This window comes from Carassius carassius, chromosome 50 (assembly GCF_963082965.1).
Source record: "Carassius carassius chromosome 50, fCarCar2.1, whole genome shotgun sequence".
Taxonomy (NCBI): Eukaryota; Metazoa; Chordata; class Actinopteri; order Cypriniformes; family Cyprinidae; genus Carassius; species Carassius carassius.
The window spans coordinates 11,964,218-12,075,783 of record NC_081804.1 but is presented as its reverse complement, the minus strand read 5'-3'; the positions used below and the strand labels follow the sequence as shown (position 1 = coordinate 12,075,783).

The following is a 111,566-nucleotide window of genomic DNA, read 5'->3' as shown; positions in this document are numbered from 1 at the left end:
CAGGAAATTGTAATTGAATATGAATTTCATTAAATCTTCACGAGGCACATCCTGGGATGCTTTTAAATAATAAAAAATAATACACATACATTTTTTGTAAAGAATGTATTTGTCTGCACAGATTCAAACATTTTATTTTATTTTATTGTATCTTTTACATCAAGAGATTTTTAAGATCATGTGACACATTTAGTTAAATCTGTCCAAATGGTTGAGTGCTGTTGTACACACATAGTGTTAATTGACTAGGTTGTCATTCAGGTTGACTGACTCTAATCAGATCTTTTGTGTCACTTTCAGTCTGTTGGCAAAATAATTTTGTCCACATGTTTTACAAGACCAGTGTTATTTCAGTTAGGCTGGGTGCAGATACAGGTAAAACTGGACCTGGACTACAATTAAATTGCCATTACAGAGTAGGCCAGTGGTAATGTGAAAGCAGGCGGAAGAAGTAAACCAGATTTTGATCTCACCTGCCTAATCAGTCATACCTTGCTATTTATATGATGAATGTTTTTTTAACATGTTGCAATGGGTTTACACTTATTTCTCTCATAATAATGAGCTGAACTTTGCCAAGTGTGCCAATAGTGTTCCATTTCAGACCAGGGTCCTACATAATCAATAATCATTCATCCCTTCCAATTTGTCCTGGTAATGTACTATTATGCCCAGCCAATGTCATAATGTCACTAACATCACAAATGACTCACATTATTGGGTTGGTGTCTTTTCTTTCATTTAATATACTGACTGGGTCCTTGCTTGAAGAATAGCCTGTAATTCAGAGCCTTTAGAAATGCATCTGGCATGCTATCAATGAAAGAGTTTACTATCCTATTTATATGATAAGAGCATTGGGGTTGAGCATTTCTGCATTGTAAGTGTGTCATGTCATTTTTGTTTTCAGAGGAGTTATTTTATATTCATTCCGAAATTTGCACAATGATTATTTTTTTAGGCTTGTTGGTACGCATGCACATTTCCACAGACGTCTGTCTGCATCTATAATAACCGCTGAATCTGTTACGTTCCCACAAACTTTGAGCTGCTTTTTGGCCTTCAACATCAAATTTCTGATGAATTATGAGAGAAATCAGTTATTGTGATGATATCTCCTTAGCTGTTTTAAACAATCATTGCATCATTAGAGCTAATATTAACTGGCCTCGGATCAGTTTTTACAGGTATAATGATGTAACTGATATCTGCTTATGAACAAAAGATGAATTGCAGTTTCTGGAATGTTTTGCGTAAGCTTAAACTGTAAGGTGGATCACAAAGAAGATTTCATTGCTTCTGTGGAAATATAACATTGCCTCAGGCCATTATAGTCCTAAAACTATGAGTAAGTGTTTACACAAGAACTTGTACATATTTCCACGAATCATTTACATGTAACATTAAAGATCTAGGCCAAACACAGGCTATAATTGCCTAAAAGATATAGGCTACCTATATTTCCATTCAAACACAGTCAAATCTCGCTTACTCTGAAATGATAATCTGTGTGATTTAGGCTAAAATGTTAACCTACCGAGATAAACTAATGTCAAATTGCCTTATACAAATATTATACAAATTTAATATAGCCTATTTGAGCTCTCAGAGATTGTAACAGTAATTACTAAAATGATAGGCCTATATTTATGACATTACATAAGTCACGATCATACATCAGGACACAGAAGTGTGATAATTGTAATGACAGTGCCACCTACTGGATAGACACTCTCTTCCATATTTCAGTACACTGATGCATGAGTACTAGGGCAAAAATGAATAAATAACTCTAAATTTCATTATGTTTCATAATTGTGTTCAATATGTTCAGAGAGGACTGTTTTCCTTGGGTGCAATGGCATAGGCCTGCTTGCTTTTTTTTTTTTAACAAAATGGGTTTTTGTCTTAGCCTCTCACTTATAAACCGGTAGATACAAAAAATAATGTCAAATGTTTATTATAAATTGCATAAAATCTAGCATTCATTGACAGGAATGCGTGGATTAATAAACATAATTTCTAACTGATTTTCAGTTCTTATTGGTTGTCCCCAGAGTCAGACAGAAAATATTTTTACAACAATGTTTGTTTTTAAGATAAACATACCTTACTTACGTCTATTTTTTTTTTTTTTGTTTAATCAATATTTTTTACATATTTAATGTAATTTCTGATCTAAAGACATTTGTTAACATATTAAGTGTTAAGGTATGACATCATTTTGACCAAACAAGAAAGCAATCAAATATTCGTGCTGAAAACTTCTAGCAAAGGCATATTTTAATATATATTGCCCCGTTTCCAATTTCCAGTTTAGTGAAAAAATCTCTGTGCCAGTCAGAAGACATTGTGTTCAATAATGTTTATCACTGAAACAAATGTCTCCCTCTGTTGGACAAAAAATGGGCGAGCCGGCGAGGTGCATGATTAAATCACTGAGAGGATTCCCGCCGTTCTTAAAAGTCCGAATTTCTGCAGGTTTCTACAGGAACATTCATCATGAGAGTCGACTTCAGCTGATAAAACTTCGCTCTCGTCGTGTGTAGCAGTGTTAACAAGGTAATTTAAAATTGGTGGCTGGTTTTAAAAAATAACAGCATAAAACAGCCATGTTTATTTTTATTTTTGCTAAAGTGAAGTTGTTTCTTTCTTAAGTGAGCTCGTTTATTTAGAATTCACAGATGCCTCACACGTTATCCTTGACCAAAACCAATGGATTAATCCCAGAAAAGACTATCAGGCTATATAAGATTATTTTAATAATTTTATGATATGTTTCTGAAAAGGTGAAATTTTTTAAGGATGTAGAGCTGTTGGTTCGAAAGTGTTTATTTCACACCAGGCAACGACCAAATACAATGGAACTGTGTAAGAACAGAATATGGGAAGCAGCTCATATGTAGCTGCACAGGATCTCTGGGAAACACTTGAGTGATCCAGATCTTATTAGGCCACACTGCAAACTCTTACCATCTGGACGTGGGCAGCATGCTAGTAAGCAAATGTTACATTTGGATAGCACAAAATCCCACCAATGTACTAAACAGCCAGTTCCAACAAATGCTAAACAAATCACCCTGTTACATGTTTGTTTGTGAATAGTGAGTCTATTTAAATAGACCATATATATTGTTTGATATGCCATATATGTTATAAGGTTTATCAGGTTTCTGAAAACAGCATATTTTATTGTAGATCAATGAATTAAAAAATTACATGAAATTTATAATAGCTATATATATATATATATATATGTATATGTGTGTGTGTGTGTATAGATATATATAAGGGAAAGAAGTTTGTATTGATTTATTATTGAAGGCAAATAACTGTTATCTTTAGAAGTTCACCAAAAAATAAAATAAACTAATAATATATATATATTATATATATATATATATATATAAATAAATACAATTTACTAGTCCACCAGCTAATTGCTAGTTGAATGACTACTTGACTGTCATTCGTATTACATGTCAAAAAGTGTGTTTGGCATCTTCATTTACATTCGGCAGATTGAAATTGATATCAGAGTTGGATTTGTAGATGGTTGAGTGTTGCTGAAATACATAAAGATGAGGAGCTGCTTGTCATTAATCATGCATGACATTCTTTGGCTCAGTGTGTGTGATCATTAGGTTGGTTTCTGGTCAGATGACGGCATTGAGGAGATGAATTCCTGGAGGGCCCTCTCCATTATTCATTCAGGACTTGTGTGTGTATCCTATTCTTAGAATAGAAGCCTAATGGACATGTCTGCTCAGGTTGCTCTGTTCCCTACCTGTTAATGCGTCACGTATTGGTGGGCTAAATGTGCAAGACTGGGATCAGTTTTGTTTGACTTGTACTGGCTCAAGCGGGGATTTAGATATATAGTAAAATAAATTAGCCCAAAAAGCAGCTACAGCCTCCTTGGTTTTATTGATAAACAACCTCTCCCTGGACACTTGCCCAGAAGGTCAGTTTCAGGACACTGCGGTCTTCCTTTCCTATTAGATTAAAATTATTGACCCAACTGGAAAAGTGAATAATTGTTTTCTCAATAGCATTGATTGAGAGTTCTTTCTCTGGCAGAAATGGGGTGGAAGGCATATCTAAGGCATTAGATCTCTTGCAGAACATTAGACTTGGATTAAAGGCATGACTGTGAATCTTGGGGCTGGGGTCGTGAAGACACCAAAACATGCCCTAGAAAGGTAAAATGCCCAATGTTTGCTTCCAATAGTGTGCTCTCGTTCACTGCAAAAAGATTTGTCAAAGTTGTAAATCAAGTTTGGAGTATGTTTTACAAATTATTTCAGGCTTTTTACTTGTTACTTGGAGTTTCTTTGTAATGTTTTGTGAAATACAATAGCAAGAATAATTAGAGAAATGGCAAATAACACATTGAATAAAACATAATAATTGTATGTTCAGAGTACATTCTACAGTGCATAATTTTTGTTAAACATTTGATCGATGACAACTGACAACATAAATGGATAATTCAACAATTGTTATATTTATTTATTTATTTTTACATTTAGATAACCTTTGCTATGTTGTTCTTGTACTTGGATATACCTTTCAGCATTGATGGTGCCTTTCCAGATGTGTAAGCTGCCCATGCCACATGCACTCATGCAACCCCATACCATCAGAGAAGCAGGCTTCTGAACTGAGCGCTGATAACAACTTGGGTTGTCCTTGTCCTCTTTAGTCCGGATGACATCACGTCCAAGTTTTCCAAAAAGAACTTCAAATTTTGATTCGTCTGACCACAGAACAGTTTTCCACTTTGCCACAGTCCATTTTAAATGAGCCTTGGACCAGAGAAAACGACTCCGCTTCTGGATCATGTTTAGATATAGCTTCTTTTTTGACCTATAGAGTTTTAGCCGGCAACGGTGAATGGCACGGTAGATTGTGTTCACCGACAATGTTTTCTGGAAGTATTCCTGAGCCAATGTTGTGATTTCCATTACAGTAGCATTCCTGTATGTGATGCAGTGTCGTCTAAGGGCCCGAAGACCACAGGCATCCAGTATGGTTTTTCGGCCTTGACCCTTAAGCACAGAGATTGTTCCAGATTCTCTGAATATTTGGATGATATAATGCACTGTAGATGATGATAACTTCAAACTCTTTGGAAACTAACTCTTCTTGATTTGTGATAACCCTCTTCTTTGAGAAACTCCTTTCTGATATTGCTCCACTATTTTTTGCTGCAGCATTGGGGGAATTGGTGATCCTCTGCCCTTCTTGACTTCTGAGAGACACTGCCACTCTGAGAGGCTCTTTTTATACCCAATCATGTTGCCAATTGACCTAATAAGTTGCAAATTGGTCCTCCAGCTGTTCCTTATATGTACATTTAACTTCTCCGGCCTCTTATTGCTACCTGTCCCAACTTTTTTGGATTGTGTAGCTCTCATGAAATCCAAAATGAGCCAATATTTGGCATGACATTTCAAAATGTCTCACTTTCAACATTTGATATGTTATCTATATTCTATTGTGAATAAAATATAAGTTTATGAGATTTGTAAATTCTTCCATTCCGTTTTTACTCACAATCTATACAGTGTCCCAACTTTTTTGGAATCAGGTTTGTATATACTGAAATAAATGCATTGTTCATTTGCTCTGCATTATTCATTTACTTAATTTTTTACATGGTGATAACTTAAAAAACACATAAACCAATAAATTGTTGAAATTGTGTGTTTAATGTCTTTACGTTTCTTCAGTTCAAATGTTTCTGCTTTTTATTCAGCTGACAGCGAAAGCTGGATGCCTTTGTCCATATAAGAGATTTTCTGGCACATCAAGTTTTTACTTCTATGAGTCGTATCTTGGATTTTCTGTGTGACAGCGCCCTCCGGCTTCGAGTATGAATGAAACATACTGCATGAGAGTGTTGAGTGCAGTGCAGTTGACATATACTGCATGAGAGTGTTGACACATCGCCCCATTCTGTATACAAATAAAACATCAGGTCATGCACAGACTATCTTGTCTCTTTGAATTTAAATTTAGATTTATTCACACTGGCCTTTGAAAAACTCTAGGACTATGTGAACACACTTGCCAGGAAAAAAATGTTCGCGGATGAATTAACATGTTTTTAAAAGTGGGAGTAAATGTCCCCCGCATATTAAAATAAAAGTCAGATAGCAACTATGTCTACGTAACCTGTTGGAATGCATCATTGACATATTAAAATGAAGTTTCAGCCCTTTGATTTGTGATAGTAATGGTGTTTAAATAAGTATGCACACCTCAAATAATGTAAGCACACTTCAAGCAATGTCATCACTGAGTGGGAAGTTGTGGCTTAGTGGTTAGAGAGTGGGTTCAAGTCTCAGGCCGGCAATAACACGACTGAGGTGCCATTGAGCAAAGCACTGAACCCCCAACTGCTCCCCAGGCACCGCAGCATAAATGGCTGCCTACTGCTCCGGGTTTATTTTTTTCACTGCTGTGTGTGTGCACTTTGGATGGGTTAAATGCAGAGCACGAATTCTGAGTATGGGTCACCATATTGGCTGTATGTCACGTCACTTTCACTTTCACTGTTATATTTCACTCTAACAGTAGTCAAATAGTTGAAACATTAAGCATTTAGCCTAGTCATTTATTTTCTATAATTTTTACTTAAAGAGTAACTAAACCCTAAACCAACTTTTTTTAGTTAATGATCTGTAAGAATGGGGCTTTATTAGTGCTGTTCATTGATTCGAGTAACTTTTTTGACATTTGAGTATAAAGTGTTTTTATTATAAAATATATGGTGTAAAAACGTCTGAGTGCTGCCCTCTTCAGGTTGAACGGTGGCTACTACAGTTGATTTTTCCTATTGGATGTTGCGGTGGCAGGTGACGTAAGCAGTTTCCAGCTCACCATGCCCCTCTGTACGAGTTACCACGCCCTTGGCAGTATAAAACTATCTTGTTCCGTAAAAAAAAACTGACTGTAGTGAGTCAGGAGTTGGAATTGCGAGTATTGAAAACTACCAGGATAGACTATTATAGCATCTATTTAGCATAGCATTTATATAGTTATTTAGATTATTTCGTGTAGCCTATGTAGTTAATTATCATAGTTGTTAGTGTAATGTTAGTATTGTTAGAAGCATAGTTAGTTAGGAGCATATTGCATCAGTTAGGATAGCTTCAAGTTGGCGTAGATTCAACTGTATTTAGTACAATGGTCAGGATGGTACGTAGGTGTAGTGTTGCTGGTTGCAACAACACTGCTGGACTGCATAGTTTTCCAGCAGACTTTAAAATTAGGCGCCAGTGGTTGCATGCACTTGGCCTGGAAGACCGCGAGTTCCCGCCTAGAGCTAGAGTGTGAAAACTGCATTTTGCGCGGGATTGCTTCTCCAACGCAATGGAGGTGGAAATGGGCTTCTCCACACAGCTCGCGCTGAAAAGGGACTTAAGGCCGCAGTTTGAGCCAGCGGCTCGAATTGATATGGCTTAGACCACAGACACCTCGACATCATCCACTTCAGGTGAAGGTGGGGGAGAAAAGTCCTCTAATTCAAATGAACGCTCTGTTGCAAAGCTACTTGCGTCACTATAGTCACTCTCCATTTTAGCGACTCTGACAACAGCTGTCAATCAATCCGTCACTGCGGGTCTCATGTTCACACCCCACCCTCTCAGCCCCGCCCTTGGTTCATCCCCTCTAATCTCCGCTGTGCTCTGCCCACTTTTAAGCATTTTTCAAATATTGCCAGTGGGTGGAGTCAGGCTCTGACCAGGGGCCCGTTCTTCGTACGTTGCTTATTACATCCGAGATCAAATGACACATCCAAGATGATATCATCGTGCTAATCATGATCCGGCTAATTAGGTTCTTCGAACACACCTGTTGTGTATGATTAGTATCGCTGGATTGAGTTATCTGAGATAATTGCGCGTTCATGTGTTGGCTTAAAAGGGGATATGTATCGATACTCGAAACCATGATCAGCAGTGCAGCGATTGGCTGGTGGCAAGAAGGCAATGTAATGACGTCATATAATTTAAAATGACACCTGATGAAAAACTTGACAAATTTCTGGACTTTTATAAGGAAACAGCCAAGCAAACAAAACTACATAAATGTTATAATAGATACATGAAACAGATAATAGATGCATGTTTTTATTTTATTAGAATTTTTTTCATGATTCCCAATTATTTATATTCGCAATTTATAATAGTTGTACAGTCTTTACATTTTCATTTCAATGTAGAAATTATCTATTCATTTCATTTTATATTTGGACAGATTTGTTACGTGACAGCATTAATGAAAGTTTCTTAAGGGTCAATATCATGTTATCTGCATCTCCAGCACTCCATCAAGCCACTCTTATAATAGCAGTCATCACTCAAAATAATGCACGACTCTATTATCTGTATAGCATGTGTGTAAGACTAATACAATTATGAAGTAATAATTTTATGACAAATAAATATTTCAGTGAGTAAAACTGGCTGTGTCTATAGTAGGCTGTTATGGACTACACAGCATTTTTATATTATTTTTAAATAATTTTTTTAATGATTATTATTTTAAATTATTGTCCCTGGATCAGTACGATACTCTTGTAATAAAGTAGCGGTGGTAGCAGACATATTTTGAGTATCAGTTCTGGTTGAAAAGAAGCGATCTAATCCTGTTTACATGAAATAAGCCTGCTCCCGAGCAGGTTTAAGTTTACGGACCTGTTGCTATGACAGCAGCTCCGGGATGAGCTTCGAAGAACCAAATGATCCAAGATCACGCCAAATCGTCAACATTCAAATCCAGCTAACTGAGTTAGCGACATACGAAGAACAGGCCCCAGGGGTTTAGTTGCCCTTTAAGTAAAAACATTTCCACTTTACTGAGCAAACCGTGTCAACCGTCCCTTTGCGCTAACTGGTGGTGATTTTGCGAACGAGATCCATGTTTGCCGAATTTTGGTTGACTACCTACTGTAAAGTTGTTTTTCTCCCTGAGAGCATCAGACTTTCAGACACACACCTTCAGTCCAATCAGGATATTCCCATGAGGGAGGAAGAGCTAAATTGGTATAAATAACTATGAGTCCTTCTCCACCCAGTCCTGTCCTCACTCAGGCTTCTCTGGGAGATAACTTTGTGACTTTGTGCTCTTTCTGAAGACCTGTGACGACAGACACGGGCTGTGCTGATGTCGTTGAGCACGAGTTGTTGGTTGTGTGCTCTTTTAATTGGTCTCTGGTGACATTCAGTACTTTGAACACATTTAGCTTAAGCACTAAAAGCACCTTGACTTGGTAAGTCATAAAAAAATCTTATCTACTTGAATTCTCTATTTAAGTGGAAAGATACTCATATTATAAAATTAATCATGTGAAATCATAAATTATTTTCAAAGGATTTGAGCCATTTACAATGAGGCTGCATTTGATAGACCTTTCCTGCAAAGAGAAAATGTCTAATTTTTAAGCCTCATGTAACTCTTGTGCCAATATTTTATTTCTCTTCCGTTCTCTTTGCACTTCATTGGATTACTCTTTGGATCAGAGCCCATTATAAACACAATGACATCACAAATGAAACTAAAGTCAGACTTCAAAACCTCCTTTAATAAAAAGGTTGCTTCTTTTATAGAATCGCAGTTTAATATACATATCTGCCATTAGATTTCTCTGACCAAAGTGTAAACATAATGAGCCTTTGTCTCAAAACATCATTTTCTTTGGATATCCCAGTCAGCCCAACCCAGCAACATGCCAGCAGCCTACAGTATAGTGTGAGTTTGGGGCGGGGCTAATTGTTTGTTTGACACATGCAACTAACTCTTCTACCTTTATGACAATATTGACCTATAATGAATGTACTAATGTGCTTATTAGATAGCATTATAGTTAATTATTATCAACACAACTTCCGTAGCAATTTAGTTGGCGTAATATACCACTGATTTCTTCAAAATATAATTAAAATGCAGCATTCAAAAATTACTGTTATTATTCACTCTTTCAATTACATTATAAATTTATTAAAAGGTGGGTCAGGCAAGCATGACTCATTTCTTCAGAAAATGTAAACATCATTAAATGAATTAATAAATGTATTATACAAATAAAATGTTATTACATTGTATTTATTAAAATGTAAATTAAACAATTAAAATTGGGGGGGGAAATGCAAAATAATAAAAAAAAATTAATATTAATAAATAAATAAAACTAATTGATAAAAGCTATTAAAGTACTTTTATATATGTGTGTATTTAACAAGACTTCACTGTAAGGAGAAAAAAATACAGAAGTAGAAAATATTAAAGGTTATTTTCTACCAGAAGATTGACCTTTACATTTATGGACATTTCCTTAAACACTAAAACACTACACAGTATAATGCATAATTCAAAATACAGGTGAAACACTTATGAAAAATCAATATGAAACATAGTGAAGTTTATAGGAACATCAGGTACTGCTGTGCACGTAACCGTAGGAATCATTTAAAAAGAAATAGGGAGCAGTTAAAATGTTCTGAAGGCAAGGTGTGATTATTGCAATGGCAATGGTTATTTTTGTATCTGATGGTTCAGTTATTTAGTGCCCCTCTGTGAAAAATTAGATCATTATCTCTGTGGTGTGGATGAATTACCTGTTGAATTACTAACAAGTTAATAAGCAATTTTCTAAGTGCGTGGGCACAATGCTTCTCGCCCCACAGATATGAGGACAAATAGGTGTTATTACTCAAAGAAAGGCAGACGTTCAGAAAGGACAAATGGGTTCACTGATATTTTCTTTTAGAAATTGACATTCAAAGCATGTTTTAGTATAATTAGCTGAGGGTTTTTTTTTATAATCAATGTAAGGGTCACTAATAAAATTAGTAATCATCAACAGTGGGTTAGCAAAATGACTGAAATCTATTGATCATAATGGTATAATGGTATATAACATGATTTCATTAAATTCAACATTAAAAACACATGAAAACGGTGAGTGCCCATAGTCCTCCTCACACCAACAGCCAACAAAATGAATCAGCTGCAGCAAAAATGCTATAGAAGTAAATCTTCACCAGCCACAACCATCATACTGCTTCTTTTTCATCATTTGTCTTTGATGTGGATTGATATACGAGCTTTGGGCTCGTCCTTCTTTGGCATAAAACCCAACAGAGTCTTGACTTTAAGTCCTGTGGTCTTTCTGAAGTCAGAGTATCAATTTTAATGTTACTTTTGGCTTTGACTCTGTTAAATGATGACTTTCACATATTCTTATGAATGAGTAGAACTTTTCCTGTCTCCCCTTCTGAAATATAAACACAACTGGAGTTACTTAAATAGATGAGTGGAGCCTCACTGTTGTTAAATAGCAGAGGCAGTCTATTCTAAGACTTTTAACAAAAAAGACACAAGTGAACTTGCCTTGGTTTACTTTATGATTTCTCCTATTTAAATTAACTTCCCCCTGTTTACTTAGTTTGAACTAAATGTGTATGGAAATAGCAAAAGAAAACGAGACTACATCTCATACATGATAGAAACTGAACTAATCTGGGCTGGACCAGACCTACACACAACTCCTACTGTTAATCTACAATCTGTATATATATATATATATATATATATATATATTTCACTTTCAGCGACTCAGCATCAGTGTGGAAAAGCCTGAAGGAAATCACTAACTACAAGACACCATCCGCCAGCACTGTGGAGAATCAAACAACTGGCAGACGATCTGAATGAGTTCTACTGCTGGTTTGAAAAAACACCCCATACCCGCCCTGAACACCTCTCCACATGACAATTCACACATCCTGCAGCCCCCCTCTTCCCCACAGCTGCAATTCAGTTAAGTGAAGACGAGGTGCGCCAGGTGTTCCGGAAGCAGAAAAGGAAAAAAGCACCAGGCCCAGATTCTGTTACATTAGCCTGTCTGAAATCTTGTGCTGACCAGCTGGCCCCCATCTTCACACAGATCTTCAACAGATCACTAGAGCTGTGCCAATTCCCTTCATGCTTTAAACGCTCCACCATCATCCCCATCACAAAGAAATCCAAAATTACAGGAATAATTGTTTGAGGTCATGAAGACATTTGAAAAAAATGGTGCTGGCCCACCAGAAGGACATTACTGGACCCTTGCTGGATCCTCTTCAGTTTGCCTACAGAGCAAACAGGTCTGTGGATGATGCAGTAAACATGGGGGCTGCATTATGTTCTGCAACATCTAGACAGACCAGGGACTTATGTGAGGATCCTGTTTGTGGACTTCAGCTTGGCCTTTAACACTATCATCCCAAACCTTCTCCTGCCCAAACTAACTCCGCTCTCCTTGCCCACCTCCGTCTGTCAGTGGATCAACAGCTTCCTGACAGACAGGCAGCAGCTAGTGAGGCTGGGAAAATACACATCCAGCACCCATATAATCAGCACAGGAGCTCCTCAGGGTTTTGTTCTCTCCCCACTGCTATTCTCCCTGTACACCAACGACTGCACATCTAAAGATCCCTCTGTCAAGCTCCTGAATTTTGCAGATGACACTACACTCGTCGGCCTCATTCAGGACGGTGACGAGTCTGCTTACAGACAGGAGGTTAAAGGGCTGTCTGTCTAGTTTAGTCTTAACAACCTGGACCTTAACACGCTTAACACAGTGGAGATGATCGTGGACTTTAGGAGAAACCCTCCTGCACTCCCTCCACTCACCATCATGAACAGCACTGTGACTGCAGTGAAGTCATTCAGGTTCCTGGGTACCACCATCTCTCAGGACCTGAAGTGGGACATTCACATTGACTCCACTGTGAAAAAGGCCCAGCAGAGGTTGTACTTCCTTCACCAGCTGAGGATGTTCAACCTGCCACAGGAGCTGCTGAAACAGTTATACTCTGCCATGATTGAATCCGTCCTCTGCACTTCAGTAACTGTCTGGTTCAGCTCAGCTTCAAAATCTGACCTCAGAAGACTACAGAGGATAGTCCGTACTGCTGAACGAATCATTGGTACAACCCTCCCCACTCTCCAAGAACTGTACTTATCCAGAGTGAACAAAAGGACACTTTTTGACCCCTCACATCCAGCACACTTCCTCTTTGAACTGTTGCCATCTGGTCGAAGCTACAGAGCTCTGAGCACCAGAACGACCAGACACAGGAACAGTTTCTTCCCCCAGGCAATCCAGCTCATGAACACTTGACAATAACTGGAACACACAACACTATTTATGAACTCATACACTTATTTATCTAACACAAACACTCAGTCAAATTTGCACATAATTTACCTGTACATACAAAACTGTATATTGGAATGTACCTGCACATCCGATTGTAAATTTGTATATTGTTATTCCTTTTTTACTACCTGTATTTTTGTTCTGTCGCTGTCATTGTTGCACTGCAGAAGCTTCTGTCATGAAAACAAATTCCTCATATGTGTAAACAAACCTGGCAATAAAGCTCATTCTGAGATATGTGTATATATATATATATATATATATATATATATATATATATATATATACAGTACAGACCAAAGGACACACCTTCTCATTCAAAGAGTTTTCTTTATTTTCATGACTATGAAAATTGTAGATTCACACTTAAGGCATCAAAACTATGAATGAATACATATGGAATTATATATATAACAAAAAAGTGTGAAACAACTGAAAATATGTCATATTCTAGGTTCTTCAAAGTAGCCACCTTTTGCTTTGATTACTGCTTTGCACACTCTTGGCATTCTCTTGATGAGCTTCAAGAGGTAGTCACCTGAAATGGTCTTCCAACAGTCTTGAAGGAGTTCCCCGAGAGATGCTTAGCACTTGTTGGCCCTTTTGCCTTCTGTCTGCGGTCCAACTCACCCTTAAACCATCTCGATTGGGTTCAGGTCCGGTGACTGTGGAGGCCAGGTCATCTGGCGCAGCACCCCATCACTCTCCTTCTTGGTCAAATAGCCCTTGATCTTCTAAAGATTATCAATGTTATTAAATTATTAGTGTTATTAAACATTAATTTTATTATTGGATTAACAAAACTAGATTGTAACAAATGTAGAAATACGTAGAACTTGTCATACCCAACCTTATTAAATTTCAGCCATTATATAAATATACAATATTGATGTCACTGTATATCATACATCCCTTCTACTCATGTTTATATTAAAATTACTTCACTGAGAAAGCAGCCCACAGTTATAGTCCTTGCCAAGAGGAAGTGATTTGTCGCCGTGGTATGGATCTATCCCCATAAGACAGTTTCTGTCATCCTCATAGACTATTGCAGGATAAGACCAGATAATAAGACTATACCTACCTGTGTTAGTAGCACTGTTTCATGAATAATACCTTAAATCTGGCAGCTAATATTGGGAGTTTACCACTTTACAACCTTGAACCACATGAATCACATCTTTGTAGTTAAAATGGCTTGGGTCATTGCAATTTGGGTAACTCCCACTCAGTCTTCTTAGTAAAAGAGAAGTGTAATTTGTTAATCAGCTCACAGAACATTTGCACTTCTCTTTATAAATGTTTAGTGGACTTGATACCAAAATGAACCCTCTTCCTAGTACATATAATGTGAAATGAGTGCCACAGCTCAATGTGCCTGGCTGATTGTATAAGTGTCCGACTTTGATTTTCTGCACAGCAGGAAAATGGAAAGAAGGGGATCAAGGAGGAGGACATCTGAATGACTCATTGTCCAGAAAAACATTTGCTTTTCTATTCTCCAGAGGATGTGGCTTTTATTCTGCATTTCTCCATTCCCCATTCAACCTTCGCCTTTCCAGAAACTGTAGAGTGGTTAATCACCCGAGACCAATCCTGTATTATTCAATATTCTCTGACAGATAATAGATTCAGTTTTTAAGGTCAAGTTATGATTTAGCAAAAGCTAATTTTCAGATCTGCTTCATACTGGAGCATTGTTTGGGAGGGTTGTTTTTAGAGTGACTTGAAGGCTTTGGTGGTTTTGATGTTTAAATAGATGTCTTCATATCAGAGCGTCTATGAGTGTAGCGAATAAAAAGGTCTGCGATCAGCTGTCTCCTGGTGCAATATCAAAGCCATTCTAAAAACAATGCACACAAGGACTGCCAAATTAGGCTAGATGTGGTGTAAGGTTATTGTTTTGACTAAACTGAAAGAAATGCTTGTGAAAAATTAGTGTCAGACTTGCTCAGCATTATGACATTGATTTAATTGAATAATAATAATAATAAAAAAAAAAAAAAAAAAATATATATATATATATATATATAAAACCTATTAATTCCTAAAACCCAAATATTTTATAAATATTCTACATTCTGCATTATTTTGGCTATGCTGCGGTCTAGACTGTCCATTAAAAATCTGTAACAGTCCACAATTTGTGATCAGTTGAAACACAAAATGCTTTGAGACAAATGGAATACAGCAAACAAATATAACCACATTTATTTCTGAAAGTATAAAATATTACACTATAAAGGCCACTTTGCAAGGGTAAATTAACAACTTTTCCAAATATGTACACAGTTAATACCTTTTCTCTCTTAGATTTTGTCCAGCTCTGTGGCAAACCGAAATGTCATTGTGTCACACAACCACAGGAAGTAGTTGGCAAGAGTTTCAAATAATTTACTTGATAGCAAAAAATGAATGGCAGGAGTTTTGAAGGTTCCTGATTTTCTTTTTGTACATCCTTCAGAGGCGTCAGGTATTCTGGATAGTTCACGTTTTCCCTTCAAAACCAGTGAAGAGGCACAGTTTGACATCGAATTGACAGGCACTATATGCCCTTGAACTGGGAGGCTTAAAAAAAAAAAAGAAAATTTGCAGTTCACATTCTTTACAATGGCACCAGTCAAGCCTCCAGAGCTTTCTTTTGTGAAGTGAGACTCCCGTGTTAGTTCGGCGTGTTTCGATCTCTGTATTGATGCACTTTATGAAGTTTCCTCACTCTGAGTCTACTTGTGTGTATGTACTTGTAGAATCCATACACTTCCGGAGACGTGGTGTCAGATAGAGGTAGAACCGTTGTACCAAAAAACGTAGCAAGAAGTTTAAACTTTTGAAGTAACAGTCACATCAAATCAACTCTATAGAGTGGATTTAAAGAGCAAACTAAAGCATTAAATTCACATTCAACCACGCCTACATTAGAGATCACTAACACACTGGAATATCTGAAGTATTCCCAGATTAAACTCCTCCCTCTTTTCCCTTCCCTTTCTGGAAATAAAGGCTGCATTGTTTTGTCTAGGGATTAGCTTTTTCACAGATACCAATATGCTGCCTCATCAGATGCTGCCGCCACAGGAGATTTTTCCTCTTTCTTTGTTTCAAGAGGAAACCATCTCAAAAGGTAAAGTACGAAGATGAGCCAAGATCACAAAACCTTTCTAAACCCCCCACCCCACCCCACTCATGCACACTGCTACAACTCACTCTGCAGTTCAACAGAAAGGAAACAGATGCAGACGTACACATCAGACACCCACAAAGATCACACTCAAACACTTTTCAGTTCGTTACTGAACATGTTTCTGTTTCACTGGGCTGTGCTGAACTCCCTCTACTGTGTTCTGTGCCTCTCCGCAAGGCTAGAATGGAGGCAAGGGATTGCTGGGAGCTGGGGGCAGTCACGCTCTAGCTTGGCTCTGATCTCACAGAGCCTTTTCGAGGGACTAGGACCATCCACCAGCTGCCATGCCACCCAAGCCCACTGGGCCTTTCTGGGTGATGATACTCTCTGTGGATTTAAGAAGTCTCTCAAGGCATGGCGCGTTAATCTTGGCTGGAGGTGGTTGACTGGGAGCAGACTCTGTCTGACACAGATGGTCAGTGCTGGAGGACACAGAGTTGTCCTGTGTTGCATCCCTGTCCCTGTGGGCAGTTAGAAAGTTCCGAACTGTCCCCTGAGCCTGTTCGGCTGTCAGGGAGCAGATGGGTGATGTGTGGAGCCATTTTAGGTTGGTTGCAGAGTAGGGTCGTGGGAGAGTGAGGTCACTGACTCTCATTGCTTTGTTGCCCACACAAAGGGCACTTGTGGTGGCAGGGTTTGCAGTGCCAGTATGCAGGGGAGATGTAGATGGAGACAACTGTGAAATATTGAAAGAAGGTTGAATTAAGATTTCATCGCAAACATTTCTGAGGATCTCTTTGCAATCAATGATTTTGAGACAAACAGTTTAAAAGAGACTGAAATATCTTTTTTTTTTTTTAAATCTTATGTTTCAAGTCCTTAGCTGAAATATGTCCTTCAACTTTGCTAACTTTTATTTGTCCTTGTGAAAGCATTTCAAAACTACCTGTTCTTTCCCTTCATTGTTCTTAGTGAACATGAGATGTGTACAACTGTAAATATGGCTTTTAATCCCTTCTTGTCTGTCCTGTTCCTCTCTGGTCCAAACTATAATGGGTATTTCAGTCTCTCCTTTTCTATCAGCCTGTCGGTTTTAAGTTACACATGTTCATGACAGTTCTTCAGGAGCCTTACCTTGGGTTTTTTAGACAGGGTTGTCTCCTCCATCAGCGCTGCAGTGTTGGCTTGGTCGCTTCGTTGAGGTTTTATGTGAGGGAACCAGTTCTTCAACATTTCCTCCATTTTCAGAATGATGTTGACATACCTCTCTCTGCATGGCACAGGAAGGACAATATTTAAGAGTCTGGTAACCCACTGATGTACTTAAAAAAACAGCTTTGAGAATTGATGTAACTGAAAGTGAAAATGTACTGTTCTGTAACACCTTGTTTGGTGTCAGGCAAGTTGAAAGAACACTTGACCACAAGTATGCTGCATTAAGCATAAACATACTGTAGACACACAAAACGTGTTTCTCAAAATGAGAACAGTTCCGGTGTTGATTTACGCGTTTGTACACACACGTGGCATGGAGTGCAACTGTTTCTCTAGCCTCTAAATATAGACATAAGCCTGCAGCGGGGCACTGGTGTCCACGTCACGGGGAAAATAAATAGTTGCACTAAGGAGCAGTGATGCAGACACACGCACATGGTGCCCATTGACTCACACCAGCCCCCAACAGATGGTTAATGGGGATTAATGCAAGTCACATGACCAAAGAATCTGCTGTGGCCCCATTCTCAGTATTTTTAATTTAAATGACTGCTGCCATAAAAGTTAGTTTTTATAGTCCCTCTTCTGGGGTGCCTTTGCATTGGGGGATTTACCAGCTGGCGTGATGTAATAGGTTGATGTTAATGGGGGTCAGGTGCCCGTGTCTGCTTGAATATGACTTGGCTCAGAGCCTCAATCAGATGACCGGAATTAAGACCCTACCCAAAACCCCCATCATCCGGCCTGCTTCAGGTGTATTATCTGCCAGGTGTGTTTTCATGCCACGCAGGTTGCAACACTGCTGGATGTGGCCCAAATTACACCAATGGACTAGATGTTCTGCACTCACATGTGAATATTGGACTTTGTGAAGTAGCACAATGCAATACAATGACAGAAGGCCTGGGCTGCATGCCAGATGCAGTTAAGACGAAAAGTAAATGACGCACCCAAGCCCAGCCTGATCCATTATGGGGTCATTTGATGCAAGAGAAGCACAGACTCCTCCCAAAGACGACATCATAGTCTTTGCACTAAAGAAAGACTAATCAATCGGATGATAGGCTACTTCCTCAAGGGAGCTGTGACATTTTTAACAATCTACGTTTGAGTTCTATTCTTGTCCAATCACTTTTAGATTAGTGGTGGTAGGTCTTCTTTGACCAAGCATCATGCTGTGAGGCCATGTGATTTTACATTTCCTTGACTCGTTCACACAAAGCGCTGACACAAGATTCCCTCACAAGAAGTTGAAAGTGGATTGAGGTAGATTAAGTAAATTGACACAACATCTATTCGATCGATCCATGATGGAGTGCTGTGCGGACTAAAGCCCACCCTCAAGCCGCCCAAGAGTGAAGAGAGGAGAAACAGCAGGAAACTCACCCCATGCAGGGATTCTGCAGGACCCCCATTATCCTCTGGATGCGGTCCATGGCCACACTCTCTTGGAAAGTGCTGAGGCCTGAAAAAAAAAGAAGATACAGCTTAAACTCTTCCTTTTACAAGCAATGCCAGCTTATTGCCTCTGACAGGCTTTGCTACGTCTACAAGGCAGATGGGTTCTTGTGAAGCACATTGGAGGACAGACTTGCAATCTCTGTGGCCAGGAAGTCCAGCGTCACCCAGAGCCCCTGCACTGACAGCAGCCCCAGACACAGCCCCTATAAGCAGGTCTGCCTAGTATGCAACCTGTTTTCTAGCACATGTGGGGTTCTAGCCAATAAAAATTTTAAGTACCCAATATTGCTAATACCAGCTGTTGGTGTTTTACAGCAATTTGTGTCCAAACCAGCCACTATGCATCAGGATTTCAGTAACAAGTTATTTTTCTGTTCCACTTAAAGTACAAGCACTGCGCAGTGTAACAGTCAATCAACCAGAATATTGCGTGGGTGGTTCTCGTTAGAATGCGTAAAACTAATAACAGTAATGCCACACTTTTTCAGACGGAATCACTTTCACGGTTTTACATTTGACTTGACTTGAGGGATCCTTCAGATGTTTCTTAACTTTTACAATTAGTATCTCTCTGTCTAGGTTTGATGTTTAATATGCATGGAGAGTGTGGTTTTAATGTTGTGTGGGCAGTGCTACATAAATGGGAAATGAAGCAACCTACAAAAAAGTGTCCCTTGACTAGTTAACTAGTGACTTTTAATCACACTTTGTCATCTGTATAGGACACAGTGTGACGGTGCAGATTTTACAGTAATTATTTGTAATAGTGTTGTCACGATACCAAAATTATTGTTTCGATTGCGATACTTTTCCAGAAAAGGGAAAATACACTCAAATATTATTGCTGTGCTTTAGTTTAAATGTTACGGGACAACATTCTGATCATATAACACACTAATAAATGAACATATGAACAGCAGATAAATTAAACATTTGAACAAAATATAAAATATCAAATTAAAAAAAAATTTGAGCAATGACATTCAAGGTAAAGAAAGAATAAATTTAACAGCATTATCTCATTTATCATAAGAAACATGAGTAATAAATTTATCTTGTCTCTGAACTTTGAATAAAAATACGAACAGCGATTATATTAAACAATGTTTCTGAACTCAGAACATTAAATGTCAAAAGATAAATATCAATTTAAGCAATGGCATTCAAGTAAAAAAAAAAAAGCTAATAAAATTTAGCAGCAATATCTCAGAAATTGTAACTTATTCTGTCAGTTGTGCAACCTTTTCTTTCAGAGGAGAAAACTCAGCCAGTGAGCTTTAATGAACGTCATCTTTATTAAGCGTCATCTTTTTCTACCAGTCGTGGACCGGAGGCCACAGCATCACTCGTGCTCGCACATGTAGCCTAGTGATGAGCGGGTCGGGTTTTTTTCCAACCCGCGGGTCCCGACTCCCGCTTTTATGAAATTATTTGGCCCGCCCCAGCCCGCAAATAAAGTAAAATTTCTTTTCTCATTTCTCGTTCACTGAAGTTCCTCCCTCCACAGCAGCGCGCGAGCACGGCGCTATTAGCAGCGCATGCGCAGCTCGTGATCAGCTCTGTGAACTGTTTCATCCTGTCAAAGAGTTACTCAAGATGTGACGGAGCATGTGCTTTGTTGAACGAGATCGAGAGATCTTCTCATTCGTGAATGAGTTGAATGAACTGATACATCTCGTTTATGAACGAAATGAATAAGTATACAGGGTCAGTGAGCCAAGCATGTAAATCTCGATCAGCAATCAGCAGATACAAAGCGCAAAGCTGAGCTGTGCAGATACGCTCGTTTTCATATATAGCATACAGAACATAACTCCACATTTAATCCCCGATTAATGTGAATATTATATATGAACTGTCTGACCAAACAATTAAAATGTTAATTATGCAAGAAAACATCGTGCTTTGTTCATCTGAACAACTTATTTAAACTATTTAATGCGATTATGCACACATTTTAGTAAAGCTAAATCAGTTTAGTAAAGCCACTAATGCAGCCATCTCGCTGTAGTGTTTTTTTGCTGCTTGCGTGAGGAGAAAAATACACAGGCGTCCATAGGGAGGCACTGGAAGCGTGCGTTGCACACGTCTCTTACAAATCTGGAACGCAGTCATTCTTTGAAGTATCGATACTAATAAATTTAGGAATCGTGACGTTTTTAATTTCAGAGAATCGCAATACTTTTGAAGTATCGGTGCACCGTGCAACACTAATTTGTAATAATAGCAACCTAAAATATTTCCTCCCACTTGTCAGGCACACATAGGAGACAGCCAACCCAAACCCTTGAGCTTATCTCTATAGTGCCTTTGGTATTTCAATCGAGGTCCTTGGGTATTTCTGGAGCTGTGCGGTTTGCACGGCTTAAGACGTGCATCTTTCAATCATACAAATTTTATTATGACTAAGCGAGGTAGAATTTGCCACCAGGAAATGACTGTGGTTGATATGAGAGCCTCATTTTATGTTTATTTATGACATCTCAGTCCCAAATCTCATGACACACTTCTCGTACTATGGCCTGCTGCCTCTAGTTTGGTTGTTCTCCTTTTACACTGATCTAACTAGGAAAGGTTTTAGATCAAGGCATATGCAGAAGACTAATACAAACGAATGAAGTATTACTCACGTTCTCTGTATCTGCCTGAGCGGAGGCCATTGAGGATTGAGGAGAGTGGGTGAATGTAACACTGCAGCTCAAAGCACTGCAAAACAAAGGGCATCATTCAGTATTTCCCTCTTTTTTCGGTTATTTCATGATGAGCTTTTCACATTTTGCATTTCTAGAGTTTTCATTTTTAGGATGTTAACATAACACTTTGTCGATTACCATAAACAAAAAATTACACGTTAGGACTTTCCTTTGTACAGCTCATCATTTCCAGAAGAACAATTACACTGTGATACCAAACAAAGTGACTAATCTACTCTCTCACACATTTGAGCAAATGGAATGGAAAGATTTATCAATCGCAATTCTACAAGGTAGAAGAAAACATCAAATTTCATCATTCAGTGGCCTCGTGTGACTCATTCACATTTCACCTAGTAAAAACACACAGAGGAGGGGTCTTCCTGGAAGTGGTTCTGCTTTGAGTCATTTTTTTATTTATTCTGCTCGGGTGGAGATAGATCATGTTGTAGCTAAGGGTGCTTTTCAGAACACCATGCCACTTCCCTGGCATGCCGAAGATGAAAAAAGTGGCACATCTCACCTTGCATGCGAACAGCCGGTCTTTCTCCATTTGTTCAGGTGTGAGCTGCCTCTCCCTTTGCTCTGGCACCATGGAACTTCGTGTTCTCTTCAGCATCTGCCTCTTCTTGCCTACAGGGCTTTCAGGACACTGGCTGTAATTGGTCCGAGCCTCTTGTCCCAGATGAGAACGACCACCGTCCTCGCTGTAGTTGGTACTATCACACCTGGAAGGAGAACTTCCCAGAGAGCTCATGATCTCTTTGTCTATTACCTCCCCTTTATCTCCATTCCTCTTTGAGAACGACTGGCAAGTCTGGGCCCCCTGGATGACCCTTGATGGTTTTGGCAAAGTGGTTTGTCCCTGCACTTTGGTACAGTCTGGTTCTAACTCACTATCATTGTCCTCATCGTCACTGGCCAGCCAGTCAATGGAATAGTCCGAATCTGAAGCTGACATCTTAGGAAGCAGGGACTAACCAGCACGGACCATCACTGACCTGTGAGGGGGAAACAGAAAGTAATTTCCATAAATGTTAAGACAATTTCCATAAAAACAAACACAGTTACACAATATGGTCTGAGCTGGTGTGAAATTGTCTAAGAAAGAATCTTCTCTTTTTCACTGTATTCATTTGGCATGAACATAAAAACAAAAACTCAACCATCTGTTTCAGACTCATGTGCGAGGTTCATAATCTTGCAGATACCAGTGATCCAAAATGACAACTTAAGCACACATTTCCAATCAAAACCTTTGGGATACTGAATTCATATAGGCTCAGACCAGCGTGTTTTCCAGACAGACCACCTTAGTCTCATACAAACACTAAAGATAAACAGCGGCCATAAAGAGACGTACTGCTGTTTCACAAACAGAGCAGAGAACTCATGAAACTGACATTTAGGATTAATTCTAACTACTACTGTGCATTAACAGAACCAAAACCAAACCTGAAGAAAAAAGTTAACACGTATAAATGCTTTTGTAAAAAAAATAATTAATATTGTCGAAACAGGGGGAGACTGTCCATATTTATTCAAAGCTAAAATATTTGAAATGTGTGTGTGTTTTTTTTTTGCAGTCTGTTTGGAATAAATGGGTGTTCTGTAAAGCACATGCATTTGTTTGTTCTGATTGCACCTAATTACATAACACTTTTAAAAAAATTAAATAAAAAGCCCTTTATGTTTACTCAATGAGACCAGAACGCCAAAACCATGGTGAACACCATTTAATATGGAACAAAGGACCTAAGAATAAGCGTTTTAATAGTGCCAATTCCTTCTGTGGTCTTTTATTAATAAAATGCTAAGACGAATTACCTAAATGCAGGTAGTGTTTGCTGGTTACAACTAAAAGTAGATTATTTTATGGGCTTGCTTTTAAAAGAGGATGATTTGAAAATAGTCCAATAACACACAGCTGGGACCAGATCTGCAGCCTTGCGCATTACCACTACATATTTTTTTCTGCTTGTATTATCAATTCCATCAGTTCTTGGGAATTCATAATAGACAGGCCTTGAGGAATACAGGAGTGTTTAGTCATCATGTTTAATGAGGCAGGCCATGAATCTTAGTCACATGTTGTACAGAAGCAAATGGTTCTGACCACTCATCTTTTTAAAGTGGAAGGCTTCTTATGAAGTCTTTACATACTTATGACTAAATAAATAATAAAGTAAAAAATATATACATTATATAAACTGTATTGTCAGGAGACCTAAACCGTGCCTCAAGTTGTAACATATAAACAATTAATTTTTTAAATACTAAAAATAGCAACACTGCATAACTGACCATAAATACTACAAGTACTTAAAACTAGATCAATTCCTTGATTGTCATTGTACAGAACAAATAGATGTATACAGTCGTAGTGTTAAACCTAAATATATAGTTAGCCTACAGATAAATGTGCAATGCACTACATAAACTGTATATGCAACACTCTATACATTAACAGTGTATAGACTCTCCGATTGCCTAAGCACGTTCACATCACTTGGGCATCAGTCCATCAGCTGCTCGGAATCATTGCAAACAAAAGGACTGCTGAGCCAGAGTTCTGCCCAGCCAATAAAGCCACATTATGTAATAACTCTACCTCAAGCACGCGACTTATTGGCTTCATAACGGTCGCAAAGATCAGCCTTTCCGTGTGGAGGTAACTGCTGAACAGCTTTTTCTTGTCAATACCGGTTGCGCCAAAAAGTTTAATCAAATAAAACGACTGCTGTTAGCGAACAAACTCTTCTTTCATATCGTAAAACTGCCTACATCGGATAAGTTTACGCGGATGAAAAGGCCCTTTAATATTTTGTTTTGTTAAATGACCGGTTTGAACAATGAAAACCATTGAAAGTTTGCGTGTTTACGTTTAGCTACAAGTGTAAACGTAGACAAAGCGGGCACGTGCCTATTATTAAATAGCGACATTTAGCGCGACTACAAATGTAGGAAGTCGAGTAACCGAGACGTGTTTCTTGTAACAAGCCTGCCAGGAATATATCGGTTGCTATAGGCAACAGGGATATTAATATTAAAGCGACTGTGAAATAAAACAGAAGCCCTATGAATTAATGTACCTGTCTGATAACTGAGGATGGGGCCCTGATGGTGACGAACACCTTAATACACCCTTCCAAGACAAGACCACCGCATTTAGTTTTTTTTTTGGCCTTTTTAAACATGTTACATAAAACGAATACTGAGCGGATACGAACAAAGCCAAAAAATAATAATAATAATTTTAAATCTAATAAAAACCCAAAGTCCGAATCATGCATTTAAACAATAAATTATAGCATTTAATGTTATAAATACGTTAATGAGTATAAGAATGATAGCCTATTCAGATTAGAATAAAATGAAAAAAATTGCTCCGTTTTACAATATTTCACGCAGCGACATCTTAACATCTCATACATACAAATACATCGAACTTTATAAATAATAAACGCAGCGGTGTTCCTTTATGTGTGATATTTTTACATCCCCAAAAATACAAAATTAAGAAGCGATCGCCGGTATTTAATCGTGAATCCTACCTCAAGCCGGATTGGACGAATGGTCGCACTGTCCTTTGTTTCAGCAGTATATCCAAACACAAGCGGAGCGCCGATCGAGCCTCTGTAGAGAGGTGTACGTGGGTTCAGTGATGCAGACCTGCAGTTGTGTGTGTGGCCCCGTGTTACTTCTCCCAAGGCAACGTGTCTGAGAGGGCGGGTGCAGAAACGCAGAGCTTTCCGATTTGTGCGTTCAGATCCGAATCTGACAAATAGAGTCATTGTTGGAAGCGAGCTTCGGCTGATTGGGGAGACGAGCTTACATATTAAAACGATATGCAAATTAACAAAACACGTGGACACGCGGATCGGTTTCATTCCAACAGCCGGACAGAATGTCAACTCCGAGCGCTTTTTTTGTTTGTTTGTTATTCACCGTTACTAACTTTTTTATACTTCATTGGCTCGGATGGGATGACGCCACAGATGCTCCTCCCTCTCGTATGTTATAGGGTTAGGTCGCTCTTTAAAATGTAAGACGTTTGATCAGCATATGCTGCATCCCTGGTGTGAATAAAGGGGGAGTTTGGGAGGGTATGACCCCACTAATTAAAGGGATCGCCCCCACGCCCCAAAAGAAGTACAAGTTCATTTACGCGTACAATTGTTTCAACAGGGTTTTCAAAGGTTTTGTATAGATAAGAGGGGAAATATTTATTATACATTATACATCATTTGAATTCTGGAAATGGGATTTACAAAAAAAAAAAAGGTCAAGTAATTTCATGCTACATGAGAACTTGGAATTAAGGTGTATATATATATATATATATATATATATATATATATATATATATATATATATATATGCATACATACATTGTCCCTTAAATAGCCTTCAATTCCATTTACAAGTATAATTATTTCTTTATTGGATTTTGATGTTTTTCATGATAATGACCTATGGACCGGGTATCTACGACTTCTAACCCATATTTAGGTCTGTTGATTGTTTCGCAACTGTAAACAGACCAGTGTGGAAACATTTGCATGTACCACAAGCCAGTGGCACATGGGAGTGATTCGTTGTGTACATTGTTGGGGACGTTCTCTGTATCACTGGATATGGAGCCCCATTGCGGGGCTTATCCTTATCTGCCCCTGACCGACTGCAATGTGCACAGCTGGTTGTACGTGGACCAAGTCGAATGAATGAATGAGACATGATAGGACACCGCATTCTGTTTTGTGTTGGGTTGCACACGTGATGCCTTTACGCTTGGGCTGTTCTTGCATAGCCGGTGGAGTTACCATGGTGAGGGGGGCAGGGCAGAAAAACATTCCAATGTAGTTCACTTGGTGTGTTAAGAATGTTGCACTCTAAAATGTTGCTTCTCTAAAAGCCCCACAGCAGGTGAGGTTTTGTGGCAGTATTCCATCACGCATTATTTGGTGCACTTTGGTCTTTTCAGACAGTGCAAATGAGAGGAAAAAGACATGCCTGGTGGTCTGCGTCCACTGGTATTCTCACACTCATGCCGTAGTGCGGTGAGCAAGTTGGTGGCTGTGACGGTAAAGAGCAAGTAAGGACTCACAGTCACTCTCTCTCTCTTTGGGGGATGGGATCTCTGGTTGGAAGTCCAAACAAAGATTCAATGCCTGGAGCCAATGAGTCATATTCCTCCTCCCCAGAAAACGTGAGCACATATGAGAAAAAAACCCACCAATCTTCTGTCTCTCCTTTTGGCTTTGCACAACTGAAAATCATAATTGATGTCAACAGAGTGTTTCTTCCATCTCTCTCCCTGTCTGTTCCTGCCGATATTTGACAACCAGGAAAACATTAACAAAACATTGTGGGTTTTGAACTGAGTCAAAGACGCCACCCAGATGGATTAGCTACTAGACTATCTTCTGGGAATGGACCCTTGCCAGTAATGGCATGTTCAGGTTGATTTGAAGGCCATCATGCTGTGACTGTTCCTTGATAAAGATCCATTCACATCAAGGATAATAACGACAGCTTTAACTATAAAGTTTTACTGATCGTTCTAATACTATGAAAACAGCGAAGCCCACAATGATAACATCACAGAAGAACGATATTGTTGTAATCACTTTAGGGTTTGGTCACACTTACCACACTTCATACATTGCTAAACTATTCATAATAGACAGTGGAATTTAACAAAATTTAGTTAAAATATTGTTATTGTAAATCTACTTTTGTAGAACTTTTTTTCTAGAGTATGAACAATAAAACCATTGACAGCCATTTAGAATCAACCTGAATTTAAGCACCAGACGTCAAAACTGTAGTGCGTGCTTATAATGAACATAATATTATCATCTTTTGGTATAGATGCTTACATAGTTATTGTTATAGTTATCGTTATAATTATCGTTCAAGGTCCGTTCACACCAAGGGCGATAACTATAAAGTTTTAGTATTTATTGTAATTCTTTGAGAATAGTGACGTCCTCACCAAAACTATAACAATATTGACACAAAGGAATGATAACATTGGAAATACTTAAGAAACAAACAAACAAAAAAATTCCAGCTGGTGAGCGATAAAAACATTGACAGCCAATCAGAATCCACTTGACTTTAAAAAGCTTGAATATTTAAAGCGGCAGACAACATAATTACAGTGCATAATAAAGTTATCGTCTATTGGTGTGGACGCTTATATAGTTATTGTTATAGTTATAATTATCACACTAAAGGCTTTGAGGGGCCCTATAAGCCATAACTAATTCTGCTGTTCTCACACACTTACATTCTCCTTTCACATATATTTATACTAAGTTTTAATAAGCTTTCTAATTCTTTGAGAATAGTGACATTAACACTACATTTAACGATAGCGACAGAGAGGAACAATAACATTGGAGTCAGTTCAAAACTGTTTTTCCCCAACTGATAAATGTTAAAAACATTGACAGCCAATCAAAATCCACCTGACTTTAATGAGTCCAAGCATTTAAAGCAACAGATGAAAATTGCAGTGCATGCTTGTAATAAACAAAGTTATCGTCTGTTGGTGTGGATGCTAGTTGCCATTATAGTTAATATAGCTCTTAAGGCCCATTCGATAACAATAATGACAACTATAAAGTTTTAATACACTTTCCATTTCTATGAGAATAGTGACGTTCACTATAACTAACAATAACGACAGAGGGACAATATTGTTTTTCACATTGATAATGATACTGATCATTGGCAGCCAATCAGAATCAGAAAGAGCTTGAGCATTTAAATGAAAGTCAATTGAAGTTAATAAACAGAATATCAACGTCCCTTTGGCATCACTATCTCTATAACGACTGTTCTTGGTGTGATTTCGTAGCTTTTATACTTTAGGGGTTTATTATGCGCATATCACATATTTTTGTTTTATTTCTTACTGTCATTGCAAGGGGAAGGTGCAAGCGAGGCCATATCTGTGGCTCAGCTTTGGTGATTCTATTTGAGGTTAAACTGAGAGGCAAGGAGTCATAACTATATTTCACACCATCATCCCTTTTGGTTGCGAAGAAGGTGTGTCGCAAACACATGCTGCTAAAAACAGCAGCCGTGACCCTCACTTTTGGGCAGGAGACAACGACACTGATAACCTGCACTATTCATCTTCACTATCTAATACTTCTCTTATTGGTACACAGTGCAGTCACGCTCTACTCTAATGTCTGCGTTCACAAGTTCATATATAAACCCAGATATATGTGCACCTTCTTTACCCATACATTTAATATGTGTCCAAACCGCCCTGCAGAAAGTCACATAGAAATGGAGAGCAAACAACTGGGTGTTGTTTGAAGATGGGGTCAATATGCAATATGATGAGAATATTTAGTCCTATGCTGAACCATCATGACAGGCTAAACAAAAGACACAGCTGTTTTAAAAAAAGAAAACCTGAAACTTCATAGCTGATTCATATTCTCTCAGTCATTTCACAGTTAGGTCAGCGATGATATAATGTTTCTCCGAAATATTTATTGAAGAAATTTTTCTAACTGACCTTATTAAAATATACATAGTGTTTATAGATAGCAAGAATACTTGTGGAAAACAAACTTATACTGGTGCATATGAGATTGCATTTTCTGATTACTATAAAAAATGAAAATAAAATGATTATCCTGTATTTAATTTAATGCAAACAACAACTAAAATTTGTTTGTGTTGCCTTTAAATTGATTGTTATTTTTTATTTATATATTATATTATTTATAATTCATATTTGAATTAACTTTATGGTTTTCACTGGTCTCTCTGCTGTATATGTTTTCATACAAGGCAATAATGCTCAGCCGCTCGTCCTTGTGTCAGGCCTGCGATGAGTCACAGGTGAAAATTGGCTTGGTGATTTGGAAGCACTGTCTGGCAGACACTGATGATTCAGTGGAATGGAGGGTTGCGGGGGAATGCTGGATTTCTCACTGCTTTTCTTTATTCCATTCATAAAAAAAGAGAGAATAACACTTGGGTGCCCACATCGCTTCCACCCTCGAATGTCATCTCCACAGGAGGCTAGAAATTAATTGCTGCCCTCACTCTAGAGAGAAGAGTGACTTTGTGGATAAATATGTGAGTGAATGTGTGTATATATATATGTGATTTGATTAAAACGAAGATTGGTATATGTATATTATCTATATCTAAATAAAAGTTACATTATAAAGTATTTAATTTGCATATTAATGTATAAGTTTTTGCACCGTGCTTAATTATTGTTGAAAATCTAAATATGTAATAATATTTACAATTTACTAAAACTATTAGTTACTATAATACTTATGATTTTAAATTAAAATAATTGTTTTACAGTGATGACAATCACCATAATTAAAATATCTGTAAAATCTATTTTTAAATAGCTAATTGGAATATTATATAAAAATGTGTGTGTGTGTGTGTGTTTGTGTGTGTGTGTGTGTGTGTGTTTGTGTGTGTGTGTAAAAAGTGTAAATAAGCATCTATAATATATATTGTACATCTATTATATATATATATATATAATATATAAAATGTACTTCTTTTTTTTTTTGAGTGAATTAGACATCTTGTTCTTGACGTTTTGCTACATTATCCATGTGTTTGTGTAGATACATTTCACATCACCTATGGTGACCTCTCACTTCATTTGCTGTAGGGAGGTTGAAAAATAGCAGCTAGACTGCAGGAACTCTTACACATGAATTTTAAATATTATGAATATTTTTGGTTTTCAGTTGTGCATTTGATGTAGCAATGTGCCTTTGTATAAAAAAAAAAAAGATGGTTAAACTGCATTGGCAGTTTAAGTGCGGAGGACTAAATTAAGCGTGATGTTTGTATCTCAGTAACGCTCCTTTTGAATATGGCCAGAACAGATGTTTCCTCATTACTGACCGTATCTGCTTTGTGTTTCATGTGTTACACACTGATCAAGAGACCACTCTTTCACTCTCTCTCTCTCTCTGTGTGTGTGTGTTTGTGCTTGTGTGAATGTGAGTGTTGGCAGATGAGGACAGCCCGTGCCCCACATTACAAGCAATCATAAAAAACACATTCAGCTCGTGCTTTCACAGAAATAGTGTGAGAAGCTGAAATCATGTTGAAGGGTAAGAGAACATGACACTCCGAGCAGAGTTTTGTGGTCAGCAACAGGCCGATTATTCCAGACAGAGACGTTGTTCGTGGTGGAAATCCATGTGCGGTGTTTATTGATTATGTAACTAAGTCAGCTGTACATAACAGGCTTTGAGATTTTCTGCTCTTCTGCTTTCACTCCTTCTATGTGTTTTATGTTCTTCAGCTTTGGGCTCCTTTATGTTGATTTTTATACAAAGGTCATAATACAACTGCAAAGTTGCCTCCGTTGTTTCCTTCTGAATGCTGAAAAAATTTTATATATTGTTTTATTGTTCGACCTTAGTCCCAGACCCAGAAAATCTTTAACTATTAAACATACGTAATTTGAATAATTTATTAAAACATTTACTTAAAATTACTTCAACATAAAATAGTTTTTACACAAAGTACATTTCCAAAATGACAAACAGCTTTTCCAACCTGAGCTCATGAGAAAACATAACTATTGTACATTTTGACAAATTAGTGATAAATTTCAAATGTACATTCAAATGATTTGATTCAAACTTAAAAGTGTGATTTTTAGAAAAGAAAAAAGCGTAAACAAGGTCCACCCCTAAACCATATGAATTTGCCACCAATTCAGCAAAACTTAAGTAAAAGTATTTTTTCAGTGTCTAGTTATAGTGTAGGGGGCAGGACACTTCGGATTCTAGCAAGCATTTGATTGGACCGAAAATCTGACGAGAAGCTGAAGTGCAGGGTGATGTCATCAGAACCGCTGATCCATATTGCCGGAAATGAGAAACTGTACGTTTATTTAGATTTCACAGGGACTTGCTAAAATGCTATCCATGAAATTAGCTATAGCAAAAAAAAAAAAAAAAAAAAAAAATCCTTTTGTTCCAGAAATGTTTACACCACCATCATTTCCACCACAAAACACTATTAATTGTTTTAGATGTGGAACAAATGACACTGTTATGGAAATGACCATCACTTTCAAAAACAAAGGAACCGTTTCCTTTTCTGAAGCATGTATATTCATTGTCAGACATTGGAACACACAGGGCTGAATACACAGCACCCATAAACGACCCTTAATTAAATATTAAATACAGTTGCATAATTGATAGATCTGACCATAGAATGACCAGGTGTTATAATGCTGCTGAATTGGTGATCAGGCTCATATTGTGCGACGGTTTGTGAGCTGCCCCAGATGGAGAGATTGCATCTTTTCAGACAGCGCTGGCCAGATGTACCCAGGCCATTATGTGGTTTTTCACGTCAACTCAGCTCCTTAAAGAGATCAGTCATGGTTGTCTTTCACCAGTCTGTTGAAGTTATGTTGAAAATGCGTGGGACGACTTCGCCACCCATTAGCGCCCTCAAAAACACACAGCCGCATTGCATTTCGAGTTGCATGTGCTCAGCAAGAAGTGAAACTCAGCACGCTTTCAGGAATCCTGCGCTGTGACTTTAAAGGGCTGGACGTCCTGCCCATCTTGTACCTCTTTTTCCCTCTTGCAGTGTTTGTGTGTGTGAGTGTGTTTTCTCATAACGCTCCTCTGTGAAGACTCCACACAGTCACACGTGCTGGGAGGGAGAGCTCTTGGCTTATCTTTCCAAAAACAGTTCACATGCAGGCAGGGCACTGAACCTCTGGCAGCGAATCACAGTTGAATCTTTAATGGCTTTGTGTGTGTGTGTGTGTGTCTGAACAGTTGCCAGCACAGCCCTAGTGGCAGTAGGATATCTCTCCACAGGGCTGAATGCTACATGTGACTGGGGGAGTATTTTAACTGGATTATGTAAGAGCTCTGGCCGAGTTTGTGCACTGCGCATGGATAAAGATTGCTGTACATGATTCACAGGCTGCATGCTCTCTTACGCAGTGTTCATTTGCAAACAGATTAAGTGATTCCTGCACAGAACCGTCAGTTGCGGCAAACTTCGGTCCTTGTGTTTGTACACTTGCCCTTGTGCATGTTCACAAATTATTTTTATATTTACGCTTTCTAGGAAAATCAACATAGAAGTGGTTTACTTGTAGTTGACTTACATATGGTTAGACATTAAACTGGCGTAGGAGAAATGTTTTAACATCCCCAAAACGACAAGCTTTACCTTTAATGTCTGGTTTTTATTGTTTGGAAATTCATAAATGAATCTTTGTAAATGTATGGATTTGGTTTAAGCTTTTATTTGGGCTCTGTCATTTTACATTTATATTTTCTGTTCTATTTTATTTCTAATGATAGTGAATGTTTATCAGTACATATTAGTATTAATAAGTATTAATAAGATTAATAATTGAAGTTATTTTTGTAAATAAGTGTAATTTAATTTACATATATAAAATGTAATAAATGAAACTAATTTAATTTAGACGTAATTTCATTTAATTGACACTTAATTTCAGTTATACACACACATGAGTTTTCTATTTCTATTTTTAGGCTTCATACCCCTATAATTATTTGGCAGGGCAAGGCTTGTCCTGTGGTGAGAAGGTTGTGAACTCTTGTGTGAAAACTGCAGAGTCAAGTGAAATGAGCCCAGATCAATTAGACGTGTTTCTGCTTGACTGGCTGCACCCTCATTCGCTCTGTCTCCCCATGCAAAAGTGATGACTGAATGCTATCAGTGCACAGCACCAAGCTGATACCCCACAATCCTTCTGCAGCCTGTGATTCAGTCACACTGACAGCAGCCTGTGCCAAAGGCCTAATTCATAGGTCTGGTGGACTGATGCTAGGAGCTACTGGGGACACTAACTGTAGGAAGGCCTGTCAAGTCAAGTCATGGTTTTATGTAAGAAGGAAGAAACAAACATTCAGAATGGGTTATTAGTTATACTGAAGACTAAACAATATACACTGTAAACTACTAAATACTAAATACTAGATACTACTAAATATTAATATTGAAATGCTACAGTATATTCACATGATATTATTATGTTGCATGACAATTCAGTGTCGAGTTAAAAGTGGCATCCAGGTTAAAGTAAATTAAAATATTACAAGGAAATTATGGTCAACTTAAAATTTAATTTAATTTAATTTAAAATGTCTTGGCTATGGAAGCCCTTTTCTATGAAAGTTTGTTTTGGCCATTGAATAAAAAAATAAAATTATAACAGTAAGAAATAAACTCAAAATTCAGATTTGTTTTTTTTCTTTTCTCACAGTCCTGACTTTTTTTTTTGCGAAAGCCATGGAATAAAAAAGGAAATTGTGACTTTTTATCTCCCGATTTTTACTGTTTAAATCAAATGAAATTGCATTTATTATTGCATTGTTTTATTTGTATAAAAATTTACTTTATGTGGAAGTTTGTTTTCACCATGGGATAAAAAAAGGTTATTGTGTTTTGTTTGTTTGTTTGTTTTTGTTTTGTTTTCATTTTTTCATTTTATATGTTTTAAAACAAAATCTGTCCAAAATGCCAAAAAAATTGTGGATGAAATCACACTTTAAATGGAAATCGAGCAGATTGTTAATGCAGTGCAAAAAAAAAAAAAAAAAAAAATACAGTAGGCTAGTGTGCTATTCTGAACACATCCATTAGCATTTTAATATTTTTTTCACCATCAGCACATACAGCCATTACTGTATTAATATTCTCACATGACATCTATTCATATTACGCACAAAAATGTTTCATATTATATGAGCCAGTTTGATTTATATTTATCTTTCTCAGTTCCCAAAGTTATTCTGTTCTCAGACAGGTCATCTGATCTGAACATCACAGACCTGTTTATAAATGCCATTATAAAACAGGATGTGTATACACAGAGAGACCATATCGCACCAGTTCTTCCTCGACTCAGATCAGAGCTGAGCTGCGTGGTTTATCTGACACGAGCAGCATAAGGTTGCACCCTGTGTTCCCAGAACCCTGAGCTTCAGCAGGCTCCACAGGACGCAGAGTACACATTAAGGGTTCATGCTCATGATGCTTACTTGGGTTTACAGCCTGAGAGAGAGAGAGAGAGCCAGAGCGAGAGCAGCCTGCAGACTTTACAAAACTTTCCATATAGCTCGTAAAAAAGCATGTTCGTAAAAGAAATATGGCTTCAGCCATAATGTGCCACTTTGAACTGGGAGGGTCGTTGTGGATAACAGAGGAGTCTGTGCCTCTTAAAGTAATTTTTTTGTAAGAATTTAAACGTTATAAGAAAATTAATTCCATATCAAGTCATTTCAACATTTAATGTCAAGATGGCTGCTCCTCTCCCTATTATAAAGGTCATGCTCTGGCATTCAACAATTATTCAGCAATTTTAGAATAAATGTAATGATGGTTTTTCTATTTATCTATTTTCTAAGGACAAAATATATCAGTTAGTTATCACTGAAACATGTTTGCAGCTTCTATTAATATTTAAAAACGTAATATTTGTAACTTTTAGTATATGCATTGTTTTTGTTTTTGTTATTTTTTTTATTAATTATTTCAGTTTTGGTTTTATTTTAGGACATCACATGAATCTAAATTAAAATGAGAAATGTTGCACTGACAACTACTGTAGCTAAAATATTTTAAAAGCTTTTTCATTTTTGTAATTTTATTTCAGTTAATACTGATTTTATTTAAATTAACAAAAAAACGTTTTATTGTTTTAGTTTGACTATAGTTTAGTTAACCATGATAACCCTGATATATTATAAAAAATATATATATAAATGATTAAAGAAACAATTTAAATAGTCATTAAATACTTATAAAATACCAGTATTATAAAAAAGTTTTTAATATCTTTAATTGTATTATATAAGTTTATATAATCATTTTGAATTATATATATTTAAAGGTGGCATGAAATGAAAATTCTATTATCTAAATCCATGTTAATGATCTTACTATAAAAAAATTCATCAATAATTTTTTTTTTTACACATACTTTTTAAGCGAAATATCATAACTCAGTCTTCCAGTAAAAAGACACTCTCTGGTGACGTATGCCAAACTTATCATCATTTTGTCCACTTAGTAAATTATAAAGTGAGTATAGATCTGCCTCTATTCAATCAATCAACTGAAAAATGATTTTTTTTCTGACAATCTGTTTCACATGGATGTTCTTCCTTCTGTTACATTGTGATTTTGATCTGGTAAAATATTTAATTGCATATTTTACTGTTTAGTGCCTTGCTTTAAACTGTGTGGACACAAATGTCCCTCCTTGAATGAAACGTCACGCAGTAATTCAGCTCTAGTTGAAGAGCTCCACATCCCTTCTTCACTGGGCATGGCAACAATAATGAGAGCTTTACATAAGTTTCTACTATTATTTTATTAAATTTTTTTTATTGGGCTGTAACTCTCATAGACTTGCATAACTTTAGGAGGCCCGCACCAGGGCTGTATTTCTTTGTTTGGATTTCATCCCAAATTTCAGTCATTAAAAATGGCCTGGCTCGGATCCAGTCCTGAGTTCTGTGGGATAGCCTTGAGACTTGGTGGCAGAGAAACCAAACCGGAGTTTTCTTTCAAACATTCATCCTGCTGAGTGAATAAAAAAAGGAGAAAAAAACACATTTCACATTTCATAAAAATCAGTCCGGGTGTGACAAATTTTTACTTAATGTTTTGACTCACAATTCTAAGAAAAGAAGTCAGAATATACATCTTTTTTCTTCTTTTTTCTTCTTCTCAAAATTAGTTTAACGAAATTCTGTGCTTTTATTTGCAAGGTTTTATCTCACAATTCCAACTGTATAAACTCGTAATTTTAAGTTTACATCAGAATTCTGAGTTACATTTCATAATTTGTGTTTTGCTAACATTTGGAACTGTGAGATAAAAACTCAAGATTATATTCCATGTATATGCAGCAACTCTTTTTTATTATCTCATATTATATCTAGTATGGATGTGTCGAGCACCTGTGTGTGTGCACTATCAAATGTCGTGTGCTTTGAAGGGCTATGCATTGGGCTGTACACATATGCTAACGTGTAAAAAAAAAAAGTACACTCTGGCCTTTATGTATTGGAATATGTGCAATGTAAATGGGTAACAGCTGAGGAGGTGTTAATTAGTGTATTACTATTAACTTAACAGCTTTGCACACAAGTCATATGACCAACTTTTATGGGGGGTTTGTGGAGTCCTTGTTTACTTTCACTTTATGGATAAGAGCATCATTTTAGGAGAAACATCTGATTCCACAGTGATTTGCTGAAGTGATCTGATTAAGACGAAGCGCAACGAGGGAGGTGTTAGGACAGCGTGTGGGGAAACGCATGTGGAGAGACGTGACAGACGTGTCTGCTAGTTTAAATGCTGTGTCTAGGGACGGCCCTGTGAGGGGATATGCACTTTCTCCAGATACACGTGACATGTGGTCCCTGTCTCAGTCATTCCCCCTCTCTTCCTCCCCATGCTCTCTCCTTCTTACCCCAGATTTCTCTCAGAGTTGATCTTTTTCCTCTGACTGAAAACAGTCTCAATATTTTATACAAACATATACATGCAGACAGATGTATTAATTCTTTCATTCACTCATTTCTATTCATCTTTTCATTTACATGTATATCATTTATAGATAGATTATATATATATATATATATATATATACACACACACACACACACACATATGTATGCATATATACAGTGTGTAAATAGATAGATACATAGATAGATAGCTAGAAACTATAGATATTTTTCATATATTTTGTAGATATAGTATACATATGTACGTATTAATGTGTGTATTTACATTTCTAAAAGAATAAATTAATGTGTGTGCGTGTATATATATATATATATATATATATATATATATATATATATAAAACAATAGAATTAATAGTTTTTTTGTATTGAAAAGTTTATACACATTTATTTATTTTATAAATGTGTATAGTTTATACACACAAACACACACACACACACACACACACACACACACACACACACACACACACACACACACACATACACACACACGTTTGTTTTTGTGAAAAGTGAGGACATCCCATAGGCGTAATGGTTTTTATACTGTAGAAACTGTATATTCTATGGCCCTACACCAACCCTACACCTAACCCTAACCCTCACAGGAAACTTAGTGCATTTTTACTTTCTCAACTTTCTCACTCATTCTGTATGATTTATAAGCGTTTTGAAAAATGGGGACATGGGTTATGTCCTCATAAGTCACCCTCTCCTTGTAATACCTGTGTCATACCCAAGTCATTATACAAAGTTGTGTCCTGATATGCCACAAAAATACGCCCCCACACACACAAAGTTTGACCGTGTGTGTGTATAAACTATCTGATCTGATGTAAAGTAGTTCCTATACATTTGCTTGTCAGCTGGAGTGTTTATTTTGGACCCTGTTCGTACTCTTTCAGATTTGCAACCCAGCATTTCCCAAAACACTAACCTACTAGGTCAAGCTGACCCAGGAGTTGCAGACAGAGCATAAAAGGAAACTGAAGGTCAGTGGGGAGGGGATGTCTTTGCTGGGGTCTAGTCCTGCTGCCCAAGGTAAGGACAAACTCTCTTCTTTGCGTCCCTAATTTTATCCTCGCCCTGCACCCTCCTTACATTAACCCTTCCATTAGTCACAAGTCAGCATTCCCCAGTAGGCCGCCAAAACTTGCCATGCAAGTGGTTTTACTCTACCAATAAGGCATCCACAGACCAAGCAGGAATGTTTGAGCCCAAAGTTAATCATAGAGGACTTGAGCCGTTAACAAAGCTTTGGTTTTCCATCCTTATAAAGTTCAGGATCTGCTTAAGTTTGTTGTTCATGAGTCTGTATATCCTATTGAGGTTTGGTGTGGGGAGGATGATGACCGGTTGGTTTTGATGGACTGTGGTTCAGTCTGGCCCTAGTCAAGCCTCATTTCTGGAGAAGCGCTGCACCAGGAGAACGTGAGAGTTAGTCATCTGGGATTAGGACACATCTGTCTTCAGAGCGAGAAAGACAGATTCATGCCAGTAAAAGCTTTGGTGGGCTGAATTAATTAAACCGCAAAAATGTAAAAATTTTAGAGCACATTTCTAGTCCTAAATTTAAATAAATAAAAAACTTCAAGGAATCATTTCAAAGTTGTTTTCATCTCATAAAAATAAATATAGGCAATATTTCGTAGTTGCAACAATGTTTTTAGTAATTGTGTCTTTATATCTTTATCTATCACACAGTGTGAGTCTTTATTTCTCATAATGCTAACTTTTTTAGCAAATTGCGACTTTATAGCATGCTTTATGTCGTTATATATCATAATAGCAACTTTCTTTGTAAATTGCTACTTTTTATCTTGTTTGTCTTTATATGTGATTATGGTAACTTTTTTCTCACAATAGTTGAGAAATTTTGACTTTAATTTCCTGTAAATTGCAAATGTATATGTCTTTATATCTCATTATGGCAACTTTTTTTCTCTCGGAATTGCAACTTTGTTTCTCATAAATTGTGACTTTATTTTACAATGTGGCTTTTTACCTCGTCATGGCAACTTTTTCTCATAATTTCAACTTTGTAGCTTACAATGTGACTTCAAATATCGCAATTGCGAATTTATTTCTTGTAAATTGCATCTGTATATATCAGAGTGTGTTTTTATATCTCATAATGACAACTTTTTTCTTGGAACTGCGACAAAATCTTACAATATGACAATCTTACAAGTGCGACTGTATCTCACAATGTATTTTTATATCTATTTAAAGAAACAAGTTTTTTTTCATAATTGCAACTTTATATTTCACAATTGTGACTTTGTTTCTTGTTAATTATGACTGTATATCTTACAATGTGTCTCTGTATCTCATAATGGCAACTTTTTCTCATAATTGCAACTTTATATTTTACAGTGTGACATTATATGTCACAATATGCCTTTTCTTTTCCCAACTGACTTTACTTCTTATTTTAAACAATATCTTATATTTAACTTTTTATTCGAAAAAGGAAATGCTTTAATATTTACAAAATGGACTGATAAGGTTCCAGTTCTTAAAGGTGTAGTGTGGGTTTAGATACAGGTTTAGAAAGACATGAGGTTAGCAAATAACATGAGATTATTTGGCCACTTTTTATGATTGAAAGAAGTTACGATGAAACATTTACTTAATGCAAACTGCTGAATACTTTGAATCTAGTCTCTGCCAGTTATCTTGAGGTGGCAAAGGGCTGAAATCATAAATCACGTGCCTTGGAAATTCCGCGCTTCAGTTCACTAAAAGTTAGAAATGAAGTGTGAGAGAGAGAGGCTAAACTTTGACTTTGTAATCTGATTCTTTTCGCCTAATTGTAGGGGCCAGGTCAGCTGGGTCAGGGTCACTAGATTTAAATCAACACATGAAGCTGCAGATGACCCAAATAGCCAGCATTGCTTTGTGAAGAATAGCAAATACTGAAGAAGTGATGGGGGATGGGGTTTCTGACGTCAATGAGCCCGTGCCAGAAATGTGCCTGTGCATGTGTGTGCAAGTGTGTGTACGTGGGTGTGTGTAGGCATAAACGCCTGAGTGTGTGTACTGTTTCCATGTGAGTGTCTGGGAGAGATAACACACAAATGAGTCATTCAGTGACTCTGTGTGGTTTGTGCGTGTGTATTTGCTCCAGAAGCTGCAGCCTCAGCAGGAAACACAGTCAGATTTTAAGTACACCCTACAGGAATTTGAGTAGACAAAGCCTATTTTTCCTGCTCTAAACAAAACCTGCATGACGCAGAATTACACGAGACACCATTGGAGAATTCAGTTGTTCAGAGCGATTGTTGTTACACAGTTCATCATAAGCATAACTGTATTTGTACACCACTGTAACCTGTATAACTGCGTGATACAATCCATCCGATAACAAATGCACTCAACATTTCTTCTGTAAATGTCACCACAAAACTGAAACATATATATATATATATATATATATATACATACATACATACATACATACATATATATATATATAATGTTTTAATTTATATAAACTTAAAACATATTTAAAATATACTCTCTATATTAATAAATACTATAAATATAATTATTTATATAAATAATTATACATTTAATTTTTTATTTTAAATAAACTATATATATATATATATAGTATATAATTTCAAATATTTACGATTAAACATTACTATTTAACTCATATTGTACATATAACTATATTATTTTATGTTATGAATTTCTACATTTTTATTTATTTATATTTTATATAGAATCTTATATAGAAAGGAGGAATTTTTCAGTTTATAGACAACACAATACGAAGGCTATTTAAAAATATTTTAAAATATGTTATTATTGCCAAATTTTTAGGCATCATCATATGACATTGCATCTAGCTTGGTAAGACATACTTTAAATATTTGTTTTAAATTGTATAACATATGATTATGTTGAAAATATATACACGTTTAAAATATACTAATATGTGATATTGTACATTTTTATAATCTTATAATCTTCATAAATGAAAATGTTTATAAAATTTTAACTGAATGAATCATATAAATATGTAATTGCGCGGACATTTAAGATGCTAATGTTAAACATTAAAAAAGTGGTAAAATCTTTTTTGTTTTATGCCTGGACATTTATGATGCTAAATGTTACAATTATAAGTGTTTTTATTTGCAGATGCACAGATTAGCGTGGGAAAAAAAAGCACAGGAAGCGAGGAGATCTAATTACGCGGAGATAAGGAGTATCTCATTTCCAGAGGAAATGTGTGGAGGCTACTTGTGAAAGGATCTGTGCATTCACACAAAGAAGAAAGAAGAAAGAAGAAAAGGATTTTAAACCAATCTGACTGCTGCGTCTTTCATGCATTGTAACCCTGCTTTTGTGTTCGTTAACTCTGCTAAATACAAAAAGCGTACAAAAGCATAGTCTACTAAAAGCATTTAATATATCATGGTAAGAAAGCTGACTATTAGCACTCTTAAATGGTTTATGATCTGGAGGTCAAAGGTCGAGGACCTGCAAGTCTTACAACATCTAATACTATCCATTCAGCCTTTCAACAACATTAAAGTAGCACTTGTGTGACAGGAAGGCAGTTGTGGATCATGACTCACCTACGGCATCTGTGCCATAATACTCGGAATACACAATTGTTTAATCACAATAGAAGGAAAACTGACAAAAAAATCAGTTTTTACCATGATATTAATAATTTACGAGATTTTAAAGAAAACTCAGACAGCTCTTCTGAAACAACCTTGTGTCAAATGCCTTGCTCACGTGATCGATAATGAAACACTGACTCTGTTCCAGATCTTAGTGAGTTGCCTATGTAGGCAGCACCATAGACACACTAACACAGTTAACTATAAAGCTCACTATAGCGAAAACTATATTAGCATCCACAGCAACAGACGATAACATTCTGTTCATTATACTGTAGGTTTATGCTGTGGTTTTGTTGTCTGCTGCTTACTACTGTTTTAAGTTGTGTGGATTCTGATTGGCTGTCAATGTTTTTATCATTCATCAGCTGAAAAAAAACATTTTTTTCTGAAAGTGATTCCAGTGATATCTTCCTCATTGCTGTTGTCATTGTAGTTGTAGGCGTCTCCACTCTAATGCAGAGTTCACAATGCATGATTTTCAAAGTGGTCGGACTGTAAGCAATCAGGCTTCTTTTAAAGCTTTAAAGCAACACCAAACCTGACAGATTGCATGTCCGAGCAATCTATTTTAGCCTCTCCTGACCTGACCTAAGACACCTCTGACAATCCCTGACATGTTAACAAGATACAGTTTGAGCTCCTGCAGCTTTTTGAGCTTACTTCTTTGAAGAACATGTTCTGGACATGTAAAGATCAAGGTAACATTTCACCAACTGACTAACTGGACCAGAACGGTTCCACTGGATTGTTCCAGTTCAGTTTGCGTGGCCTTGCTAAGATTTCAATTGACTTAGCTGGTGCCACACTTCCTCTGCCCGGCCACTTCCTTTCCCATCAGCCATGAGCTTACGGGAATAGAGTGACGCAAGACTAAACAGAGCAGAGCTAAATGTTTTAACGTATCAGCCAGTCAGATGTATATCACATACAGATTCCTTATCTCTCCTCCCTACCTACCAACAGAAACATGTTCAGCCTTAGGCTGCAGAGACAGATGCAGAATCAACCCTTGCAAACCTCAGCAGCACAACGCAGCTTTACATTGGAAAGGGCTGAAGATTGTGTCTGTAGGGCGGCACTTGGTTTTAGCTCTTGAAGACTGATCAGATCGTGAGTCATTTGTTTGGAGTGAAAGGGTTTGTGACATCAAAGAAAAGTTATTTAATAAGCAGAGCAAGTTATTAGAGTTTGATGACAGATTTTGAAGACGTGTGACAATTTTTTTTTTGTCTTTACTTTGGAATAGTATGTGTTAATGAATTGTGCAGGAGGCCATGAACATGAAATTCAAAAAAATTATATCATTTGACCTTTAATTGTCATCTTTTTTTCTTTTTTTTTTGCTATGAAAATATTACAATGCAACTGACCTTGTTTTTTTTCTTGTTTTTTTACGACACGTCTTAAAGAGATTTCTCACATGTTCCAAACCTGTTCTTATGGCAAAAATATAATCTATTTTGACAAACTCACTTTGTCCATACAATGAAAGTCAATGGAGTCTAAAACAAAACATTGGACGCCATTATCTTTCACTGAAAAAATAAATAAAAAACAGTGTTTTCAAAATTCCACATGCTATACTAACAAGAAACAATACTTCTAACAACAAGCAGAGAGCTTGTGTTATAACCACACAAGTCTACGATGCTGTTTGCAAATGCTTGGTGGAAGTATGTTTTCGGGAATTGCAGAATGTTGGTAACAATGGAAATTGCAACCATAGTTTCACTAAGGAAAAAATGACTGTGCAATTGACTTATTACTGCAATGTATGACTTTCCTTGTTCCTTGGAACACTAAAGAAGTAATTCTAAAGAATGTTGCTAACGAAAGTGTTTTTTTTTTTTTTTTGTCCATATAGAAATAAACTGAGACATTTCTCAAAATATCTTATTTCATGTTCCACAGAAGAAAGTAAGTCATTTGGAAAACAAAATGAGAGACAGTAAATGATGTCAGAATTGACATTTCAATCATGAAATTGGGTGATGATATATTTTACTCAGTAAACCACAAGAACGTTTTAAGTAAAAATAGCTTTATGTGAAGGGTTAAAGGGATAATTCACAAAAAAATGAAAAAGTCTGTCATAATTTACTCACCACCATGTTGTTCCCAACCTGTATGATTTTCTGTCTTCTTTGGAAAACAAAAAAAGAGATTTTGAAGATTATTGGTAACAAAACAGTTTACCGTTGTGTCGGCAAAGAGAGAGAGAGAGAGAGGAAAAAAATATATTTTCTTTTATGTCATACACGTTTGGAAAATTGTACAAGGGTGAATAAATGATGACACAAATTTTCAGTCATTAAACTATTAAACTAAATATATTTTACTCAGTAAACATTTTAATGAAAGTTAATTTCCATTAAAGGGTTAAGTCTCATAACAGTTTCTCAAGAATAATAATCGTGTTCAGTCTCAGCATGGTTACCTCGACCCCCCCTGTCCCCCAGTAACTGTGTTTGTTGATGAGGCCTGGCCTTATCATTGCTTTTCATTACGTTCAGGATCCCATGTGCTTGTGGTGTCTTGGCCATGTGCACTTTGTACTTATCCTCCCACTCTCTTTTTCACATGGCATCTGCTCTGTCCTCCTCCCGCACCGATCGCGTCAGCAGCGCTCAGTCATCCGACCGGCATGAAGCACTGGAGGCGGTCACAGAGTACACCAAAACCTCTTTCACCCTCCTCTATCCTCCGCAAGCTCCTGCAACCATCCGTTTCTGTGCTAAAAGGCATAAGGGCACCTGTTTGAAATCCTATGATGAATTATGTTATTCATTTTTACTCTGTTCATTGGAAATCTGTGTCTTTTGGTTTGTTTTTCTTGCCGTAGTTTTATGAAGTCACTGTAACGCACAACCTTGAATGGCTTATTGCGCTATTTTTTGGTTTAAACCCATCTGAACCGTCTGATCTGCATCTAGGCAGAAATTATGATTTGGAGAAAGAAACAGGTTTCTGGATCCACAGGAGAATTCAAATCCCATTTTAACACAAGCGTCTCTTATTTTGCTTGTGCCCCAAGCCAAAGGAACCACTGGGAAATTCAAACAGGAATTATTAGATCACTTACTAACACATGCAATGTAAAAATGAAAAAGACTAAATACGTATTGTTCAAAAAAAGTGACAAAAATAGGTTTATTTCAGGTAAGACATCTGGGAATGTATTCATAAACTTATATTCATAAACAAGATGCTTGTGAAGGTGTAAGACTCCTCATGTTGTTTCAAACCCGTGTGACGGACTGTCTTTTGTGAACCACAAAAGCAGAAGTTTAGCAGATTGTCCTGGCTGCTCTTTTCCATACAGTGAAAGTTAACATGGCAGATGTTGTTGAGCTCCAAACAAGCAAAAAATAATTAAAGTAGCATAAAAGTGCACAAGGATTTTTAGGCCAAATGATAATTAAAAAAGATTTGGAAAAAATTTAGCACTATTTCACTTGTTCACCAATGGATCCTCTGCAGGGACATTGAGTCCAAACAGCTGCTAAAAACATCACAATAATCCACAAGTAATCCACACCACTCCAGTCCATCAATTAGCATGCATGTGCATAAGAAACAAATCCATAATTAAGGCGTTTTAACTTTAAACCATCACTTCCGGCCAATATATGCATCCATAATCCATAAAAAAGAATAGTTCAGACAAAAATGAAAATTTGCTGAAAATATGCTCACTATAAGGCCATTCAAGATGCAGATGAGTTTGTTTCCTTATCTGAACCTATTCTGAGAAATGTAGCATTATATCACATGTTCACCAGTGGATCCTCTGCAGTGAATGGGTGCCATCAGAATGAGAGTCCAAAAAGCTGATAAAAACATCACAATAATCCACAAGTAATACTAGGCCATATTGAGCATAGTAACGCTTCCTCCAATTAAAAAAGTCAATTCCCTATTTTCCTGTCACATCAAAATCCTCTAACATATTTGTTTAGAAGACTGTTTTCGCTTGTAAACGCTGATCTTGATTTATTAATATTTCTCTCAGCCTTTTTCACTGGAGAAAGCAATATTATGGATAGATAATTCAATGAAATCTGGCTGACGTGTCTTTAAATTAGATATTCAAATGTAAACAAACATTAATGAGATTAGGAAGTTGGGATGGATTTCAGTTTCAGCCTTTTTAGACTTCAGACATCTCGAAATGTAACAAACTAGTTTTACAGAAAGGTTTTTTTCTTATATAAAATAAAAAACAAAACAAAAAACAGTGCAGTTTTGGAACTCGGCAGCACCAGTCCCCATTTCCGTCTATTGTATGGAAAAGAACAACCACGACACTGTACATTTCGTAAAATTCCATAGAAACAAGAAAATCAAACGTGTTTGGAATGACTAGAGTGAGTTAGTTTTATTTTGAATCATTTTCATTTTTAGGTGCACTATTGCTTTAAATTCTATCTTTGTATAACAACAATACTACAAGTGAAAATATTCAATTTAATAATCCATCTTTTGCTCTGTAATCAAAATGACTGTTCATATTCAAATATTGGTTTGCCACAGTATATCCGGCACACAATATACAGTAAGTGCCAAGTGCAAGAAAAAAGTTCTCATGTGTTACAAAGAGCAGAGATTCAGCTACATACAAAGATGAGGCCTCTGACTCCTCCAGGCTTCAGATAACAGACAGCACTGAGATTACATTTCTACCCTCAGTTTCTCACAGGAAGCATCATGCGATATAGGCTGAACGTTTCCTAACTTAAATCTGCATTCTCCCACAAAACACGGCTCAGATCACCACTCAAGTTAGGGATTAGTGCAGGTATAAGTTTTCCTAGTTCTAAGTATCCAACAGAAGCTTTCTTCATATAGATGTGGAAGACTGGTCGGGAATGACATAACAAAAGAGATTTAGGGGATTTCAGTATTGTGTACTACCTTGAACTTGAATCAAATTGGATTTTGCTGCTTTGTGCAAGAGAATAAAAACTATAATACCTCAGTCACACCGAGATAACACTGCTGAGGATGGATCTTGTTCTTTTTTCCAATTTCATGAGTATATAAGCATTGTTTCTTTTTTTAATGCAAGGAATAGTACACACAAAGATGAAAATTATGTCAGTGTAATCAACTATAAGGCTTGACACTTGCATTCACATATATGTCAAAGAGCACCCGATCTCATGGGAAAATATTTTAAGTTTTGGTGAATGGATGATGAATTCATTCACTCACTTGATTCGTAAGAAAACACACTAAAACACAGACAGTGATTATTCCCAATATTGTTTCTATAGTACTCATATTTTTTAAGTAATTATACATATTGAAATTTTTTCTCATCATGCCAAATTTTTCTCATCATGACATTTTTCTCGTAATGACATTTCAGTGAATAAAATTTACAAAAATATTTACGTAAAGATTTTTTTTTTTACTTTCCTTTAAATTTTGTTAAATGTAGCTTTATTTATAAATATAATAATTATTAGCCATGGTTCATTTTAGTTTTAGTAATTAGCAAACTTAAACCTGTTTGTTTGAGTTAAGGCATTCTTTTTTCATCCAATATTTATATTTGGTTTTATTTCAGCTTTATTCCAATAACCGAAAACTATTTTTTTATAGTTTTAGTTTAACCCTACAATGTTTAAACCTTAATGATGACAGATTTTTTATTTTTGAGTGAGCTGTCCCTTTAAGATCTTCCGACATCACTCTGCTTATGAGTTTTATTATAAATTACATTTGGTCTTGAGATGTAATGCTAGTTTTCAGAAAAATAAAAGGTGTGCGTGCCCGTGTCTGTGTTATGGTGATATGTGGGTGTTTGTGTGGGTGAATCACCGGGCCGTCTGCGTGTTTCTCCACTTGTTTTGTTTGGCAGGAGGATCACGTTGTGGCAGACTGGCTTTTCTGCCTAGACGACGCAGCTGGCTTGTCCTTGAGACAACCTTGTGCTCACACACATGTGTGTGTGCTTTGTCCACTCCTTGCCCACCATGTGACTGTGCTTGCTTAAGTGAGAAGGCTTTGTGTGAATGTAGTGTCTACAGTTAGATAGTGTCTGACTTCCACAAAGCAGCATCTGCTGTACATGGGAGGATAAAGCGCATCGAGGGTCGCATCTCAGGTTACCACGAGCAGATTAAAAAAGAAACTCTGCATGAACTCGAGCCTGCTGCTCTTTCAGGGGATACGGACTTTGGCGAAGCTGACAATGCATCCTTAAGAAAGTCTGCAATGATACTGTGGAACAGTGGCTGACCTAATTTAGCTCCAATACTTTTAGACATTATTAGTTTAGCGCTCTGGTTCTTTGTCTAGTTTTCTTTCAAATCTTCTCCTTCAGAAGAGCATGTTTAATTTAATGTGTTATTAATGGAAGCCCATTTCCGCCTTGGAATAAAAAATAATTATAATAATTAATGGCAACTTTATATCTCAGAATTCTGACTTTTTTCTTGCAACTCTGAGTTTGTGTCTCACATTTCTGAGAAAAAACTAAGTTCTGAATTTTTGAAATACAAACTCCAAATTCGGAGAAGAAAAGTGTAAATTGTGAGAAAAACTCAAAATTACCTTTTTTTTATTCTGTGGCAAAAAAGGAATAAATTGTGAGATGTGAGAAATTACATTTTTGTTATCATATCACTTTTTTACTTTCATCAAACACAAAAAGAGATGTTTTCGCAAGATGCCATGGCTGCCCTTTCCATACAGTGAAAGTCATTGTGGACGGACATTGTCAGACTTTCTTCTTTTTTTTTTTCGGTTATCAGAAAATTACAAAAACGACGTGTGAAGTCATCTGAAGCCATTTGCTTTGTGTGTGGATCAGTGTTATTTTTGTATTATTTTTGTACAATTATAGTATGTATTAATGTTTTGAATTGCCTTGAATAGTAGTTGTGATTTTAATTTAAGTTTTAGTCATTTTGTGCACTTTTGCCTTTTTTATCATTTTTTTATATATTTCAATTTAGCTTTAATTTATTTTTATTTCAGTTTTTTAGTGATTGTAGTACTAGTGATTGTAGAGAGAGAGAGAGAGAGAGAGAGCAATTTATTATTATAGTACTTATTAATATTTTGAATTAGCTTTCCTTTTATATTTTCAGTTTTTCTTTTCATTTTTGTTTTAGTCATTTTGTTATGTGCTTTTGCCATTTTTTTTATCTCATTTTTGTATATATTATATATTTCAAATGCCAAAATTGTAATAGTTTTTGTTTTAGGTAGCAATGACAACACCGGTGTGAATAAGGTGAAAACTAAAATTATTATTAACTGAAAACATCTTCCTTCTGTTTAGCTGTCAAATCTCATTTTCACTTGAGTACATTCAAAAGGTGCAAAAAGACATCAATATTCCAAAATACAAATGCAAAAATGTACATATAAACAGACATTTAAATCATGTCATTTAAAATGGTTTTCATAGTTTCACCCCCCTATTTTGGAAGAAAACATGGGTGGACTAATGACCAGCATCAAACCAGTTTTTTACATTTTGATGCAAAATATCTATTGCAAATAAACATTTTATAAACAAGAGTTCATGGCCGTGCAGGTTTTGTATGGTATATAAGTGAATATGAAGTGCACTGAATGCCCTGCTCCTTAATTCACACCCTGCGGTGTCTGAGTATTGCTTCATCAGGAGAGTGATTGACAGGAGAGCTGATAGCTGAGGTAAAACGGCCCCAGGCAGAGAAACTGACAGGGAGATCCACGGGGAGCCAAGGAATATTGTGCACCAGGAGCAGTCGGCTTCAAAGCAGGCTTACTGTGCATTATTAAAGCCTCCTCGACACCTGCACAGTCGCCAGGAGACACAACAGACGTGTGGTGAGGGCAGAGACACATTCATGTGGACGAATGCATGAACATATACGTCCATACCAGCACACACACACGTACACTCACAGCCGAGTGATTGACACACACTGTGCAGGTGCAAGATAAAGATGAAGCAAAGATAGAACTGAAGATGGAGCTGGAAGAAGACAGACACGCTAATTTAGTCTAGAATGCAGACACGACCTATGACGCTTGCCGATTTATAATGACTATATCATATAATTACTATATTTTGCAATAGGCATCTAAATGAAGCACATGTTTATACTGCAAGGAATTATGGGGAATTATGATACGTTAGGATTTGGTAGTCTAGACATGGAGGAGTCCAAAGTCAGCCTGATGAATGTAGTCAAGAAGAGGAGTAAAGTTAAGTTCACTCTTGTGTTTGGGATACAAATAGATTTTTGGTTGTTCTGAGTATTGCCATTAGGGGTGTGCGATATTTATCTTCTACGATAATATCATAATTGCTGTTTTAACAATGTGTGAGATGACAATATAGAGTATGTATGAGAATAATAATAATAATAAAAAAACATGTCTCGAGAGTCCAAAACATTGACTGCTTGATGAAACCTGTTGTGCCATTGGAATGCCCCTTTAATGCAAGTTATGAATGCAAAAATACCCTGTATGGGTTTACTGTTGTATATATTTATACAATATGATATTGCTAAACAATATCACACACATATTAATTAATATATTCACTACTGGTGGATTTAGTTTCTTTTATTTATCCAAGACAGACCTCACTGTCAAGGAACCAACACAAAAACACACTTGGCAAAATATTAAATTATCATTATCAGAAAAAATTTATAAATATCGAGATACCTTTTTTTTGTCAAAATCACACATCTCTTGTTGCTATATGGGTGCTAGGGGTTCTGGTCGCCAAACACTACATAGATTTTGTCATAATTTTGGAATTGGCATTCTATATTCAACATCTGTTACTTTCAGAGAAGTAAATAATAATAAAAAAAGAATATCCATTATAATTATTGATGTGTATATAGTGTAAGACTGTATGTCATGCAACTCCCAGATCTGTCCTTTGAGAAAAGACTTAAGGCCTGTAGACAACATGACATTATGCATTCATGTAGGCTAAAAGAAATGACCTGGTATTGATGTTCCCTCTCTGTGGACATAAGAGATAACACACCCTTGCTCCATCCTCCACTCTGGGCCGAGAAATATAAAAAGACGATCCGACCACCAGCGATCTCCATCCAGCAATCTCTCTGTATTTCTCTCATAGTGCCTCACAAATCCTCACAATGAAACCCAGCACTGCAGCAATTGAAGCAGAGCATAAAAATTGAAAAATTGAGGGTTGCTCACAATCAAACTCACTCCCCCATTAAGAAAATCTATAGCAGATGCTTGTATACTTTAACAAATGGACATTATGAATAAATCAGGAGGTGGCTCATCTTAATGGCTCAGAAAGTTTTCATCATACTTTCCCAAAGTCCCTGGCAGTGTTGCATAAACACACATCTACACATATACACACTTCATCTCTCTGTTACCATCAACATCCTGTTTCTTTGTCATTATCCACTGAAGGAGAGAAGCTGTTTTTGTTCAGCTGTGATAAAAACACATCTATACACGACTTTATATTGGCTCAAAATCTATGGAGATGTATTTAAACCTGCACGGTGCTATCATGGGAGTATGCTGATGCACATGTAATTACAAGACATCACACCCTTCAAGCAAAAAAAAAAAAAAAGCAGTTTCTCATATAGTGGCAGGCGAGTGAGATCATCTGAAACCTGATCTTGGTAAGATTGGCAGCTCTTTGCGTTGTGAACATATAGAATTAACCACTGTAGAGGAAAGCAAAACTGCTGGCCTAGATACCTGATCTAGCTCCAAAATCATATATATATATATATATATATATATATATATATATATATATATATATAGAGTCATAATCATTATGCAGTCTTCTTTGCATACTGTATAACAACTGATTTTGAGTGATTAGCCTTTTCATAATTTCCTAGCGCCTGGAGGCTTGCTGTCGCTCAATTAGATTTTCAAATGAAGAGCCTGTTGTTGGAAGTAAGTTCTGTAAACTGAGCAGCCATGAACATGGCCAGGATGCTTGAGCTGCCATTTCGTACAGAGGAAATCCAAGGGGGAAATGTACTTTGTGAAAAATGTGGCTGCCGTGGTAAAATGACCTCCACAAAAATCTGAGGAAATTGGATAATGATTAGCTGTTGTCAAAACTTGTTTGCTTCAATTCATTTGCAAAAAAACAAGAGGTAACCGTTTCAGCCATCTGTGGAAGTGCAACCGTTTTTTTTGGAGCTGCTCTTATAACTGACTAGTTGATGTGCATGTATAAACTCCAATAAGGTAAAACCATTTACCTTGTTTTACAACTGCTGTGGATATGACTTCTGTTGCTTTATTGGCTTTTACTGATCTGTGCTTGACACGACATTAAAATTGACTTACTTTTATTTGGTCCCACTTTATATTGTTTATAATTTATATTATACTATGTACTTACATAAAACAAATAAGTACAATGTACTTATTGTGTTCGTATTGTATTCTGAACTTGGTTTAAGGGTGTAAGGGATGGGTCAACAGTGTAATTATAAATGTAATTACAGATGTAATAACATGCAGATATTTTTCAAATATAAGTACAATGTAAAAAGATGTACTGTATGTACACAGTAAGTGCATTGTACCAAATAATTAATTTAAATGTAAGTACACTTTTTCTTAATACACATTCCTGGTCCTATTGTGAATGATCCACAAACATAATGTTTCAAATGGAAATAAATCAGTTTATGTTTTTTTGTTTATTAAAATCTCTATGTAAACATCTTAATCCATAAAGATTACTCTGTAGCATATATATTTCAAAGGGGACGTGTCTGTGGAACTCTTGCTATGTTTGTATTGGCCAGCGAATAAACCTGCATAGAGCTAATGTGGAATGCGTCTTTAAGGACAGATAGACGCCAGTTTGATTTACATCAGTTTTCCTCAACTGAAATGGAAAAGAAGGCAGAGCAGGCACTAGTGGAAAAAAACCTGCTGGCACCATGATGCTCCTTGATGTTTTTAAATAAATGAGAATCTTTCAAACCTGAATGCTGAACATTAAACACCTTTCTCAATCCTGTAGCATTCTGAGAAGGCCATCTCAGTTCATGTGGTACTAAAACGCTCAACAATACGGCCTCCAGACTGCAAACATAACGCATGAAATAACACAGTCGGTCACTTAATTTTCACACTTCTACAAAAAAATGTACTAACTAAACAACTAAAAGACATTTATGGTCTAACACTATATATAGCAAAGCTACTCGTGATATGTTTGACAGTGTATATTATTATGAAGTAAACTTGCTTTGAATTCAGGTATCTGCTCCACTTTAAAATTAAGTGAAATTGTAAAGCTCTGTTTATTAAACGTGTCTCTTCGCACACATTTCAAAAACATCCTTATGTGATGACCTCTCACTGGGAAATGAACTAAATGATTTCTGTTTCTATAAAAAGCCAAATGGGGAGGGGGCAGACTGTGGTGGGCAAGTAATGTAATGGCTGTGCGTCCGTATACTGTGTAACACTGTATACAGCACCAAGCCTAGTGTTTTTGTAACTCCATCATTCTTGTTCTGCACTAAATCGCGAGACGGTGGGACCCACACTATATTTTTTTGACTGTCCACTCCCACTCTCAGTAATGGTAAAACAGCCCGCTCCCGTGAGATTTGCGTTGGGTCCCACTATAGCGGCATTTTGGAGAATTTCCGCTGAACACATGCAGCTTAGGCTCTTCTGTGTCATCCATTCTACAAGGATGTGCTGTTTTCATTCAAATCAAAGTGTAAATAAACATTGAAAACGTATTCTTGTGTCACAGCTGGCACAAAAGAGCGTGCGCAGTTTGCGTTCAGCTGATATCCTCCAAAACGGCGCTACAGTAATATGGAGAGACACAGAGGAGACGAATTGTTGAAGTTGTTATTTTTGTTTTATTTGCATACAGAAAGTATTCTTGTCGCTTCATAACATTACGGTTGAACCACTGATGGCAGATGGACTATTCTGATGATGTCTTTCTTCCTTTTCTGGACTTTGACAGTGTAACTTACTTGGCAGTCAATGGGACAATCACAAGCCTCCCGGTTTTCATCCAAAATATCTTAAATTGTGAAATTGCATTACTATCTTGAAACGGATGCAGAATTATGCTTTCACCCTCAAGTGAAATTCCCACATGCCTGGATTCCTGTTGAAATGACTCTATTTGACCACAGAAATTCAGCTAATATGGGTAAATGTGGCTGAAGCTTAACACAGGTGAAGCACAGTGTCAAAAGTAAAATTAAATGAATAAAATAAAATAATATAAAGTAGGAAATATATATATATATTTCCACATAACACACATAAGTGCAATATGACCTTTTTTCAATGAAGTTCCTTTAGGCACAGCAGCTAAAAGCACATTTTACATTTTATGAGTTATAAAAGACATGTAAAAATCGCAGGAAATATGCAGTGCAGGACATGAGAGATGGCATAGGAATGGCTACGGATGTGTGCTGGGGTCTAAAAAAGAAGCCAGCACACCAGCAAACATTCCTGGATGACATAAATCAACTCCCCCTCCCCTTCTTTTCCGCTCAGCCTGTGAATTTCACTACAATGTGACTTCCCTCCCACAGTTTTTACGAAACAGCTCGTGGCCTGAGCTGCCTTTGCATTCCTCCACCCAGAGGGAGAGAAAGAGACTTTATGTTGTTCATGTAAGTGCAGATGTTATGTCACAACTTGCTCATGTGCTTCAGTCTAACCAATAAACATCCTCAATATAATTTATTACCTTTTGCAGCTTGTTTTATAGTTTTACTCATAACCTTATGTTTGGTTTATATGTCATATGAGGACTAGCATGTGAGGAGGCATATGTACAACATGTGACGTTCCACCAGCAATGGGGAGATGTCTAGGTGGTGCCATGGGTTTAAACACAAACATACATTACAGGTCCAAAACTTAAAAAAAACAGAAGTCACCCGAGATTTTTCTTATATGCATCGATGCCACTGTTTGCAGCAACCATTCTTGCTGGTTTCCTGTCAAATGCATATGTTTCTGGCTTACATATACACAACTGTTGGTCAAGAACTGACATGTGGAGACACAAGTTAGGCTAATAATTCATTTCTATAAGCAGCCTGGAGGAAAGTGGCTCTTACATGGTTAAGCATCTGGCCCGACCTCATAATCCCACATGAATGACTGCACCTGGCAAAAATGGCTGTGATGCATTTTAAGCAATTTGCTTTGAAGTTTATCTAAATTGCTGAAAAGCACTGAAGTTCTTGATCTGAGTGCAAATTGTGGTTTGGACTTTTTTATTTGATGATGGAACTTAAAGTAACTTTTACAATTTATTTGATCATAATTGGACAAAGAAACAAGAGAAGTCCCTCATACTGCTGTATCTTGCAAAGATTTCTTGAGCATTTCTTCAGTATTTGACAATGAGGTGTTGATGTACAATATTGAGATGACCTTTTTATGAATGCATGACAAAATCTGGAATTAGATGATTTTTATTAATATCTCAATACCTTCCTTTCTCTTACGACCTTCTTACGAATGCCTTATAAAGGTTGCAAAAGAAAGAGACAATGTTAAGGTCTTTTGAACTTTGTGGCACATTTTTAAACAGAAAATTCTTGTGAAAACTATTTTTTCACCTTGCAACTTTGTCGAGCATTTTTTAACAAAGTTGTATGAGACAGCAACATATTGTGATGGCAATGTTTCGGTCTTGCACACTTTTAGAAGGTCATAAAAAAGGCAATGTTCAAAGACAGCAACGTTACAAACTTACAAACTTCAGACATCTGTAAAAGATCATACAAGATGTATTCAGTATTGAGAAATCAAGATTTTGTTATTTTGAACTCCATTAGGCATTTGTACAGTCAAAATGGTGTAAGAGACAGCAACTTTCAGACTCACAACCTTCGCAAAAGATAGCAACATATTGAGACAGCTACATTTTGAAGGTCTTAAGACCTTGATCTTGTTGTCTTGTTGTCAGAATAGTCCATTTTACCTTGTTGTAAAATAATGAATATTTTGCCAGATCTAGCAACTTTTTTTCTGCCGTTACTAACTTACCTGCTTACAACATTTCAAGTGGGTGAGGGGTGTTTATTGTGTTTGATTGTATTCTATCAAAACAATATTATCTTTTTAAACTATGTTAATCTAGCTGAAAACTAAAAAAGAACGTTCTTAAAATATGCAGCATGTTTTAAGACCTCCTCAGAGATTGTGGTTGCCCATAGTAAACTACACAGATCCAGTTTATAACTGGTACCAGTGTAGCTTCAGGCTGATCAGATACATTAGAGGCCCACTGCTGTCTACAGCCAATCAACACCAACCTTACTGTTGCCTCTGGGTGTTAACTAGTTCTCTGTTTTGAGAAAATACAAGTTCTAAACCCTGGCATTAGTAACGTGAAAACTTTTTTTCCTTTGAAAGGCTACTACAGTTTCTTGGCTTCAATGGCTAATTGCTTACACGTTGCACATAAATAGTGTCTAATGTTTTCTGCCTTTCTAAATCTGTTTGCTGGACCCCTGACATTATGAAATATTTGGGAAACATTAACCAGATTACATAACCACTTGGAGTGGATTGACATCCACAACAAAGAAACGAATGGCAAAACATGATCAGCATGCTGTGATTGCCTAAATCTACTCTGCTTATTTGTCTTACGAAATGTCACGGCCAGTACCATTTCTTGATCTCACAGGGCCAGGATGAAAGATTTATGGGTGGACCATAAGTCACATGCCCTCCTTGTTGTCCTGGTCATGGGAATTTTTATAAAGTATTGATCAGACAGACGTTATCTCACAGTCATCTTTTCAAGTACACGATAACAGACTTTTTCACAACGATAAGATATTACATAATTAAAGGCATCTTCAATCATTTACTTACATAACTTCACAAGTACAAAACCTTGAGCAAAATAGATAGCGAGAGTTGGAAAGAGATACAGATAACAGAAATGAGAGGGAAGGAAAAAATAATCCCATTATTATTTCACCCTCCAGCCTTCAATCCATCGAGGGGAACATCCTGTGGAGAACGTTGGCTTTAAAACAAGGGACTTAATGTTAAGACTCATTACAAATTATTTTGTTTTTCTAAGTTTAGTTCCAATAATATTACGGACTATAAGGGACAGAATGTGTGATTGATCTTCATAAAGCCTTGATGATTCCCTGAGGGTTTGAGTGTTTGACTGGATTACTTGAAAAAGGTCAAACAGGCATAGACTCTAAGAGGCAAGAATATCTATTTTTGCTGCAATTACAATGCAAAATAGCGTGATCACATATACAACACAGACACTGGCAAAACTACTTCTACACTCCACAGCTCTTACATAATGTTTCCAATCACAACGTTGGAAGATGTCCAACATGGCCTCAAATAACTCTGTGCATGCGTTAGGTCAGAACTCTCCATTAAGACAAGATAGCCACAGCTCATTCTTGCATCCTCTAAAAAGAAAATTATATTCGCTTTTAAATTCATATCCAAACCTCTGCACAGATTCTGCAAATAATGTTATAAATCAGATAGTTTCAGTCTTGATGCAGTGTTAAAGCTGTGATAAAATATAGCTGTACAATATTATTGCTGTTATAAAACAGCAATATGATAAAATGCACCAGATTTAAATTTATTAATAGCTGCAATAACCTGTAAGTAATAGCTTTTTTTTTTGCCAAATTGCAATCCCTTTCATTTGAAGTATTTCAAATGAGTTGGGATGTCAAAAAATGCATAATAGTTGAAAAATCCCCCAAATTACCTTATGCATTCTCAGAGTTTATTATATGGGTCAAATGTCAATGCTAATATGCCATATAATATGTCCAAAAATGTATTTATATTACACGTCTGATTATTCTAAAGTAACATTTTATTAAGATATTGTGCCAGAAAATTCCTTTATGTAACTGTTTAATATTATGTCTCTACAGGTAGCTAGGTTTTCTTACACTCATGAATGAATGAATATGCTTAATGAAATTATCTTTTGGATAAAACTATCTTATAAATGCATAAATGTAAATGCAATGATGCACTTAATGCAATGGTGTATTGTGAATATTGTACCTTTGGTGTGTTGTCCCTATATATATTACATGATTTACAATATAGTACTGTACATCCTCTCACATGTTATTGCTTAATAAATGTAATGCAGCAAGGCTGTAAACCTGTGCTCTGTCAAATGTTGCTCTTGCATAACTAGGAGGAAGTCCAAAACCCGCAATGAGGATAACCAGCCATGAGTTGTTCCAGAACTAACCTAGATTATACAACCAAAACATGCTGTGCTTTTAATAAATACTGCCCTTCAGATAATTTTCAAATGTTTTATTATCAAAACTTAAGATTTGGTTAAAATTTGTAGACTGGGCTGCCCTGCATATTGAATACTTATCCTTTGTACTGTGTACTTGACCACTGAGTCATTTCATGGTGTCAATTGGACAAACAAACAGATGGAAAAACAACCCAGTGAAGAAATAAGAAATTGCAAAAGAATAGTGGATAAAAAACATGTAATAGGACTGGACAGTGTTATAATCCTCAGTTTGACCTAAAGTCTCTAGGTAGCCTGTAGCTGTCAGGAGAAGATCAAGAACTTCTGCAGAGCTCTCCTGGTTTGTATTTTCTCCTCAGGCTTGCTGTCTTGAATCATATCCGCACTGTGTAATGCACTCAGGTGCACTTCTGGTCTCTTGTCCCTGACCTCCTGCAGCCCTGCCTGGGTCACGTTGCGACAAAAGTCCACTTTCAGATCTGTGAGAATGTAGCCATGGTTCACCACAGCCTGGAGGACAGAGTCAGTCATCCGAGCGCAGTTTTCTAGACTAAGGCTACGTAGCCTCATGCAGCTTTGTAGCACGTTAATAACATTGCCGTCCGTGATGTGCCCACATCCAGAAAGAGTCAGCGAGAGTAGATTTGGACACCTAAAGAAACAAGAAGCAGAATTTTGTCATGCTTATAGACAGGAATAATAATTCAAAAGTTTAATATGCATTGCATAGATGGTTGTTTGCTATTGGTGTAGACTGTACAGTTAAATTAATGAGTAACAAACAACTGTCTGTTAAAGCTGACATGTGTAATTTCTGTGCTGTTTGTTTTCAAACAGGTTTCCCAGAACCTGCCCCTTGAATGTCAGTGGTTGATTATACTGATAGCCCCACCACCAAACTCATGCCACTGGTTGAGTCAGTGTTGCTAGACAGACTGGTAAGGATAAAAAAGAGCAATGTTTTGAAAAACATTTGAAAATGTTGTAGGATTCGTTATACGTACAAGTGACTAACTTACGGATGTCTTTGCATTTTAGACTTGAATAGAATAATGTAATTATAAAACAATCCACATGTACAAAACTGTCACATTTGAAGGTAAGAATGAGGTGAGGACTCAAATGCAGCATGCACAGGTTTTATTAAAGAATAAAAGAAAACTAGAACAATCAAAAAAACATCATGGGGGAAAACAACTGCAAAGCAAACACAAGGGAACACATGACAACGAACTAGCATAGGACATAAAACACTGGGAGAATAAATAAGCAAACAAGGAGGGAAATGAGGGATGACAGGTGGATCAAACAAAGTAATAATCAGGTAACAAGATGGATTGGGTTACACGATGAACATGAGAGCACATGGCACATAAAAACAGACCCATGTGCTCACACAAAACCTAACAAGAACTCATGGTGAGGAAATGAACACTCAACATGTGTGCTCACAACAAAGACAATACATAGATGAGAGCGTTCACAACCTGAGTGGACACGAACCACATGCTCACACAAAGACAAAAAGATACACAAGTGTCAGGGCTCTGTCACATAACCAAGAATAAACCAGACCCAAGTGACAGAACTCTGACACTACCCAACCCAGCTGAGGGCCAAGGTAGAGCTGGAGGGACGTACCAGGAAGGCTCAGATGTGTCTGGAGTCCTGGCTGAGAGCCAGGTCAGAGCCAGAGGGATACACAAGGAAGGATTAGGCATGTCTGGAGCTGAAGGCTAGAGCAAAAGAAGGATGGATTGAACAGGTAGGCCCTCATGGAGCAGGAATGGAATGCCAGGGAAGAACCGGAGACTCTGGATGTTTGATTGGCTCTTAGGCCAGAGCACACTCTGAAGCAGGCTTCTGGACTGGAGCAAGCTCTGGAGTGAACTCTTAGGGCTTCCAGACTGGAGCAGGCTCTGAAGTGAATAATTCTAAAGTAGACTCTGAGAACGCCTTGACTGAAGCAGGCTCTGTAGTGGACTCTGAGGCAGGCTCCTGGGAAGCCGGAGATGACTTTGAAGCAGCCCAGGCACACAGAACAGCCATGAGGTGAAAGGTGAAGATGGCCTTCTTGACTATAGCAGCAGCAGAGATCGGGCGGCTCTGTAGCAGCCTCTGTGGGCCATGACAAGGTGAGCAGGTTGCTCAGTGATGGACTCTGTGGCAACAGCAGTAAGAGTGGGCTATTCTATGGCAGGCTGTTCTGGAGATGCTTGCTCAGGGATCTCTGGGACCATCGAACTTGATATCACTGGAGTCAAGTCTTCCAGGACCACCAGACTTGGGACCACCAGAGTCAGACATTCCTGGACCATTGGACTTGAGAGCATTGGAGTCGGGTCTTCCAGGACCATCGGAATTGGGACCACTGGAGTTGGGTCCTTCAGGAACATCGAACTACTCATTATTAAAGCCCATGTTGCCATTTCAGGCTGGTTGGAATTCTCAAACAACAGAGAAATGTTTTGAAAACCCCATAGAAATAGCCATTAGCCTTTTTAAAATTATTTTATATTATTTATTTATTTATTTAGAGATAAGTCAACAAACTGCTTAGCTATATTTGTCCCAACATATTAATCTGGTATCAAAGAAAGTATTTTCATCAAGAAAAACACCTTTAAGTGATTAGACAGTGAGAAATAGGATATGAACTGCACAAATGTAATGATTGCTTGTAAGAATATGCTCTCCAGTAAGCATGGGCGGATCTACAAGGGGGCACTCTAGAGCCTTGCCCCCCCAGCTGCCCCCCCTAACTTTAGTGATCCAAAAACTGTACTTACAAAAACAACCCACCACTATGTCCAATACATTTACCAAAAGTGAACTATTTAATTTTTAATTTTAAATGTATTATTCGCCCTTCCCCCTGCCCCTCAAATACTTAGTTACGTCCCTGATTCAAACGTGCAGAGCGGCGTTCGCTCAGTCTGGCTCATACACACAGCGAGTCTGCTTCGGTGCGGTGGCCCTGCAACCAGAGACTGAGCTGCCCCGGTCAGATCCTCTGAAGGTGAAGTGAGTTTCCCCAGGTGTAGTTTAAACACACGTTTAACTTAAAGTTACATTTGTAATGAATGTATTGTATGCTAAAGACGATTCAGCATCAGCACAAACAGCGAGTCTATTACGTTAGGCAAAATCAGCGGTCAAATCGCTCCCTCGTGATTTGTAAGAGCACTCTTCTCTTTGATTAGCCTGATTTTGATTTTAGTAAAGACAAGAACAGCTTAATAAAAAATATAAAATATTGAGGGGCAGCGCTAGGGCTGGGCTAATGGGGCTTAAGCCCCGAAAGATTTTAGTAAAGCCCCGAATATTTTGTTAAATTGTCTTTCTCACAGAGCAAAACAATTCATCAGAAAAACAAATGTGAATAAGATTACAGCGGCCGCGATTAACTAATCATGAACAGTGCATATTACATTTTTATTTATATTTTTCCCTTTGCATTAAAGGTACTTTTGACGTGCTTTTGCAACGTTGAGCATTGTAGCCAATCACAGACATGTCTATTGATCACATCGGCCAATCAGAGGCGTTTAAATGAGTCGATGTGCTGAAGATGTGTTTTGCGCGAGCTCACCGAGTTCACGTTCGCAAACCTGTCATTATTATTGGCAATAAACTTAAGATGCAGATAAGAGATTCACTTGATATTATTATTGATGCTGCTCTGATGCACTACATTACGCAACGCTCTGTTTGTTGTTAGGAAGACTAAAAGTTCAGCGGTCTAGCTCATCAATGTCAAAATTATTATATAAGTTAACAAATGCCTGGTAAAATGTAAGTAGATAATTTAATATTTGACTGTTTTACAATAGAAAAGTTAAACTTTTTTTATTTATTTATTAAATTTTGCCTTTTTGAATTGAAAATATGCTATAATTTCCTTGATTCATTTATGTAAATTAAAAATAAAATATTAGTTGCAAATAGTTACAATTATTTCACTAATACAACAAGCCTTTCTTTTTCTTTATTCCCTTAAATCGCTTTAATAATTAATTAATTACTTTAAATAAAAATACCCAATTTTAGTTTGGGCTGTTACGTTACAACACCCAATACAGTGCCAGTTAGGAGATCGATCATTTGATTAGCTAAGCCTAAGCAGTCCTATTAAATCCAATTCCTCTCAGATATCACAGCAATGAAACCAGGTTACAACTGGGGAAATAACAAATACAATAGAATTAAGTAGTCTAAACATAACTGGTGTGTGTGGTGTGAATTAAAACACGTTGTAGTGTGTAAGGGCATGATTAAACAATAACTACTGTAGTTTAAAAGTGTTTTTGTGTTTTTTTTAAAAAAGCAATTCATATATAGGGATTCCATGTACCCCTGCCACCCTGCCAAGACCTCTTGCCACCCCTTTGCCCCCCCATGCAAAATTTTCTAGATCCGCCACTGCCAGTAAGTAACAGGTTAGAAAACACGCTAGTTTACTGCATTACAAATGTTTTTTATTCATCGGAGGACACATCAAATGGAGGACTGTATCATAAACGTGCTGTCAATAGACAGTAATTGACACATATTGTAACATAGTAACTGTAACCAAAGACTGTTTAGGAAGTAATTTATGTGGCTCCATCAGGCATTTGCATGGTATTACACTAAGCATAGCATAACAAAAACCATTCCCTATAAGTCAGTGTTTGCAGTATCAGCTGTTTTTGCCACATAAACACAGCTGGTGCTCTTGCTAAATAGCACCAGCTGAAAGCCGAGCTGTTTCTCATGCCCTTACCAGCAAGCTTGGGCAGCAGGAACCTTCCGTCCTGGCTACTTGGTGAGTCGCCCTTCTGTGTTTCTCCTCTGCCGCAGCCTGCTGGTGGACTCACACAGGGTCAGCACTCACACACTCTCACACGGAGCAAGCTAATGGCTGTAGCTTTGAGATGTCATTCACGTTTACTAATGCAGATTATATAAACTCTTACATAATCTTACCACTTAACCACATGTGAGACTGGCACATTCTAGCCGCCTGTAAGTGTTATGAGCACTGTCCCAATAACCCTGGCCATGGGGCGGATCTTAAACTACACGTGCTATTGCTTTTATTATCACAGATGGCCATCGGTGACATAGACGGTCTGATAAAGGGATCAGCAGGAGAGGAAGGATGAGAGAGGCTCACAAGAATTCAAAGCGGGAGGAGCTTTCAGGGCTGGCCAGATGAAGCAAACACGCCGAATATATGTGTCGCATCATCCCCGGTTACATAAGCGTGCGTTCCTCTGGTAGCTCCGCCCTTCTCTTGTGCAGATGTTTTGTTTGCTTTGTTTATTTTTAAAGGCATGTCCATTATACAGGCTTAATGAAAAACTAACAAAGACCTAACTAAGTCTTATTTTACTTTGCCTCTGAGAATGAGGCTGGGTGTGGGCTCCAAAACCCTACTAATATTTTCCATAACATAAAGGTTTCCCCATGTCGATATGGCCACTGTAGACATCCCACACGTGGCATGACGATCATTTACCAGGAATTCAATTCAGCTCTTTTTCTTTGAACTCAGAGAGTCATCAAAGTGACGGTAGTCTTTCAAGAGACTAATGTCACTCTCGGGACGCTGTGAAGGATGTGTCTAGGGCCACAGCACTAAGTCTAGAGACTTCTTTTCCCTGAAGCGGCACTAATGACCAGTCCATGCCAAGAATGTCAACAGAAAAAGTTCCACACAGCAAATGGATGTAAAATATATATACTCTCACTAACTTATAATAATTATTGGGTAAACATAATTCATCATTTTATAATTTTCATTTCTTTGTGATATTTTTTTATTAGAAAATCAGAAATATATTCTTGGTAGGAAACCATTATTTTTTGTGTGCGTTCATTTTTGGCCATCAAATTTTCATCTGAATTTTAATAGATGTCAAGAGTAAGTTGGCAAGAGGTGTTCAAAAAAGAAAATAAAAGTTTTATTTGAAGAATATAACTAGATGCCTATTTGAACTTAATGACACCATCTGAGACTGTCTCTTCCCCATGCGCTCAGTGTTTTATACATTTTCCTGCAGCTGAAATGTATTGCCACAATGACGTCAGTAAGTGTGTGTGTGTGTGTGTGTGTCTTTGTAGGAAAGTGAGTGAGACACACACACGTGCACACACCACGCACATGTGCGTTCCACCCTCATCAACAAAGAACTGATTGTAGGCTCCACCTGCCAATGCAAATCACAAGAGGAGAGCTCACAAGGGAGGGACTTCATTCACAGGAACTCCTTTTCTGCTTCTCTCTAATTTCATCATCTGTTGCTCCAATTTACTCTGGTCAAAGAACAACTGTCACTATGCTGATGAACAAATGATGTAGCATCAAAAACCTCTTAGCCTCCAAAGAATCATTAAAAGAACCCTCGACAACCATCTGGAGTTGGCTTTGGTTCTTTGGAGAATTTTGCCCCTTGGTCATATGAGAACCTCTTTAAAGATCTTTGTATGCTCTAGGTCCTATCAGAAACTGACATATAATGAACATAAAGAATTTGGCTATTCTTCAAAAAAACAAAAAACTCTTATAAATAGAGGTTCTTTATTGTCATCTTGGTTCCATGAAGAACCTTTAACATCCATGGAATCTTTCCATTTCACAAAAGGTTCATTCATGATGGAAAAGGGTTCTTCAGATTATTAAAATGTTATTCACATTAAGAAAAAAATAATATTTTAAGAACTGTTCAATGAGAGGCAAAATAGTTCTTGTATGGCTGTGAAAACTACTTTTTGGAACAATTATTTTTTATTTGACAAACATTAATTTTCACACTTATCCTTCATTATTAAAATTTCAATTGGCACCAAACATGTTTTGTGTTCTAAAAACAATTATCACTTGAGGATGGTTCTTGAGGAAACCATCAGTGCATTGTTTCATTAAAGAACCAACCAGTACCCTGACCCGAGGAACCCGTAATATAATCTCAAAAAAACTCCAAAACCTTCAACCACCAATTTGAGTTGCCTAAACAAATTTCATAATACGTTCTTCAGTTCAGTTAATGTAGAGTTTGGCTCTTATCTGAGGGGGATGCAAAGAACCACTGTAAAAAAAATTGCACAGTTTCTTTTTTCCTCATAAGTGAGTTAACAGTGCAAAACAGCAGCGGGAGAAACCGCTGAGCTCCATCATGTCTCCTGTTATTATTGGTTGCCTGGAAGAGGCTGCACAGATCTGCCCTAAAAACTCCAGAGGGTAATTCAGCTGTGCTCTGCGTGCTACTCCACAGACCCTGTGTCACTCAAAACTTGAGGCAAACTGCATTCCCAGCCTCAGCACGCTTCGAACACAAGCCGCATCTATCGGTGGTGACGTGCTTGCTTGAAGCTAAAATGTGTTTCGGATGAACTTTTAAAAAACAAAGGTTTGAGCAGATCCCCATTAGTCAGACACTGGTGGAGTTAAATGGCTATGTGAGGAACGCTTATGCTGAAGCACTTTTAGGTTTTATACCACTGACGTCTGTTCTTAAAAAATATCACGCTACCTACTAAATGTCCGCGTTCCTCAAAAACAGATGTTTCTAATTGCTGAATGTTCTGTACTCATGTAAATCTTCTCAACTCGTAACAGAACCTGGTAAATGAGTAATGCTGCAACACACAAAAACAAATCTTCTAATGAATGTGGTAAAACACATTCTGAGTCCATATGGGTGATAGTCCCACAGATTCCTGTTGGCTGAGGGGTCTGCGGTGTGCCTGCTGTGGTGTAATGGGCCAGTTGTTGCAAACAGTGTTCAAAATTGCAGTGCAGGGTCTTTGATTCAATTTACAAGCTTTAATATAGGGATTAAATGAATTTATTTCACAGCCAAAGGCATATTTGCTCCTTCCTAGACCAGAAAGAGTTCATAAACATTGAATTGTGACTTGTTTTTCCTTGGGTTTAAAACATTTTGATTATTTTGTGACTTAAAGAATTAGTTCTTACAAAAATGTCATTATTTTCTAACCCTAATGTTGTTCTAAACCTGTTTTACTTATTTCTGTTGGGGAACACGAAAGTTGATATTTTGAAGAACGTTTGTGCTGCTCTTTTCCTTACAACAAAAGCAGTTACCAGAGATTGTCAAGTAGTAAAGAAAACACTAAAAAAAAAAAAAATAGAAATAGTCAGTATGAAGTCTGTGGGAACAGGACATGGAGCGGGAAATGTGAGTCTTTTCTTCCCAATTGTGACGTATATCTGAGCAAACGGCATCACGGCATATTTTTCATTTGCAAATCGCTGCATGCTCAGGTGAGTAACAAGTTGCTGGAGGGGATGGATTGAAACACGTCAGGCTGTCAGACAAACATGCCAGTTAACAAGTCATCAGAGAAGAGACTTAGCTGCAGTTGGTAAATGAACTATGTTTTTGATTAAAGATGATTTCATGGTGACTTCAATTAATTTGTTTACTGACAATCATTCCCTCTACCTCTAAAATCTCATTTGTTCTTGTGCATCTCAAACTTGACAGGTCGGGATCAGTTACGTAACAAAAATCAATACATCTTTATTCACATAAACGCAAATTAGATTTAAGCACTATGGCAAAAACGACGAAGTTTTCAGTTTCTCACACAAATTTGTCATATTGCTTTTGGACAACATTCATGTTAATAATAGTTTTTATTTTGTACTATTTTGAAAACCACTGGATACTGTTGCTTACAATGGGACAGATCTGTGTAAACATTCTTCTTTCAAGGTTTGGAAGAACACAAGGGTCAGCAAACGATGACAGAAACATAATATTGGAGCCATTCAATAGTCTAGTCTTCTAAAAATAAAAGTGGATGTGGGATTCATTAAGGTTACTTCGTCTTTCTAAATATCTAAGGGTAGAAACATCTGCCTGTCCAAGATCAAACCAATGACAAAATCAATCTTGATGCCAAGACAAACCAGAAACACTCACATGTGGCAAACACGCTCCAGGAAGTCACTGACGAGGCTCTCGTGCTTCCTGCAGAGGTCCTTCTGGAATGTGGTCTTCATCCAGTCCTCAATGTTGCACACTTTGACCCTGCTCGAGTGCCAGGATACAGCTAGGTACCTTAGCGAAGATCCCAGAACATAGTTGTCCCTCCTCAGCTCACACGGAGACCTGAAGTGAAGTAGCGTCCACAGCTGTGGGTCCAGAAAGACCTGTCTTAGTCGTACGCAGGTCAGGGACAGGCTGTTGCGACTGTCCATGTCAAGGTACAAAAAAAGGTGTAGCAAACACTCCTGATCTAGTTCTACGAGATGCATAGCAAGACACAGACCTGCTAACAACCACAAAGCAATAATGGGACAACGGCGTGTCTCGTGTGGCCTGGATTTGTGATTCTCCCCCAGACTGTTGCCTCGCTGAGGCCTTGCACATATAAGGTCGTGAGGAATGGGGGTTATTTTGGGAGGACTGCTGCAGGCACGGTCAAAAATGAAAATGTATAAGGCAAGTGGACTCTCCCGGTCCATCTGTCTCAGACGCCTGGACAGGAGACAGTTTGAGGGAAGTTTAGAGTGTGACAGTTTCTGTTTATCACTTGCAAGAGGCTTCACTCTGCAACCTGCATCTTGGGGGATGGGAAATGGGAAATGCGAGACACTCTTCCAAACTGAAGTTTCTGTGCTATAAATGCAATGTGGTCACTTGAATTGTCAACCACCTTCAAATGCAGTTAAAAATGGACAAGTGAAAATCATTTTTTTTACTGGCAATTGAGACTCCGGAATAGTTGGATTTTGCCCGTTCAGACTGCTAGAACTTTACTAAATTCATTGACACACATTTGATGGAGATTTACATAAAGCTATCTTGCAAAGAAGAACATTTGTATACAGAAAAAAAAAATGCAAATAAGAAGATAACCCTGGCTTCTAATTGGAATGATATTACAACCAAGGACCTACTTGTCATCTAAACAAAGAGCAAAATGTATTCATCAGTTTTTGCGGTACCATATGCAAATTTTTTTAACACACGTTTCACAGCATCAAATCTTCTAGGGATGGATGCTATGAATTTTTGCAGAAGTTTTTGCCTTAGTTATGTAGAGACAGGAAATGATACAAGAGAAGAGAGGGAATGGGGTCGGGAAAGGACTTTGAGTAAGGACTTTAAGTTGCAACTAATGTCGAGTGCAACCCAAAAGACTATGGCGCCAACTGGGATCCAGTTTCCATGTTTCCACCTTGCATTTACACAAAAGGCTCTGTCAACTTGTCAACATTTTTTCAGAATTAATCCCATTGTATGTTGAATGTAAAGGCTGAAATGCACTACACAACTTTTGCATAGATTTTTGCCCTGGTTTCAGTCTGGATGAGTCAACACTAGTTGCCTAAAGTCAAAGCCAGTCTGCGGATTTTGGCAGTTTCATGCAAGATTACGTATTGCATGATGGGTGCAGATTCCAAAGTTTTTTACTTCAGACTATTGCTGTCTCATTTGAAAGCCCTCCAAAGATTATGTTGCTGACAAATGTGATCTCTGAAGCTGTTTTCAAGCAGTTTTGCAGCTTATGATTCCAACCAGAGGATATCAAATGTGTTTGATTGGTCAGATTTTAAAAGTTGAGTAATCTATGCCTTAAATTGCCTTGTTCACAGTTTTTCCAGTTGAACGTTTGAACTTACCAGACTAAATTAATATATTTCGTGCTGTATTACAGGTAGGGGGTAACGCATTACAAGTAACCTGAGTTACGTAATCTGATTACTTTTTTCAAGTAACTAGTAAAGTAACACGTTACTTTTAAATTTAAAAAGTTGTTTTTTGTTGTTGCTGAAAAGTATCTTAATGCATTACTTTCCGTAAAAAGTAATGCAATTAGTTACTTTTATATGGAGTAACGCAATTGTAATGCATTACTTTTAAAAGTAACTGATTACAGGTTAAGTGATCATTAAGCAGAACCAAACGCAATTACAAAAATCATGACACATCCCCTCATTTGCTATTGGTCAGCCAAACAGATAGCCACCCACACCCCAATATTCTCCCCATTGGTTGAGGCGACATTGCTGTGTCAGGACCCTCAAACAAACAAACCAATGTTTTGGCATTAAACAGGGCATTCATTTTTGGCAGCCTGTAAAACTGAAGTGAAAGTAAAGGCTGAGCTGCAGTTCTGCACGACTTGTGCTCACTGAACAAAGTGTACTTCTAAATTAGCTAAGCTAGCATTCCTGCCTCCTTACAGGAACTATTCTAGACAATATCTACACTCGATATGCTATGGTAGCTGACAACAGCACCTGATATCATTAGATGACTCACAGCAGACCTGGCCAATCTTTCTTTGGTGAAGTGCGAATGTAGCTACTATTTGAGTCACTCTCATCGAGTCATAACATGCCGCAATCGATGCAAGGACACTTGATAACACAAGCAACGTGATCTTTTTGGCAGCTGTGACCTATCTGGAGAGAGAGAGAATTAACGTTGTTTTCTTTTCTGAAGTATGACGACTTTAGACAGACACATGTAAGCGAGCCGAGCAGCTGTTCCTCCTTGCCTGTTCTTCCTGCCTGTCAGGGACGTAACCTCAGGCACGTGGCGTATGGGAAGCCTCAGTGTTGCCCCTGGGAGTTTGTGCGAGTGTGTGTGTGTGTGTGTGTGTGTGTGGGTGGGTGGCAGCAATTGATAGAATGAGCAAGGGGGAAGGAAAATAAAAACTCACAATGGGACCGAAACACCCTTTTACGCTCTTGTTTTGGAGCGGTTTACGTCATTAAAAACCATTCAGCATTAATGTTTCACAGTGGGTGAGTGTGGAATTAGTCCTTTGAAAAAGATTAGGGAACCAGTGTACTTGCCACTGTTTTTAGCAGGGTTGAAGAGAGTGCTACTCCACCTGCAGCAATGACATGGGCAGAACAGAGGAAATACATGCGGTTGTGTACATCGTGACACACTCTGACTGAACCCACACCCGTGTTTGAGAACAGCATGTACAGAAGCATTCAATTCAATGTGAGCACTTCAAATTGAGCAACAGCATGTACTTTTGTATACAAAACACACCCAATATAGCTTTGAGATCCAAAATCCAAGGTGTTTAACTGAACACACCTCTAAGAATTTTATATACATACCGTACATATAAAACGATATAATTAAATATTTATTTAAAAACTATCTATAGTGCTTCATTTCGATTTAGTCTTTCATAGAATTGATAACACAAAAGGCGTAACATTGGCAATGAAAGACTTTTTTTCTGGCTGAATAGAGATAATTTTTACCCTATTTGCAATGTCTGATACAGAAGTGGGGCACAGCTAGCAGTGCTACTGCTCAGATGGCACACCCACGGACCATCTGATGCATATTTGCACACACACAAATGGCATGCACTTCCTCTATTTGGCAAGCCATAATCTGATTGGCTCGTTTTGCACAATTTTTGGAAACAAAATCAAGTTTACCAGGTACAAAGTTGCAAGAATGAACAATTGTGAGGAAGAACAAATCACTGGATTTCAGCTTTACCTGGTCCTAAACAAACCAAGTTTGGTCCTCCGATATCTCAGTATGTATCAGTTATTATTAACTAAAACTAAAACCATGGAAGATGAAAAGAAACAAACTAAACTTTTGTTAAAAAAAAACTTATTTGAATTCAGCTATTTGCCCAGGCGACATTTCTCATTTTCATTTGATGTAGTAAAATAAATAAAACTAAAATAAAAATGCATAAAAACCGAAATATAGACATATTAAAAATAAAAACAAATAGCAATGTTAAACAACAAAACATTAATAAAAAACTATACAAGATGATAAATGGACCAGTAAATACAATAAAGTAAAATTTATGTGTTTTAATTTTGAGAGTATAATAAACACACAAACCAACTTTTGCACAATCTGCATTCCTTTAATTCTAAAAGGACAGAAAGTGTTCATCTGGTCAAACGTTTTCAAGCGTAAAGGAAACGAAACGTGAGCTAATGGACCCTTCTTTCCAAAAGTCATTTTCACATTAGTGAGGTGATCTGAGTCTACCACTGCTTTATGATACAAACGACATCTTGTTTTGTCACCTAAAATCAATTCAATTCAAGTTTTAGATCAGCTATACCTTTGCATCAACCTCAATCAATGAACGGCAGGCTCAGAGGACAGGAATGAATTTCTGAAATTCCAATAACATATGAAAGTCCAATAACTGATCCGGAGGATGTCTTAAAGCTTGGCTGGACTCTCTTGATCGCTGTGCTCTGTGTAGAACAGAATGTAGGCCTTGGCTTTCAGCACAGCCTCCTCACTGACCAGAGTGACCGTGCTGTCGTTGAAGTGGCACCATCGGCCCTCGTGAAGCCCGTATGCTGTGTAATGTCCTGAGCCAATGCTGTGGGAGAAGACAGAGGTGGAATATCGTATATATCTGATTCTCTGTACCGAGTGTGTATTGATTAAACTAGAAAGATCACCAGGGCTACTGATATAACATCCCCCTCTAGTGGAGGACAAAGAAACCCGACTTCATGCTCCTACAGTGAATGAGATGTATACTACACAGAAGTACTTCCGAAATGAAACCTTTATCTATTAAAGAAGTGAAAAGCAATGTTATAGTATTATTAATGGCACAAGGCAAGCATTTACTTACCTAGATCCATGATGAACCACTACTGCAGCAAGATCATACAGGCATCTCTCTGGCAAGCTGTTTTCAGGCTGAGTACAATTACATAATGTTTTATAAAAAAATCAATATTACATAAAACAAGATATCATGTATAATTACATAAAATGTCATTTAATTATATAATATTGAAATCATTATTTTAATCCTATTGTCTATATATAAAAGGTATAAAATAACTACATTAAAAGGAATAAATGATTATTAAATTATACAATTAATAATAAATCTAATTTTATGTAATAGAGTTCTTTGAATAATTACTATATTGAAGTAAAATTACTTTTTATTATATTATTAGATATTGCATTTTAATATTATACTTTATATATTATACTTTAATATATATTAGAGTATTTATCATGCTTATTTAAAAACAAAATCAATAGAATATTTATATTAATATATTTTATGTTTTATTATTTATAAAAGTTTCTGCTATTTATGCCATTTTATATATATTTTTATATATTTTATTTCATATTAAGAGTTATATAGATTACATTATTACTGTATTATTACTTAATATCTTTTACTGTATTATTACTTAATATTATCTTTAAAAATTGTAATTATTATTAAATATTAAATTAATATGTAGTTATTCAATTAATAGTAATATGAATATTTCATTACTTTATATAAAATAATCAAACATTACAGATATTACTTTATATAAAATAATAAAATATTACAGTTATTTAAGTATTAAAAACTAATTAAATAACTGAAACTCTCTTCAGTTACAAGTAAACTTGTTACAAAATGAACAAATGGTTTGCTCTCACCTCAAGCAAGAAGCTTTTCATGTCAAGGCCACGCATGGGAAACTCTACATAAGTGTCGATCTTATTCCTCAGAAACGCTGTCCAGTGGAACCTCTTCAGATGCAAACAAAGCACCTGTATAGAGACAGCACAACATATAACCATTACAACCTAGATGAACCCAAAAATATCCAAAATATCTCTCACTTTGGGCAGTTGCTGGATCCAGAATTTCTTGGTGGACTTTTGTCGCTTTTTGCACTTGTGACACATGTAGAGCTCCGTTTCATCGAGTTCCTCGAGGTCTGTAAAACTCCGAAGGCAATCTGAGAGACAGAACATGTTGACTAAGTAAACAAAATTAACCAAAATGCAGCCATGTAATAGTTTCTAATGCCATCTCTTACCATTTAAAGTGCAAGTTGGCCCTGGCTCTTGGTATTTTGTGAACTTGATTCTGAATTGGCTGGGAATGTCCAATGAGAGATCTGGAGGAGAGTGAGATTTAGTGTAACCATAGCACTCGAAGTCGACAAAGCTTTTAGAGCTGATGGACAGAATTGATGGCTCACCTAGGAATGGATCAAATTTTCGAGTCTCCGTGCCACATATCAAGCAGTACACCTCGTTCTGCAGGATGCCACCAAACACAGATGTAACGATAGTGGAGGTCCCATTTCTGGAAAAAAGCAAAACTAAACGTTCTATTAAATAAGCCTACACAAGTCCGATGAGCCTATTCCAGCCATCGCTACATTATGAAAGCATGTCTAGTCCATCTATTCGCAGCAAGATTAACTTGTCATTTTGTTCAGCACAACCCACTGAGCACGCCACAACATTGCACTTCTTTTTCAATAACGCCGGCAAATCCAGTCAGGTCACCCTCACAGTTCTTGGCCGAGGGGCTTCCTCACTTGTCTGCAGCTATTAATACAAACACAACAGGGTGGCTCTGGCTCTAGCAGCAGGCAAATGTGGGAACAGCCGTGTCTGTGTACGAAAAAGACTTCCCTCTGTGCGCCGTAAAGAGTTATCTTTATCACTGCTGCCCACGTACTCGCTAAACTAGCAGGGGAGGAATTAAACGAGGGGCAGCCTGCTGAGATAGACCGACCTCAAATTAGAAATTTGCCCCGAACCATCTGTGTAGCTCACTGAAGACAAGTTGTGCATTTTATAAATACTGTGGCGCTTTCGGAAAAATGCTGTTTTCGTTTGAGGCGTCCAAAATATTAAGTTCTTGCTCATCAAGTGCCGTACGTTTTGGAAAGGATGACCTGTTTGTCCAAACAAAGGTCGACGGGGGAGTACAAATGATGAATTTATGTGTTCATACATGCAGCATTTGCTCTCTGAGGCGTGTTTGGGTTGATCCAGAGACGGGGCGGGACTGGGTGACCCGTTCTTGCTTCCCTGCATCTCTCGGTGGAGATGGTCAAGAAGGTAACGCAGGAACTCGTGAGCATCCTGTTGTTGGTAACCCCTTGCAAAATACATGAGATAGTCAAGTCAAAATGCACTTTCTTATAGACATTGTTCTTACTATTTAGAACAATTCGTCAGCACATTACTTTAAAGAAGAAAAAAAGTTTGATTTTGTCACTTTTATTAAGAAAAAACGGTTTCCTTTTCAGATGACAACACTGAAGGCATGCAGGCTATTGGATAATGTTAACCAATAGTCAAACAGCTGTTTAGGCACTGGTTTAGCATAACTGTATACTGTCTGAAACCTCTTGGTATTCACAATCAATGACTAAATTTTTAAGCATGAACTTCATCCATCAAAAAAATCCATATCGACTGACCAATGTCACCAAAAATGTTCGAAGTGATTAAAAAATTCAACAAATTCCACTGAATTATGGTAAAATTTGTAGTATATATTATAAAATCTCAAGATGTCAAATCCAAGGAAAAACAGCAACAGATTATGTAACTGTGTGATTTTTATGATACCTGAAACTCGGCATGATTTTCCAGATGACATAAAAGAGAGCGTCTGTGCTGAAGGCAGTCTGACTCCCCTGCCAAAGTGAACAGACTGTTTTCCTGAACTCCTCGACCAGAGACCTGCACAACAGAGCAGAGAAATTGAGCCATTTTAATGGACATTACAGCGACTCAAATATATCAGAGACACTTGTACAGTGATTATAAACCGATAGCTCAGGCCTTCTGTGGGTAACGGATTGCAGAGAAACACCATATAATTGTGAGTTTAAGATAACAAAATATATACACTGCCTTCATCCCCAAAAATCATAGACAAACTACAAAACAAGGTAACAACAACAAGACTCCGACTATTAAATATGGGTTGTAGTGAGGATAAACATGGATTGCGTCAACGGTCAACCACATGTTTTATATAGATTGATACATGTTATTAATCACCATTTTCACAGCAGATGTTTCTTAAGGTATAATAATTTTTATAAGGAACAAAAACTATAACCATTCAGACTGGTATGGTATTGTATATGATGTGGCATATGTTACTGTAAGAGCTTTTATTATTAAAAGTATGTTCTTCTTTTAAATAAAAGTATTTCTTTCAAATAAAGGACATAATTTTCAAAGTCGGTGGAGAGGACCTTACACACTGCTGTCCCCCTGACTTCTGGTGTGGTACATTCTCCTTCCTGCGGTTTTCCCGCTTCGTAAGGCCACCGAGGGCAGCTCCTTAAAATAACAGCTGAACACCTGGATGTTACTGGAGACAGGGAACAGAAACCAGTGTTTAACTAAACAGAGATGTCTTAGACATGACGCAAAATCCTTTTGAGTTATGACCAGTGTTGGGAAGGTTACTTTGGAAATGTAATAGGTTACAGATTACAAGTTACCCTGTTTAAAATATAATAGTAATGTAACTTTTTCAATTACTTTATTAAAGTAATGTAACTAATTACTTTTGAGTACTTTTTGATTACTTTTCTAAATTTGTGAAAATTAAAGAATAATAAATAAAAGCATATACATCAACTTACAGTTATCTAATAAGCATGTGACGTATTCTGTGTAATAAACTCCTGAAACATTGGTGTTTTTTTGAAACTGCTGTCTCTGTATATGATGATAGTTTTCTCAAAATAAGTAAAATGCACATTAAGTGACACAGAGCAGTTCTAGAAATTATGTTTATGTGCTCGTGTACTCCTATATTGAGGCAGCAGAGGTTGAAAACACTGCGAGCTTCAGTAGGCCTATGTGTAGTAAATGAAACCATGTCTTTGCCATTAATTTACAGGAAGGACGGACTGGGAAAAAAATTCAGACTGGACAATTCAAACTCATACAAACAAATTCATGGACAAAACTATTTTTTGTATGGACCTGACATAAAAAAGGTTTAAATCTTTAATTTGGGGACATGCAAAATAATTAAAAGTTTTCTCCTTAACTGCACCTTCACTTCCATTTTTCTCTTCAGTCTCTTTATTTTGCCCTGTTATCCATCTACCTCATGACTTTAATACTCAAGATTGAACAAAACTATACTTTACAATACAATACCCTACAATACTACAATATCTTTTTAGAAAAATCCTAATACTGTACACGAGTCATGTTTTTCCCTTACAAAAAATTACCATGCTTTTATTAGCCTATATAAAAGTAAAATAGCCTAACCTTTTTTGTTTTTTTGCAAATGGATTTGTATTTATTTTTAAATAAATACATTTGTAAAATAATTTTACATTTTTGGTTACCACAGTTAAACAATAGTAACCATTTTCTCTGGATTTATAGTTAAATATTAAAATGTTAATTTTCGTAAGGGTTGTGTTGTTGTCTGTCGTAGCTCCCCCTAAACCTATAAAAAAATCTGATTTTTTTTCAGCTAAATTCCTACTGTAACATTACAACAGATAATAATGATGTCCTTTATATAGTATTTTGAGTGATGACTGATGAGCAACGTGCTGCTGCTTGATTAATTAAATAAAAAAACAAAAAGACAACAAAGCATCTTTACAGATGAAACTGACCTGAAACCCTGAACAGGAGTTCTGCTTCTCTGCTCCAGCTGTGCGCTTCCACAGTCCACTCTTTTCTCTCTCTCTCTCGCATTGATTACTCTGAGTCTGATCCAAACCATTTGGCGGAGAGCGCGCGAGTCATGACTAACAATTCATCACTTATTAGAGATTTAATTATCAAATGGCGGATTCGCAAATGATCGCTTTAGTACATTCGGCAGGCAATTATACAATAATGATATTAAATACTGGGGCAAATTGTCCCGGTTCTCCCGGTGTCCAGTCCGCACCTGATTTCCACAGACACGCAGAATGTGCAAGTCATATATTGCATTTTTGGGGCTTTATATTCACAGACACTAGTCGATGTCATGTTTTGATTCAAGTGTACTGACCTACTTTTGATTTAGTCATCCAAAATGTGGCATAATCCGTCCGCGTTAGACATTTCATTTTTATGACTGGATTCTACGAACCAGACTGTGTTTCCGCATCCCGGAAATTATCAAGGCGGTATGTCTCAGAATAGTCAGTGCAATTGGGAAAGAAATCAGTTAAATCTGTATGTGGGTGTGTGTAAATATTCAAATGTAATCCCCTTTGTAATCGTAAAAAATTTCATAAGTAACTGTAATTTAATTACTCATTTTTTCTTAGTAACTGTAACTAATTACAGTTACAATAATTTTGTAATTAAATTACGTAACGCCGTTACATGTAACTAGTTACTCCCCAACACTGGTTATGACCATTTGTTATTCGTTTCCAAATGCAAATTGAACATCAACAGTATGCCAGAATACTATAGTGCGCTTGCCAAGGCTTCCTTTTACATGGATCATGGTCAGCAGAAGTGCACAAATAGAAAGTTAGTTTTTAGGTAGATTTAGTGTCTCACCCAGGCCTTAAAACCGATAACAGCTCAGCAATAAAAGACCCATGAAAGATTAAATACAATTAAAATTGTTATTAAAATGTTTATATTGTTTGATGACAAACTCTGATGTTGGCTTAACAAAGTCTTGTCTGAAAGTTTGCAATAACTTTGACAAGAAGGTTTTTAGTAAAAGAAAGTCAATAAAATGTGTCAAACGATTTCTAGCATCTTGCTAGCATGATTAAACATGTTAATTACATGTTTCTAACATGATTTTAGATAGTGCTAGCATGTTTTAATATGTTGGTAATGTTTCTAGCTTGGTTAACGGGATGCTAGCATGTTTCTAGACTTTTTAAACGTTGCTAGCATGATTTAGCATTTTGGTAAAAATTTTAACATACTAATGATTTAGCACATTGCTAATGTTTTAAAATGTTGCTAACATGATTTAACATTACTAGCATATTTAAGAATGTTGATAGCATGAATTGATAACATGCTACTAACATGATTGACCACATTGCTAGCCTGATGTTAATGTTACAAGCATGTTAAATGATGCATACAAAACTAATTAGAATCAATACCTTGTTAACATGACTTAAACCATGATTCAACACACTGCTAGCAAGTTTAGCATGTTGATATCATTATTTAACAATGCTAGCCTGTTTCTAACATTATATACCACCACTGGCATGTTCTTACCGCATGTTTTAACATGTTGCAAGCATGATTTAATATTGCATATTATTTATTTAATATTGGATATTAAATAAATGTAATGCATCCTTGCTGAATAAATGTATTTATTTTATTTAATCCTACTGTGAAATGAATTTTACCCCTCAGTAGTTCGTAACAACGCAGGCTGAACGGTTTATGTGATATTTGGCATGAGCTGCTCACTGTGGTTTAGCCATCAGCCCGGCCAGAGTAAGGTTGGCTGCGGTGAACAGGCAGAAGGCCTAATCCTTCCCCTGGCTGAACACCAACTCTCCTCCACCCAGCTCACTGGCCAATGAGGCACTGTTACCTGCCAGCACATACTAGAGACTCCAGCAGAGTGCAAGGAGGCTTTCAACCTCCACCAGCCAGGCCACCCACACCCTGCCAGGCTACGCATCGCCGGCTGCCCTTGGCTCAGGGTCTTCAGGGTTGCTCTTACCTCAGGGACTGGAGAATGGCGTTCATGAAGCAGGTGTTGCCCAAATTGCGGAGGCCCGTGGCACATTGTGCTACAGTGCAGTCCTGTGTGGTGACATTAAAGAAAAATTATGGAACGAGAACACATTTGGCAAATGATGCATACAATTGTTTAATTGTAATTAGAAAGTGAGTTTATACAATTTGCTAATTAAATTTTCAAAGCAAAAATCCAGGTACTTAACACTGTTGTCACCTTATACTGCAACTGTAACTTACACTAAATGTGTCCATGTTTTATACTTTTAATCTCTCTCTCTCTCTCTCTCGCTTGTTCTCTTTATATACAGGTGCTGGTCATATAATTAGAATATCATCAAAAAGTTGATTTATTTCACTAATTCTATTCAAAAAGTGAAACTTGTATATTATATTCATTCATTTCACACAGACTGTTATATTAAAAAATTCTATATCTTTTAATTTTGATGAATATAACTGACAACTAAGGAAAATCCCAAATTCAGTATCTCAGAAAATTTGAATATTTTATAACACACCAGAGTTTTTTTGGTCTCTGTCCACTAGTTTGGTGCTCACCAGGATTCAGATGGCAGCGTTCACACTTACTCAAATGAACTGCACTAACAGAGTTTGTTTTAATCAAACGAAACATGACAAGTGTGAAAACACCCTCAGTAATTATTAAAAATTAAATACGTGGTGAGATATCTGGATGGACATAAGTTATTCCGAACCATATCTTAGCACACTTCTTTTACACACATATCACAAATCCAGTTAAACTCACGCTGTCTTTCTTCCGCTTGCTGTCAGGAGAAGAACTGTCTGACCATTTTCTCTTCCTCTGTCTGTCGTTATTAGATAAAGAGCTGAAGAGAATAAATAATTTTAAAGACAATAAAATAAACAATGTATGATGATGATGATTGATGAATGGGTAAATACACATTGATAAACACCAGACTTACTTTTCCAAACTCTGCAGATGTTCTCTGACCCTCTGCACATGCCCTAGTTTTGTGTCATTCACTACAAATTCATCACATCTGTAACTACAAGTACAATTGGTATGATGGTCAAAAAGAGCATCATGAAAGATTAACACATAACATTGTTCACTGAATAATACTGTGTGTACTGTCCCTTTAAAACACTTTCATCTTACCTCTGTCCATTTAAAAGTATTTATGAAAAGAAATATAGAGAAAAAGTGGACTAATAGGGATGACACCAACCAGAATGCGCTATAACTGTTACAGTCCATACACACAGAGTGCTGCTGACTCCTCTCGCTTGACTTTTCTCGCTCCGGCTTCCTTTGACCGGTTCCTGGTGCCTGAATCTCCTCAAAATGCTTTTTGGCATGGCCGTTTACATACCTGCCACAGGAAACAGATGCAAAGTCATTTTAATATGTGAGAATCTTTCATTTTGTGCATTTTAATACTTTAACACAGCTTATATATAATTCTAATTGATCCATTAGATTTACATCTAAATAATCATTTACATGTAATATTTACTGTTTAAGTAATTAAAATATTTACTTAAGACTTTATCACTCACCTTCCACAATGCACATTCAAACATGACAGGCAAACCCACGGGCTTTTGTTTGACCGGCAAACTACAAAACATCAAAATATACGGTATATGATTAACATCCACGTTTTTATTTTATTTATTTATTTATTTTTAATTTATGATTTTCCCTACACATGTAAGATAGTCAGCTTCTCGTGCACTTAAAATGTAAGAATAAATAAATAAATAAATAAATAAGTAATTTAAAAACGTAAGTTATACATAATATGTATAGGGAAAATATAATAGATAATAAAAAATAAAAAAGACAATATATTTTTATTTTCATGCTAGGCCTACACACAAAATAATAAAATAATTAAATTATTGAGGCTGGGCTAAAAATATTATAATAGCCTCAGCATGTATTAAAATTGTATAAAACCATACCTTTTATTAATTTAGTTTTTTGAGCATTATTAGTAGAAATTTTGTATACACTATTTTTCCCACACCTGTAAAATAGGGTGCTTCTTTTAGGCTTAAAATGCTTAAAACAACAACAACAATAAAATACGTAATACACATAAAATAAAATATTAAAAAGTATAAATATATTTTTTCAAATTCTATACTAGACCCACACCTTATCTTGGGATTAAAATAAATGTGTTAGCAACTAAGTAAGTACTTTGTTTTTAATATTTGTATCATGTTTTAAATAATTTTTAAATAATATATATTTTTTTATAATTTTACAAATATAATTTAGTATTTTACAGATGTATAAAAGCAGACCCACTTACTTAAGACATGAAACCTAGTGTATAATAAAGAGCTGTGTAATGTGCAGAGATAAAGTGGCATGTTAAGCGCATGTGAATGTAATCTCTGGCTGTGGCCTGCTGGGGGAGAGCGCTTTGTTCTAATTGCCTTGATCACCTTCCCTCTGAGCGACTAACAAGCATCCGAATTAGCCGTTCCTAAGGAACGGTAGGTTCTCGTGAATGCTGGTCTTTGCACAACCCCAACAAATGTGGAAAAAGTCAATAGACTTTGTGAAAGGTGTTAAAGAAGAGATATGGGGCATTTCTCATGTCCTGTGGGTGTGCTGAGGGGCCACTGGGCGTCACACCCTAAATGTTCATGCAGTGTAATCTAACATTTCAATTCATCTTCACCCGTGCCGTGCCACCAAAAATACACATCATCATAACCTATTATGTAATAAGTTTGGATGCATAATATACTGGTGATGTTATTGGTATTAATGTATAACTAGCATTCTTTTTTTCTTCTTCATTTGATGTTATTGTCAATTGGTATGAACCCATTAAGTAATATGTTATATACATAAGGAAAATGTAATAGGTTATAAAAACAAAAAAGAAAAATTATAATATTTTCATTTTAGAGCATTTTAAAGTTGTATGCTAGGCCTACACATACAATAGGCTACAACATGTATTTTAAAAAAATTATAAAACCAGACCATTAATATATATGTATATATGGTAAGATTATTAATTATTTTAAAATTATACATTAATTGATAATAGCAATTAATTTAGTTTCTTAAAAACAGAAACTTTTATTCAGTAAAGATGCACACAATTCATCAAAAGTGACAGAAAAGACATTTACAATGTTACATAGGTTTACTTAAAAATAAAATGTATTTAAATAAATGCTGCTCTTTCAAGCTTTTTATGGAAAATAATAATAAATGTTTCTTAAGCAGCAGATCTGCAATTCTGCATATTTAAATGATTTCTGATGTCATGATGCTGAAAATTCAGCTTTGCATCACAGGAATAATCTACATTTTTAAATATATTAAAATATAAAACAGTAATAATTTATTACATTGCTTTTTTCTCTCTCTCTCTCTTTTTTCACATTATTTTACAGCCTTGGTGGAGCATAAGAAAATCTATTCCGGCCCCAAACTTTTAGATGGTAATTTATTTATCTGCCACTATTTATAATACTGGCCATAAGATAAAAACAAAATTGATATCATGCACCCCAATACATAATATCTCTAATACACCTACTTTTTACATCTCTTTTTTATTTAGAAATGAAATCTATGCGTTTCAAGGAGATTCTGATGATAATAAAAACACACACTAGATCCTGCACTTCTTTCCACAAGTTTGTTGCCACAAGACCTAATGGGTTAAATGTCTCTTCAACCTTTAACAGCTTCCTCGAATGTTCTCGGGAACTTTTTTCCCCAGAAACCTGGCCCCTGTAGAAGCAGCACCACACTAAGCCAATAATGACCAATTACAGTAGCTCACTTTAAAATTGCCATTCTTCATATTTTCCTACCTCCATCATATGACCAAATCTAAAAAAATTTTTAAAAAAGTAGCAAAACTTTTTCAGATCCTTTGTATTTCAGTGCTTTTTTTACACATTTAAAGCCATGAATATATTAACAATTCACTGATGTTGTAAAAACGTTTGCAGACATTATTTCCGGATTATTTTGAGGTCTGCCTGTCTAGACTGCTTATATTCTCTGCATATGAAGATCAATAATAATCATACTGTAAATCAGCAGAAAAAAATGAACAAATAAATGAATAACTAGATATAAAGCAAATGACAGAGCCAATCAAAATAATACAGTATTAAAAGCCACTAAGAAAAGAATTAATTAAAAAACCTACGTCACTTTTTGGAAAAAAAAAAGAGACGTTATTGGAAAAAAAAAGAGACGTTATTTTATTCTATTTTTTATTTTATTTTATTTTTTTAGATTTTCCTGAAATGTATTAACAGAACAATAATTAGCAAGTTCAACTGCTGTGTGAACTCTGTTTGGGGTTTAATATTAAATAAAGCACAATTACTGAATATTATAATTCCACGACGTATTATATGTGTATATGTTCTTCCATTTTCAGTTATATTAGTACAAAAACACAAAATTCTCCCAGCGCGAGCTGCGGTGAGCAATGAGGTAACGTTACTTAGCCGTTTTGGCTAGCTCGAGCTACCTATCTTCCAGGAAACGGACTGATTTGATACTCGGTTTTAGTCCATTATGATCCGGATCCGCGTTTAACTCACCGGAGCAGCACCACGAGGAAGGGGAACCGTTGGGGAACCGGGTCGGATCCACCGTCACACAGACACCGGAGCTGAGGTGAGGGCACTCCATGAGTCTGTGTGCTAGATACAGAACCAGCTAACCCAGTCTGTCCTCTTCTGGATGATTACTGTGGTGGTGTACACTAAAAGTGCGCGTTAATATACAAAAAATAAATAAATAACATGTGTTTCCGCTTTTTTTTTAAAACGTATAAATGCCAGGTGAGTGACGTTGGTCTGCTAAGTGAGGTCGGTGTGTTTGTTATTGTTGACATGCATGCTCAGACTCGGGCTGTTTCTAAACCTACTGAGCGCCCTACATAGACAGCAAAAGCACAGTCTCGATAGGGAGCGTACTGAACAGTCTAAGAAATCAATCATCTCAAATCTTGAGTTTGCTCAACTTTAATGGGACATTTAATGTATTAATCGAGGAAATACATGATTCATTCAGAATCAGGGCTGTATACTGCCTATAAACCTTTATTAGGGAGAGAATGAATGCCAGAGAGAGGAAGTGGAAATATGAGCAAATGTTGACATCCCATAGTGTGACTGTTTTACAAGTCATGATATTGGGGATGCTCCGAATAAAACTATGAATAGAAATATAATAGCATATATTCTGTAAATGTTAACTTGTATTTATTTAATTCGTATACATAAATAAAAGAATACACATATATGCTATAATATAATAATTATTCAACATTTTGTATAGTTTTATATGATTTCTGAAGTAAAGCCCTATATGACTAACAGTATAATAACAATACTGTAAATGTTGACTTATTTTGTGTTTTGCAATTATTTATCAGTTTTGTAGAGAAACAAAACTATGACAAGCCTACGTCATTGTGACGTCACCGCTCTAGCTGGAGGCAAAACATAAGGCAGAACTCATAGCAGGTGCGCTAACAGTTTGATGTTTTGACTTTAAAATGTCTTCTTGTTGTGTTTTTGGCTGCCAGAATAGAAGGAACAGCACTTTTGTTTCAAAACTAAAGTTTTACCGGATCCCGGCAGACATTCCTTCACAAAAATCAAAAAGACAATTGTGGTTGAATGCAATACGGCGTACAGACTGGACGGAGATGATCATCAATAATGCTCGTGTTTGCAGTGCACACTTCATATCAGGTAAAATAATCTATGCATATGTGTGTTGTTTTTATCTAGTAAATCAGCACGAGCCAACCTTCAGCGCACTAGCTTAAATGTTAAACAAACATACAGCGATAGATGTGTGTGCCATCCTTTGAATGGTGTCTTAAAATAATACACATTGCTAATCATAGTTAGCCCAGCGATAGGTTACATTAGAAAATAAGCCTTGACAAAATTCCCCATACCACCCAAACTAATTCATATGGACGTTATGTCATACGGGTCAGGTAGCCTGCTTCCATCCGCGAGAGTTAATTAAAAAAAAAGCTGTCACGGTCCCGCAGAGTCAGGGACTGTATATAGTCGGACAGTTCCGAACCTTCTTCTGCATCCATGTTTAATAAATCCCTCCTAAAACGTGCTAGCTTACGCTTGTCAACATTGCGTCCGCGCCTCTTTTTGCCTCCATCTAACCCCCGCCCACCCGGAGACGTTGCAATGTTTACAAACTTTTAAGGGGTCTATATGATAACATTAATTCTGTAAATTGACTTATTTATATATATTTAAAAATGTTATGCTATTTTTTTATTTATTTTAAACCATCTTCTTTATCATCATCCACTGATGTTCTCTCACTATGATATTATATATACAGTAACCTGGCCCGGGATTCATTTTCCAAGCACCGACAGGCAAACAGTGTCACACAGACCATACAGACATTTCTAATTTAAATGTTTATTATAATATGACCAGTTTAGAGGACTTATAAAACAATGCAAATTAGAAATGGACTTCCAAATAAATAAATAAATAGGTAAATAAGCAACAGAAATATTATATGCAAGCAGATTTACCTGCACATCTTTTTAAACAAAAGTTTTAATGTACATTTGTGGTTTAAAATGTTAAGTTTAAGAGATGGTAGAGACTTCAAGAGTGGCAGGCTGTGCTTCTCCCCTCCCATCTCAATGGAGTGCTCTTTCAGAGGTTGCTCTGCTGACTTTCCATCTTTTTTGCCACGTTTCTTTGAGCTAGGCCTAGAAAATTCCACGTTAAAAATGTATTTACAAAAAAGAAAATGAAAAAAGCCAGTAACAAACAATAAACACACACACACTATATATATATATATATAGTAATGACTTACTTATTTTTTTGACAGCAAAGACAATCACAACAATGAAAATGATGGCACCAATAAGACCTAACACAACGCCCAAGATAATTCCTGATGGGATGATAACACATTAATATCACTGAATAAAAAACTAAAATGTGTTGAAAACATAATTTTTAAGTTTAACTTACCAACTGGTACATCTGATTCATCTGAATGGTCCTCAAGGCCTTGATCTATTCAAACAAATACACATTAACATGTGCTTTCGCATGTAGATCTCTGGGTAAAATCACTATTAGCCACATACCTGCTGCATTTTAACATGAGACATTGCACATGTTTAGTGTGAGGAATCGGTTTCCGTTGCCCTCACAGCCGGTCCAGTAGAAAGACTTGCATGTGTGATGCTCAGGACTGTAGTAATAACGCAGATAGTGACCTACACATTCCCCTGGCTTTTTTGGAAGATAGCAAGCTTGTCTTGCTGTTAAAAACTGTGAAATGAAAAATAAATAAATAAATAAATATTGTTTCTACCACACGGTGGCAGTATTTTCTTGTCAAGCATTGTTTCTTAAGCAGTGTTTGGACAGGATTGAATAGATTGAATTGAATTGAATCAATCAATCATAATGTGTATTTCATCTACAAAAGCAGTTATGTTGCATTAATTTAGACAAATGTGTGTAGAATAATTACCGTCCATAGGAAACAGTGCTTCAGCTCTGTGTGAACATTTCCTCATGCACTGCTTCTCTGTTATGAATCGGTTTGCGTTCCCGCCACTCCCAAAGTATCGGAACGGATAACAGTTGTCTTTTTCTGCATTGTAGTACATATAAACTCTCATATCGCCTTCAGATCCAGTCCCTTCATCTGAATTTAGACTGCAGGCCTCTAGAGTAGATAGAAAAAATGTTTTGCACTGCATTACATCTGTGTCAAAAAAAATCACAATTTATAAAAAGCATCATAATGATGTTGCGTTATGCAAAACTAATAGAAGCAACCATGGGAGTTATCTTTTTATTTTGAATGAGTCATGTGTTACTAGTGTGCAACAGTCCACACCTAGTTTTTATGAGGGTTGTAAATGTCTTCTTCTTTTTTTTTTTTACAGTTATGTTAACGATTACTAGGGTTTTACATCTAGCCAGTGCCCTACAAAAACTCAAGACAATGGTTTCATTTCTACCTGTTACAGTTAAATATTCTCTTTGAATACATGCGATATACACAAATCCAAGGAAATTTGCAATTCTAAACAAAGACAAAAATCAGTTGCCTGAGTCTCATTAATAACATCAATTGCAATGCCCAGTGTCGTGTCATTATATAGTTTACACCGTTTTTCATGAGTGAAATCTATTCACTTGTCCATATGTGACTGACACTTCCTGTAAATAGTATGCAAATTCCGTAAAATATAAACTGCAATTCTGCATAAACGTTCTGCATAAAAATACATACATATATAGCCTATTCTCTCCCATTTGCTGACAATAATGGCAAAATTACTTTCTGGTGTCTGTCCACTAAAAGTTCAAAGAAAAACATTTTTCTCATGCTTATATATATTTCACTTTACCTCATTTCATCTCATAAAACATTGAGTAATGGGGAAAAAACAAAGACCAAACCCATTTATCACTCATTACACAATTTAATGTGTTGTTGTTTTTAATCTTACCCGATTTTGTTGTTTGGGCTTGAATGGTGTGGTTTAGAGCAAAAATGAACAAAATTATTCCTAGTTCCCTCATAGTGAACCAGGTATGAACTGGTATAGATGAACGTTTGCAAATTCTGAACAGGAAGGGAAAGACGATTTGCACTTTGTACTTTCTCAAGATAAGAGTAATAAACTCTGAGAGAGGAACAACATACTTCTGACTGTAGATAAACAGTGTGATTTTTTCCAAATGACTCAATTACCAGAGACTGTTATACAGCAGTAAAATGAATCTTTATTATTTGGCATTCTTTATTTAAAAGCAGTACTTAATAAATGGCGTTTAAACCATGTGTTTATAATCCATAATCCATAATAATGCTTTCTCCAGTGAAAAAGTCCATCCCATGTTGTTGTCTCAAAATCCACCCAAATATTTGTTTAGAGCCGTTTTGGAATGTTTTTGTTTGTAAACTGTGCATATTTCTCTCCAATTCAGATGAGAGGCCTTTTTTCACTGGAGAAAGCAATGATTCAGTGTCTTAATGATGGATTTTATATATGAGCGTTTCATTTCATAAGACATTAATTGTTGGACTGGAGTTGTGTGAATTATTTGTGGATTATTGTGATGTTTCTGTCAGCTGTTTGGACTCATGTTCTGACGGGACCCATTCACTGCAGAGGATCCATTTGTGACCAAGTAATGTAATGCCAAAATTATCCAAATCTTTTCTGATGAAGACCTGAGCATGAGTACATTTTCAGGAATTTAAATGTTTTTCAGGATTTAGTTATTTTTACCACATGATGGCAGTATTTGAATCTCCTACAAAATTCATTTCATACTAAAAAAAAACTTTTTGTGTTCACAGGTAAATTACCATCCATAAGAAACAGTTTATCATCTCTCTGTGAACAGTTTCTCATGCACTCCATCTCTGTTATGAAACAGACTGTAAAAAGAAAAAATAAACGGTGAAAATTATTCACACTGCATTACATCTGTGTTCAAGCCAAGGTGCTCAAGTAAAATCTAAACTATGCATCCTATATTACATGATAGAAACATCCACGGGAATGTTGTCATGGAAACTGAATGTTTATACAGAAACTGTATTTTTAACATTTCTTGTTGCATAGTTTCAGTCTACCGAATAGTTTGTATGACATGTTTCAAACGCTGCCACCTCTGCCTTACAGAATTTGTTCTGGATTTGTCTTGGAGGAACACGGGTGCCCATTTGTGTCCATGTGCTGCCTAAAGTGACTTTTGTGCACATGCTACATTTGACTCTAGCGGTCTCCCTCGCTTGGACTATTCTCAATAAATTGTTATATTTCACATTTGCTACTGAATCCTCCTTTGTGTTCATGAAAAGTGAAGCCCATATCACAATAAGTCTCTTGCATCAAAATGAATTCTCACAAAATCTCTCAAATTTGGTGAAAAGCTTAATGGTTTCCTAGCATTTTACATTTGGTCAACCAGTAACAACAGGTGCATCTCAATAAATTTGGTGAGGCGTGGAGGTGATCAGTTTGTGGCACTGCTGAGGTGGTCTGGAAGCCCAGGTTTCTTTGACAGTGGCCTTCAGCTCACCTGCATTGTTTGGTCTCTTGTTTCTCATCTTCCTCTTGACAATAGCCCATAGATTCTCTCTGGGGTTCAGGTCTGATGAGTTTGCTGGCCAGTCAAGCACACCAACACCATGGTCATTTAACCAACTTTTGGTGCTTTTGGCAGTGTGTGCAGGTGCCAAATCCTGCTGGAAAAGGAAATCAGTGGAAAGCTGGTCAGCAAGGAAGCATGAAGTGCTCCAAAATATCTTGGTAAACAGGTGCAGTGACTTTGGTTTTCAAAAAACAGAATGGACCAAAAGCAGATGAATTGCACCCCAAATCATCACAGACTGTGGAAACGTAACACTGGACTTCAAGCAACTTGGGCTTTGAGCTTCTCCACCCTTCCTCCAGACTCTAAGACCTTGGTTTCCAAATGAAATAGAAAACTTGATCTCATCTGAAAAGAGGACTTTGGACCACTGTGTGGTCGCTTTTAATGCCTTGACCCCAGCCTCAGTCCATTCCTTGTGAAGTTCACTCAAATTCTTGAATCGATTTTGCTTGACAATCCTCATAAGGCTGCGGTTCTCTCAGTTGGTTGTGCATCTTTTTCTTCCACACTTTTTCCCCCCACTCAACTTTCTGTTAACATGCTTGGATACAGCACTCTGTGAGAAGCCAGCGTCTTTGGCAATGAATGTTTGTGGCTCCTTGTGAAGGGTGTCAATGATTGTTTTCTGGACAACTGTCAGATCTCCAGTCTTCCCCATGATTGTGTAGCCTAGTGAACCAAACTGAGAGACCATTTTGAAGGCTCAGGAAACCTTTGCAGGTGTTTTGAGCTGATTAGTTAATTGACATGTCACCGTATTCTAATTTGTTGAGATTTGTTGAGTGAATTGGTGGGTTTGTGTTAAATGTGGTCCAAAATCATCACAATTAAAAGAACCAAAGACTTAAACTACTTCAGTCTGTGTGCACTGAATTTGTTTAATAAACGAGTTTCACAGTTTGAGTTGAATTACTGAAATAAATGGACTTTTCCACAACCTTCTAATTTATTGAGATGCACCTGTATGTGGTCTATAAAAACCTGAATCAATGGTTTCATTCACCTGTTTTGTACTGTTTCCCATCTTTACCTAGAAAATTGTTATTTTGGAAGAGATGCACAGCTGCAAGTCTGCAAGTACTCTAAATTTGCTACCGCATTGCAAACATTATGTCCCCAATGCCGTAATTCAGTTTCTTTTGATGAATCTTTCTTTTCTAATTAAAACTAAACACATTGTTCATGAATTTATCTGAACTCCAGTTCATTTTAATTATACTTTCTAGAATCAAATTTGAATTGGATATCTGAATTCTGTTTGCTACCTCAATTCATTTAGGAATTGAAATTGGAATTTAAAAAAGCATTATACTTTTACATTACCTATTTTGACACAGTTGTTACAAATGACTTGATTACCAGAGACTGTTTTTCCAAGAGACAGCAGTAAAATTAATCTTCATTACTCTGCATTCTTTCTTTAAAAGCCGTAATCAGTAAAATTGCTTTACGTCCAATGCTAATTGATTATAAAGGAATAGTTCACCCAAAAATAAAGATTTGTTGAAAGTTTACTCAACCTCAGGCCATTCAAGATGTGGATGAGTTCGTTTCTTCATCAGAACCGATTTCTCCACATTTCTCCAAATCTACTCTACGATGAAGAAACACACTACATCTACATCTTCATGGCCTGCAGGGTGAGTAAATTTACAGCAAATTGTATTTTTTGGTTTGGTTTAATTTTAAACACAATTAACATTGGTCTAGTTGGGAAATAAAAAATACATTCAGTTTAAAGTGTATAAATATAGCAGAAGACATTATAACACATAATATATTTTTTTTGTGCACCTCAGTATGGGAGAATTCTTTACAGGTTACAGATGAAAATAGTATCCAACATGGTTAAAAGGCTCCACAAATGATGTGCATGGAGATTCATATTTTAGCAGTGGAGGGATTCTACTCATTTGTCCTTTGTTTCACTAAAACAGTGTGTGATGCACATAAGTGACTCGACAAATTTAGATTATAGCAACATTATAAGGTGTGTGTATAAGAAACAACATCTTAAAAACCTTATTTACAGCATGGATTTTTGCCCTTCTAATATGGTCAGGTTTGGTTAAGACCATTTTTAACATAATATTACAAAAGGTTAAAGGAGAAAAACTAAACTTATCACACTTTTCACTCATTCAAGTGAATATTTATTTGTGCCAACATGCCTCTATAGGGCACATTAAGTCGTTAGAATAGAAACATACTCAATCATTGACAATAATTTACATTTTTAATACTATCTAAAGAAAACAGAATCATTGGCAATGTATGTTTTAAAAATGATTTAAAAGTACTTTTTAAGAAAAAGTAAACAACAGGAAAACAAGAAGGAAACACAAACCAATTTTTATTATTATTATTATTTAGGACTTATTATATATTTTTTTCTATTTTTTATTCCTCTACCCCCTATATTTATATCTTTTTTTTTCTTCTCAAAGCTAAAATAGGTAAGAGAAAAATGGAAAACTGAAACAAGACTCATGAAATTAATAGCGATATAATGGTGCAATAGTAGCAAAATCAGTCCGAGATATATATATATATATATATATATATATATATATATATATATATATATATATATATATATATATATATATATATATATATGACGCTCTATTGTACCTTGTTTCCGGATTTTAAAATGACCGGTTTGAGAACCTGTGGCTAATAGCTATTTATCAGAGCAGCTCTGCTCCTCTGATGGCCAAAATGCTGTCTGGGTAGGGTAGGTACTAGGCAGCACACTCGCTCGAGGCACAGCGTAGTAGCCCAGCATGAAGTCACTCTCTGTAAACGAGCAACTGATGATCTGAGGCGCTGCTCTTTCATCTCCGTGACGTCAGTTTGTTTAACTCGCAGCGCATGCTTGCTTGATATAAAAGTCGGTTCCGACAGCAAGGCTATGTCAGGGTTTCTCTCTTCTGAGTCGACTTCTGAGGGTACATGAGAAGCAGGCGATACCTAGACACTTGCAATGACTACACTTCCATTCATCATCTTGATCTCGTGTCTCTTCGCGTCCACAGGTAAGTCTCGCACTCCCGTTATAATAACTTCCGTTGATTGGTCAGAAACACGAAAACCTATCAAAAGGTCATGAGCATTCAAAACTGTTGCCTATATAAAAGCATAAAGAAAATTGTGAATTAGGCCAATTAATGATGTGTTCATCATAACGTGGAAATGTTTGCTAATAAATGTGGTAGCCTACCTTATTTTATAGTTTTTTTGTTGGTGAATATTGGACTATAGATGTGATATTTGCATATTAAACTGCAGAAATATGTAACATTTAATCTTATTTATATTACTTTCTTTTAAAACACTAAGGAAAGTCCTTAATTTATTATGCATATTAGTGAATGTATTTTTTTAAGTACTCAGGAAAAACATTTTATAAAAACTTATAAAAAACAACGTTTTGCATCACTTTAAATGGACAATATAGTCTCATATTGGTGTAGAAGCAGTAATTTGGAAGAAAATTAAACATCAAATATAGATTCCTGGTAGTTCATTTAAGTCGTTAACATAATGAGTGGGTGAATGCTGTTTCCATAAATGAACAACCTTGGGAGTAAAGTAAAAACATGTAAAATCATAATGTGTAATTATGAATTTGCAGAACCCCAAAATGCTTTGAATTAGCAAGGCTGTGTCTGCAGATCTGACAGATGACCTCGAATGACCTCAGTGTATTTATTTTTTTTTCTCGCTTCCTGTCTGGACTATAAATCTCATATTGAGAAAATATCATAATTTCCTTTATAATTTGGGAAAAGTTTTCATTAGTGTACAGTTAATGTGTGGTACATTATGTGCAAAAATGCTGTGCTTTTCATTATAGACTCTCTGTCAACATCTGTTATTTAATTTAAATTAAACTTAATTCAAATAATTCAAGGAATGCCTTGATTTCCAGTCACTTGCTCTTTAGTATTTTAAGTAGTGACAGATTTATAAAGGTAAATCAGTAGCAAAACTCGAGAGGTTGAAGATCTGAATGTGAGAACTTGTCATATTAATATTTGTATTTGTAAGTTAAAATTTACACTCATGGCTCTGATGTGAAGAGTTGAATCTTGCAATTTGCACACACAGACAATGATCAAAACACCCGTGTTTTGAATTGGAAGTTGTAGATTAATAGTCACAAATGTGTAGAATTATTAAATGACATATACACACGTTTACGACATATTTACTTTTGCACTTTACTTCAGTTTCGCTGCACAACGTCAAGTCGGCACTTACAACCTCTCAGATCTGGAAGTACAAGTTCAAATCCTAGCGCTCTGACTTTTGCTACTCTTTTTGCGGTATTCTGTTGCAAAACTCACTTGTGCACTTGTATATGCAGATGTGAGAGAGCAGAGCTGGGGGCGGGGCTTTGGTGCGAATGAGAACATTTTATTGGTCGATGGCCGACCAATGAACAACGCCAATTGTTTTCACTGAATATCCTTAGCTTTGACAGGATTTTAAGACACTGCATTCATTTTGCCATTCAGGTATTATCTGGTAGACAAATAATGCAACATATTTTATATCTATATCCCACTGCATATCACTCTACCAGAGTTGCAATATAATGCTGTTTTTATTATTTTTATGTTTTTTAAAAATAATTTTAACATCTTCATTGGGTTAAATTCCTAATTTGCTTGTCAGTAATGAACCTTTTTAAATGCAACATTATTATTATTTTTTTTATATATAAAATCGAGTGTCTAAATGTACATTAAACAGCAAAACATATAAAATAAGCACTTATGACCAGAAATACTGTTTTGAGCAACTAGTAGAGCTAAATACATGTATTTATTAAACATCAACAAGGCCATCTAGTGTTTAAGCAATAGAATTGCATATGAATATTATCTTTCTGGCCACCAAATGCCTCTAATTTAAAGCGTGCCTCTTTGCACTGGAATTTAAACCTAAATACTACAGTTATTGTAGTTTAAATAATAACCATATTAGAAAATGTTATATTTCAAATGGTCATTCATGAATCATAATTATTGCGCATATTATTTAGTACCATGATCTCTTCAAATTAACTAAACATGACTGAGTTAACATTCAGTACAGTTATTTTATTGGTTAAAAGTTACACTTAATTGTTTAGTCACATTTAACTGCCAAGGAGGAGTATGAGAACATAATGCTGTTCCATTTTCCAGATTAAAATGCTATTGTAACGCATAGTCGTTAGTCAACGCAGTTATCCATGCATAATCAATGCACTTTTTGTGTTACAAATTACTAGAAATCGCTGCAAATATAATAAAACTGCTGTCTGTCCCAATTAATACATATCAAGCATATTGACGACACGTTTTGTTTAGTACTATTGATAGCTCCAGGAACCACGTGACCGCGTGGCGGTGAGATCAAAGCATGCTTTGGTACAGCGAGTTTACTCTGCAATATGCAGTGGGATATACGTATAAAATATGTTGCATTATTTGTCTACTAGATAATACCTGAATGGCAAAATGAATGCAATGTCTTAAAATCCTGTCAAAGCTAAGGATATTCAGTGAAAACAATTGGCGTTGTTCCTTGGTCGGCCATCGACCAATAAAATGTTCTCATTCGCACCAAAGCCCCGCCCCCAGCTCTGCTCTCTCACATCTGCATATACAAGTGCACAAGTGAGTTTTGCAACAGAATACCGCAAAAAGAGTAGCAAAAGTCAGAGCGCTAGGATTTGAACTTGTACTTCCAGATCTGAGAGGTTGTAAGTGCCGACTTGACGTTGTGCAGCGAAACTGAAGTAAAGTGCAAAAGTAAATATGTCGTAAACGTGTGTATATGTCATTTTCTTAGTGTGAATGTAATTCTACACATTTGTAACTATTAATCTACAACTTCCAATTCAAAACACGGGTGTTTTGATCATTGTCTGTGTGTGCAAATTGAAAGATTCAACTCTTCACATCAGAGCTGTGAGTGTAAATTTTAACTTACAAATACAAATATTAATATGACAAGTTCTCACATTCAGATCTTCAACCTCTCAAGTTTAGCTACTGATTTACCTCCATACAGATTATACATGCTACGGGGAATCTCATTGTGAACCAGAAATCTTTGGGAAAGACCAGCAAGAGTCTGGCTCAGCCTGTCAGTCAGACTGACCGATAGTAGCCAGCAGTGACCAGAGCAGCACTGCAACCAGAATGGAGTCCAGCTGCATTGGAATGCATTATCTGACTGATTTATGACTAAGTGATTCCTTAAGAACTTTTAAAGCATTTAATATTTGTTTCTGTCTCTTTTTCAGGGGCAAAATGGTCGTATAATGGTAAGTAGACCTTTTGTCATTATTATTATTTATATTTTTTATATTATTATTATTTAATTTCAAACAACGACTGTTGCAATTCAGAATGTTTAATATTAAAATGGCTTTCCACACTAAACGAGCACAGTTATATATTTATGCACCAATGTATCAATATATAGTCGTAAACAGTGATGATTTGCTGCACAAGAAACATTTATTATTATTTTGTCCAATTAAATGCAAGATGGAGGAATCGTGAAACTTTTAGCTTAAGTTGTAATGCCTTCTCTTATAATGGAGTCGTTTTCACCTCAGTAGTGAAGGTTATCCAGTCATCTGCTACAGAGACCAGCAAAACGTGCTCTTTACCCGCTGAAGAGCTTTCAAATACACATGCTTAATCACGGCAGCCGTCACAGTGTTCTGCTCTATTGCCTGCACCTAGGGAACCAAACGGGATTCTGGTTACCTTACTCGTGACTATTAGGCTTTTAACTGTTATCTCTAACAATCCCAGTATGTCATACCAGTGTGCTCTCAGGCAACCATGAAGGAGGTAACAGACAACAAGTTGCTCTTGGAAAATGGGATCTAGTGGTGCAAAGATGACCTCGTTTTGACCCCTCTTGGCTCTCACGGCTCTGAAATGATTCTCACCATGTGATTCCTGTTAGTTTGCCCACCCAGCTCTCTCCTCATGCCACTGTCACTGTCATGTTCTCACTGGCTTTGCAAGGAGACCTGATTGAATTTTTGCAGGTTCATTGAGTAACACAATGGAGGAATTGGTGATCCTCTGCCAATCTTGACTTCTGAGAGACAAGTTGCTGCGGCGAAAAATAGTGGAGCAATATCAGAAAGGAGTTTCTCAGAGAAAAATTGCAAAGAGTTTGAAGTTATCATCATCTACAGTGCATAATATCATCCAAAGAGTCAGAGAATCTGGAACAATCTCTTTGCGTAAGGGTCAAGGCCGGAAAATCATACTGGATGCCCGTGATCTTCGGGCCCTTAGACGGCACTGCATCACATACAGGAATGCTACTGTAATGGAAATCACAACATGGGCTCAGGAATACTTCCAGAAAACATTGTCGGTGAACACAATCCACTGTGCCATTCGCCGTTGCTGGCTAAAACTCTATAAGTCAAAAAAGAAGCCCAATCTAAACATGATCCAGAAGTGCAGGCATTTTCTCTGGGCCAAGGCTCATTTAAAATGGACTGTGGCAAAGTGGAAAACTGTTCTGTTGTCAGACGAATCAAAATTTGAAGTTCTTTTTGGAAAACTTGGACGCCATGTAATCCGGACTAAAGAGGACAAGGACAACCGAAGTTGTTATCAGCGCTCAGTTCAGAAGCCTGCATCTCTGATGGTATGGGGTTGCATGAGTGCGTGTGGCATGGGCAGCTTACACATCTGGAAAGGCACCATCAATGCTGAAAGGTATATCCAAGTTCTAGAATAACATATTCTCCCATCCAGACGTCTTCTCTTTCAGGGAAGACCTTGCATTTTACAACATGACAATGCCAGACCACATACTGCATCAATTACAACATCATGGATGCGTAGAAGAAGGATCCGGGTTCTGAAATTTGTCAGCCTACAGTCCAGATCTTTCACCCATAGAAAACATTTGGTGCATCATAAAGAGGAAGATGAGACAAAGAAGACCTAAGACAGTTGAGAAACTAGAAGCTGTATTAGACAAGAGTGGGACAACATTCCTATTCCTAAACCTGAGCAACTTGTCTCCTCAGTCCCCAGATGTTTGCAGACTGTTATAAAAAGAAGAGGGGATGCCACAAAGTGGTAAACATGGCCTTGTCCCAACTTTTTTGAGATGTGTTGATGCCATGAAATTTAAAATAAATTATTCCCTTAAAATTAGATATTTTCTCTGTTTAAACATTTGAAATGTCATCTATGTTGAATTCTGAATAAAATATAACTTCCACATCATTGCATTCTGTTTTTATTCACAATTTGTACAGTGTCCCAAATATAATTTGAGATGCAGACAATGTGACAATTGAGTGAAGTGTCAAAACTGACCACTGTTTAAAATATGAAAAATAGCTCAACGAGAAACACTGCAGTGCTTGTGTGTGTTTAGATGTTGTCATGCCCATCAAACAGAGCTCATGAGTGTTGTCCTTTGTGCCGACTAACACTGAGAGCTTTTGACATTCTGAGTCTGAATGAATTCAGCTGAGTCAAGGCCGTTTTCAATCACATACAGGGACATAATGACAATAAACATCTTACTGCCTGAGGCCTAAGATGAAAACAGATGCACAAACGCTCAAAGAAGTTAGCTGAGAATCTGGAGATCAGCCTGAGATTATTATCTTAATAATTATCTATCCCAGACAAACATGAATGATACTTCAATCACGTGGCTTGTTGTACAGAGAATATCATAGAGACCTAGGATAAGGTTATTTTGACTTGAGTCAGTAAGCAGGCACCTAACAACTATCTAGAACACCCTAGCAACTAGAGTCCGGGTACTTGGACTCAGAATTTGGACTCGGACTGCAATTGTGAATGAACTTGGACTTGAGGGGACACAAACTAGGATTCAGATAATTAGTCAGTTGCAACAAACCCAATATTACCTTTTTTTATATAATTGTAATTATATAGAATGCTATTTTAGTATATAAAAATATTCCATTACTATTTAAATAATACTAGTTAAAAAAAACATTTAAATGTATTTAATTTTAGTATTTAAAATTAAATGTATTTAATAAGTAACTTAAAGGCAACTAATTTAATCTAATTTAAAGGCAACACCACTAAGGATTGTCTTAACTTAAGGCTTTTGTTGCAAAGAGCTGCATGACCTCAGCTTGCAACAGTTCAGTGTTAATGTCCAACACATCCAGACCAGAGAGCTGCAGATGTTTTACTGTAAAAGTCTGCTCATTATGAATAAATAATGGAAAGGCTAGTCCAGATTAGAAATGAACTGAGCAGTGAGTAATTATGACTGAATGGGATGAGCATATTAAGCTCCTAAAAGGAGACACTCTGCTGAAATATTGCAGTTACATGAGTCCAGAAAACAAAAGCTGCCCACAAAACCATCATCAATGACAAAGAATACACAAGCCCTTAATATGATGCTTTAAGCCCACAGCAACAGCAAACCACTTTTACTGCCACTGTTTCAGTAGTAGAAAACAATGATAATTGCATTTAAAAAGCCTAGAAATTATTTTAATGAGAAAGTTTGCCAAGTTCCTATTTTCAAATTCCCTTTTTTTGTAACCTCTTCTCTACAATGCACCAGAAATGTCTCTTAGACAAGTTTATACTCTGTTGGAATGACTTTGAGGCCTCCCCTAAAGCAACAAAACATTATCTTTTATTGTTGGGTGTGGTATTCATGTAAAGTCATTCATTTTGTAAGGCAGTGTTCTGTGACCGATGTCCTTAGCCTGTGTCTTAGCAAAACTTTAATGCAGTCCAATTCTGGCCACATCAAATGTTCAAACATGCACAGCCAGATAAGAAGCAGTCAGGGAAGGACACTGGGGTAACCACGACTTTTGCTGTCAGGACCTGACGGAGAACGCAACTGGTCCAGCAACTATCCATTTTGCGGAGGGGCATTCCAGTCGCCTATCGACTTCCAGACACATCTGCTGAGATACGATTCAAACCTGCCACCCATCCAGGTCCAGAACTACAACCTGTCGACCAATGAACAGCTCACACTCAGCAACAATGGACACTCTGGTTAGTGCAGTATGATTATAGAACATTTAGTGTTTTACAAAAAAGATGACTAATAACTAATGTCACAATACATCGATTTACGATTTCATGACTGTGATTGTTTACTTAAGACACTCTTTTTATTTGATTCACTCTCATGGTGCGTTCACACCAGACGCGAATGAAGCGTTAAGCGCGAGTGATTTACATGTTAAGTACCATTGTAAAGTGTTACAATGCAAAGATGCGAATAGACATCCTGCAGCGCAATTCGTGTGAAATTTTATATTACTTGTAGTAATAGAATACTAAGAACTTGTAGTATTAGAATAGAATCTTTCTTTTTTTTTTGCCTGACAAACTAAACTGGGTAAAACCATCATAGGGTATGGTCTCTTTTAACTTGGCGAAACTTTTCCCATTGCAGATTTTGCATCAGGTTTAAGTTTTTCACCTGAATCTAATGCATTCGCCACAATAGACCTTTTTTGTCTTGCACGTGACCATACCTTAAAGATGAAAGTTATGATTTCTTTCCTTTGTACCCACAGTGCAGTTGTCTTTGCCGTCTCAAATATACATCTCCAGCCTCCCTCACAGATATTCAGCAGCTCAGCTCCACTTCCACTGGGGCTCTTACAATCAGCTGACTGGATCAGAACACACTGTTAATGGCAAACAGTTTGCTGGGGAGGTAAAGTAAATATGTACATTCAACCCCCAAAGACGAGACCTCATCCGTTACTATGAACACCTTTAGTGCAGGATCAAACTGCTTTCGATTGCATAAGCCCATCATACAGGATTTAAAAAGAAACCTCTACTCATGAATCTACAGTGCATGATGCAGTGTTCAGTAACATGCATGGAGGTGTCCCAAATGATACTCACTCCATCTCTGTTTATCACTTTAGGGCACAGAAATTATCTGCACAGTTTTTGTTCCTAAATGTGTTCCCAAAGATAGAACATATAGTCATTGTGGCACTGTAGATCAGACCTTTATATTAGCCTGTTGCCAGAAGGTATATCCTGTGAATTGATCTGAAAAGACACTGTGAGAATTAATGTATTTCTTATCAAATTCTTTAGCCAATCAAATGGCATGTCCAAACGAGTCGACAAATGCTATGGATATTCCACTTCAGGTCATGTGCTTGGCATTCAAGGTTGTATTGTTACAGTCGATAGATAGATAGATAGATAGATAGATAGATAGATAGATAGATAGATAGATAGATAGATAGATAGATAGATAGATAGATAGATAGATAGATAGATAAACTTATGAACATTAAACTTATGAACATTAAAGCAAGCCTTTTCTGTTGTATCCAGATGCATGTAGTACACTTCAATTCTGACAAATACCCCAACATCTCAATGGCAGTGGACAAGCATGATGGACTGGCAGTGCTGGGAGTTTTCATTGAGGTGAGCCCAGACTTCAAACCACTCTGATTGATGTGGTGCAGTGGTTAAGGTTTGGGTTTGATGCTTGGAAGGTTGTTGGTTTGATTCCCGCAAGAACTAAGCAATGAGCCATCACCGCAAGGCATTTAACTCTTGACACTTTAGGGTGATTGTCCCTGTAATATATTCTTGTAATAAGTGCTCGAAAGAAAAATGAACTAATTCCCCCAGCATATCTCTCTTTTCTAATCAGTCTGTGTTTTTTATATCATTTAGATTGGAGAGTTTAACCCTGTTTTAGAAAAATTCTTCAAATACATGAATGGCATAAAGTACAGAGGTACTTTACTTTCATATAGTTTCAAATATCTGTGTTTGAGATGTGCACAAGTATGCTAACACTATCCTATTGCTAATCTGTGAACTGACAGATCAGAAAATACATGTCCCAGCATTTAACATCCGTGCGCTGCTACCAGCCAATTTGGATGAGTATTATCGCTACGATGGTTCTCTGACCACACCGCCATGCTATCCCAGTGTGCTATGGACTGTTTTCAGGAGACCGGTTACCATTTCCCAAAAACAGGTATTTCACAAAAATAGGTATTTAATATGTCAACAGTGATCCTTTGCTTTCAAGAAAATGTGATTTAGTAGAAATCAAATAGGCAACTGTTATTACAGTAAATATACTCTTCATCTGCAATGCAAGATAATGAGCTTGTTAGTATGACCAAGTAGGTCTATTATACCTCAGGCTAATCTATCCATTAGCAGCACACATGATTCACATGTTGCTTGGAAAAAAAGTTTATTTCATCAGAATACACGGCTACTTTTGAATGGATGTTGTACATGGCATAAATCCAAAGGCCAATAAGTTCTAACTCAATCTTCACATGGCGCAGCTGGTTTCATTTCATATCAGCAGCCAATGAGCTTGCTGCTCAACATTCAAATATTCGACTAGTGCTTGCTGTTGCTGATTGACTCCAGGTCATCTGCTTGGCATTCAAGGCTGTATTTCATACATGAAATCGACGGTGATTTCATGTATGTTATATATGGGGGTTATTTCATATACAGTATGTTATAAGTCTCGGTGCTTGTTCTGGCGCTGCTGCTGCTAGCAGATCTATTACACCAAGGCCAAGCACATTAACATTGCCATGTACTGTATATTACAATTTTAAACTCTCTAAGAGTTGTCAGAACTGCATACGGATAACTAGCCAAACCTTTACACTTTGTCTGTGACTTGCAACTCTGAGGCAATAGTTTCAGCTGTCCATATTGTGTGTAGAAATGTTACCGTTGTGTCTTTACAGTTTTTGGCATTGACTACAGCTCTGTACACCTCTTATGCCCAAGAGTCTGCTACTGTGCCACTTCACGGAAATTACCGTAAACCACAACTCACAGATAACAGAGTGGTACTGGTTTCCTTCAAGGATGGTAAGTTGAGTCTATTTTGCTGTTTGATTGTGTGTAATATGGCCAGAAATCCTAATGAAGGGCTAAACCTGAAGTGCTAAAGTGTCTGCTGCAATGCTTAAACAGAAGTGCCATGGTTTCCTATCAAAGAATTTAGGAATATGAGCTTTCAAGTTGGCTTTTTCTTTCTTTCAACATCAGTGTTGGCCTCAATTTATGTACTGTTACCTTTTTTCCTCAATGAAAGACCTTTGCTACTGCAGGCTCCTTCAAAACAAATGCTGGGTTTTAAATTAGATGCTTCAACTGACATAAATCTTTCCCTCTAAACCTGGTTTTAGAGTTGGTGCACCACAGAGTTTGCTTCTAAATGTCAGGCATTTTGTTGCTATGAGAGAAGTCTGGGTTTACTGTCATTGTGTTCTGCTTTAGTCTTGCTGTTTGCTAACATACTTGCATTGAAGCTCAATCCATCGATATCTCAGTCTACCGCTTGCTGCATTCTTTACTGCATGGCAATGTTTTCTAAGAAGCTAAATTATGGAGAAGAAAGGTCAGTCTTTAACTTTTCCTTCCAGCCCCTGCACTAGTCAGGCTTTACCCTAGCAGTCCTTCATTGCAATGCTAAGCTTGAACAACTCTTTACATTGTGTTTGGTGCAGGGCTTCACGGTATTCTTTCAACGGTGTCCCCCTTTCAGAGAAAACAAGTCATCCAAAAGCTTCTGGTGGGTGACCTTGCAGACTTGCCCGATGAGGGACTCTACCAACTTCTGCCAAAGTTGAGTCCCCAATCGGGAAAGGATAAAAAGTTGAAGAAGACCAAGAAGCAGGGACACTGGAGCCAGGCAACTCAGAAACAGCAGTGGTCAAAGAACAAGGTGCCAAGCAATTCTGGCTACTCCTTATCCATTGGGAAGAACACACCAACACCATGGTATATGGGAGCATTTGATACGGGTAAAGAGATGTGCTTTGTATCCCTGGAGGAGAATGTTGTGCACCAGCTTGAGAGTTACCATGCAAAGAGTCTGATGGTTGAAGCTCTGAGAGAGGTTGTTTTTCCAGAGTTGAATCTCAGGAGTTACTTGCACTGCCGTTCTGATCTAGACCTTCAGACCATAAGAAAACTCATACAAGAAAGATCTCGAGATGAGGCCATCAAGCTCGAAGAATCACTGGCTGAAGCCATGCTGAAGAAGATGAGAAGGCAAATCAACCAGCATAGAAACCCAAACATGAAAACCACCATAGGGCATCCTAAAGCCACAATCCCAAAGGACTTCAACTCGGCCATTACTTACCAAAGACCTCAACATGTTGAATGGGAAGATTAGACTCAGTGAGGGCTGCAAACCTTCCTGAGGGCCTAAAATTCTGCAGTACACGGTCACGCACAATATTTAGTCAACTCAGCTCCCAAGGCTAGCACGTCATTTGAATGATATTTATTTAGTTTGATGGTACCCCTCTTATACTGTCTTTGAAACTCAGACAGTCTTTGTCTCAAACTAATTTGGCTTTTGCAGTAGATGAAATGACTTGTTGAGCAAATGATGTTCAAGATACGTTACGCCGCTGATTATGAAAAGTTTATAGTAACTTTCCAACGAACTGGACAGTATGCTAGACAACATTTGCTAGATGGATGTCGACAGGACCACAAAATTTTCAGCCTTCAGGATCCAGATTAACTATCTAATGATAAGTCTAGACTAAAAGCTGGTCTGTTTTAAGCATTAGTGAGGTTTTTGTGGGAGAATACAGCTCAAACAATCTTAATTATGATATTCAGTGCACAAAAAGACCACAATAGTGATGACATATTTTTACATTTTATTGGGAAAAGTTGAGCTGTATATTGCAGTAATTGTATTCTGTCAATTAAATTAAAAGGAAGAAAGGGACAAAATTAGCACATAAAGCATAATATTCTTTTTTGAGCACTGTGTGGCAGGGCTGCACGATGTGTCGTTTAAGCATCGATATCGCGATGTACGAATCCACGATAGTCACATCGCAGGATGTGCGATGTAGGCTGTCGTACTTGATCTGTTATTCATTAACTGTACGGGCCAGCTGCTCACCGGCCCTTGACGAATGTGATTCACAGATTAATTGCACAGCTTAACCATCATAGAGTGAAAGTTTTTTCATTGACAGGACTGAAAAACACATGCAAGTTTAACAGGGAGAGAGAGCGCGCGCGAGAGAGACAGAGAGAGTGTTGGGGGGGGGGGGGGCAGCATAACCTTTTTTGGACACTGACTCAGATTTTGGTCTATATAATTCTTTGTGAAATGCCTAGATCATGGTTTGAACAAAAGCATAATGCCAATTAAAAATATATCACTTTCTCCCCTTTAAAGGACAAACATGTCCCTGTTAAAAGACAAACTTTGGAGCTTGTATTATCCGCAGTAGTAAATTTTCTGACCTTATTAAAAGAAAATCTGTTTATTCTGTTTATTTTACCTTGATGGCATACCAAACCTGTTTGACTTTATTTCTTCTACTGAGCACAGATGTATTTTTGTCCCAACAAAGAAAGTCATTGGACCCCACTGTTTTTCATTAAAAAAAAAAAACTGTTAAAATGCTCTTAATATACCTTGTGTTTATTTTTTCAATAGTCCCACATCATTTGTATGTGCAATATATTCATAAAACTTTCCTCTCAATTCATAGTTTTCTTTTCTTTCCTCTAAGGAGACTTTACTTTGAAGAGCTGGGGTATGTAATAGTAAAACAGTCTGTGCATGTGTGTGTGTGTGTGTGTGTGTGTGTGTGTGATGTCAGACACTTCCTCACTTCTGGCTAACAGACGTGACGTCTTATGTTATGACACTCACAGGCAGCTGGTGGCCATGCAGTGACGTGTAGCTGCAGTGTTGTGTCACGATTGTCTTTGGCCACAACGTAATTGCTGTTGACATAAGATTGAACATATGGAGAGGGCATGTTTGTGCACTCAGCAAACTTTAGGACATTATCATTGACTATCTATGTTGTAGTGCAGCAGTACCTGACAGATATCTTTACTTTAAACCACAGTGCCCTATAAGTGTGCATGCGTTTCTCATTTGACACCCCTGGGTTTTGTCAATCATGTATAATCACATGTATAATCATAGCCATTTGTGTATTTCTGTTCATTATGTTGGTTGTGTATTTTTGGTGTGAAATGACTGCTAATCATGCTGAGAACTATTAACAAAGAATCTAACCTGGGCTTACTTATTTTTACCTTTGTCAAGTCAACATGAAATCAGACAACTCCCAGTGGATAAAATCAAGTCCTGTCACTTTTTTCCTGTTGAATATATTGTTTCGCTCTGAAATCAATCACATTATGGAAATCAAATGGGTTGCAATTATCATTTCATGTTGACTTTAGTGTCACTGACTTTCATTTGATGATTAAAAGTCATTTTAATCCAGGTTATAATCATATTCTTTGACAAAATGTTCACAATTATATTACAAAAATGGCACTACACTACAAGTCATACAAAACAAATACAAGGCATGTTGCATTAAACCAACTCTTAAACTAATTAAACATGCTGTTAATTATGAGGTTGATTTTCCTTTCAGGTATTCTAGCAACAATACTTGTGGGCTTCATGCTAGGACTGCTTCTGTTCATTACACTAGTTTGGTGTCTTTTGAGAAAAAGGTAAGTGTTAAATTCAACCCAAAATGAAATAAAGATGTGGTCACATTTACTGTTTTTGTAATATATTAAAGATCAAAATTGAGTCATTCTAATAGGAATAAGTGCGATCAGGAATTTTACCAGAGGATAAAAGATTTCCCCATGCATGAAGATTTCACAACAGGTTAAAGTTGGTAACTAGATTCTGCGGCACTGACCAACAGAAAACTGCTTTGTTTGAAAGTGACTGTATTTCATATAATGCTAAACTGTTGACAATAGACATTGGAACTTTTTTTCCCACAAAATTTAAATATATGACAGCAGCTTATTTTATTAATGCGAATTTGCTGTGATTTTTGTGTGAGCTGTGCATCATTCATTGCAACTCTATTGAAAATAGACATTTATTCCCTGCCAAATTTTGGCTATAATGTAATTGTACCAAACAGTATATTTTGCGTAAAGAATTTCATAAAGATTCATTTTCCTAGCAAACATGTCTGTGTACCGCATACTTTTTCCCTTAGTCTTGTTAGATATTTTAAAATATAGATGTGACCACACCTTAATACAAGTTTTCCCAAAAATGTATTGTTCTACAAATTTCCACAATAAACTGTCCATCTTCTCTTCTTTTCATTAGATCTAACACTGAAGAACAAAAAGAGAAAACCAATGGGTATAAGCTGGCTGAGAAAAAAGAAAACATCTCCAAAGTATAACCTCTCAACATCTGATGAAACCTGAGCAATCCACTTTTCCATCATTCACGATTATGTCCTTGGTTCACAGGCCTAGTCGCTAAGAAACCATCTGGTTGCATGCAATATTTAGATCAAAATGTTTATTCAATGATCTGTTGTTTTTTAACCACATTCTAATCCAACAGGATCCAAAAACCCTTTGATGACACGAGAGGAGAATAAAAATAATGTCGTTTTCATACAGTATGTAATTCAGCACATTTATATAACCCACCAGTCGACATCAAACCCCGTGCTTTGTGCAGCAGGAACCATCATAGTACAGTGATTTGCCAGGGTGCGTTCCTTTGCTGTCAACCAGCTTGTGACATTTCTCCGTGCATTGCCAGGCAGACGTGGTGGGAAAAGCAGCTTCTGCCCGAGACAACGAGGATGTTCTGGTTCAGTATGGATATGTGGCGGCCTGAGATGCGTAGTTATGATGTCCCCACCCTGTATTTACTATTGTGACCGATTAGAGTAATGAAAGGGTACGTGCAGAGCCACGCTCTCGGTTCCCACTGGACATACCACAGAACTGGCCTATTGTTCCCCAGCTTGCGTGTAGATTGACCTTTGACCTCTCGTTGCCTGAGCAATCATAAGACTAAACGCCCTTGCAAACCCTTTAAACCTTACAAATATAATGTACCGAAACTTGAAGCTTTGAATTCTGAATGACATCAAGCAAAAAAATCGCACTGTGGATTTTTAGGTATTATTTTTCATTTTATTTTTCCTCAGTTTTTGTTTTAAAAATTGTTTTGGTGTAGTGAATCTTTGCGTTGTGATGTTGTTTTATTTGTGATGCCATTAAATTGACTTGACAAAAGCACAAATTATAGTATTTTTTAATATTATTTTATATAATATTTTATTTTATAAAATATGTATTAGTATTTTTATTTTATTTATTTATGCTTTTGTAGGCTATAGTATTTTTTTATCATGTGAAGTGTTGTGTATAAAACTGAAATCTTTTTATTACTAATGTATGAAAAATTATGTACAATTTTTTTTTACATTTCATTTATTTTGGTGTTGAAATTAGTTTAGTCTGCAAACTTCTTTTTTAATATACATAAAGTAATATCTGATTATATATAATAAATTAGACTATACATATAATTTTATAGCATTTATGTGTCACAAATAACAATAATGAATATTTTAAACTTTTTGCATTCTATAAAATCCAAAACACAATTTGGAAATAGAATAAAAACATTAGGACAAAAATGAAAACAAGTTCTAAAAAGTTATCACTTTATTGTGATGTAAAGTAGCAAAAACAAATTAAATATATAGAAGCAGAAGACAAAAGACAAATACATTAATAATAAATATATGTATACTATTTGAGGATTATGAACGTTTTTTGTTTGTTTTCTGATATAAACTTCATTCATAAATAGTCCAATATATTAATATTATTTAATATTTTTATATTAAGGCTTACTAATTACTTATTTTATATAAGTTTACTAATTATATAACTTTCCAATTAGTTAATAATGTAATATATATTATATTTATAAGTTGGGCTAGTTTACAAACTGCTATTCTTTACATGAAATTATACTCAATTATATTAAATTAAGTTGGCTATAATTCAATAGCATTTATGTGTCCTAAATAACTACTAATGAAATAAGTGCACAAAGTAGGCTACAAAGTACATGAAATTATATCAAATCCAACTACAACCAAAATACAATTTGGAAATACAATTAAAACATTTGGACAAAGATATTTCTTATCTTTGTCTTTGTTTCTTGTCAATACAAGTACACCATAGTATAACTTTTGAACAATTTAACAGGGGTAAAATAACTGTAGGACAAACGATTTTCACACATTAAATGTTAAGACGGTTTGTGCTAGTTGTACTTTTTGATCATCATAGTTTTTCAGTTCGGTTCCATGAACCATTTAAAATCTGAACTGGGTGAAACAATGCAAGGGTTAAACAGAAAATACCATAAACATAGACATTTGAAACAAATCATGAAGGCAGACATGTTTCCAAGACAATTGTAATGAGATATTTGTAATAAATATCCACTGTAACTAGAAAAACTAACAAATATTGAAGAATACAAAAACCTTGCGCCTTGAACTTTTGAACAAAACTGAATAAAAATACACAAAGCAACATTTGACCGAAGATCATGGTACTATATTTTGGATTGTGTGAAACATAAAGCAATGGCGTCCTCCGGTGTTCATTAACCGAAGCACTCTGCGTTTACAGTTGATTGTTATTGTCAATGTACTTCCGGTTACGAGTGCAGAGATGCGTCTTGGATATGTTCATTCTTAACAGACACATATTTGGACAGATACTAGGATAGGATACAGTTCATTTGCTGCTGCTCGAAGTCTAGCCCAGAAGTTTTTTGCCCAGAATAATGGGGAGTCAACACGTGGCACATGGGTCACTGCCATATTGACTCAGGTAATAATCACGTGTGTCTTCAAAAATATTAATCTGCGTGCTAGAATGATTTCTGAAGGATAATATGACACTGAAGACTGAAGTAATGTTGATTTAAATTAAGCTCTGCATCACAGAAATAAATGATATTTTAAAATAAAGGCTATTTTTACTGTATTTTTGGTCATAAATTCTGCCTAGTTGAGCATAAGAGGCTTCTTTCAAAAAACATTAAATAAGTCTTACTAACCCTAACATTTTGAATGATTGATTGGCAATGTTCGATCTTGTTGAATGTGTTCAGTGTCCTCGTCAGCTTGGCTGTGGCTTTATAAAGAGACACAGGAAGTGTGTTCACAGCTGGGTCACTGTGATCAGACTGATGGAGAAGAACCGAGTTTGTCTTTACATGCTCACAAGTAAGTTTCTGACCATGCTTACAGATGAGGCACAGTGAGAAAGAATCCCCTTCACCATGGCCGTAAGCCAATGGAAAATGCTTAATAAATGTACAAAATATTGTGTTAATTCACCATGACACAGTACAGTTTGTATATTTGTTCTACTTTATTATCAGTGTTGATGCAGGTGAGTGCAGTGACTCATGGGCACAGTCGACCAGATCTTGGATTCTCTTTAATAAAATCTGCAGTTTACTGGGAAAGAACAGATTAAGAAAGAAAAACAGTGCAAATCTTCTCTCCGCCAAAGTGGAGGAGGTCTTGAGAACCTGAAAGGAGGGCACGCAAGGCTGTATATCTGTTAGACAATACCCACAGAGGGGCCTTGAGAAGAGATAAAGAAACAGAGCACAATGACAGAAAATAAACCCTAATTAATAAAACTTTTAAAAGAATGTGGAACAGATAGTTACGTAATCTGTTATTACATTACACAATTTGGATATTATAATTTGACTAATGATTGATTACAGAATAAGGCCGAATATTTTGTTTACCTGCATGTCATGTGAGCATTAACCAAGAACCCTGACCATTCAAATGTGTTGTAAAATTCATGAAATATTAACTTGAATCTCAGGAGGTACTTCATGTTAATATATTAGAACAATAATTTGTGTATTTGAAATGTGATGGAAAGACAAAAGCCTTCTAGTAATACATGGGTGAATGACTCACTGAGTAATAATTCAAATATAATTCCAATGTGTGTATCAGAAGTTGATTAAATATGTTGTATTCCAATGTTGAAAACAAAAAAAGTGTTATGATTTCTGCAAATCCAATCAAATGCTCTGTGGCCTCTCAATTTTCTGTATAATTATAGCAACTTGACTAGTGGTTGGTGTGAAACTGAAAGACTTTCCAAACATGAATAATGAATAATTGATTGCCACTTTGTGAATAATATGTTATCAATAAATAGTAATCTATTTACAAGTATTTAGTTTGTAGAATCTAAATATGTATTATGTAATCTGATTATATGTATAATTCTACACATTTGTGCATTGTCCTAGTCACTGTTTTAACACACACACACACACACACGTTTCCATTACTAAATCACTTTCTACTGTTATCTCACAGAGTTCTGGCTGCCGGACACATTTGTCTACTCAGCACAGCTGCCTCAAATAACAAAGGATGTAGGATCTCGTTTTCTTGTTAACACATTTCCGGTATGTACCAAGTTCACATTCATACATTTAAAAAACCCTTATTATGGATGTCATATATCCTCTTTCCATCAACATAACACATTCTTTTGGGAAGGTATTGATGGGATGCAGGTTCTCACTTAATTTCCTCTGGGTAGCTCCTATGAGATGAGATGAAGGGAAAAGTGGAAGATGTGTATCATCATGTGATTTATCATTTGAGAGCTCCCTCTAATGAATGCTCATCTCATTTTTTCTTTCTTTGGCTCAACACAGCAGATCAACACTGTGAAGAACAATAAAGACAAGGGATGAGCCAATCACATTTTTGTTTGTTTTTGGAGACGGGGAGGTGGCGGTGGCGGTGGCGGTGGCGGTTGCCCCATACAGCTAATGCTGGACCGTGACACTTATTGTATGTCAAAGCCAGTTTCCCGTACATCTGTCTGAGGGTGTAACACAAAAACATTAATTTCCTGCTGTTGAGGAAAATATATATATATATAAAAAAAAAAAAAAGCAGACACATGCACTATGCACTTAGCCTGTGATACAAGTGCATGACGTCAATTAAGGATGATTCATAAATCAGTCATCTTTATTTAGTAATGATTTGAGATCAATATGATTGTGTCATCCAGAGATCAATTCCCATTCTCTCTGCTGGAATCGGACTTATCCTTCCTGTGTACTTGGGTTGAGGAGCTCTTTCTTGAGCTACATACACTACACAAGCAAAGGTGTGTTTCCGTCTCTTAAAACCCAAAATAGTGCACATCCAAAATGATTAAATTAGTGAACTTGCATCTGCATAAATTTTAATTATACAGTACATGATTTGATAAAATAAACATTTTCCATTTAAAGCATTTAATTTTGCTTCACATTACCATTTTCCATATCTCTGACATAAGTAAACAGGCTGTTTTTGGTTAATGTACCTTTAAGAGTACATAAATTACCTCAGTTATTACTGGCTAACCCACTTAAAGGCATAGTCCACAACATGATTCATCAGTTAGGGAGTGATCAACGTCAACACTGTCAATTTCTGAGTGATCATCTTTCATGGGAAGCTTTTTATTAGATTATGTTTAAATTGGACTATTTTAATGAACAAGGCTATGAAATGCCCCCTTTTTATTACTTTTTTTGTAGATAAAATTTGGAAACCGCCAATGTGAAGCTCTGGTTTAAGTGACTTTGTTTTTATTTTAGATTACTTCTGAACCCTCTGCCTGTACTACTGTCTGCATATTTTCTTTTAACCATTGATTTTAGAAGAAGTAGAATTAAATGTATAGTTTATAATTCAGTTTTTGC

At 36.7% G+C, this 111,566-nt stretch overlaps 4 protein-coding genes, 2 long non-coding RNA genes and 1 pseudogene across 8 annotated transcripts; 2 read left to right on the top strand and 5 right to left on the bottom strand.

The window, feature by feature from the left end:
* Positions 1–2,434: 2,434 nt before the first annotated feature.
* Positions 2,435–39,047, top strand: LOC132133639 (uncharacterized). Its single transcript, XR_009429188.1, has 3 exons — positions 2,435–2,562; positions 38,187–38,307; positions 38,593–39,047. It is a non-coding gene; the product is annotated as an uncharacterized LOC132133639 (long non-coding RNA).
* Positions 15,406–25,570, bottom strand: LOC132133784 (circadian-associated transcriptional repressor-like). Its single transcript, XM_059546754.1, has 6 exons — positions 25,264–25,570; positions 22,233–22,710; positions 21,647–21,722; positions 18,942–19,020; positions 17,475–17,610; positions 15,406–17,076 (listed from the first exon to the last, which is right to left on the bottom strand). The coding sequence occupies exons 2-6, from the start codon at positions 22,668–22,670 to the stop codon at positions 16,663–16,665; spliced, it is 1,143 nt and encodes a 380-aa protein (XP_059402737.1). The 5' UTR covers positions 22,671–22,710; positions 25,264–25,570; the 3' UTR covers positions 15,406–16,662.
* On the bottom strand, positions 35,917–44,626 carry LOC132133640 (uncharacterized). The gene is made up of 3 exons (XR_009429189.1): positions 44,371–44,626; positions 44,033–44,069; positions 35,917–36,325 (listed from the first exon to the last, which is right to left on the bottom strand). It is a non-coding gene; the product is annotated as an uncharacterized LOC132133640 (long non-coding RNA).
* A 12,960-nt stretch (positions 44,627–57,586) lies between these two features.
* LOC132133283 (F-box and leucine-rich protein 22-like) lies at positions 57,587–67,540 on the bottom strand. Of its 3 annotated transcripts, none has more exons than XM_059546088.1 (2): positions 67,152–67,540; positions 57,587–58,867 (listed from the first exon to the last, which is right to left on the bottom strand). In XM_059546088.1, the coding sequence occupies exons 1-2, from the start codon at positions 67,484–67,486 to the stop codon at positions 58,519–58,521; spliced, it is 684 nt and encodes a 227-aa protein (XP_059402071.1). In that variant the 5' UTR covers positions 67,487–67,540; the 3' UTR covers positions 57,587–58,518. The 3 variants fall into 3 exon arrangements, 1 of the variants encoding a protein (XP_059402071.1); XR_009429141.1 differs by lacking the exon at positions 67,152–67,540 and adding an exon at positions 62,981–63,289 and having other exon boundaries at positions 58,730–58,867; XR_009429142.1 differs by lacking the exons at positions 57,587–58,867; positions 67,152–67,540 and adding exons at positions 58,922–60,599; positions 62,981–63,289.
* Positions 67,541–71,381: 3,841 nt separating this feature from the next.
* Positions 71,382–83,439, bottom strand: LOC132133469 (ubiquitin carboxyl-terminal hydrolase 3-like). The gene is made up of 13 exons (XM_059546314.1): positions 83,289–83,439; positions 79,649–79,709; positions 79,468–79,549; positions 78,679–78,761; positions 75,247–75,360; positions 74,604–74,717; positions 73,981–74,127; positions 73,214–73,320; positions 73,049–73,129; positions 72,849–72,967; positions 72,663–72,776; positions 71,839–71,906; positions 71,382–71,577 (listed from the first exon to the last, which is right to left on the bottom strand). Exons 1-13 carry the CDS (start codon positions 83,377–83,379, stop codon positions 71,412–71,414), a joined length of 1,347 nt encoding a protein of 448 aa, XP_059402297.1. The 5' UTR covers positions 83,380–83,439; the 3' UTR covers positions 71,382–71,411.
* A 1,605-nt stretch (positions 83,440–85,044) lies between these two features.
* On the bottom strand, positions 85,045–87,700 carry LOC132133534 (BPTI/Kunitz domain-containing protein 5-like; annotated as a pseudogene).
* Positions 87,701–93,973: 6,273 nt separating this feature from the next.
* Positions 93,974–106,613, top strand: LOC132133348 (carbonic anhydrase 12-like). Its single transcript, XM_059546135.1, has 11 exons — positions 93,974–94,009; positions 95,166–95,217; positions 98,774–98,953; positions 99,484–99,626; positions 100,271–100,366; positions 100,622–100,685; positions 100,777–100,934; positions 101,677–101,812; positions 102,445–102,991; positions 106,086–106,158; positions 106,536–106,613. The coding sequence occupies exons 1-11, from the start codon at positions 93,974–93,976 to the stop codon at positions 106,611–106,613; spliced, it is 1,563 nt and encodes a 520-aa protein (XP_059402118.1).
* Positions 106,614–111,566: the final 4,953 nt, after the last annotated feature.

Excerpts from the sequence above, each read along its gene's own strand:
- LOC132133784 (XM_059546754.1), bottom strand. The coding sequence starts at position 22,670 with ATGTCAGCTTCAGATTCGGACTATTCCATTGACTGGCTGGCCAGTGAC. Across the intron at positions 19,021-21,646 it reads CTCAGGCAGATACAGAGAAC|GCCTCAGCACTTTCCAAGAG; the intron begins GTGAGTAATACT and ends TTTTTTTTTCAG. Across the intron at positions 17,611-18,941 it reads CTGCAGAATCCCTGCATGGG|AGAGAGGTATGTCAACATCA; the intron begins GTGAGTTTCCTG and ends TGTGCCATGCAG.
- LOC132133283 (XM_059546088.1), bottom strand. The coding sequence starts at position 67,486 with ATGCATCTCGTAGAACTAGATCAGGAGTGTTTGCTACACCTTTTTTTG. Across the intron at positions 58,868-67,151 it reads CTGGAGCGTGTTTGCCACAT|GTGTCCAAATCTACTCTCGC; the intron begins GTGAGTGTTTCT and ends TTGTTTCTTTAG.
- LOC132133469 (XM_059546314.1), bottom strand. The coding sequence starts at position 83,379 with ATGGAGTGCCCTCACCTCAGCTCCGGTGTCTGTGTGACGGTGGATCCG. Across the intron at positions 73,321-73,980 it reads TCAGAGAGCAAATGCTGCAT|AAATGGGACCTCCACTATCG; the intron begins GTATGAACACAT and ends GCTTTTTTCCAG. Across the intron at positions 72,968-73,048 it reads GCCAACTTGCACTTTAAATG|ATTGCCTTCGGAGTTTTACA; the intron begins GTAAGAGATGGC and ends TCTGTCTCTCAG.
- LOC132133348 (XM_059546135.1), top strand. The coding sequence starts at position 93,974 with ATGACTGAGTTAACATTCAGTACAGTTATTTTATTG. Across the intron at positions 100,686-100,776 it reads GAATGGCATAAAGTACAGAG|ATCAGAAAATACATGTCCCA; the intron begins GTACTTTACTTT and ends GTGAACTGACAG. Across the intron at positions 100,935-101,676 it reads TTACCATTTCCCAAAAACAG|TTTTTGGCATTGACTACAGC; the intron begins GTATTTCACAAA and ends GTGTCTTTACAG.